Source organism: Leopardus geoffroyi, chromosome C3 (assembly GCF_018350155.1).
Source record: "Leopardus geoffroyi isolate Oge1 chromosome C3, O.geoffroyi_Oge1_pat1.0, whole genome shotgun sequence".
NCBI classification, from domain to species: domain Eukaryota; kingdom Metazoa; phylum Chordata; class Mammalia; order Carnivora; family Felidae; genus Leopardus; species Leopardus geoffroyi.
Genome location: NC_059338.1, coordinates 142297580 through 142441758, shown reverse-complemented (window position 1 = coordinate 142441758; position 144179 = coordinate 142297580). Strand labels below are relative to the sequence as shown.

Below are 144179 nucleotides of genomic sequence, written 5' to 3'. Positions count from 1 at the left end.
TATATGTTTAAAAATAAGCTCAGGTATGGGAATAAGCCTGTTAGAGGCAGAATAGAGTTAAAATCTGATAGATATACAAGTAGAATAAAAATAGCATTAGGTGTAGGAGTGAAAGCCTGTCCTCATAAAATTATACACATAGTTTCTTATCATCTCATAGTCTCTCAATGAAGAGATCGCAATGCAATGAAGAGATCACAATGAAGAACACAAACTATCTGAGTGTTTCAGTTATCAATAGCTGTGTAACACATCTCCACCCAAAACTTAATGGCTTAAAACAATAAATGAGGACTGAACTTGATTCTGTGGGTGACCTGTGTTTCTTCTGTGCCCTCCTTCTGTCTCCCTCCATAGCTTCTTCAGGATGCCTCTCTCTCCAGAAAGATAGCCTGAGCTTCCTCACAGCATGGCAGCTGGGTCCCTGAAGAATAGAAGCAGAAATTTTTAGGGGCACCTCGGTGGCTCAGTCTGTTGAGCATCTGATTCCTGGTTTTGGTTCAAGTCATGATCCCAGGATCATGGGATCAATCCCTGCTTGGGATTCTCTCTCTCTCTCTCTCCCTCTGTCCCTCTCCCCTGCTCATGTTCTCTCTCTCCCTCTCTCTCTCTCTCTAAAATAAATAGATAAATAAATAAATAAATAAATAAATAAATAAATAAATAAATAAGAAGCAGAAATTTTTAGACCTTAAAGGGCTGGGTATAGAACTACACAGCATCACTTCTGCCGTAATATGGAAATCCCAGATTAGAATGCAGCCTAATGAACTCATTTTTTTAAAGACTTTATACAACTTCTTTTTCGTATACAAGAAAGCATACTGACTAACAGGAGGCACGAATCCACAATACCACCAAAAACTGAGGACAAGCAATGAGCTTACCTCAGAATCAAGGAAGGGTTGTACACCGTCGATGGAAGGAGATGAACAAAGTGCCATTAATGGCTGATACACATTCTACCTCCTGAATCAAAATGATGAGCAGGGAAACAAGGGATATCAATTCTTAGTGTCAACCCCTACTATGGAGACAAGAAAGGTGCGCTAACCTAGAAAGAAGAAGTACCAAACAAAAGAGAGAGAGACGTCAATCTAGTGAAGCAGCGTATGAACACAACACAAAGACTTTCATTTTCTACTCTCTTTCCCTGTCAGATTTTGTGCGGTGCACAAGCACAGGATATGTGGACACAGATTATGGAGTCGTCGGATGAATACGTTTTATTCTGGACAGCACTCAAGAACAGGGGCAACCAGGGTGGCTCAGCTGGTTAAGCACCATCTTCAGCTCAGGTCATGATCTCGTGGTTTGTGAGTTTGAGTCCCACATCAGGCTCTCTCTGACAGCGCACAGCCTGCTTCAGATCCTCTGTCTCCCTCTCTCTGCCCCTCCCCCCCCCACTCTCTCCCTCTCTCTCAAAAATAAAACATTTTTTAAAAAAAGATAAGCAGGAACAGGGAGGGGAGGCCAGCTATGGTAGGCTGAAGACTCGCCCTGATTGTGTAGTCACCAGAAATCATCCTCTGACAGCGTTCCAATGTGAAATGAGGCTGATAGCCTGGTTTTGGAGCAAGGCACATGAATTGAGACTGAGGACTTGACACGGAGTGGAAGGGAATGATACTAATAAGGCAAAGGCCATAGGATCTCGGTGCCTTTGGAAGCAGGATGGATTGAGGTGAGAGTCAATGATTATCACCATCCTAACAACAACAGAAGTGAACACTAAGTGTTGTCTGTGTAGCCCCATTGCACCCATGAGGAAACAGAGGCACAGAGAGATCAAATAATTAGATTATGGTTATTCAATGTGAAAGTGTAAGAGACAGAGACAGAGTTGGAGCAGATAGTCCAGAATCTTTCTTGAGCACCCCACGACCTTGTGTCTATATAAATGGCTGTAACCCGTGGCACATGCCTCAGCCACACTGACTTACTGATGCGGAATTCCACTGACAGCAGGCATTGTCAGGCTTCTGGTACTTTGGATGCTGTTCTAGAATGTTCTGTCTGGCCAGTCTCACCCATCGTGCAGGGCAGCTGCACTTTCCTCTCACTTCTGCCGCCTTCTGAGCTTTAAGCACTGGTTTCCTCCTTCCTCACTACAGCTCTGTTTACGGCAATGACCACACTATTGTGCAACTACTTAGGAGAAAGGGACTTTTGATGCTTTATGATGAAATATTTGGGATTTTTGAAGAGTAAAGGAAATCTAAGTAACAACCACCCATGAATGTACCACTCACAAGTACAGCTGAACCCTCCCGAGTATATCTCCCTGATCCCCCTTGCTACCCTCCTCCAACTTTCCCTAAGCCAATCACTATCCTGAACTTAATATTTACCTTTATTATGCATATCCTTATATTTTAGCTACATACACATTTGTAAAATAATCAGGCAGTTTCATAGGTTAGTAACTTGGTATAACTGGTAATGCTATAAATGTACATTTGCACTTAGCTTTTTTTGTTGTTGTTCAACATTTGGTTTGCACATCAATCCATGATGATTCAGGTACTTCTGTCTCATTCATTTTCTTTTTTTTTTTGGGGGGGGGCGGGGAACAGAGGCAAGGGTTCACTCTGAATTGGATAGATTCAGTGTGAGATAATGCAAGCTTTACTGATAACAGCTCAATACTCCTTGACCCTTACACTCATGTACGAACCACCTCTCCAGAGTGAGTCACAGCCGTTTTCACCTACATCCTGTTTTCAGTGTATTGGCATTCTCCACCTGTTACTGCCTCCAAGCCAACTTTCTTCTTTTATATCTGATGCAAGGAACTCCAGATATTGTATGAGTACAATTAAATAATTCACCTGTTGATGAATATTTAGATATTTCTGTTACTGCAAGCCATGGGAACGACCAGCCTACTTCTCTTCTACTGATGGATATTTCCATTGTTTCCGGGATTTCACTCTTCCACTGTGGAAAGGACTTTATTTTTCACGACCGGTTGGGCTTGTGTGAGTTCTCTGGTTGCATGTGTAAGTCTCAGATACTGCCAAATATGCACTAGGGGCATGTAGGACTCCCCACTGCTTCACTTACTTGCCAGTCCTTTGTATTCTGGAACTTTACATTTATTTTCAAAATGATGAAATTGTATTTCATGGTCACTTTAATTTTCATTTCTTTAAAAACCGAGTTTGAGCAACTTTTCACCCATTTGTTAGTCAATTGCATTTCCTGGTGCATGACTAACCTGTGTGGAAACTTTAGCCAACTTTTTGATGGAGCTATCTGATTTTTGCTTGCTTACTGATTTGAAAGAATCCTTTATATTTTCTGGACAATTATCCATGAGGTTGTGTATTTTGTAAAGACCTTCTGTCAGTGTTGGGGTTTTTTTTTTCAGTATTGATGGACAGAATTTTTTGTTTATATATGGTAAATCTTATCACTGTCTTTATCTTTGTGTGTGTGTGTGTGTGTCTTGTTTAAAAAAGACTTTCCAACGTCAAGTCCATAAAATTATTCTATTTTTTCTTAAAGTTTAAAGTTTTGCTTTTCACATTTAGATCCTAATGTACCTAAAATTGGTTTTTGCCTATGATGTGTGATGTGGTTTCATTTTTTTCCCTTAAAAATGCCTCAGCATCATTCATTGATGGTCTGTTTTTTTCGCTGCTGATTTAGAATGCCACCTGTGACCAGTAGATCAAGCTTGATCACTGTATTATTTTAACTTCTCTCTCTGCTTACCAATTAACACTTATATATTAACTACGTTCTGGACACTGTTCTAAACACCAAACTATGAATTCACTGAGTCTTCATTAAAGTGAGGAAACTGATCATCAGAGAAATAAACTGAGTTGTATGACATAGCTACCAAGTGACAGAAACAGGATTCAAACCCAGTCTGTGGTTTTGAGTTAGGAGTCCACACTATAAACCATTCGGATATTTATGATATTATACTATAAAGTATTATACTATCTTTCCTCAATTGTCAAGTTGTTTGCTCCTTATTCCTTTCTTCTGATTCCAGTTTCCTTCTTCAAATTATGTTCTCTAGTAATGCCTTAGCATGAGTCTCCCCATCTCTCTCTTACTCTTTTCCCTCTTCCTCACGTTTCTTAGACTGAAAACATCTTCACTGTCTTGATTTCATTCTCATCTTTTTTAAGATTTTTATTTTTAAGTAGTCTCTATACCCAACATGGGGCTTGAACTTATAACCCTGAGATCAAGAGTCACTTGCTCTACCAACCAAGCCAGCCAGGCGCCCGTCCATACTCATCTTTTAATAAAAGTTTAGCTGGTGCAAAATTCTGTGACTGTTACTTTATCTTAATGCTTGTAACAATATTTCACTATCTACAGGTTTCTTTTATTACTACCTTTAACTCATCCATCAGTTTCTTTCCTTTGCTTTTAAAATGTTTCTCTTTATCTTTGAGGCTATACGTTTTTACTAGATTTGACCGTGTGTGGATTTAGTGTTTTTATCTTGAGATTCATTATGGTTCCTGAATATGGAAATCTGTATTGTTCAGAAATTTACCAAAAAATCACACATTAAAAGCTGCTTCTTCCAATTCTTTCCAATCTCTCTAGAACTTCTACTAGATATATTTTAAACATTTCATTCAGATTATCCTATCTCCACATACTCTAGGGAAATGTGCTTTCAGAAGGGTCTGGAAGTTTCTTATAAAACCAAAAGAACATTTGTCCTATGACCCAACACTTCTACTCCTACATTTTTACCCCAAAGAAATGAACATTTATATCCACGAAAAGACTTGTACAAGAATGTTCATGTTAGCTTTACTCATACTAGCTACTCTGGAAACAACTCAATGCCCATCAATAGGAAAGTAGATAAATAAATTTTGGTATATTTATACAATGGAATGATGATGATATACACAATATAAATGAGCCTCAAAAATGTTATAAAAGCAATCCACATTAAAGAATACATACCATACGATTCCATATATATGATATTTTAGAATAAGTAAAATTTATATATGGGGTAAAAACAGAAGAGTGATTGCCTCTAGGACTGAGGTTCAAGGTGAGATATGATTGACTGGGAGAGCTTTGAAATAAAGGAAATACTCTATATCTTGGTAGGAGTTTGAGTTACACAGATGTATGCATTTGTCAAAATTACACAAATGATGCATTTAAACTTACTAATTCCATTGAATGTACATTTTACTTCAAAAAGAAATTGTAACTGGGGCGCCTGGGTGGTGCAGTTGGTTAAGCGTCCGACTTCAGCCAGGTCACAATCTCGCGGTCCGTGAGTTCGAGCCCCGCGTCGGGCTCTGGGCTGATGGCTCAGAGCCTGGAGCCTGTTTCCGATTCTGTGTCTCCCTCTCTCTCTGCCCCTCCCCCGTTCATGCTCTGTCTCTCTCTGTCCCAAAAATAAATAAACGTTGGAAAAAAAAAAAAAAAAAAAGAAATTGTAACTATTTCCACTTATAATATAGTTATGCTATTTACAAGAATGGATATGATTAATGCATTTTTTTTGCAATATAGTTAACAACTATGGTTAATAATATGTATGCTGGATTGTTTAGGTATTCAGTACTGACAACCAGCAACACGATTGAAAGCATTCAGAAATAAGATGAATTGATGGATAGGTAAATGAGACATGTTTTAAAGCAAATGTAACAAAATGTTTACAGCAGTTTAGATATTTAGATGTTCATTATAAAATCCTTTCAACTTTTCTCTATGTTTGAAAATTCTCATAATAAAATGTCAGAGAAAACTTGCTTGCTTTTTTTATGACATTTGTTCCCTTTTTGTTTTAATTCCACATTTTATGTCTCCAATTATTTTAAAATGTTTTCTTTCGTGGTTTCTATCTGAACTTCTAGCTGAAGTTCCTAAGGATCAAATTCAATTGTTTACTATGTCTGATGATTCTCACTCATGATGAATTGCTTCCTCGTGTGTTGTCATTATGTATTGTAAACTCACATTCAGATGGGCCTGGCTTGAGGATGTTTTCCGGGAGGCTGATTTTCCTTTTGTTTCGCCCTCATGTTCAGAGGTTGTTTCCAGCTTGGAATATTTTTTAATTTTCTAATGTCAATTTTCAGTACAGGATCTTAAAGATCAAGGAGGTAGTGTAAGTTCTTACCCAAATCTTAGTTATAATGGGCTAGTTTATTTCTTCCTATCTTGTATCCATGGTCAGGCCAAGAAGAGCTGTCATCTTCTTGTGTGGCTGCCCTTTATTTCCTTGCTCTACCCTTGAATTAAGATACAAGACGGGGCGCCTGGGTGGCACAGTCGGTTAAGCGTCCGACTTCAGCCAGGTCACGATCTCGCGGTCCGTGAGTTCGAGCCCCGCGTCAGGCTCTGGGCTGATGGCTCAGAGCCTGGAGCCTGTTTCCGATTCTGTGTCTCCCTCTCTCACTGCCCCTCCCCCGTTCATGCTCTGTCTCTCCCTGTCCCAAAAATAAGTAACCGTTGGAAAAAAAAAAAAAAAAAAAGATACGAGATAGCCAAGAATTCTTAACTTTATGTTAGAGTTTCATCCAAACACCCTACCTCCTTTCAGTCCAGTGGTCATTCCCTATCTCCTAAAGGGTCTAAACCCAAAGCCTTTGTGTTACTCAGGGAGACAACATCCTACTGGAGCAAAGAATCTCATTTTTTTGTATGACCTTTATTGGGGGCCCCTATGCACTTGGCTTATACTTTTATTCCCTCACATCACCAGAAATTGAAGTCACTCAGTGTCTGCATTCTGTTCATTGTTAATGTGTGTTCTGGGATTGTGTCTGACTGACTTCATAGAGAGCTTACATAACACTTAATATAAGGCACGTAATCATCAAATACTTGGTAGTAACTTTGTTTGTAAAGTACAGATATATTTAGAAAATGTGAATTAAGTATTATTAATAATATCTCATTTTTAAATTCAGGACCTCATCTAATCCTCACAACTATTTGTTAGGTAACAGTAATCTAATTTAGAAACTTGAAAACTTGGGTTTCACTTGGGAGTGAAATAAATTTCCCGAAGGCGCACGTCTAGCAAACAGTAGACTTGAGTCTCAAGCAAAGAGTTCTTTGATTCCAGAGTCTATGCTATCACATAAGTTATTAAAAGGTACCAAAAATAGAGTAATTGAATTAATGAATAATGAAGATGTAAATTAATATGCAAGTGTTAAGATATCCACGAAAGACTCCTGGCAAAAATGATATTTTCAAACTCCCTAGTAACAACTAATTCCCATAAAATGTAAATTGTTCTTTTATGTTTTTTAAAAGGGTATAAAAGGTCATATGAACAAAATATTTTCAGCAAATATCACAGACTTAGGGAAATAAGTGTATTATATAAAAAGCCATACAAGGCTAGGCTAGAATAAATAAAGCCTTGTGGCTAACAATCATGCTGAGGAAAACAATCTCAAATATGGGGAAAATTGTAGATATAAAAAATTAATTAAGATGTTATTTATAATGCTGTTTTTTTTAAAGAACCTAAATATTCAACAATAGCATAATAGTTAAGGAAATTGTGATATGATCATTCATTGAGCTATTATGCTGCTAATAAATAAGGGATAATTTAAAAATAAAGGAATGTTGGAAAATTCTTATTGAATTACAGAAGTGCAGCATAAAAATCCAGAGAAGGTTTTCAATCTGCATATGATGTATGTGTGGCAATATACTGAAAAAAAGTATACCCACATACCAATAATAGTTTTGGAATTTATTAAGGAAGCTATGAATGGTATTTGTGGACTAAATTTCTCTATTCTTCAAATATTGGATGAAATGCTTTCACTTTCATTGAAGGAATATTTTATAAATAGGCATATTTATTCATATACTTAGAGCTTGTCCTCAGCGACCTCAATTTCTATTATATTTAAGATAAGCCACAATGCATCAGAAGCCTCCTTTTCAACCTTAATATCAACTACTTGCCAACATGAATTCACTGCTACAGAGAACCAAGGCTTCCTGATGTTTCCTAAATTCAATTCTGGCTTTTCCTCTTTCTCCTGGCTAAGGTTGTCCTCTACCCTAAGAGTTTTGCACAGCCTTGTCTTATCTTTGCCTATAAAAGTCTACACGCTGTTTAAGGTCCAACTGAAAAGTCACCATCATTATAAAGCCTTTCTTGATTCCCTTGCTTGGTTGTGATTGCCTTAGTTTTATTTACTCTTAGCCTTGGCAGAACCATTTGTGCTGTAGTGATAGCAAGGCCCTACACGAATCTGGCCTTGAAGCAAATGGTATTCTTCAAAGTCACTGGGTTTTTTGTTTGGTCAGTTGGAGTTTTGTTTTGCAACCTCAGTGCAAATTTCTGCCTTTGTCATAATCTTTCCCAGTCAACAATTTGTATTTGGGATAAGTGTTTTTGCATAATTTTCTTCCCTCTTTTCACAATTTAATTTTTTGGTTGATCTCTGTTGCTGATAAATGGCCCACCCACTATTACTACAGTTTCATTTCAGAAGTCAGCAGAGGTCTGCACTTGTAACTCCCCGTATTCATGCCAGATATCCACCCTTTTCTCTCCTTGAAATGTGTCCATAATGGAGCACTGATTGAATTATCTTGTGAGGGCCTGATCATTTGTCTGCATCCCCCTCTAAACTTGGGATATGGAATTTTCTCATTCACTAAAGTATCCACAGCATGTATGCACAGGGAAAATATTTGTTAACTGGAAAAATGAAATTATGGCCACTATGAAATCAGAGCTGAGTTCAGCTTAGTTGAGATTATTGATCATCTGCTTGGTCCAACTCTGGTAAGCAGGTTTGCAAGAGCAGGGCACAGGAACTGCTCATGCTGTGAAGTGATGTCATAGGCATGCCACTTACTTCGGAATCGTTTTTAGTTTTTAAAAAATCTGATATCTATTTCAATACATGTAATGTGTGCAAAATATAATTTCTAACCTTAAAGTTCATGTCTACATACACTGTATGGTTTTTATAGACTGTACCTGCTTAAGCTAAACACAAAGCAAGAATAAGTTTATGTAGAAATGCAAACTTAACAGCAATATGCAAATCAAAACCACGATGAGATATCACCTCACACCTCTCAGAATGGCTAAAATCAACAGTCTCCACCAGGATGTGAAGAAAAGGAAACCTTCCTGCATTATTGGTGGGAATGCAAACTGGTGTAGCCATGCTGGAAAACATTATGGAGGTTCCTCAAAAGTTAAAAATAGAACTATCCTATGATTCAGCAATTGCACTACTAGGTGTTTACCCAAAAGATACAAAAATACAGATTTAAAGGGACACATGCATCCCAATGTTTATAGCAGCGCTATCCCTAATAGCCAAACATAAAAAGAGCCCAAATGTCCACCAACTGATGAATGGATAAAGAAGATACATACATACACACACACACACACACACACACACACACACACACACACACACACACTCTGGAGTATTACTCGGCAATCAGAAAGAATGAAATCTTGCTACTTGCAACAACATGGGTAAAACGAGAGTGCATTATGCTAAGGGAAATTAGCCAGAGAAAAACAAATACCATATGATTTCACTCATTTGTGGAATTTAAGAAACAAAAAAGATGAACATGTGGAAAAGGGGAAAAAGAGAGGGAAACAAACCATAAAAGACTCTTACCAATAGCAAAAAAACTAAGGGATGATGGGGGGAGGTTGGTGGTGATGGGCTAGAAGGGTGATGGGTATTAAGGAGGACACTTGTTATGATGAGCATTGGGGGTTGTATGCAAGTGATGAATTACTGAATTCTACTCCTGAGACCAATATTTCACTGTATATTAACTAACTAGAATTTATGGGGTGCCTGGGTGGTTCAGTCAGTTAGGCGTCTGACTTTGGTTCAGGTCATGATCTCGTGGTTTGTGAGTTCGAGCCCCACGTCCAGCTCTGTGCTGACAGCTCAGAGCCTAGGGCCTGCTTCGAATTCTGTGTCTCCCTCTCTGTCCCTCCCATGCTCATGCTCTGTCTCTCTCTGTCTCTCAATAATAAATAAACCTTAAAAAAAATTTTTTTTAACTAACTAGAATTTAAATAAAAACTTGACAGGCACCAGGGTGGCTCAGTTAAACATTTGACTTTGGCTCAGGTCATGATCTCATGGTTCATGAGTTTGAGCCCCACATCGGGCTCTCTACTGTCAGCACAGAGCCTGCTTAGGGTCCTCTGTCTCCCTACCTCTGCCCCTCCCCCACTGGTTCTCTCTCTCTCTCTCTCCCTCTCTCTCAATAAATAAATAAACTTTTTAAAAAACTGTTTTGAGGAGATTTATTCAATATAAGTACAAGTTGTTCATCTTTTTCAAAAATTCTAGAGTAAATTACATTAAATATTTAGTACGTAAAAATTAACACATTTTAAATCTAGAAGAGACTTACATAATGCATAGTATAAACTCATTCTGCAGATACTAAAACTGAGTTCCAGAAAATTTAACAGATCTGCCCAATATTATTAAATTATTTACTGGTGTCACAGCTGAAACACACTTTTCCTGATTAAGTCCACTGCTCTTCTCTATATACCACACTCTCATTTTTAAAACATAATCATTTTAGAAGAATTTCTAAACATGTCAAAAACATTTAAACCGAAACTTTATCCACAAATAGCATGCTATAGATTTCAGAGTACTACAAATTTTAAAAATAATTATTCAGGGGGCGCCTGGGTGGCTCAGTCGGTTGAGTGTCCGACTTTGGCTCAGGTCATGATCTTGCGATCAGTGAGTTCGAGCCCCACGTCGGGCTCTGTGCTGACAGCTCAGAGCCTGGAGCCTGCTTTCAGATTCTGTGTTTCCCTCTCTCTCTGTCCCTCCCCCGCTTGTGCTCTGTTCTCTTTGTCTCTCAAAAATGAATAAACTTTAAAAAATAATTAAATAATTTAAATAATAAAAATAATATTTAAATAATAAAATAATTAAAAATCATTAAAAATAATAATAATTATTCAGGGACAAATCAGTTACATGAATCCAGAAACCACTAATGCAATATTACAAATCATAGACGGGTCTTTTTAGTTTTTTACTTAAAGTTTTACTTCAGTTTTTTACTCATTGAATTTTTCCTAAATTAAAGAAATCATTTTAATTCTTTTTAGTTAAATAATTTAAATGATGTTATTTATCATAACTATGAAATAGATATTGAGTAAAAATGACTAAACAGTTACATAAATTCCTCCCAATACAGAGGACTTTTCCAGTACTAAAAAGTCATCGAAGCGAAATTCTGTACATGTGCTTATTTCCTAATCGATTTCATCAAAAAAAAATTTTTTAACAAATAAATAAATAAATAAATATTTGAGAAGGAAAAAAAAAGAGAGAGAGAAAAAAAGAAAAAGAAAAGCTAAGTGCTCTCCATTCTGCAGTTCCTCTAGGGGAGGTGTTGGGTCACCTTGGGAGACCAATAGTCTTCTGTAATGCTTATGCAGGAAGTGGTAGGAGATGCTAGGAATAGAAAAGACAGGGGGGGAAAAAAACTTAATCCCTATAGTCCTCAGTCTAGACAGGGAGAAAGACACTCAGGTAATCCTTATGAAACAGTGGTAAAATTCAAGATGGAGAGGATTATGGGAAAGCCCTGAGGGGTGATAGAAGTAACGGTACAGTGGGCAAAGCGACCGCTGTATCCTAACTTAACGCCTCCCCCTTCTCCTTTCTTCCTTTTTATTCCTTCTCATCTCTTATTATTGACCTCAAGGGCTCTGTGGGAGTGGCTACCACATGGTCCTTACACGCAGGAGCCACTCAACGTGGGTCAAACTGGGTATAGAGCACTAGCAAATTGCAACTAAACTGGGTAATAAACTAAACTGGGATCACAAATTCCAACTCTTGGCAAAGCTGAGCCCTGAAAATGAGAGATCTCCTAAGATAGTAACTACAATAGCGACACTGAAATCTCTAAAAGACTAACTTAAAATGTGTTACGGTCTAGTGGTCTCAGATATCACATAGATCTTGTTTAAAGTACACAATTCAAAATAAAGTCTTTGGGCAAAGGTTTTTGATTACCTTCCCTTCTTATTTTCATTTTTTTATTTTTGGCCTGTTCGCTGAAGGGCAAAGGATCCCACAGAGAGTCAAGAAGCCCGGGGAACCCGCCATCTAACGGTGGCCAGAGTAAAGCCCCTATTTCTGTAACAGAGCCACGCTGCGCGAGGGTAAGGGCTGTGTGTAAGTGTCATAGCGGGTCCCGGTCTCTCAACACAATCAGCCCATCAGCCTAATCCATATTCAGGATGCTCAAAATGGCAGTTTTTGGTTTCTCAGGAACCTAAGTGTCTGCAATGTACTTTGTGCAATGAAATAAAACGTATTTTTAATATTTGGCCGAGACTTACATCCTCAAGAGCCAAGATTCAGAGCAAATATTTCCACATTAATTGAAAATTTTATTGTCAAATATATTTCATGGTTTATTCATGCAGGGTAGTGCTTCTTGTCTTTTCCCATTCATTCCAGTGATTTCACGGGGAAGCCAGAGGCGAGTTTCAAAATTGGGGTGACATTTAAAATCAGGGTGACATTGTTTTTCTCACATGCAAAAATAATGATTTCTTCCTTTATGCTGAATATCTTCTCCACTGGGTGATTTTGCTGATAATAATATCTTTCCTTCCTAGCTCACAGGATAGTTATGAGGATCCGAAAGGAGATAACACATGTGAATCTGCTACATAAGCTGTAGAGGGTTTTATAAATATTGTAGATTATTATCATCATTATTATTATTCATCCAAAGTAAGACTCAAGCGTCAAGAACTCAAGGGGATATGGAACCCAATTGAGGAAATTAATTCTGAAATGTACACAGAGAGGAGAGGGGGAGAGAGAGAGAGAGAGAGAGAGAGAGAGAGAGAGGGAGGGAGGGAGAGAGACAGCCTCTGATTAAGGCGTTGTTCTGGGATAAGATCGCCTGTGTTCAGTTCTGCCTTCACCCATCACCAGCTCCTTAATCTTACACAAGTTACTGAACGGATCTAAGACCCAATATTTTAAATTTGTAAAATAGGGATACCAAGAGTATTTTATCAGATTTCTATACGAGTAAATTAGATAATTTATACGAAGTATTTGCTATATAGTGAATGTTCACTTGTTACCTATTATTATTTTTAAAAGTTTTTTAAACATTTATTCGTTTTTGAGAGTGAGACAGACAGAGCATGAGTTGCGGGGAGGGGCAGAGAGAGTGGGAGACACAGAATCCGAAGCAGGCTCCAGGCTCCGAGCTGTCAGCACAGGGCCCGACGCGGGGCTCGAACTCACAAACTGTGTGATCATGACCCAAACTGAAGTCAGACGCTTAACCGACAGAGCCACCCAGGTGCCCCTACCTATTATTATTTTAAAGTTGGGCTACAACTTTTTCATGCACCCACCTATTCATTCTCTAAACAAATATTTATTACGAGGCTCTGTCTTAGGCACTGTATACAGCAGTGAAGACAAACAAGCTCTTTGCTCACAGACAATAAACAAAGAACCAACGTCACTTCAGGGAGTGCAAAGACGCTAATACAGGGCCCTCGGATAGAGCTGTAGGCATTCAGAGCTGGAAGCAGGTTCTTTAGACAGGTGTCAAAGAAGGCCGTCCCAGAGGATGGCATATGACCTAAGCCCTTGTCACCACTGAGGTGTAAAGTAACATGTGCCAGGCGTGGGAAGATCTGAGAGAAGAAGTCTGGAGTCTGAAGATCTGAGGGAAGAACCTGAGGTTCTCTTCAGACGGAGGAAATAACATTTGCAACATGTCTGGGATACAGACTAGCTTGTTGTGTTCAGAAGGCAGGGGGTCCCCGCCAGCCTGTTTTGAGCCTGATGAATGAGAGAAGGAGGCGACGAAGAGAAGCTGGAGAAACCGAGAGCAGCCATATCACGTGGAGCACGCAGGACCGATTAAAAAGCCGAACTGGGTTCCAATAGCATCGTGACTTGGAGCCCCACGGCCCCTTGCGTGTATATTTTTTAATAACGTAACTAATATATGCACAAAGTGTTATTTTAAATAATTATACTAACAAAGCATTTAGGATACTTAGAGACTTTGAGGCTCTCAACAGAAGGCTTGTCTCAAGGAAATACCAGAAACTAGCCATACAATCCATTTCTAAAACAGCGGTACCTGTTTAATTTGGCAGTTTTTCTTAAAGCAACATCTCTCCCTTGTTCATCACTTTCAAGAAAAATGGCTATTCTGACCATCCCCCACTGGGAAAAAATGAAACTTTGCTTTTAACCTGAAGCAAAGATTGTCACATGTGGGATTCTCATACAGATAGTTTATATCCGTGATGATGTAAATGTTCTACGTGTGTGTTGTCCAAAATGTGGCTATCGAACCCTTAACATGTGGCCACTGTGATCGAGGAACTACATCTGTCACTTTGGTTATTTAAAAAAAAATTTAATGTATATTTATTTATTTTGAGAGAGAGAAATAGAGAGGGACCAGGGGAGGGGCAGAGAGAGAGGGAGACAGAATCCCAAGCAGGCTCCGCACTGTCAGCACAGAGCCCGATGTGGGGCTCGAACCCACGAACTGTGAGATCATAACCTAAGTTGAAATCAAGAGTCCGATGCTTAACCAACTGAGAAACCCCGCACCCCTCATTTTAGTTAATGTTAATTCATTCTAATTTAAAGAGCCCCCTGCGGCTTCTGGCTACTGCATCGCATAGTGCAGGACGTCTTTTTCTCTGCCTTTACCATTCACCTTCTTGCAGTGGGTCATCAGCCTCTTGCAGCCCTTCCCTATCGGGTCCGTCCTCCGACTCCTTCCCAGCAAGTGCTGTGGCCCGCTGGCGAAGCTGTGGCAAAGTCTGGTCGTGGATAGGATGCCTGTGTGAGCCAGTTACACTCCTCTGCTTCTCTGTCCTTATTTACCCCCAACCCACAGCCGTCTCTCACATCTGTGGGGAGATGTAAAGGACCTCGTGTGACAGAAAGCAAGCCCATCTCTGCTGTTCCATCAGAAACCCTCAACGGCTGAGTCAGAGGCATCTCCCCTGTTCAGCAAGGGCAACCTCGTATATCTGAAGCGAATTGCCCCCATGTAGCACTTCTTCCGGGTGTAGGAGGCATGTCTATTTCAAATCAAAACAAGATGAGAGATGTTCCAGAATTAGCCTGAACTTCCTTACTCCCAAGTTCACGGAGTTCTTATATTCTTTTCAATCAATTAAAGCTTCCAAATCTGTCATAGTCTCACGTTCATAGTGAAACTACTGGATAATGATTTTTTTTTTTTAAGAAGTGCAACAGCTGTTTGAATGTAATTGCAAATAAAGCATCTCACTTTCAAGTACAGCACTCCACTGTATCTTCAGGGGGAAGGCAGGAAGAGAGTGCAGGGGTTTTTTTGGCTTTTCTACTCCAGTTTGCCTCTATCCAAGGAGCAAGTGAGTCACAAAGATGATTACAAGGAACCTGGCAGCCGATTACCAGAGCAATATTTATGGCAGTTCAAACTGGCTTCTTCATGTTTTATTTTGTGCTGCGAACACTATTACCAGACTTAAACCTTTTTTACTAATGTTATTTAGTTTCCTTGGACATCAAAGAACACTTTAAAAACAGATTTTGATGGGGCGCCTGGGTGGCGCAGTCGGTTAAGCGTCCGACTTCAGCCAGGTCACGATCTCGCGGTCCGTGAGTTCGAGCCCCACGTCAGGCTCTGGGCTGATGGCGCAGAGCCTGGAGCCTGTTTCCGATTCTGTGTCTCCCTCTCTCTCTGCCCCTCCCCCGTTCATGCTCTGTCTCTCTCTGTCCCAAAAATAAATAAACGTTGAAAAAAAAATTTTTTTTTTAAATAAAAAAAAAAAAACAGATTTTGAGGAGTCAGGTATAAATAAATCAGAGGCATGCAGATTAAATGTCTATGAGGGAAACAAATCCGGAAGAAATGTGCTTGAGGGAAAATTCCTTTGTGATCATCTTGCCACAGACCATTTAAAAAATGTTTATTTTTCAAAATTTACCTATTATAGGATCTAAAATTAAAAGCTTCTTTAGATACTCAGGTAACGGATTCCATTGTTCCCCTATATCATATACTGTTCTCAAGCCAACCCTGTCGTAGCGAAGTTCTTTTTGATATGGCTAGAATCCTTAGTGACTGTGATAACACAGCCTTCCAGAACTTCTATGGCAGGTGTGATTAAGTCATTCAACGACACCAAAGCCAGTCTCATGCAGTTAATCTCAATAGCAGCATCTCGAAGCATCTATGGTGTTAAAAGTTTAAGTTTCTTTTAATGAATCCTTTCCCTTAACAGAGTAAAGAGTGGATAGTGGTTCTCTGACATAAGAGGATTGAGGACTTCTTCACCAGTACTCTATTCGAGAGTGGTATTTTTTCAAATTCACATATCTAGGACCAAGTGTGGTAGGGTCCCCTCCGTAAGGAAAGAAGGAAACAAACAAACAAACAAAAAACCCTCAAGGTAACCTGGCTATGTGCGTATGTGACAACATCCTTCATGACCTTGTAACATGAGACCACTTAATCAGACTGCGTGTTCGTGTGTGTTACCATATGTGGGAGACAGAGAAGTAGAAAATGTATTTTAAAAAACTATGCCACGTGGCGTTGGGGGCTCAGTTCTTCGGGTACGGATCCAACTGAGCGGTGCCGGCACGAATAAAGTTGCTTCCTGGAAAGAAAAGCCTCCGTGTCACGACTCTGTAGGAGAATCCCGCTATACGAGTAGTAGTGTATGTCTTTGGATCCCCACAGGGGCAAGATTACTGGTGTGGAAATTTTGTTGTTTCAAATGTAAGTATAATCACTGACACAGAAAGTACATGGCGATGCTCAGTCATAGAGTGGTCGTCTAAAAGATCCTTACATTATTATTTTTGCTTGTATTTTAAGTATCTTCATAATACAAACACAAAATAAGAAATGTCTTAGAGGAGTGCTGGGTCTTAGGAAAGAGAACCAAGACCGCCAGGTCAACAAACATCACTCCAGAAACTACACGCTGGTCAACTGTAATTTAGTGAAACTCCACCTTATCTTAGGTGTATCTCTAGAATGTGAAGTTGTCACTGCTGTATCCTCCTTAGTTATCACAGAGACTGTTAAGTCAATAGCAATAACTTTTTGTCTACATAAACTAATAAGTTAAGGAGGTAATTAATTTCTAACTGGAGTTAGGAATAAACCCACGGATGGTCTGTCCATCGTTAACCCACCCCGCAATGCTACAATAGTCTAATCATCATTTCTGTCTTAGCACGGAATGTGAATGCGCTCACTGAGTTTTCAAACTTAGGAATGTGTCCGTGATGTCCTTTTTTTTTTGGCCAGTAAAACAGAAGACGATGTTATTCTATTAGAAGATATTTTGACCAGGAGTAGATCTTGTCAGGAAATTCAGGTCGATGTGGTCCAATCTAATTCTCCACAATTTTCATCACTGAGATTGACTCTGAGGTCAACTAGAGTCAACTATGTTGACAGAATGAATAGGCTCATGTATTTGTAGAAACTTGCTTTTCAGCCACTTCTTCAAGGTAGGACAATGAATCCATTTAATAAATATTTGTTGAATGTCTATTATATTCAAATTATATTGCGCGAAGCAATATAAATAGATACTTGAGGGGTATGAATATGTATGAGAGAGCACATATCCACAAAAACTCACTAAGTGATCACGAGTGGTTAGAATTTTAAGCTAATACCTTCAGAACATCTTCCAGATGCCTCTTGGTAAATTTATGACCTTTGGAACAAGTAACTGTATAAACACTTGGTGAGTAGATCTTTCCAGAAGAAAATAATTAATTGTACCAAACGCAATCTCTAGAATGTTGTCTCTCCACAGGCATAGTCTGTGGAATGACCTTTTTGCTTAGTCCTGTAGCATAAACCTCATATTAAAGCAGTTCAAACAACAGCTAGCACTTTACTTCATTTTCAACAATTAACTCAATCACTTCATGCTATGGAATCACGTTTTTCCATAATGACACAGATACCGAAAAACTATGAATATTCTATGCTATGTTCTTACAAAGACTACTTTATCCAGAAATATCTATTAACTAAGACTTATGCGCCTGTACAGTACAATGGGAATTGATGTCTATAATTATGTCCGAAAGGCACCTAGAGATCTCAAAACATCTTCTGAAAAATGTCATCTAAAGCATAAAGCAATTAAAGTGAATCAATCAGCAAACATGTATTCGTTAGTCTCTGTGATTGGAGAGAGAGACAATACAAAACTGTGTCAAGCTGTGGTTTCTGTTCTCAGGAAGCTGAGAACCATAGAGAGACTTATAACTCACCCATCAAACCTTTAATAAAGACAAAGTGGAATATTACAGAAGGGAACTTTGGCTCCCATCCCAATGTCCTCATCTGGCCCACCTGCCTTCAAATGAAGAGAAGCAGCTACCGGCAAAACATGCGACCCATCCTGGGCTTCTTTCCCCAGCGGGAGGTGCCAGCACCCATGCTCTGAGCACCCATCTTTCACTTCCGGCTTCCAGGTAAGAAGCAGATTTCTCAGATCCAGTCATCCCAGATTCCAAAGAGAGGTTTCAAGCTTGAGCCACATTCTCTGGCACAGGTATTACCAAAGGGGACTGCGTTGGAACAGATGGAACGATTATCAGCTATTAATAAATCAGTATCTCACCAAGAATTGTTACGTATAAATCTCTTTGCTTGAAGCCACGAAGGAAAGAAGAATATGTAAGAAGTGTACCAAAATCATACTTTATAAACATGGCAGTGGGCCAGAAAGTAAAACTAAGTTTACATTTATTTGTGATACCATAAAGTTACTACACGCACTTAACTTTCTGCCTGCTTCACCGACATGTGACCATATATAACATTGTGTAAATTTAAGACGCACGGCATGTTGATTTCGTACACGAATATATTGCAACGTCATCAGCACCATAGCCTTCGCTGACAGCCCCATCGTGTCACCCAACTACCATTTCTTCTCATGGTGAGAATATTTAATATCTACTCTCCAGCAACGTTCAAGTACACAATACAGTATTACTATGTTCGCAATACTGTGCATAGATTCCCAGGGCTTATTGATCTTCTAACTGGAAGTCTGCAGCCTTTGACCAACGTCTCCCCTACATGCATTTAACTTTACCTTTAATGTTAGTTGGGAAATACGTGTGATTTCCACACATGGCTTTTGCAAACAAGATTTATATATGCCTTTATGTATGCACCTCCCTTGTGTATCTTAAGAGGAAATGCTAGACAATGAAAGATTTCAGGACAAAACACGAATGAATTCCTATGTAACTAACCCTGCCTCCCTCGTTCTTTCTCTTTACCATGGGAACTTGGGAGCCAAACTGTGTCATTTCAGTACTTATCTTACTGGCTGACAATTCAGCGGTGCTTAAAATGGCTTGTTGCATAGGGGCTCCTGGGTGGCTCAGTCGGTTGAGCGTCCGACTTCAGCTCAGGTCATGATCTCAAGGTCCGTGAGTTCGAGCCCCACGTCAGGCTGTGTGCTGACAGCTCAGAGCCTGGAGCCTGTTTCAGATTCTGTGTCTCCCTCTCTCTGACCCTCCCCTGTTCATGCTCTGTCTCTCTCTGTCTCAAAAATAAATAAACATTAAAAAAAAAAAAACTTAAAAAAAATGGCTTGTTGCATAAATGAACGCGTTTCTTTTTTATTATTATTATCAAGTTAGTTAACACACAGTGTAGTCTTGGCTTCAGGAGTAGAGCCCAGTGGTTCATCTCTTACATATGACACCCAGTGCTCATCCCAAAGATTGCCCTTCTCAATGCCCATCACCCATTTAACCCACCCCAACCCCGCACCCCGTCAACCCTCAGTTCGTTCTCTGTATTTAAGAGTCTCTTGTGGTCTGCCTCCCTCTCTGCTTTTGTCTTACCAGGGTTTGGACAAAATTGGTTAAGGTGCTACCCACAGTTCAGGTAATCTAACATCTTTCAGGACTTATCGTTGAACTAAAAATTAATTACTGAGGTGTCTGGGCATGAAGGCATCTGTGGTGTCTCTTTTCATCAACAAGTGAAAGATGATGTTCCCAGATTGCAAGATTTTTCTGACTTAGAGTAGCCCCAGTGGTATAAAAATGACCTTCCTGCACATGTCCTAATACTACCTCTCTCTCTCTCTCTCTCTGTCTCTCTCTGCACATGTGTGTGTGTATCACAGTTATCAAAGTCAAGATTTTTAGAGTTCATATTAGCTCGTTGTTAGTCCATGTTCAAATTTTACCGGATGTTCTAATGATGTCCCTTATAGTTCTGACCTCCTTGTCAATGACCACGTATTACATTTAGTTGTCCTGTCTCTAGTCTCCTTTAATCTGAAATAGTTACTCAGTCTTGCTTCATGTTTCTTGCCTTTTGAAGTGGAAGTGCAGTTATTTTGTTCCATGTCCTTAAATTTAAGGAATATGCATATCACCAAAATCAAACTAATTGAGTTTTAGCAATGCTTAAAATCAGCCTCTAGGGGCGCCTGGGTGGCGCAGTCGGTTAAGCGTCCGACTTCAGCCAGGTCACGATCTCGCGGTCCGTGAGTTCGAGCCCCGCATCGGGCTCTGGGCTGATGGCTCAGAGCCTGGAGCCTGTTTCCGATTCTGTGTCTCCCTCTCTCTCTGCCCCTCCCCCGTTCATGCTCTGTCTCTCTCTGTCCCAAAGATAAATAAACGTTGAAAAAAAAAAAAATTAAAAAAAAAAAAAAAATCAGCCTCTAATTCCACCTGCCATGCAAGCCCAAAGTCCACATCTGGTCTTGGATAAAAGATGGACAGTGGTTCTGTCTTGCCAACTTCTCAAATGTGAGCGTATTCCACAATCATTTTGACAAATTCGCTTCAGGGAAAATTTGGAGCATTGGCAATGGGCCCAAAATGAAGGGTCACATGCATGAGCACCCAGCCAAATGTTTTGCCAACAGCAACGATTTAATTGACAGGCCATATTCAAATACAAGTGCGTGGCTATTGATGATATTACTGATGACTGAGGAAGAGAAAATTATATTTCTACCTCTTTTTCTTTATAAGTTTTTTTTTATTTTGACATAATTTTAAACTTAGAGATTTCTAGTATATGTATCTATCACCCTTTACCAACTCCATTCATCAGTTGTTTACATTTCACTCCATTTTGCTTTCTCATTCTGTCTCTCTTTCTGTGTGGTGTGTGTATGTGTGTGTACGTGTGTGTGTGTGTGTGTGTGCGTAGTATACACATGTATTGTATACACATATATGTTTGCATATTTTTTCGGAACCATTTGAATAAATTACAGACATCATGATGCTTTAAACTTAAATCTTCAGTGTTTATCTTAAGGAGAAGGATATTTTCTTACATAACCGTAACACAGTTATCAAAATCAAGATTTCTAGAATTGATATATCTAATGGGCAGTCCATGTTCAAATTTTATCAATTGTTCCAGTAATGTCTCTTAGTGCCTTTTCCCTTGTCCACGACGAGACATTGCATTTAGTTGTCTTGTCCTTTAATCTGAAATACTTTCTCAGCCTTTCTTTGTGTTTCTTGCCCTTGATACTTGTGAAGTGTCCAGGCAGTTATTCTGTAAGCTATTCTCAAATTAGGTTTGCTGCTTTTCAGATGTAGTTTAGAAAGTGCTGTGGGACCCCAGGTGCCCGAATAAGTCTGTTCCGTGAACATACTGGGGTATGTGAGATGCCCAATATTGGGATAATTGCTTTAAGTTGAGACACTCTTTCCTGAACATTCCTAAGTCATTTATGTTATCTGAAGTCAATACTTCAGAACCCAGTATAGCACTCTATGATTAGTTTCAGAAAAGGCTACCTGGCTATAACAGACAGGCAAACATGCCTTAAACTGAACTTACTTTTCGCTTACACAACAGGCCAATGAGAGTGTTCTAGACCCGGTTGGGTGCCTCAGCCATGTTAGGTGCCCAGCTTCTATCTCAGGTCCAGAACAGCTGCTCTAGGTCTTACTATTGCACAACCAGTGGGAAGGGCCAGAGATGTGCCCACACAGCCCTATTTAGAGACATGCACTGGAGATTGACAACCTCACTTCTGCTTCTACCCCATTGTGCAGAACTTAGTCACATAGGACACACCGACCTGTAAGAGAGGCTAGGAAATGGGGTCTCCAGCAGGTGGCCATGTAACCTACAGTCCCATTACTAGAGACAGGGAGAAGAGAACTGATAGGCATCTGATAGTTGCCAACCCAGAGCCTATCTACACATTAACACTTCCTGATTAGCAGACTGTCATATAAAGAGTACAGTATCCAAAGATAAAATAGTCGGAAAGGGGAATTTAGTGAAAAGCCCAACTTACATACAGTCTGCCTACGCAACGTATCTCCACATTGGAAATTGCAAAGTGAATAGCCGAGATGGGAAAGCTCTTGAAGATGCATTAGATGCCCGAAAAAAAGAGTTCAGCTGGTCATGCCTCGTGTGCCTGTCAATCTTATTTCTTACCAAGCACTTCCCTTGTATATCATACTCCAGTGAAAAAGAATCGCTTGTGGTTTTCTCTACCTGCCTGTGGCTTCATGTTCTTTCCAACTTAGATCTCACTTGTACCTCTGTGCGGGACGTCCTTCTTGCTGCCACTATTATCCAATTGGCAAATATCAACTCATCTTTGAGTAGGCAGTCAGGTCTCACCTCTGAGAAAGCAGTCTTGACTCATGGACAGTTTACCCTATAGCACTGACCGTACCAGTGTATTTACACATTTCTCTCACACTACTGGACTCTGAGCTTCTTGAGGGAGAGGCCACCTTATTACTTTTGCACCCTTGTGCCCTGTGGTTCTGATGCACAGACCCAAGTTGTTTACTTTGCCAATGTGTTGGAGGGTGACCGCAAGGAGAAATCTAGGAGGTTGGAAGATCAATGGAAGGCATTCTCAGCCATTAGGATGGAAAGCTTGAGGATAGTTGACGGCTGAGGGGAAGAAACCAGGGAAGACAGAAAAATTCAGTCAAGAAAAGAGAAGGCAATAGAGCAAGAGTATGGGGCTTGTTACAGAAGACAATCTAGACTTGAAAGTGAGAATAAAGAAAGAGACAATAGAGGAAGCCACAGATAATTGCTGAAGCAGAGAGAAGGCAAATTGAAGCTACTCATTATGTATATACATACATAGTTAAGAACTCATGTATCAAATTCCTTTCTGATTTGTGTGTTCACGTTAAAAATAAGGTTTTAGGGGCACCTGGGTGGCTCAGGTGGTTAAGTGTCCAACTCTTCATTTCAGCTCAGGTCACGATCTCACAGTTTGTGGGATTGAGCCCTGCATTTGGCTCTGGACTGACAGCACAGAGCCTGCTTGGGATTCTCTCCCACCCTCTTTCTCTCTGCCCTCCCCTGCTCTGTCTGTCTCTGTCTCTCCACTCTCTCAAAATAAATAAATAATTTTTAAATCAGGTTTTAGGTTTGATTCCCTGCCAAAATACCCTTAGACAAAGTAATGTCTGCCCTCCATTTGAGATACAAATCCTTTTACTGTAGCATTTTAATTGGAAATGACCTTCACATGGAGTTCTGGTAAAATCTAGTGACTTTTGGTTGCAGTGACTTTAATTGGCACAATTTTAGGAAATAAACTGAAGAAGGATGTGATATGAAAGACCTGATAAATGCCTTTGTTTCTGAAAAGTAGTCACAAGGTACGGATACTTTCTCCAGATGGTGTTTTTGAATATTTTTTTAAAGAAAGCTGAGTTGTTCGATAATAGTAAATAACAGTCCCACAATCACACTGGACAGAGGGCAAGTTTTTTCTGTCATCTCTCCTTTCCATTTCAGCCCTCCTATCACTCCCATCAAGCGCTCTGTCATTTGGCATGTTTTCCTGAAACCTGTGTTGCCTAACACCTGCACTTCCTAAGTGACCCCCATGCCGGACAATTTTGCCTCGGACTGTCCCCACTATCCCCAGTAAACCAAGATTTACTGCTGTGAATGTCACCTTTGATAAAGTGATTGAGGGATGTTAGTATCCCTTTGATTAAAATTAGCCTACCCTCAATCATCAGGGTGGTAACAATTAAATGATGTAATCAGTGATGCTGGTGAGATGTACTCTAGGAAGGAGACCAGAAAGGCTTCTCATGGGACTCTCTTTCCAACTAATTCACACGATTCCTCAAGCTTTCTGAAGACCAAAGTTTCTGTTTCCCTTCCAAACTCAATGGAATTTGGTGTTTTAGGGTACAATGCTGGCTGACCAAAAAGAGGGAATAATGAAATAATAGCAGTAGGCATTTATTCAATGCCTACCGTGGGCCAGGCATTGGCCACTCACAAGACATTTGCTATTTCCTTCTATTCTCACATTAATCCTGTGGGCCACCACAGTACCCCATTGTCTGCACAATCCATGTTTACATAACAAAGAAATGGGAAAGAGGTAATTAGAGTGGCAGTGGAACTCCAGAGACTATATTGTTACACTGCCCCCCAACACTTCTAAGAAGGTATTTGCAATTCCCTTCAAGTCCCATGGGATTAACTTGTACACAAAGTCCACTTGCCTGCTCTGTTCCATGCCTGTAGGAGTTCAGTTGCCAAATATTTTTGTTATACGCATTGCAGCTGCCACTCCAATTTATACAAATTATTTCATTATTTTACTATGAGAATCTTATTTGAAAAATAAATCAGGACCTTGTAATAATTAATATATTGCCGGTCTGTTCACAGTAGCCAGGATATGGAAATAACTTAAAGGTTCATCGATGGGTGAATGGCTAAAGAAAATGGGGAACATGCATACAATGGAATACCGCTCAGCCTTAAAAAAGGACACCTTGCCCTATGTGGCAGCGTGGATGAACTTTGTGGGCATTATGCTAAGTGAAACAAGTGAAATACGCTCAGAAGGACAAATTCTGCATGACTCCATTTATATGAGGTATCTCAAGTAGTCAAATTCATAGAAGCAGAGAGTAGAATGGTAATTGTCAGGGTCTTGGAGATATGGGGAGATACAGGAAGTTGCTAATCAGCCAGCATAAACATCTAGTTACTTAACATGAATGAATTCTAGAGAACTCCTGCCTGAGTCCTGTCTGTGCCCATAGACTATAACAACTCTGTACAGTGTCCTTAAACATCTGTTAAGATGGTAGGTCTTAAATACTCTTACCACAGGAGTAAATAAATAAATTAATAAGAAAAATACACCTTTTTATTAACGGCAGAGAATGGTCTTTACAATACTATATTAAAGCGCATGCTCTTAAACTTGGAAAATATTTTTTGTGCTTTTCAGTGTGTATGTATGTTCACACACACACACATGCACACGCATAACGGATTTACCATTAACAACATAGTACACTTACTCATTTTAATATATATCACATATTCTCAAGTGTTGTTGAGCATGCAAAAGGATGTGATTTCTGTAATGAAATAAACTGATGGGAAACATGTTGCTTTTCAACTTAACTATATACCTTTTGAGCTGACATGAGACTCGACCTCTGAGTCGTTTTTGAAATTTGACATTTGAGAGCAGACCTTGCTGTACGATTTCAGGGTGCTCTTGGCACCCTTTTGATAGTATTTTATGGCTGATTTCTCTAGTGAATATAAGGCACATTTCTCTATCCTTCCCCTCCTCTAAGGAACAGTACACTAAAATTCTCCTCAAAACATCTTTTTTCCCTTCCCCGTGTCTCTTCCTATCCTTCCCTTGGTCTCCCCACAAGAATTACAGCCATCCTCCTCCTCCTCCTCCTCCTCCTCCTCATCATCATCATCTAACAATCAAAATGGCTGCTTTCCCCAAACCCAAAAAGAACTGTAATTTGGGTAGCGTACCTATTTTCTCTATTAACCATGCAGTCAAGGACTAAATCTGACAGATTTCTCAGGAATATCTTTGCTTGTCAGTATCATGGTAATGATTCAAGAACAGTTAAGCTAAATGTCTCAGACTTTTCTAAACACAGTCGATCCCGTGTTCTTTTCCATTTTATGAGCTGCTGTTGACATTGAGATTTTCCACATCCTCAGAGCCGTTATGCTATTTCTGTTGGAAGGACTGGCTATTTTTGTCAGTGTGGCTCTGACCAAAAGCGTGCCTAGAACATCCTCTGGTGGTGGTAGTAGGAATCATCAGCTTCCACACAACTAAAGATTCACTGCCAGCCCCATTCCTCACCACCGACACTTCCCAGAAAACATACATAATGACAGAGAAATCTGCTGCTTTCAACACATTTCCACTACCCAGCCACATATTTTAGTCACTCCGCTGTCGAGGTTCTTAACACATGGTGGCATCATCCTGCCACAGGACTTGCTTTTCACTTTTTTCTACCACAGGTATGAATCTGTCAAGGGACTTTACAAGTCTGTTTTTAGAAAGGCAAAATTCCTATGATCCTTCTTTGCGAATTTCCACAAAGATACACAAATTATTATTCTCCAAAGGTAAATATTTAAAATTATTATGCATTAAAAAAAAAAAAAGAAAGTCTAACTCATGAAAACAGTAAAATGATGGTAGTCAGGACCTTAGGGGGTGGGAACAAAAAGGAGAGGCTGGTCAAAGGGCATAAACTTTCAGTTGTAAGATAAATGAGCTCTAGGAATCTAATGTACAGCATGGAGGCTATAGTTAACAATACCGTATTGTCTACTTGAAATTTGCTGACAGAGTAGGTCTTAACCACACACACACACACACACACACGCACACGCACACGCACACACACACATACACACACACAAGGGTAGCGCTGATTAACTTCACTGCAGTAATCATTTCAGAACGTATGCATATAGCAAATCACCACGTTGCACATTTTAAACGCATACCATTTTGTCAGCTGTATCTCGATAAAGCTGGAAAAAACTAAATTTTTATGAATACAAATGAAAACCTATTCCACAAAGATAAACAAAATGCATTTTTGGATTTCTCTGTCACACAAAAACTTAAAGTTTAATAAAAGCTGCCCAATTATCACAGTTGGAGATTCAAAAGCTGCAAAGTGACATTTCCTCACCTGACGATTATGGTCTTGAGTGCTTGGCTTCCAAACTACAAACCCCACAGAGGCTGCTTTTTTTTTTTTTTTTTCAAGACTAAATTAGAGGAATCAGTAAACAATGACAGTCTTTCTGGGAATGGGACGGCTAAGGCGTCAATTATGAATTAATTAAGCGTATGTGGCGATTGAAACCTGTGAATTAGGTGAGAAGCAGCATTTGTTTAAACCGGTGATGAGAGCTATTGAGATCATCATGCCTCCTGATACAGGCTACGTGTTCTTCGTATTTTATCGCGCATCATAGAACGAATTAAAACTAATGAGGCTGGCTTGCATTGCTAATTTCACTAATAGTTTTGATTAATGTAAAGTTTAAAGCATGTGGCAGATGACTAGCTGTTGAACGTTGTGGTACTGATAACATTTGGGGGGGTCTCTGGCTCCCAGAGATGTCCTCCTCCATGGGAATTACCACTTCGTAGATGTTTCCTTTGTAAATTCTTTAGGATGTGAAGAAGATAAACATGAGCATGTGTTCCTGATTCATGGACCAAAACATCATTAAGGTAATCATAGGTTGAAAACAACAACCCTGTGACCTCAAAGATAGACGTCCCCTTGCCCTGATTGGAACAAAAACAGGTAATTGCCAGTGCCTCCCAGAAAACACGATGCCCCCCACGACTCACCTATTTCACTGGCTGGCAGTTCTTCAATTTCAAGCCACAAAAGTTGAACTCTGGCTAGAAGCAGCAAAAGGTAATGTATTTAAAAAATTCAGGAAAGCTCCCGGGTCTGGAGGACAGACTGAAAAACCCTGCGTGGAAAAGCCAGGAAAAGGCAACTCTGCGGTTTCCGTGGGTTCGCCTTTGCCATGTGCAGGATTATGGTGACAAAGATTGGAGGAAGGAGACACAGAGATCCCTCTGGCTTCCCTCACAAAGGGCAGGCACCTGAATTTACCACCCACCCGGAGTAGGCACACCGAGGGAGAAGCATTTCTCCTAAGAGATACTGAGCAGAGAAGGGTTCACATAGGCAGGTGTCCAGAAAAGATGGCAACTGCCCACCCCCCCAGCCACGGTCACCCACCTTAGCATGTGCCTTTCCACCCCTCACCTGGTCTTAGATCTAGAGCACCCGACCACGTAACTCTATTTAAAATCTTTTTTGTGTACGTTTTCAATGTTTCACCTTTTTTTTTTTATTGTAGATTGTCAAAATTTTAATTTTGTTTTTAATCCTAACATGGCCCAAGTCTTCTAAGTAAAAGATGAGTAAAATTTTCAGCTAAGGCTTGCTGCATAATTCAGGGTGTCAGACAGAAGTACGTAGGACAGACGTGATGTCTCCTTTGATTGTCGAAGACAGCCAAGTCTACAGCCACTGTTGACCACGCCCCTGCTTAATCACTGGGATGATGCGCAAGGCAAATAAGGAGTCCCAGTCAAGAAAGATGGGGTTTATGAGAAAACTCCCCATCCACCAGAGAGCCAGAGTCCACACTATGACAATGTCTGGGGACTGAGCACCACAGAAAGCCAGAGGAAAAGGACACATCTTACATACCAGATACTAAGACCAAGTGCAGGACGGTAAAGTTAGAACACCCCTGTTGGAAGGATTGGGTTGGAACACACTTCCCAGGGTGATCTGCAGTGGCTGGACAGGACTGCTCAGAGATACGCTTGTGGAAGGCAGTTCTTCAATGTTAGTAGCTAAAAAGTATTAAGTTTACAAATAATTCCCTATGTGGTAACATCTCCAGAGGTAGGTGACCTATACAATGGTGCTATCACCTTGCCATTCACCAGCTATTTGTGTGGCCTGGACTGATGAAGTCATAAAACAACACAACCATGGAGTCTCTTTAGGCTTGCTCTCCCCCAACCCCTACCATCCCCAAACCCAAGGAGCAAGCAAAGCACTTTGAGCTCATTAAGGGGAAGGAGATCTCATAATTTTCTAACAAGTAAGAAGTAGACAGGGGAAGTCAAAACATAACATTCCCCTGTTATTACTAGGTTAGAATGAATTAAGTATCTTTAGTATGTCTTTCTGTATTGCTTTTATTATTATTATTGTTATTATTCCCTAAATAGCCATAAATAATATTTCTAAGAGTCCGTACATTTAATTCAAACATTGATTCCTCTGTACCTAACGAAGGTTCCTTTGTGTGCCTCAGAAAAATGCCCCTCAAGGCTGGGGAGAAATTGTTGTATAAATGTAAACCAAAGTGATAGCAAAGGTTTGCTATGGAATAACCTAAGAAAATGTTAGGAAATAACCAGAACTAACTGAATTCATTTCTGGCAGGCAGGAACTATGCCTACTGTTCTAATGCTACTTATCATAATTTGCCATTAGGCTTGATAATAACACAAATGTTCAGCAATGGTTATACTTTATCTCAACCTAATTAGCTAGTTGTTTTCTCAATTCGGATCATCAAACGTTCAGGTACCCCCAATCAAATCGGTGCTAGAAGGATGCAGACATGAGGTGACATGACTCCTGCCCTCAAGGAGGTTATAGTCTGGTAGGGTAGAGGTACATAATAACTACAAGGCGGAGTGTGACAGGGTCAATAACCACAAAGGGTTGAAGACAAGCTATATGGAATATGATACCCTCAGAAACACAAAACCACTTTCACAAATATTCTATTGGGTAGGAAGCCTTTTTTAATTGAGAACTCCATGCACTCATTCTTATTCTCCCTCACATATTGTAAACAAAACTGTGCCCTTCATACCAGTGGATCCTGAACTTCAGTTTGCATAAGGATACCCAAGGAGCAGGTAAATGTACAGACACCTCCCTGATTCCTAAGCATCTAATTCAGCGGGTCTGCATTTCAATGCATACTCAAGGTCATTTTGAAATGTGTCCTTGGCCTATGCTTTGAGAAATGTCAGTTAGATGTTGATATTTTGTCCAGTGTCCTTCAAAAGTTTGTACCCCTTTACTATTGCCTAAGTGACATGACAAGGGTTTGGGAGAGTTTTATATTTTATACGCGTACTGCCCTTCCCTCGGGTGACGCCCACTCCCTAGAACACTTTGGCACAGCCATGCTAAATTTGCCTACTCTGTACTTGAGGTAAAAATGTAGCTGCATTTTTTTTAATGTTTATTTATTTATTTTGGCGGGGGGAAGGGCAGAGACAGAGGGAGAGAGAGTCCCAAGCAGGCTCCGTGCTCAATCCCGTGAACCGTGAGATCATGACCTGAGGCGAAACTAAGAGTTGGCCCCTTAACTGACTGAGCCACCCAGGAGCCCCAAAATATGGCTATATTTTAATGGGGCTAACGAAGAATTCTAAGGTGCATTAAGCAAAGAAGAGCAAAATTCACACACTATTAACACCCACGTAGCGTCTGCCCACAAAGCATTATTTGGAAAGTAGACGTATTTGACCTAACAAGATTTATGAGAGACCAACACAGACATCTTCACTTCTTTGCATTGCAAATTTTATGTGCTACCTTATCATTAGATCAAAAAAATATGATCAGGTTTATATGACATTGATTTGTTCTTAATAAAGCCAGGCTGTTTATGTCTCAATTCACTTGATTGTAGAATTCTGAATAGACTATAAAAACAAATTTCTAGAGTTAATGAGCTAAAAAATTGCCATTAATTGAAGTACAAGCATTTATTTCAATTAAAGAATGTCACAATATTTAGTTTACATCTCATAGCTACCGCCGTAAATCTAATCAATGGCGTAATTTATACTGAAGAGCGATTTGAATAATTTAATACACTGTACTTAATGTTGGTCATTAGATGTAATTGCAAATTTATACTATTATAAATGCAATATGTGCTGTACTGTTCTTTACTTTGTTTATTTCCTGTCATATTACTTATTATTACTATTAATAAACAAAACATAAGAAACCATCCCTTTTTACCAATAGCCTCAGAGAACGTTTAACCAGTGTAATCCCATGGGCAAAATCCATCTTTCCCAAATAAACTAAAAAAAAGAAAAACAACAGACTTTATAAATACTAAACACACAATTACTTAGGAATATTCAATAATCTTAAATACCTATACCCTAATTTCTCTTTTTCTGCCAATTAGCTCTTGCTCAAGTGATACTCGATTTCTAAAGAAGCAAAGTAAAAAAGCAGACATATGGTTGCAAGTCTAGGACTCACCTCATACCTCCTACTTCAAACACTCCCTTCCCCGGGAGATTAAGGGTGAATCATAATGGGAGCATGCAGCCTTGATATGACGCTCTGAGAGGACACTTCACCTCCATGATCTTCCTCCCCAAATCACAACCCGGCCAAACTGTGACAAAACATCTGACAAGCTCAAATTGAAGGACAATCTACAAAATACCTGACTAGCGCTCCTCAAAACTGTCAAGGTCATTAAAAAAAACGGGAAGTCTGACAAGAGTCACAAATCAGAGCAGGCTAAGGAGACCTGACTACTAAATGTGAGCTGGCTTGCTGAATGGAAGCTGAGACAGAAAAGAGGTTTGGGGGGGGGGGGGGGGAATGAATAAAATGTGAGTTGAGCATGGGCTTTGGTTAATAATGACATATCAATACTGGTTCATTAGTTGTGACAAATGTACCTTAGCGATGTGAAATGTTAACGAGAGGGGGAACAGAATGAAGGAGGTGGGCAGGGAAAGGTTTTATACTACTTTGGCAACTTCTCTGTAAATTGGACACTATTCTAAAATCAAAAGACTATTTACAGTGAAAAAAACAATAATATTAAAGGACTGTCTGAGAGAAAATATCTGTAACATAATACTAAGCAAATAATTAGCACCCAGAATATAGCCTCCACATTGGTCAGAAAAAAAGACAAAGAGAAAAGTGAGGAAAACACCGGAAGAGGAAATTCTCTGAAAACATGTACAATGTCTAACAAACATAAGAAGATGTCAAGTGAAACACAAATTAAAATGGCCACGTCGGGGCGCCTGGGTGGCTCAGTTGGTTAAACGTCTGACTCTTGATTTCAGCTCAGATCATGATCTCATGGTTCGTGGGATCGATCCCCAAATGGGGCTCTTTGCTGAGTATGGAGCCTGCTTCAGACTCTCCCTCTCTTTTTCTCTGCCTATCCCGCCCACTCACACATGCTCTCTCTCAAAATAAAGAAACATAAAAAATAAAAATAAAATGACCATTTTTTTATCCATTTTGTTGGCAATTGTAAATTAACTCCACCTAGGTCAACATTAGAGAAAGTGTGTTGCCATCCACTGCTGGGTAGATCTGTGTATTATTACCATCTTTTGGGGAAGCATTTTGAAAATATATATTTAAATTATAAATGCCCCTATCCTTAAACCCAGATATTCCAAATGTCATTGTGTATCCTAGACTTGCAATGGCCAGAAAGCAAGTACAGGGCCATCCACTGGGGCAGTGTTTGTAGTGGTAAAAAATTGAAAACGAAGCACATATTCATAAATAGAGCAGTTGTTATGTAAATTAAACAACACAATACTATATGCACTCTACCCGTATGATACGTGATCCATCGTAACGTAAAAGATGGGGCAGGCCTACATGAGCTAACGTGGACGGATGCCCAAGATTTTGCCGAGCGGGCAAAAAAAGCAAGCTCCAGGACCGTAAGTTTCTCGTGACACTTGAAAAATTAAAGAGAGAAAAAAATGCTAACAAAATCAGATGTTTTATCTGGAAACCCCAAAATATGTAAGTACGTGGAAAGGCATCTGGAAGATTCATGCTACGTTCACAATGGTGGTAAAACTTGAGGGGCGCCTGGGTGGCGCAGTCGGTTAAGCGTCCGACTTCAGCCAGGTCACGATCTCGCGGTCCGGGAGTTCGAGCCCCGCGTCGGGCTCTGGGCTGATGGCTCAGAGCCTGGAGCCTGTTTCCGATTCTGTGTCTCCCTCTCTCGCTGCCCCTCCCCCGTTCATGCTCTGTCTCTCTCTGTCCCAAAAATAAATAAACGTTGAAAAAAAAAAAAACAAAACAAACAAACAAACAAAAAAAAAACTCGAGAGTGAGGAGGTACAAGGTGTGTTGAAGACACTTGCCCGAGAGAACTCGAGTCGGTGTGGTGCTGAGACAGGTTTGGCACCTGCTCCTTCCATAGCAGGGTCTGCTAATTTCTAAGGAGTAAATACACGCCTCCCAAAATTCCTAAAATGTTAACAATTCTTTCTTTCAAACCAGTGCAAGCCTATTCTGGCACATCACTGACTTCTTTTTATTTTAACTTCTGTAGTTAGAAGTTATTTCTCAATTTAAAAAAGTATTCGATGTGAGTTATTCGGGGAACATTCCAGAGGCAGAATTTTCCTGAATTATATTAAAACTTCTAAGTGCCGCAAAGTGTTCCTGATGTCACTTGAAATATCTGTGTCCACAAACCATGGTTCTGGGATGTTTGGATGGTAGATACTGTCTTCTCTCACAGTAGCATAAGTGAACGTAAAACAATTTTAAACACATGATTTATCTGCTTTTCGTCATTAAGCTTCATGATCCAGCAGAATGAACGATGAGATAATTAAGGATGTTGTTTTAGTTTCCTACTCCTGCTGTAACAAATCACCACATACTTAGTGGCTTCAAATAACACACATTTACCTTACAGTTCTGCAATTCCCAAGTCTGAAACGGGCTTCAGTGGGCTAAAATCAAGATGTCAGCAGGGCCGCATTCCTTTCGGAAGTAATCCACCACCTTGCCACCTTTAGTTTCTAGAAGCCGCCTGCATCCCTTAGCTGGTGGCCCCTGTCCTCCATCTTCAAAGCCAGCAATAGCAGGTTGAGCCTTCTTACGTTGCATTCCTCTGACCTCCTCTCCAGTCTCCCCTTTTCACATGTTAAGGAGGCTGAGACTGCACTAGGAGATTGCACTGGGCCCACCTGGAGAATCCAGGAGAATCCCTCCATCTCAAGGTCAGCTTGATTAGTAAGCGTAATTTCATCTGACCTTAATTCCATTTGCCATGTGACCTAACGCATTCACGAGTTCTTTGGGGGACTGTTAATCTGCCTGCCACAGAGTCAGGAAGAGAACTGTTGGAAGAGAATGCTACCAATGACCAGTATGACCTGCCTGCCTCCCATCCCAGCAAACATGGCGGTCCACAGATCTGCCGCCTCCTTTTCATTCTCGGATGAAGGGTTACAAAGATGATCGTGTGGGATTACTGATCATTTGAGTAAAGTACGTCTCAGTTTCTCCAGGAATGATGACGTTGGTCCCAGCTGTGTGATACAAGGTTTAGACCAGATATGGACAGCAATGGTGACCCCAACTACCAAGAACTTTCTTTCTGATGAAAGCAGTGATAGCAATAAAACAATACTATCAGAACCATTTCTGGTGCCACCGGGTACTGGCATTTTTTGGTTACTTCACCTCATAATACTTAAGAGTCAAAGAGAAGCAATGGTTTCACTCTGGCTCCCACAGATGCTGGGTTGAATTAGTTGGGACTTGGGTTCCCACCTTCTGCATCTGTCCTATGGGGATTTAGACTACAATTGCTCGGTGCAGTTCTTAAGCCAGCGATGCGTTGGAGCCTCTGCCTGTTAATCATTCTTTCACACAATAGAGAGAAGGAATGTTTTGTCCAGATTTTAAGTACCAAAGGCATTATGATGCTATTAACAATGGACTCTACAAAGGCAAAAATTAAACAATGAAAGCTTTGGCCGCACTAAATGGGAAGTCAATGTTGTATTTATGAAAGCACCAAGGGGAACAGGATATAATTGAAGGTCTCAAGACACATTCAGTGCCAATATGATGAATACACACTGACTTAGACGGTAGATAGGATACAGGGAGGTCAGTCTCGTAAGAATCAAAAAACACTAATATTATCCCTTCCACAGAGAGAAAAAAATTGGGTTCCTTAAATTTTTTAATGTTTATTTGTTTGTTTGCTTATTTATTTATGTTTATTTATTTTTGACAGAGAAGGAGACAGAACATGAGTGGGGGAGGGGCAGAGAGAGGGGGAGACACAGAATCTGAAGCAGGCTCCAGGCTCTGATCTGTCAGCACAGAGCCCGACGCAGGGCTCAAACCCACAAACCACGAGATCATGATCTAAGCCGAAGCCGGATGCTCAGCCGACTGAGCCACCCAGGCACCCCATGTTTATTTATTTTTGACAGAGAGAGAAAGAGAGAGAGAGAGAGAGAGGGAGGGAGGGGCAGAGAGAGGAAGACAGAATCTGAAGCATGCAACAGGCTCTGAGCTGTCAGTACAGAGCCCTACACAGGCCGGAACACATGGACTGTGAGATCATGACCTGAGCTAAAGTTGGACGCTCAACTGAATGAGCCATGCAGGTGCCCCTGAATTTGGTTCTTTAAAAGACTATTTTATATTTTCAGCTAATTGATACATATGCCATAATATAATCCAGGCTCCCCACCTAACACGGGTCCCAACAACGGATTTGATCTCACGCGTAGGAGATCATGACCTGTGCTAAAGTCGAGTCGGACGCTTAACCGATTGAGCCACCCAACTGCCCCATAATCCAGGCCTTTCAATGATTTTTCATCTGTTTGTTTATTGTTTTTGTTTTACCTGATTTAGCGCTATAATAGTTTGGTTAAAGTACTCAAAGTGTGTCCAGTTTAGTTGTTAGGTAGTAAGGATCAGATCATGCACCAAGGAGTTGGGTCTGACATGGTGTTGAGGCTCAAATGCCTGACTTGGCATCTAGTCTCTTGATCCTGGGCTGCAGGTGTGGCTCCATCTCAAACATTCAGTCAACCTTACATAGTTAAAGAACCTAAGAGGACCTATAAAATATAATCCTAGGCTAAGGTCATTTAGATATCTACCTTGTTCTTTCATTACCCCTCCTTTTTATACCCCTCTGAGCTTTCCCGGGGATCCTTGTTTTGGGAAAAATTAAAATATTAAAATTATCTTAAGTCCAAATTTCACAAAAGACAAAAAAGTATTTAAATTTTTGAGAAAGCCAGTGAGAAGATGATATGACTATCTCTACTTTAGAAAAAAATGTTAAAGGCTAAAAAACATTGAAGTGAGAAATCACTAGTCTATTCTTCAAATAAGAAAATACAATCAAATAAAAGCGACATTAATTTCTCCCCCAAGAAGAACAAAATACGGGGCAGGGGGGGTGGGGTGGGGGTGGGGGTGGGTTGTGTATGAAAGAAGGAAAAATGTATTTCTGCATCTGCCATCTCATTTTTTTCTTTTCTTTAAGCATAGAGTTTCTAAGAAGAGAGGATAATGTAATGAAGAAAAGAAGAATGGGACAGAAAGGAAAATAGATTCAAAATAACTTTAATTCCCTCATGTATACATATTCTTATGTCTAAGCCTGAGTATGATTTTTGTCCCCTATGAAAAAAGAGAAATATATCTGGTGATCCAGTTATAAATAGACCAATATTTGCCCTTGTATTTAAAAAGAAATAAATTTAAAGTAAACTGATATGCATATTACTTATTTGAGTAACATTATATGTCTAATCCTAGAAGCATTTGGAAAAATAGTATAATTCAAAGCTTCATTTTGCCCAAAGGAACAATGCTATAATCAGAGGGATAGCTGTAAGATATTTATGGTTAGATGTAATAAAGCTGAAGAAAGTTAAATAAGATGACAGTCTGGCAAGAAATGAGGGCAAGGAAAGAGGAATTCTTATGACTTGCTTCAATTTGGTTTTATCTTCTTGTTGGAATGAATATTGAATTCAAAAAAGCACAATTATTAGCAGCTCTTCAAAAAGGGTAAGATCCATGCTTAATGATTAATGTACTTAAGTTATTTCAAAGTAACTTTTAATATTTCTTGTATCTACAGCAGTCTGTAATATCAGGCAAGTAGCTACTGGATAGAGCCTTTCGGGGACCATATCACTATGATCAAACCTCTCAGATTCTGTAAGGCACATCACTACAATCAGGACAAATTACAGTGTAATATTTGTGTGGCTTTTCTTGTGAAAAAGCACCATTACTAGTCTGTTCCTTTTACTCCCAACTATCTTCCACAGTAGTAGAAATAAACAGAGATCACATACAGAACTTTCTTTAAAAAAAAAAAAAAAGATTTTTTTTCACTCAGGCAATATAAATATATTTATTAATCATTTACGACTCTAAAAGTCATGTGATTCACAGTACTATATCTTGAATAATCTTATTTAATGTTTGAAATATACAAGAAGGAGGAGCGCCTGGGTGGCTCAGTCGGTTAAGCTTCTGACTCCAGCTCAGGTTATGATCTCACAGTTCATGAATCTGAGCCCCGCATCGGGCTCTGTGCTGACAGCTCAGAGCCTGGAGCCTGCTTCAGATTCTGTGTCTCTCTCTCTCTGCTCTCTCCCCACTCATACTCTGTCTCTCTCTCTCTCTCTCTCAAAAATAAATAAACACTAAAAAAAATTTTTTTAAAAGAAATATACAAGAAGGGTTTAAAAAACTAGAAACTAGATCATTAATCAAATAAGTCTTAATCAAATATGCAAAACAAACAAACAAACAAAAAACCAAAAAAAAAAAAAAAAACCAGGAATATAAATGCCTGGTCCAAAGTTAGCTATTAGATCAAGTTAGCGTCCCCAAACTAATGGATTTAATAATATGAAGAGATAAAGGCAGATGTTTACATATATTTCTCAACAACACAATGGGATCTGAATCTGTAGTACACTAATTAATTCAGATAGATACCACAGAATTTTATAATTTATAAAGACCTTAAAAATATTCAAGAGAAGATTTTATCATCTGAGGCCTCAAGTTATTCCCATAATTATAGTGTCCAACAGACTCAAAGATAACCAAGCCTAGAGAAAAACAAGACCCCATGAACAAGAATCAGCAAAAAGAAAACTGAGCAAAGCCCACAAGAATTCTAGATAGTGGAATTATCAGACATCAGACTGTGAAGTTACTAATATTATTATAAAGCCAAGGTTAAAGTTATCAGCACCAAAATGAAAACTATTAAACAGTGCAATAGATGATTTGGAGAAAAACCAAGTAGAAAAACTGAAAAACTAACAACTCGATGGAGGGGTCTCTCAGAATACTTCCAACTGAAGTAAGAGTGAGTGAACCAGAAGACAGAAGAACTTAACTGAAAGAAAAATGAAGAAACAAAAAGATAGAAAATATTTTTTAAGTGTAGGATACACAAAAGCATACAGCATATATAGTAAGAAGAAGGCCTATTATGTGCTTAGTTGGAGACTCAGAAGAGAACAGTAAAAATGAAGCAGAAGCAATATTCAAAAAAACAACGGCTAACCATTTTCCGGAACCGATGACAGATATCATCTCACATATTTATGAAGCCTAATGAATACTAAGCAAGAAATATGAAAGAAATGCACATGTATACTTATAGTGAAACTGAAAAACAAAACAAAACAAATATACAATTTTAATAGAATCCAGTTGAATAAAGGATAGATTTATTTAAATGACACGTACAAAAAAACAAATAAACAAAGAAGGACTCTCAGTTTTGCTGGTCTGAAAAAGTCTTTATTTTGCCTTTATTTTTGAAGACTATTTTGCTGGGTATAGAATTCTGGCAATGGTTCTCAAGGGCAAAATGCTTCCCTCAGGAATAAATACAACAGTGATGTCACTAAAACTTCTACCTGGCCATCTGGGGCTACTTATACCACTGAGCCAATAGCTAAAACAGACAGATGTTGGTCTACTCGTTGAAGTGATTGCTCCCAATTACCAAAGGAAAACTGAATTGCTGCCATACGGTGGAGGCAAGGAAAATTATGTCAATAACCTAGGGGATCCTCAAGGATGCCTCTTGGTACTTCTATGCCCAATAGTAAAAGTTATTTAAAAACTACAACAACAAGCAGAATGGTTGAGGAGTGGAGCCATTCAGGAAAGAATGTTTGGGTCACTCCACCAGATAAAGAACCCAGGTCAGCTGAGATACTGGTTGAGAGCAAGGGAGATACAGGAGAGTAGTTGAAGAAGGAAGTCACAGCTAACAACCACCACCTTGGGACCGATTACACACGTGATGACTAAAGGAGCTTTACATATTTTCTCTTCATTATGTGCATATATTTGTATTCTCTGGCCACCTACTTCTTTCTTACTATTCTTATTTTCTATATAAATTATTAGAAATTGCATTTACATTTCAGTTTTTAAGTAATAGAACAGTCTGCCAGCTAAATTTGAGGAGGAATTAATACAGCAATGGATACAATGATTATTGGGACTGGGAGGTTTTTCCTTTTGGGGAAAGGATAGAAACTTTTACTTGTCAGATGGATGGATGTATCTTATTAGGTGCAAAGATAGAGTTGTTTTGATGATGTACGGAGGCTCAAATGTGTGTAGAAGAGCACATATGGAAGCTCAGTAGTCAGTAGGTAGACTGTGCCAGTTATCAATTTATTGTCTCTCAGCTCCAATTTTATATTTCACTGTCTACTCTGTGAAAAATGGATCTGGACCCTTTATCTAGCTTTTCCTCTGCCAATGGTTGTAAGTTTTGTCAATAAAGGATGCTGGGAAAGACACTGCAGAAGGAAGGCTTTCCATCAGGTTGTGCTGTGCTCGTTTGGCAGGACTGTGCAGTGCACGCAGCCAGCAGCAGACCGTTGCCAGCAACTTCCCCTGGCACCCTACTCAGGTGGTTTTGTAGCAGAGTGCCTTCAGTGAAACACCTCCCCATGAACAGCTTTCCCCAGTGCCCTAGAGTATGGAATTTTAGCAAGTTCCAGAGGGCACATTTCCAGCAAGTTCCACAGCATGGCACCACGGTGATTTCTCTGCCGTCAGTGAACCACAGCTGTGCCTCTGCAATGAGGTCTGGATCTCAGCCCTTGGAGAGTATCTTCCTTAAGTGCTCTACCTCAGCCTTAGGTGTAGCGACTGCTGCTTATACTGTTGCTCCTGTATTCCTTAGTATCTTAATTTATTACCAGTGAATCACTCATTATGCCAATCCCCTATTACAATTAATAATTCTTTGTATTAAACCTTCCCTTTCAAATTCCTTTTGTTCCAAATCACCATGTGGTTTCCCTCTTCTAATGGGACACTGATTGACACATCTTTGTTTTCTCTATTTTTTGTTTTCCTGAGGTTGGCTGATTGTCCTGGACCCTAAAAAATTATTCTGTATCACTCTCTCTTTTTACTCTTACTCTGAGACTCTAACTAAATGTATGTTAGACTGCATGGTATTGTATCACATGAGGTCACAGAGAATTCGTTCATTTTCTTCAGTCCTGTTCTCTCTCTCACTTTACTCTGGATCCTTTCTGTTGTTTTGTCTTCAAGTTCATTGATCTTCTGCAGTGTCTAATCTAATGTTAGCCTCATTCAGTCTGTTTTTCTTTGTGGATATTGTATCTTTCACCTCTCGGTTTCATTTCGTTGTTTATCATATCTACCATTTCTTTATTCATCTTTTTCATGTTTTCTCTTACATCCTCGAGCATATTTAAGATTTAGAAATGCTGTCTTAAGATCCTTATCCCCTAATTCCTCTAACTCTGTTGTTTTTTTTTCTTTTATACTGATGGATCTTTTTCCTGGGTATCAGGCATATTTTTCTTACATATTTGCAAGAAGAGTGATCTTTTTAAATCATTTCCTGGTCAGGGGAACCTGGGTGGCTCAGTAGTTTGAGCGTCTGACTTCAGCCCAGGTCATGATCTTGTGGTTCATGAGTTCAAGCCCCAGGTCAGGCTCTGTGTTGGCAACTCAGAGCCTGGAGCCTGCTTCGTTTTCTGTGTCTCCCTCTCTCTGTGTGCCTTCCATGTTCATTCTCTCTCTCTCTCTCTCTCTCTCTCTCTCTCTCTCTCTCTCTCTCAAAAATAAACATTTAAATCAATCAATCAATCATTTCTTGGCCATTGTGAATTTTGTCATTGGTGTTGGATTTTGTCATTTTCCTTTAGTATTTGGATTTGTTATGGAATTTTACTTGCAAATCATTTTGACCCTTTCAAGGCTTGCTTAAGCTTTGCTAGGGTGGGCTCAGAGCCCCTACTTTAGAGCTAACTTGCCTGGAAATAATGTTACAGCCTGTCTGAGGATTCTGCCCCAAACCCCATGTCATACCAGATTTCTTCACTCAGGCTGGTAAGAATGCAAATTCCTCCCAAACCATGTGAGCTCTGGGAATCATTTTGCCCACTGAACTACGGCAGCTTTTCTGGCTCACGACAATTCATTCCTGCCCCCTGTATGTGGGGACTCAAAGAGAACCCTCTGCTGATCTCCAGAGCTCTCTGTCTGTGTAACCCTCTCTCTGGTACTTTGACTACTTGCTGCCTCTTTAAAATATAGTCTCTTTCTCCTCCAGTCAGCAAACCATTGGGCCCACTTGTGTTCTCTGTCCTATGCTTATGGTCTGGAAACTGACCCACAGCAGGAACCTGGGGTGATTTTAGGGCTCACTCCATTGTTTTCCTTCTCTTGGGGTCACAGTCCAGTCTAGGTTTCATGGAAGGAGAGCAATTTCCAAAGCATTTGACTCTTCATGGGTCAAAGTTTTGCATTAGCTATTATTTTATGCTTTCTTGGGAATTAATAGTGCAAATGCAACCCACACTTAAATCTATTTAAACAGCCTACACCAACAGATATTTATTTCCAGGATTATAATGATAATCACAAATCATATTTTCATTCTAGCAAAGCATCTCTAAAAGAGATATTGGAAGTACTCTGTTATTTGTGTAAATGTATTGTGTGCAATTAACACATCTGAACTTTTAAAAATTATCCTGTAAAGCTTTCTTTCACTCACCCAACCACAATTTTTCTAAATCATACTAATTTTTATGTCTAAAACTTCTTTGAATACATTTGCTACTTATTGGAGTTCTAAAGGGACAAAAGCCAGAAGAAAGGAAACTGATGTTTGACAATGGTGAAATCTGAGAATTCCCTGTGTGTGTAAGACTTGCTCACTTTATTGATAAGGACAGAGGGGTACTTGCCCAGGGCCACACGACTGATGAGAGGCCATTATGATTGCGACTGCGAGTTCAAACACTTTCCAAACCATTACATTGTCCACGCCAAGTGCTCCTGTTCATTGCAATGACATTTAGCACTTACAACAGATGCTACAACCCGCATAGTCATGCAATGGCAAGAGCACCTGAACTCAGAGAAGTTCACGTGCATTCAAATGCCACCTTGCCGCTGGTAAGATCTGTGTGGCCTCCACTCAGGCCTCAGTTTCCTCCTCATGAGCCATGCATAAACAGAGAAATGAAATATAACAGCTCATCTGTAAAAATACAATTCTTTGTCTATTTGTGACCAAGAGTTTTAAACTGATTAAGTTCTAGAACATGAACAATTAGCATCTAAGACTTTCTCCCTCCTCCTCACCCTGTCACTTGACCCCTTTGCTCCCTCAAATATTTCTTTAATTACCTGGCTACCGTCATAAAATATTCACTGACGAGGTCTCCTATATGGAGGAATGAATATGCATTGTACGGAGTAGGCTTCCTGCTGCCCTCATCTACGGACTAACAAGGAATCTTATCTGTGATGATCTGGCCGGTCAAGGGTTAAAGACTGGTAATTTCTGTTTCAAAAATGACAATACATTCCTTGTCACTTCCTGAATCTGAGTCATTCATATCAGCCTGATAGCTGACATTTTAAAGAATAGATCTTTCTATGTGATTTTTTCCCATCAGATTTATTTTTGCTATTTCTAAGAAAAGTGTCACAGGAAAGCAATATGTATGTACATCTCTGAGCAACCACACCGGTAAAGCATTAATGGGATGGGATGTTGGCGTATGAGTAAATCTATGAGGAGGGGCAGGAGACAGGTGGAAGGACACAGATTATCGAAGGGGAAGATGGAGAATGAAATTTTGAAAACACAGCAAAACAAGGCAATGCTATCGATGCTGAAAAAGTAAGAATTTTGGCATCAGTATAACTCTACCACAAGAGGAATTCTAAGGTTTTAACACTGTGCCACAATCTCTCCCATAGTACAAAATTTACAAATGGTGTATGTTAGAAAATGTCTCATACAGATACAAAGATGGATGTTGCTGACATCTTGAGAGAGACGCAATCTAAATGGCCACCAAGTCGGGAACAAATGTACATACAGAGCACGGGCATAAAATACAACACTGTAGAACATGCAGAGACAGCAAAAACATAATCGCAGGTAAAAAAAAAAATAGGCAAGATAAAAGGACACTAACATAATAAATACATTAATAAGAACGTACCAAAGTAATATTATGTAGTCACATAGTTATGCATTTAGATGAACTAGAAAGCTACATACTAATTGTAGTGATTGCCTTGGAAAAATGGGTCACGTGATGGAATGGGTAATGGCGGTCAAAGGAGATGTTAGCTTCATGATATGTTTCACATCTTTAACCAACAGGAAAAGCAGAGATGACAGATTTTTTTTTATACTTAACACTTGGTGATAAGAAAATCTTTTTTTGGTTTTTTTGTTTGTTTTTTTAGAGAGAGATTGAGAGAGACAGAGAACGCATGTGCCAGCAGGGGAGGGCAGAGGGAGAGAGAGAGAATCCCAAGCAGGCTCCACACTCAGCGTGGAGCTCCAAGCACGGCTTGATCTCACAACCCTCAGATCACGACCTGAGCCAAAAGCAAGAGTTGGTGGGTTGCCCAACCAACTGAGCCACTCAGGTGCCCCCCAAAATCAGTATACTTAATTTTCTCATTGTTTTTAACTTTTCTGTAAATTTTAAATTGACAAATTTGTTGTCCAAAATAAAAGTAAAATAATAAGAGACTCAAAGTCTGAGAATTTAGCAGCGATTTTCAGTGGTTTGTGTGGAGTGGTGGAATCATGAGTGGATCAGAGCTGAGTAAACACGACTTTGTACAGTCCCCTTCTTAAGCTGTGGCAGGAAGGATTTCAGTATACCCTGAAATCTCCGAAGGTGAATATATGCACACATTTATTATTTATTATATTTCTATTTACTATATATATATATTATATATTATATTTTAAATATATATTGTATATATAATATATATAACAAAACTGGTATGCTGAGATGTGCACTGTGAACCCCCACAGTGCTGAGGGGGATAAAAAGCCACTTAAAAACAAACATTTCAGGGGCACCTGGGTGGCTCAGTGGGTTGAGCTTCTGACTTCGGCTCAAGTCATGATCTCACAGTTCGTGAGTTCGAGCCCCAAGCTGGGCTCTGTGCTGACAGCTTAGAGCCTGAAGCCTGCTTCAGATTCTATGTCTCCCTCTCTCTCTGCCCCTCCCCTGCTCGTGCTCTGTCTCTCTTGCTCTCAGAAATAAATAAAATATATATATATAATAAAATATATATAAATATATATAAAATATACATAAAATAATATATAAATATATATAATATATATAAATATGTATATATTAAAATGAATAATAATACATATTAAATAAAATAAAAAAATTAGACTATATTAAATAAAATAAAATGAAATAAAAAATTAAATTAAAAATATATACTAAATAAAGTAAAAATATATAATAATATATATAATATATTATTTAATATATGTTATATATATTAAATTAAATACACACACACACACACACACACACACACATTATATATATATTAAAAACAAACAGGGCTGCCTGAGCGGCTAAGTCAGTTGAGCATCTGACTCCTGATTTCAGCTCAGGTCATGATCTTCTGATCACGAGATCAAGCCCCGAGTTGAGCCCCATTTCGGGCTCTGTACTGAGTGTGGAGCCTGCTTAAGATTCTCTCTCTCCTCTCTTTCTGCCCCTCCCCTGCTCACGCACACGTGCACTCTCTCACTCTCTCAAAATAAATAAACGTTAAAAAATTTTTCAGTACCATGAGATGGATAATTTATATAATTTATGATTTATATAATTTATGTAATTGTATAATTTATATACTTCTGCAGGGCTCTTTGAAAGAAACTCCAAGGGAAGAGGCAATGGCCACCATTTGTCTGCAGGGGGGCTATTTTTATAGTGTGAGCCAGTAGTGGTCTAGGACAAATTAGAGAACCTCAGTTGGAGAGAAAAAAGGTAAAAGGAGGCAGGAGGACAAGCTACAGGACTGGAAGCAAGCCAAAACAACCAGAACAAGATAAACAGGGAGAAAAATCTTTTAAAATATTCCTAGCTTTTTAGAGATCTCCTTTTGAAGTTTCAAAACTCGGATCAGTCATCCATGATGTAATTTATGCACTTAAAATCCAATGACTGGAAAAAAAATTGCAGGAACTGTTTTGAATTAGGCAGTATTTCTAAAGAAGATTGATTTAATTACTAATTCAAGATGATCTCTTAGACACTTGAATATTGATAGGCAATATCTGAAGTATCTCCGATTCTACAGACCCCTTCCAACAATTTTGTAGACCCTGACTTCTTTCCATCGGATCGTGGCAACATCAATCTCGCCATAACCTCTGGCTCTAGGTGCAACATGATTAGAATAAATAGAAAAACAACTCGACAGAAATTTGTAGCATGAGTTCAGTGGAATCTTCTGTAGACTTCGAAATGGATTAAGAATTTGCCACATGCTAAGTGACAGATCCAGGTCTCAGATGAATCTGATTGATTTCAAAGCTTGTGCTCTTCTACCCAACACATAACACTACATTTTGAACATTGCATTTCGTGCCCAACACTAGACTGAGTAAAGCACGTTGAAGCCAACCTCGACACAAGCCCTAAAGGGAAGATTTAAGCTTTAGAGAAATCAGTTGATGTAATATACTAGTAGAGGGTTACTTTTCATTATTCCAACTAAGATCCTTCCTGGTAGTGTGAGGCTTGGCAAACAGACCTGATCCAGTAACGAGGCCATCTGGCAGTGTGGGCGGGATTTAGCACTGCTAAATGGGCCATATTCGTGGTCTTCCCGCCTCTGTATCTGTGGATGGGATGCTTCATTCATGGATCGTGAGACCCTCTGTAAAATTATCTTCCCATTTTTCCAATTTTAGCGCAAAGAGAATCAGGCCAGACCTGGATCAAATGTACAAATATTTAACCGAAGAAAGGAGTCAGATAGCCTGGTGGTAACCTCCTGGTTGGTGTTCCTGACCAGGAACATAAGCAATGAAACTGAAATCTGTAGTCATCTTTCCAGGACCCAAATGCTGACTCCCATTTGGAGTATGTTTCTGGGTTCAGTCCTGCATCTATATTGAAATGCATCTATTGAAATTCACACATCCCTGCTGCTCTATCACCAGCATCAGCAAGTAGAGCAGTGCCTGATACAAGAGGCACTCAAATATTTGTTAAATAAATGGATGCTGGTGGCTCTGGGATTTTTATTCCTTTACTGTTAGTATAAATTATAAAAATAATACACTTGGAATAATGGTGATCCCTCAGAGCAGAAGGCCAAGATTCATCTTAAGAAGCGATCATCTTGGGGCACCGGAGTGGTTCAGTAGGTTAAGCGTCCGACTTTGGTTCAGTTCATGATCTCGCGGTTTGGGAGTTTGAGCCCCGCCTCCGGCTCAGTACTGACAGCTCAGAGCCTGGAGCCTGCTTCGCCTCCTGCGTTTTATTCACTCTCTACATTTTATTTTGTTATTTTTTTAGCCTCCTGTGTTTTAGCAAAATGCAGAACTACCCCCAAATTCTCAAAGTGAATAGGGTTCACCACGTGGATGGACATAGAAAACTGAACCATAAAAACGGTAATTCTTAGAAGAGCAATGCTACATAATCCCGCCCTATTGTCGAACGCTTTCTGTTAACTCTTGGTTGTAAGGATTTGCTAATTGATCTGATACTTTGAAAAGGCCTCCTTTTCTGTGCACTTAGCCAGCCAACATCACAGGTGGTTCAGCTCAATAGGAACGACAGAACGTGGTCCCTTAAGAGATGAGGAACAGACCCATCGCGTTGCCACTATTTCCATCGGTCTTTCATCTATTGTGTCTCGTCTCCTTTCCTTTGCTGATGCTACTGATAAAACGCGCGGTTTGAATTAGCGAGAAAATGAGTGGCTGGTGTCTGTAAAATGTTCTTAAAACTCCCTTGTATCTTGCAACAACCAACACGGTTTTCCTTTTCACTTCAAGGTGGAAAAGAGGCAAATCTATAACGTATCGAGCACAGGTGGAGACAACAGCATTTCTGTGCTGACACCGTGTTTGTCTAGTGTCACCAAATGGAGAGCTTTATTTTAAACGTTGCCAGATTCTGCCTCAGCTCCATTATGCCATTCCGCTCCACGACAAAAAGGGGCAGAGACTCCTTCTTTATCATCTAGGATTCCTGAGGAAAGATTGAGGCATCTCTTCCGGCTTTGAGGTAAAATGTGTGACTTCTCATTAACATTAGCAGGAGTGCTTTGGCACTGAAAGAACGGACTCCGTGTTTTTTAATGCTTGAGTGGTGATTCACGCGAAGCTGGGAAAAAGCCTTTTTGTCTTACGCAGCTCTGCCCACTGTCGCAGCACCGGGATTACGAGTCACAGCAGGCTGTCCTTTTAAGACCGTGCATCCATCCAGTCATTTCAGAATGCTCGGGCAGAGAAAGATGTCATGGCAAAGCAACGTGGCGTGCCAGGCATGGCCCCTCACCGCCGCATTTAAGGGACGAGGCTTTCAGGCAACCCTCTTGTTAGACCGCTGCAAAAAGAAAGCCTCCGCCAGGTGAAAAACTGCTTCGTGCTCCAGCTCTTCTCTGGTCGGTTTCAAGTAAAAGAAAAATAATAGTATTGCTCCTGAATTTGCAAAGGCTGAAGAAAATCCTCTGAAACAGGTGCACCCAACGAGCTAATCCGGGTCAGTTGTCTCATCCCGTATTTACCACCTAAACAGAACGCCGCTGCTTTCTTTTATGTTCGCTTCTAAATAAGAAGAAAGTATAATTTTGCCACCTTTTAAGTGAAATAATTATGGAATAGGAAGAGATATTAATGGTTTTTTAAAGATCCAATAAATCATATAAACCAGTCTTTCCAAGTAATGTTTGCAAGTTGCCGAAGATATGAAGAGAAGAAGAAATGAGTGAAATTAATTCTGAAGACAAATCCCCATCAAAATGAGAAATAGTGCACTAGCCTACATTAAATGAAAAATCACTCGTGTGGCATAAGGCAGCACAGAATGAATCAGTTTTTAAAGGAATACAGATCCGCAAAGGAGCGCTGCTTTAAAACAAGCAAAAAAGACACCTTCCTGGACACCGACCAGGTAAGGGATGGCCCCACGGGAGCACCACGGTGGGTTTGCTTGCCCTCTGGGCTGGCTCTCGGGCTCCCTCTCCATTACCCCCTCAGCCTGGGGACCGCTCTGTTCAAGGAACTCTCCGCGGGCCAGCAGGGGAACACCCAGCTCCCACCTCCTCTACTTTGCCTTGTAGATGCCCACCTCCAAAGTCCTTTTAGGTTCATCTTATATGGCACGGAGAAGTCTCCTGGGTCTGGAGAAAATGGAGACCTACATACAGGGTTACAGGACGCTGAGGGGGAGCTGAGGGGGCCAGGCTTCTGCATCCTCTTAGAAAACGCTTTTAGAAAACAGAAACAAGATCAGAAGCAGATAGAACCACCACATGTCCATTAGTTTTAATCAAGAAGACACGCCCATCCTGAGTCCATGACCCTGAACAACTGTGTCGTCAGCAAATAGAAAAGAAAAAGGGCGATGTGATATGGCTTTAGGATAATGTGTTTTCCAGATTGCAAATATTTTTACTATGAAATCATGGATTCAGCAAGGATTGCTGAGAAAGGATGGGCCACAGGGGGTGGAATATATACATGTGGGTGCACGCCGGCCACACACACACACACACACACACACACACACGTTAGAACGTACATTTCCAAAATGGTAAGTCAATTTGCGATTTAGTTGTTACTGATGTTTGTTTGTGTGCCACAGTGAGTTCAGGATGTTTTACCTCGTTGGGAAATCTGTCAGGCATCAAACGCATATGGGGGGAACTTACGGAACTGTGGGAACTTATCAAAGGGATGGAAAATAGTCCTTCCTTTTTTTGAGGTGCTTAAATGCTACCTGAGAAAGGCAGACGTGGGCACAATACGAATTTTTGAGAGCCATGTACAAGCAAGGCATTTAAAGCCTGTGAGGGAGTTATTTTACATTTCTTGGAGCCTGAGGAGTAAGGTAACGTTTCTGCAAATGACTCACACCACAAAGTAGGCCGAGGGGCAGCATGTCACTTACATCTAGACACCTCTGTTTGTCTGACGGGGGGCTCGTGAGGAGAGGGGCCTGGGCAGTCTCAGACCCCGGCTCTCAAGCCAGGAGGGGCACAGGCACCTGTCCCACCTCGGCCGCTTCTCCATCCTGCTTCTTGGCCCTGACCTGTCTGCCTGCCCACACCTCTGGGCCACAGGCCTGCCAGCCCCCGCTGTCCCCCGTTCCAGACCACCGTGAATGACGCGGAGCACTAATCTCCGGAAAACACCAAGCCCGCGTTCAAAACTCCTCTGGGCCTTGTTGCTGCCTCTGTTTGGGGAAGTGGCTGTGGATCTTTTATCCTCCGGTCTCTCCAGCGTCTAATATGGTGCGTGCTACTTATGTGCTCATAATTAACTTGCATAATGAATTCATTACCTCCCGTAGATAGATAAAGGTCAAATTTCACAATTTAGCTCTCAAAGTACTCAGTGTGACTCCCTCACCTGCCTTTTATCGGGACATCTCTCCACTTTATATTTAGGTTCAGCTAACATGGCCCATCACCCACTCTGTGCCAGGCCACCTTGTCCCGCACTCCCACACCTCTTCGCTCACTGGTCTCCATCCCTGGACGCCTTCTCCTCACCTGCCTCTCTAACCTCCTTCTGAACTTTCAGGTCCTAGGCCCCCTTCCCAACGCAACAGTGCCTGCTCACCTCAGAATGTTCTTTTTTTTCTTTTTTGAGCAGATCCTTTGCACCATCCATACGGCTCCAGAAGACGCTCTGAATCATATGTAGGTGTGTTTCGGGCAAGAGTTGAACTTCCCTTAGCACAGCACACTAACGGACACAGGATAAGAACTCAGCAGATACTCACTGAATAAGTAAATGATACATTCGTCCTCCCTGCCAAGGGGGAAACGTCGGATGTTACCAGTCATGTTTCATTTACAACAGAAGAGGAGAAACCAACAGAAGGAGGAAGGAGCCTAATGACTGCCCTTAACTTTGCCACGTTCCCATGCCACCCACAGCCATCTTCCATACAGCCTTCCCACTGTGCAACTGCCCTCGCATTTGTAGATAGGGATGCCTGCTCGCCAAAACGTAATAGCTGCAGCGGGCCACGCATTACACTAAAGACAACTAGAGACTATTTGACAAGCATTAGGCCAAATCATCATGATGGACTTAACTGACCCCAACTACATGTAAACCTTATTTTATTCTATTTTCAGCTTCAAAGTGAGTCTAGCCATCATCGCAAGAGGCATCTCGGTGAGCAGTGGCACTTACCCTAAACATTTCGGCACCCCTGTCAGTGGGACTGCACTCTAGAAATCTCTACATCTCTAAAAAATAATAATAATAAGCAATGCATCAACTAAATGCATCCACAAAAATAATTTCCTTTAGGAATAGTTTCATAGTATTACATAGGGTATTTGCTAAATATTTCTGATGGGCGGAAGCCGAGAAGCATATAATAATATATTGTTACATAAATTTCACTGGTCCAGACTAGAGAGTGGCATGAAAAATAAATGGAGGGGCGCCTGGGTGGCGCAGTCGGTTAAGCGTCCGACTTCAGCCAGGTCACGATCTCGCGGTCCGGGAGTTCGAGCCCCGCGTCGGGCTCTGGGCTGATGGCTCAGAGCCTGGAGCCTGTTTCCGATTCTGTGTCTCCCTCTCTCTCTGCCCCTCCCCCGTTCATGCTCTGTCTCTCTCTGTCCCAAAAATAAACGTTGAAAAAAAAATAAAAAATTAAAAATTAAAAAAAAAAAATAAATGGAATGTGTGCACTGAGAAAACTTATTGATGCTGACACCATAAAACTGGGGGCTTGTGATATAAATTTATAAAGGAAGACGAGAAGATAGTGTTTCCATAGGGTGGGGTTAATTAGAAATATGGAAAAATGGAATTAAAAAGACTACTGTTAACTCACACTTAGATTCTGGCTCACCTCCCACAAACCAACATCCTGTCCAAGAAGGGACTTGTCCATTGTGTACGTGAAGGAGACTTTTAGTCCCAGGGTGACCCTCAAGTCTCCTTGTCGCTTAATTCTGTACTCAGTGTGCTACCTCAAAGAGTGCTGTCCACTTCCTACCCCTGCAAATCAATAATTAGGGGATTGCTGATTTGTTTAGAACCTTGCCTAAAACCCAGTTAAAGCAAAGCTATTAAAATTTGAATATACTAGAACTAGGTCAAATTCAGTCGTTTACGGTTCACATGAGCCACATGGCCATCTGTTTGATCTGCTTCAGATTCTGTTGCTAGAGTGTTTTCAGGCAGAAATTCAGGAAAGTTCTGTTAGTGTTGTATATTTGCTTGGTGGCTGAAGGGTAACTGAAAATCTACCTCTGTGCCAAGTTACTCATTTTTCTGCACACACCAAGATGAACCAAGATGAACCAAGATGAACCAAGATGAAGTACTCCAATGGTCTGCCTTTGGCGTGCTCTATCATTACGAAGAAGTCTGACTTATCAATGTAGGTGGGCAATTGAGGAAGTTACTTTCATTCGCCCATATGGCCCGAAGAGAGAGGCCTCACTGATGTGGGCAATGAAACAGACCACAGACGGAACAAATGCTCTCTCTCCACTGGAAGCAAAAGAAATGAGTGTTGATATTCAGTGAATATAGGAAGTTCTCCAGATAACAACTGCACTTACCTTCCACCGAGTTTTCAACTCTTTCTCATCTAAGTGACCCTTGAAAATTAAATATTCTATTTCCATTCGAGAAAAGAAAGGCTAGAAATTCTTAACCTAATCATTATCTCACATTCACAGACCTGGGAATTCACTGATTAAAAAATGCTGCCCCATGCTACCCAGATTTCATGTTACTGCATAGGAAGTCTGGGGTGTTGTGAGGGAATGTGGGAGATGATTCCAGTAAGACTCTAACCAAGAAAGTGACTTTTTCCAACCAGACTGATGCTAAGTATAACATCTATCATGACATAGTGGAGAATGATACCACCAGAGAGAAAGAAGCAGCCATCCAGGACACCAAGCACCTGCATACAGGACAGGAGGGGCAGAGACCAGTGGCCTTGTGTGGCCATTTTCTTTAACAAGTCCACATGGCAGCCATCAACGTAATGGTGGAAAGAGAGCCTTCAAAAGAATCTGCTGAAAAAACACTCTGGACTTAAAGGCTGCACTTTGAACAAGGACACAAGCAAAACTCTAAGAATTTTTGGCACTGAGGAAAAACTTATTATGAGAAAAAAAGGGAGTTGGCTTGGAAGAGAACAATCTGCAACAGAAGGAAAGGATCCAGAGAGGTCCACATTTGTACCCTTTGCCACATGAGGAGGGACTGTAGACTTGTATCCCAATCCCCTGTGTCTTCTTCCTAGTTTGTTGTGTGTCGACAAGGAGTAAGACTTCCTTCACCAGCTTGGGCATCAAAACTGATCACATAACTTCTTTTTTTAATGTGGCATGTGTAGCTCCACATATCCTCGTGCCTAGAAAGTCTAAGCACCCCCTTGGGAAAGGCTGTCCAAAGCACAAGCCGGGGAAAGGGGCAGATGGAGAGAGAGGGAGAATCCCAAGCAGGATCCACACTCAGCACAGAGCCCGATGCAAGGGATCATGACCTGAGTGGAGCTTCAGAGTCAGACGCTCAACCGACTGAGCCACCCACCCAAGCGCCCCATGGTTTCCCTACTTTTCAAACTCATTTGAAACTTTGGCTTCTTTTCTCCCAGAAGACCCTAGCTCTTTATGGAAATAGTTTCAACCCTACCCCCCGAGCTCTCCTTGCCAAGCAGAGATCTTTCTCACACTCCTCTGTGCCCTGCTCCAAATGGCGTGTGCCTAGTTGCCTACATTTGCATCTCTAAGGGTCCCTCCGCCACTCTGAAACACAAGAAGTTGTACCCTTGGGAGACTGTCTACTATACAAGAGGCAGGCATAGTCAACTTTTTAAATCATTTGTCTACATCAACAAACAATAACATATAAAATTACACTTGGTAAACATATTTACTCCTCACTTCAGAGTATGGCTTCGCTCACCCTTCACAAATTATTTCTCATCATCTCCCCTCAAGTATTTTGATACGCAAACATCTATTTGAGATGGATCCTTCCTAAGGAATACAGCTACTTTTAGTGCCCCATATGTGGGAAGAAGAGAAATGATGAGAAACATCTCAGGAGATTTTTGCCTTGGGGAGTGATACGCCTCTCTCAGTATGGGAGTTACTAATTCAGGCATGTGCTACACAGGCAAGTTCATCACTCTCGAAGGCCCTGGGAGAGCCAGTGGGCACAAAAAGGATGCGCAACCTTTTGCAAGAAGGCAAAAGAGGAGAGAGAAGGGGACTGCGCTGGGCAGGCCTGCTCCAACAGGCCAGGGCTCTTGGCCACTAGTGGTATGAGGTGCCCCCTTCATCCATGGGCATGTGAATCTGCCAACCATCACTAGGAAAGCACAGAACTATGAGGATGGTCCATTCCAACCTCACGACAGAGTTGATGCGTGCCATAACAAGGGGTGGAAATGAAACCACCACACAATCCTTCAGTCTTTATATTGGACTCAATGTCACGAAAGTTTTTTTGTTTGCTCTTTTGTCATGTGGCTATTACTCAGTGTTCCGATTGAGGAATGAAAAACCAGAACTGGATGTCATCACTATCAATCATCTTGGCTAGGTAGCCTTGGTATGCTTAGAGGCGGAACACAGAGGTGTGTGCATTGCAAAGTCTCCAGAAAGAGTGCAGAATGGGTTGGCAAGCTGAGGTCGCCAGGCAGCCTACCTACGTAATGCCTGTCACTCCACAAAAGCAGGGACTGCTCTGACCCAATCATCACTCTATCACTATCACCTAGCACAATGCCTGGAACTTGTAAAACTGCACCATAAACAGTTGTTGGACAAGCGAACACATCTTTTTTATGCTATTAAAACAACTAAATTGCAAAAGCGCTTCTCTATGGTCTTAGGCATTCCTACAAGTGATGGAATAGTAATAGCAAACACTTATTCAGATATTCCCATGAGTGCTAAAATATTAAAAATGAACTGCAGATTTAAATCTTGAGACCCAAAGATGAAGAACTGATACCCAATGAGATTAAGTACATTGCCCAAGGTCACATATCATTGGCAGGACTCAGATTCAGAATTCAAATCAAGGCCCCTGGCTTTGGTCTATGCCTTGAACCTCGTTAAGACCTTCCCATCTGACCGCATGACATGATGGGAGCACGTAACTTGGAGTTAGCCACAAACTTTGCCCAGAGAATGGTGTGATGAATACTACTTTGAATCATCCAAGGTATTGACCTGCCATTACTTTACTGTGCGTCTGGCTTCACTGATCTTCTTTGTTCCTTTTGTGAAGTCCTCATGGGTTCTTTCACTTATATTCCTACCCCAGGTACATTCTTTTATTGTATATCACTTTCTATTTGAAGGTCCTGCTTTTCCTCCATTTGGCTGTGTTGGGTCTTTCTTTGCACCTGTCAGCTGGTGGAGATGTGCCATAGCTTCCTATTCCTGACTTTTCCACCTCCCAGGGTGATGGTGGGAATTAATGCTGGTGAGGCAGGTCTGTTTTGTTAAGGGTGTTGTGCAACACATTGGAAATATTCTAAAGGAATCTGAAAGTGCAAAGAATTCTTCATCAAACGCATAGGTTTGACCATATGTACTGGACACATTTTTTTCTTTCTGGTCAAAAAAAAGAAAGTTTCCCTTGGCAAAATCAGAGGACAGACTTAAGAAATCCCAGAAATCAATAATATCATCCTATCTGGACAATTTTTAAAAGGTGATGTGGAAACAAAGAAAGTTTCTTCTGGCTTAAACATGGTCTGCCTCCTTTGAACTAATCCCTATATTATAGTGAGTACAACGATAAAAAATATTTAGTACAAATTCATGAGAATGTAAAAATACAGACCAACTGCCAGCAATCCAGAAGAGAGGAAAGGCCTCCCGGGATACCACCGAAAATATGTATCATCTTGCCAACGATGTGTGAGTTAGCAGCAATGTATCCTACAGTCTCAGGAAGATATTGAGAGCAGAGATGCAAGGCTGGAACCCTGCAAGGGTCCGAACTGCAGCGGGAAGTAACGGGTAATCAAAGTCTATCCAATGTTTTCCAACATGTGGTTCCGTGAAAGGACCAGCAGTAATAAGGGCCCTAACCTGTGTGCGATGCACCATTCCTTAGAGCTAAGTGCTCACCTGCTAATCGTCTTGCACGACAGAGTACCACTTAGGACGTTTTCTCAAAAGTATTAATTTCTCTTCTTGGGAAGACCAGTCTACCCACAAGAACGATATTCACATCTCCTTTGTGTGGACTTAGGAAATAGAAACCTGTGGACTTCTAGGCTTCTCTTCTCTGGTCTCTGTTTTTCCCAGGCTGCTTCACATTTCTGGTTATGGGTGAAGGCTGAACTGGGCCACCTTGACTATTGACCCTAAGAGCAGAGGCAGGTCCTTTCTGCAAAGCCACCATGAGAGACTTCACGAGACTTGCATGTGAACTTTTTTACATGCCTCAAATGTGTTTACTGAATATTTGGAACTACTTCATATGAAAATAATGTCTGAGTAGGAGTAGAAAAAAGGGTAAAGAAATCACATACACCACAGGAGATTTTTTGTATTAAGATCATTTCATTCAAATGAGATTTGTTCCAAAAAGTATTCATACGGAAATTTATGTAACATGACTGAAATTTCAAGGGATCAATTTTCATCTCAGTCTTGTGCTACAAGAATACTGCAGATCTCCTTTATGCCATAAAGCAGCATCTTTATGTTACAAAAGATAAAGTGTTTTTCATGCAACGTGTGGACTTTAATCTGCATTTTTTAAAAATCCCTTTGGGCCAGATTCGAATACAATTTCACAGGAACATTCCTATTGAGGCTGACTGAATTCCAATATAATTTGAAAGCAATTAAAGTTTATCAAAGGAACTAGGCAGCAGAGTTATTCCAGAACTGGATCAAGCCCAAAGGCGGTAAAACACGCATATTAGGTCTTTGGAGTGGCTCTAAGACATTTCTTAAGTTCTGCGGACTCTCGAAAGCTGTACTGTTTCCGTGGAGGCAGGGGAGGTAAAAGCCTCAGGAGGCAGTTTGTACAGATTCACTGGAGTTTCAGAAACTGAAAAGTTCCTTCAAACTCAACAATGTCACTTCCCAGTGGGCATTCCCGTACAACCTGAAGTATGAAACTTCTAGGACGCTTTCATGAAACATAAGCGAAGCCCGAGACAACACAGATGTTCCAATTTAAAATATCTTCTTTCTGTTTTGTCTTTATCTTTCTTGAAAACGTCTAAAGGGTCGTATTGCACCACCTCACTCGCTCAGTGAGTCCCCCGTAAGAGTTTCACACAGAAGTGGGGCAGGAAACAACTCTAAACAAAGGAAGGGAACTTAGCAAAGAAGGAAAGAATGTTTCCGGGTGCATATCCTTACTGCTTGCATTACATCATCGCTGTACAATGCCTGCCTCATCTTTTTTACAACGTTCTGTTCTATGACCCAAGATAATATTCTGTACTAAATTGATATAGGTTGTTTCTTCTCATAGGGATTTTTGCTATAGTAATATGTTCTAAAAGAAGTGAATAGAGCCTAAGGAAAATGAGGCTTTGGGGGAGCCCATTTATGCACATGCCACCTCGGGATTAAGTTTGTAGAACTAAGACTTGAAAATCATCAGCACGTGCTGGTTAACTGACTTTAGTTACAGGAATAAGATCTCAGAGTAATTAATGCGACAAGTTCATGATATCGTTATGTCAAGTTCATTTTCATTGTGAGAAACTTTACCAAAAGCCACGAGTCTACCCTCGATCACAATTATGATATTTGACACAAAAACTTGAAATATATGCTCAGTCAAGTGAAAATTCCAAAAAGGAACTGATAGCCAGGCATTTTGATTAATACACTATCTTAAATGAGGGAAAATTACATCCAGAATGGCCATGTGAGAAGTTCCACAGACCTGTTCCCTGGCAAAACAACCAAAAGTGATAGAATTGAAAAAAAAAAAAAGAAAAGAAAAGAAAAGAAAAAGGAGCAGGAGGAGGAGGAGAAGAAGAGGGAGGGGGAGGGGGAGGAGAAGAAACTTAACAGTCTAGAAATTTTTCTAAGGACATACAGCAAAAGCAGCAGCATTTATTCAAGAAAATCTCCTAAATCTAAGTAAAAGCAGAAAGAGTATTTGGAAATTGAGCCATGAACCCACTCCCTTGTTTCTCTTACTCCAGCTTAGCATGATTAAATCTCCATTCTCGGGGTGCCTGGGTGCCTCACTCCATTGAGTGTCTGACTTCGCCTCAGGTCATGATCTCCTGGTTCGTGAGTTCCAGCCCCGCATCGGGCTTGCTGCTGTCAGCGTAGAGCCCACTTCAGATCCTCTGTCGCTCCCTCCCCGCCCCTAACCCCACTCACACTCTGTGCCTCTCAAAAATAAACAAACATTAAAAAAATAATAATAAATCTCCACTTTTGGGTGGGGATGGCCAGGAAGATGGGGCTCCCCTTCCCTCAATTCCCAATCAAGGGATGCTAAAAAGGTTGCAGAGGCTAAGCCCCTGAGGGCTTACAGCCAAGAGTTCACAGGCCCCCTTCTTCCATCAGCCCCCACTCCCCACTCACAGAGCAGAGGTTCTATACGAGGTGTAGCAAGCTCACTCACAAGCACCAAGTGAGTGCCCCAGCTCACTCGTACAGTGGTAGAGTTGCATCCTGGGAGAGGCAAGCCACAAAGATCAGAAGCTGATCTGTTTCAAAGCAGGAGTGTCACTCCATACCGAGAGCCCTGTTTCAAAGCAGGAGTGTCACTCCATAAGAAATAATCTACTGACCCCATCCACAGCTCAAGAGCTACGACTTAAAGATTTTGCTTAGGGCAAGGGACAGTTCATGAGAGCAAAAAGCACCAAAGCTTTCTCTAAAAAAAAATTAACTTCATTAGTAACAAAGTGTGGGAAAGTTCAAGCCTAAGGGAACTCTGGAAACTAACGGAGATTTTGTGGCAAGTAATTAAGAGGAGACTGTTAGCTGTATGAGGGTAGCAAGTTAAGTCACTAGCTAGTTTACCAGATAGAACCATGGAAAGAGACAGCTAAGAACCTGCCTATGATCAGAACAAATCTCACAGCTGGCCTCAAAACCACTCCTGCAAAGGGGTCTAAATTTGATTGAACCAGATATGGAGCAATTTATGCCCCAGGACATTGTCAAAAACAAGGAAGCAATCACCTAGGAGTGGACCTAACAGCTGGGTGTGTTTGCCAGGCAAACTGCTTAGCAGAGAGATCAGGAAAGACACAGCCAAAGAGAGCCCTGTTACCATCACCGTAGTCCCATGATGACTGTGCACATGCCCAGAGTTACAGTTTTCTGAGGAACCACATCCCAGGGCTCCACAGTGCATGAAGTAATAGATGTGATAAAAATAGTCCTGCCAAATCACTAAATAAATAAAGCAAGCAACAACAAAAACAAATAAGAGACGGAGGGGGTGGAAAGGGGAGAAAATGAGTACAGGCTCAGAGAAATATGGGACACTATCAAGTGCACTAACATATGCATAATGGACGTACCAGAAGGAGAGAAGAGAGAGAAACAGAAAAAAATACTTAAAGAAACAATGACCAAAAACAACCCAAACTGATGAAACATTAATCTACACATCTACAAAGCACAACAAACTCTAAGTAGGATAAACACAAAAAGATCTATACCTAGACACATCATAGTAAGAATCATGGGTGGGAAAGGGCAGGTAACAGGAGGGGCAGGGGAAAAAAAGACAATTTGATAGCAGCAACATAAGAATGACTTGTCAGAAGGAAACTCCATTAAGCTTAATAGCTGACATCTCATGAGAAACAATGGAAACAATGGAGGCCAAAGAGCCTGTCAATCAAGAATCTTATATACATCAAACTATCTTTCAAAAATAAAGGTAAAATAAAGACATTCCCACATAAACAAAAGAATTTGTTGCTAGTAGACTTGCCTTACCTGAAATTCTTCAGCCTGAAACCAAGTGACCCTAGACAGTAATTTGAATTCACACCAGAAACCAAACAGCACTGATAAAAGTAATTATGTAATCGTAAAAGGCAGTATATGTGTATATTTCTTCCTTCTCTTATTTAAAAAGCAATTGTATAAAACAGTATTATATAATTATACTATTAGGCTTAGAACGTATAGAAATGTAACACATTTGAAAATAACAACATAAAGGAGGTAGGCGAGAACACAATACGAAAATGGACTAAGAAAATGATACAGATGGTAATGTGAATCCACAGGGCCAAATTCAAAGAACCAAAGAACCAGAAACGGTAAATAAGAAGGCTAATAAAAGAAACTGCATAAATAAGAAAATCTACTTGTCCTTTGTTTGCTTAGCTTCTAATAGGCAATTATATAAAATAATGAGTATAACAATATATTGTTGGGTTTGTCATTATATATATATATGTGTGTGTGTGTGTGTGTGTGTGTGTGTATACACATAATAGCACAATAATATTATTAACAATAATAGCAAAAAAAGAAGAAGAGAGAATAGAGAAATATAAAGGTTGTGTTTCTGGTCTCACTGTAATCAAGTTAATATAAATCTGAAGTACATTCTAATGAATTAACATGAATATGGTAAGCTCTAGGGCAGCCATTAAGAAAATAAAGTGCAAAGAAAGTGAAAGGAAAAAATAAAAGCAATTGAAATAGTATAGTGGAAAACATTCACCTAATGCAAAAGAAAGCAATAAAGGAGGGAGAACAACAACCAAAAAAGACATGAGACATATAGAAAACAAAAAGTAAAATGGCAGGCATAAATCCAACTATATCAACAATAACACTAAATGTGAATGGGTTAAACAACGCAATCAAAAGTCAGAGACATTGTCAGGCTGGATGAAAAAATCAAATCCAACTTTAAGCTGTCTACAGGAGACACACTTTAGATTCAAAACTACAAATAGACTGAGAGTGAATGGAAAATACAGATCATGAAAACAGCAACTATAAGAAAGCTGCAATAGCTATACTAATATCTTAAAAGGTACTTTTTTAAAGCAAAAGTATTCCTAGAGATAAAGAAGGGTATTTTATGATAATAAAAGGAGGGGCACCTGGGTGGCTCAGTCAGTTGAGCATCCAACTCTTGATTTTGGCTCAGGTCATGATCTCACGATTCATGAGATCAAGCCCCACATCTGTGCTGTCAGGACAAAGCCTGCTTGGGATTCTCTCACTCTCTCTCTCTCTCTCTCTCTCTCTGCCCCACCCCCCACTCATGCTCTATCTCTAAAATAAACTTTAAAAGTAATAATGATAATAATAAAAGGATAACTCCTCAAGAAAGACATGAAGATTGTAAGCATATATATGCACCTAACAATAAAGCCCAAAATACCTAAAGAAAAAGCTGACAGAAATGAAAAGAGAAATAGATAAGTCAATAATAAAAGAGCCATCAATATCCTATTTTCAATAATAGAAATAGAAAGATCAACAAAATAGAATACTTAAACAACACTATAAGCCAACTAGACCTAACAGACATCTATAGAACACAGCAACAAGAGCAGAATACACATTCTTCTCAAGTGCACATAGAACACGCCAGGATAAACCAAGTTCTAGGCTATAAAACAAGCCTCAACAGATTTAAAAGGATTGAAAACATGCAGAGTAAGTTCTCTGACCACAATAGAGGGAAATTAAAAATCAGTAACAGAAGTCTGGAAATTCATCAACATGTGGGAATTAACCAACACACACCTAAATCATCATTAAGTCAAAGAAGAAATCACAAGGCAAATTAGAACATACTTAGAAATAGAAGAAAGCAAAAATACAGCAAAAAAAAAAAAAACCAACTTGTAAGATTCAGCAAAAAGCAATGCTTAGAAAAATTTTATAAATGTAAATGGCTTTATTTTAAAAATAACCTCTCACACCAATAACTAATCTTCCACCATAAGATACTAGAAAAATCACGAACCAAACCCAAAGCAGGCAGAAGGAAGGAAATAATATGGAGAACTTCACAAAATATGTTATAGAAACACAGAGAAAACCAACAAAATCAAATGTTCTCTGAGAAGAGCAACAATATTGGCAAGCCTCTAGCTTGAATGACCAACAAACGTAGACTCAAATTATCTTAATTGACAAACCTTCTGGGAATATTACTTTACACACCATCAGGTACATTAATTACCATGAATCAGAGGCGCTTTTGAATGTGTGAGATAGGTGAAAAAAAGCACCTGTTTGTTGCCTTTTTTTCCTGTTAGATAAACAAACCCACCCTAAATTACATTTCAAGATCCATGCAATGTGTCATTTACCCTGTTAACCACTCCTCCACACACACACTTTTGCCTTGGGAAGTTCCTTCCTCAATTTCAGGGTCCACTACGTATCTTTTACTTTTCTTTCCCAGGACACCATCAAACAGGATCGACTGCAGGTCAGTTGTTTGCACTTTGGTTGATGTACAAATGGCCCTTTGAAATTCAGTCCTACGTAAGCATCCCTATCACCAGCATTCATATTCTGAGTCTGAGGTACCTAAATGTGGAAAGAAGGGGTTTTCCAGATCAAAGATTAGAAAGCCCCCACACAACCACATCAATGGACCCCACAAGCTGAATCAAGTAGTTCATTTCAGTCTTTTGACTCAAAAAATGTATGGTAAGTAAATTTGGTTGCTTCCATTAAAAAAAAAAAATTGGAGGGGGAAATATAATCAACTAGATATGACCCTAAAGGACATGTGAACTATTTTTTGTTATGTCTATTTTGTTTTTTTCAGGGAGAGATGGTTGGAGACTCCAAGGAGCACTGGACGTTAAGTCCAAGAACATACCCTGGATGTTCACTCACCAACTGTGTCGGGAGCAAAGAGGCTGGGTGCCTGCACCCAGGTTTGTTCCAGGGCCTGAACACAGGCTCTACCCAAAGAACACCAAGGTGCCTTCTGAATCCACAAGAAAATGAAATCTTCAGATGTCGTCTCTGGATGTTAAGTACAATGAGGCTATACCTACAACCAATGTTCGGTGTGTGTGGCATGTTTGCGTCTAGGAGATAGTAAGTCTTTAAATACGGGACAGTTTTGTAACCATTTCTTCATTATTTTTGCATACAAGAAACAACAGAAAGGAAGACTCCCAGGGCTTGTCTCCACTTCTCAGAGGCTCTGCCTGCCGCTGCCCTGCTGCGGTTCTGGTCTAAGGACAGACCCTGACCCTTTGCAAGCCCAGGCTTTTCCTCACTCTGCTGCCACGCCAGTCCTTCCTCTCCCTGCCCACGGGTCCCCCACAGTCCTTTGCTGCCATTTTCAGGGATACTCTGCGTGATTTTTATTTGTATTTAATGTTTTCATTACTACAGCCTCTATCCAACACACCTAAAATCTCACGACACACACTTATTGCACCTGTAGGATTTCCAACTTTTGGCATCACAAACTCCCTCCGAATTGGGATTATGAAGTCTTCGGTTTTACAACAGTAATTATAACAACAGATAACATTTATTAAGTACTTGCTTTGTGCCAGGCACTCTACTGCTTTACAAAATTATCTCATTCTGTCACATCTAACTGCATCTAAGCATATGCTTACATTTACCAGTGGCGCTTAAAATTAATTAAAATAAAGATATTATTGATCATCTTGGAAAGCAATGGCTCAATATACTAAAGTCCATAGAATAAAATACCTTAAGGTCTTACGAAACGTACAACACTAAATTACTACAGAATACTATTAAATTTACGCTTCTATCGTGGAAAATAAAGCTATTCCTGGTATGTTGTACCCACTTACGTTTTACCCTATTTTTATGCCTTTCTCAAACTCCTAGAAACGAGAGCTTCTAATATGTCAAATAAATACAATTAGATTCATACATTCAATTCGATCCTTTGAGAAATATATAAAGCAATTTTGTTCTTGCATTAACTCCCAAATTGTTTTGCATAATAACCAGCCTGACATTAATTGTGCTAGGAGGGCTGAAAACAACATGAGATAGGACTTTTACTAATCCTTCACATTCCATTTTCAAGCCGTGTGCTGTTCCTGATCAAAACTCTTATTTATTATCAAGAATTGCATTATTCTCCGAATGACGGAATTTTCTCTCGGAGACAGGAAATGAAGGATTGCTAACACCGGGAATGTATTTTTCCTGTCTCGGTATTAATACATGATATATATTCATATTAATAACAACTCTGAAAACTAGTTTCATTTCTTCTACACATAAGCAATCAACAGTATGTGCAAAAATATGAATACTAGCAGCAGTGACGTGGGGATACAACACTGGGTTTCTTCGGAATGTACAGCCATTTCTAATATTTCATTAGAGCACGTGCATAGGCAACTGTCACAGGTGTCCATCAAAGCTGGATTAGATGAAGACAAACAACGCAGGCTTTGAGGATAAACTGAAGGTGCGGCTCAAAGGTTTCCGTTTCTCATCCAAGGGCACTATAGGATCATTGTCTTCCTCCCTGAGGCAAAAAGAACGAATCGATTATGTTACTGACATCCCTCCACGGCAGACTGAGACGTCTGTTTCATAGTCCAACAAGAGACAGTGCACGCTAACATTTCACAAGAAAACGTGGAAATTTCAATGATCTCTTCCTGCTCAAGTCTGTCGTGTCTGCGGTTTTCCCATAAAGTCTACCATCCTTTTATTTCTGTGAAAGAACCGATGAATGCAAAATTGCACAGAAATAAAGTTGTTTTTTTTTTAATGTTTGTTACTGAGAGACAGAGAGAGACAGAGCATGAGCAGCGGAAGGGCAGAGAGAGAGGGAGACACAGAATCAGAGGCAGGTTCCAGGCTCTGAGCCGTGCACAGAGCCCGACGCGGGGCTCGAACTCACAAACCGCGAAATCACGACCTGAGCCGAAGTCGGTCACTTAACCGACTGAGACACTCAGGCGCCCCAGAGATAATAAATCTTTTGAATCGAAATAAATGCTTGACCTGCTAAACAGCAAATTTATGTATCATGCTTAATAAGAAAATTAAGCTTTAAGGTATTGTCATTAATTTCTTATATAACAATCACAGACGGTAACTGCTTGAGCATGAAGGCTACTTCTTCCCAGTCTCCAAGTAACTTTGTGACTCAATTCTATTAAATGGATAAACAATAAATATACAATAATGCATGAAACAATAGTGCTTTTGGGGATAATGAATTTCCCATTTAGGAAAACATTCAGCTAAGATTTTCTTTTCCGTGATGTCTACGCACATTCCCAGGGATGGGAGTGGCCAACTGTCATACAGTTCCTGTGGGTTAACAGGTCCAGAATTTTGGACAATAAATGCCTATTAAAATTCAGATGCATATAGTTTTTTTAAGTTTATTTATTATTTTTTAAAATATAATTTATTGTCAAGTTGGCTAACATACAGTATACACAGTGTGCTCACGGGTAGATTCCCATGACTCATTGCTTCCATACAACACCCAGTGCTCATCCCAGCAAGTGCCCTCCCTCGATGCCCATCACCCATTTTCCCCTCTCCTCTGCCCTGCCCCCAGCCACCCTCAGTTTGTTCTCCATATTTAAGTCTTTTATGGTCTGCCTCCCTCCGTTTGTAACTACTTTTTTCCTCTTCCCTTCCCCCATGGTCTTCTGTTAAGTTTCTCAAGTTCCACACGAGTGAAAACATGATATGTGTCTTTCTCTGCCTGACTTATTTCACTTAGCATAACACTCTCCAGCTCCATCCACGTTGCTGCAAATGGCCAGATTTCATTCTTCCTCATTGCCAAGGAGGATTCCATTGTACACATAAACCACATCTTCTTCATCCATTCATCAGTTGATGGACATTTAGGCTCTTTCCATGATTTGGCTGTTGTTGAAAGCGCTGCTATAAACATTGGGGTGCATGTGCCCCTATGAATCAGCGTACGTTTCTTTCTTTTTGAGAGAGAGAGCAGGGGGCGGGGCAGAGAGAGAAGGAGACAGAGAATCCTAGGAAGGCTCCATGCTATCAGTGCAGAGCCAGACCTGGGGCTCAAATTCATGAACCATGAGATCATGACCTGAGCCGAAACCGAGAGTCAGATGCTTAACCAACTGAGCCACCCACGTGCCCCCAGATGTATATACTTTTTGAGCTGAAATTATATTCCTAGGAGCTTATTGTACAGATATAACCACTCAATCAAAGATTTTATGTGTAAGGATATTCACTGCAGCAAAATAATGGAAACAAGTGACTTCCTTCCTTAATAAAGAATGACACAATAGAGCACTTTAAACATGTCCACATATGAGATGTGTGCATGGATGTGTTGTACATACATACACACATGTGTCTGTCCATGTATGCACATAGACATATAAATACTATTTCTGGAACAATTTATTAGGAAATATTTGTAATGCTGGGGTGTATTTTTCCAAACTACATTTCAAAGAAGATAGTCTAATCAAATCTTTAAGATCCCAGATAGAACTTCAAAGGTAAAACAGGACTTTGTGTATATATGTGATAATTATAACTCAGTAAATTGTAAGTCAAAGTAACACACGAAACTGATGACTGCAATTCTGAAGCCACAGCATTTCGGAGCGAAAAGGAGCCTAAAGGTCATGATGTATACATTTTCTGCCAAAGTAAAATAACCTAGAGTCCCCCGTTTCCTAAAATGTGTTCCACATAACTAAAAATTACTTGGAAAAATGCATCCATGTTCCAAAAAACCGTAGAAACTCTGGTTAAATACAGTGATACATGGTTCTTCTATACAAAACCACCTCAAAGTCTCTAACACACTGATGTGCACTGTAAATCTCCAAAAGGAGGTAATTATGTCCAGGAGTCTCTACATTTGTAGACAATCAGCTTGTGACTTAAACACCTTAGTGGGTATCTTAATGGCTGCATAGAACACATTTGGAAAAGGCTAGTCCACAAGACAAACATATCCCAAGTTTATGAAAATAATGAAATTTCATTTTAAGAATATATGAAACAATTCTTAAAATTAAACTACCATGGTCCAAAACATCAATTAAAAAAGATAGTTAAAGTAAATATGCAGTCTCCCCAATCATACAAATTTACATCTTAACCCAAAGCATTTGAACACTTGAACATATATCCAAAGGGCAATGGAAGCACATGCTAATTGGTGTCTTATTCATTTTGAAGCTCTAAGGGTCTGACGTGAATGGTTCTCAATAGATGCCAAGTGAATTCTAGTCTACCAGAGTGTGGACCCTCCTGGTGAATTTAGGCACTCGCTCTGCTAAAATCTCCCTCAAGGAGCAACTAAAGATACCCCATGTTTACGGAGCTTTCTCTCCTCTACAAGGCACATTGAGAATGATCTTTGTATTAGCTCTATTAGCTCCCCTCCGCCCCTGCCCCCCCAACCTCCAAAGATAGATGCTTGATCTTGTTCACTGCAGATAAAATATTTCAACTGATCACAATCTGGGCTATGGATTTGGAATCAGGGAGACTGATTCAGATCCCAGCTCTGCCATCAACTTGCTGTGAGATTTCAGGCAACCCACTTGCCCTTTCTGGGCTTCAGATAACAATAGCTACCTTCATAGCATTGTGTGAGAATCCAGCAGGACAATGGATAAAATGTGACAACAGGGAGTCCTGGGTACATAACTGAGCTACCAGTGAGGATTTCAGTTGATTTAACAGACGTCTCTCTCACTAACTGAAAATTGAACCACACTATGGCCTACTATTTTCCATCGCATGTGTTCACAGTTTACTTTTCAGAATTTCAGAGAAGTTTTCATGGGATGAAATTATACTTGATCTCATCTGCGCTGGGTTCCCGAGGTCCAGAGCAGTATCTGGCCCACAGCAAATTCTCCAAGAAAATGCAAGTGTGTGTGTGTACACATACACAAAAAGTGTAACAAAATGACAGCGGCAACTTTAATTTTTGAAAATTTGTATCAAAATGACACATTCACATAAAGAGTTAAATAGTTCTAAAAGGTTTCTTATGAAACCTATCAGTCCTGTCTCTTATGCCACCAACTTCCTCAACTCTTTTAGCCGATTATTATACTAACACCACACGGCTATAGTGTGATGGCATTACTCCTTTTCGATTTTTAGTATTGTCTGTTTGACTCTCCCCACCAAGAAAGAAAATGCGACCCTCCTTCCTCCTGTGAGACATCCAACCCCCACGCCCCCCCCCACCACATCACCCACGTGCATACACACCCTTCCCTCACTCCGTCCTTCTAATACGGTTATACATTTTGGCTAGATCAGTTTCTGTTCTATTATTTCTATTACTGTGAGAATGTAAATCTTATTCAGAGCTGAATTAGGTGCATTAGTGTATCAATTTTTTTCCTGCACAATTTTTTTTTCCTGTGGAGTGAATAATTACATTGGTTTTTTTCCCACCTTAGTTTTCTATGTACTCAATCCAAAACTACCTCCCAATTGTCTGACTCCCCAGAAGTTAAAAGACATATCCTGTAGTCTATCCACTTCATCTTTCTGGGAAAAGCTCTAGAACGTTCTCATCTGCTCACATCTGGACTCTTAACCTCTACCCTTACACCCTCACTTCACAATCATTCTGGGCATCTCCTTTGCCATAATCTGTTTTCTTGGCTTAGTCCATTTTGGTGAAGCACATCTTCTAGTAGCTTCCTAGGAAATAATTTTCAATAACTGCGATATTTAAAAATGACTACTTGTAGTTTGGGGAAAAAATTCTAGCTGTAATTTTCTCTCAGAATTCATCCTTGACTTTTAGCTTCCTGTGTTGCTGTTTAGAAGTCTGACATTCAAGAGGCTCCTGGGTGGCTCAGTCAGTTAAGTATCTGACTCTTGGTTTCAGCTCGGGTCATGATCTCGCAGTTCGTAAGTTCAAGCCCCACATCAGGCTCTGCGCAATGAACCCGCTTGAGATTCTCTCTCTCTGTCTCTCTCTTTCTCTCTCTCTCTTCCCCTTCCCTGGTTTAGCTCTCTAAATAAATAAATTTTAAAAATTAAAAAAAAAGAAATCTGATGTTCAAATTCCAGGTTCTTTGATTTTGAATTTTTTTCTCTCCCTCTCTCTCTCAAAATAAATAAATAAACTTAAAATAAATTAAAAAAAAAGAAGTCTGATGTTCAAATTCCAGGTTCTTGGATTTCGAATTTTTTTCTTCCTGTAATTCTCCCTCAGTGTCCAGAAATGATAGTGCCTTGCTAGTGGGTGTATTTTGATCAAGCGTGCTAGAAATTCAATGGGTCCTTTCAAACTGCAAATTTATACCCAGGAGTCCTGAGAAAATGCTTAAATGGTTTTGTTATTGCTTCCTCTCCTCCGTTTTCTCTGTTCTCTAACTTTGCCGATTATTTGAATACTGGACCTCCTACACTGGTTCTCCAATTTTCTTATTTTTAGATCTCCTTTTTTTTTTTTTTTTTTTTTTTTGCTCTACTTTCTAAGAAATTTCAGTTCTGCCTTCTGACTCTACTATAAAAGTTTTCATTTCTGCTATTATGTTTTCAATTTCCAAAAGCTTTGTAGAATATTCCTTTTCTTCCTAGCATCCAATTCCGGTTCATGGTGGCAATTTCCTCCCTTACCTCTCTGAAGACATGAATGATCACTTTTTTGAACTTTTTCTTTTCCTAAGTATTTATTTCTTATACCTTACCTTCTCCGGTTTCTTCTGGGCCCTTCTATGTTACAGACTTTCTTCAAATATCCTTAGCAGCCCTAAGAATGGGAACAACCATTGTAAGAAAACCTGGGCGAAGGCTCTGTGCGCACAGCAGGCACTTACTTCTCTGTCCTGCCTTCACCACAGAATGAACCGGCTGGGCCATTTAATTTAAAAGGTCCCTGGGGTTGCTCAGACTCTCCAGAAAGACCCTGCCAGCCAGCCCCCTGCCTAGAGAGTAGAGGCCTTTCTGCCAGTGTTCTGGAGGCCAAGAGGGGGAGGAGGGAAGATAAATCGGATGGTGTGATTTAATAATCCTATTTTTCAGTGAGGTGTCCTGACACCCGGCGCACCCATGTCCCCTAACAGACTCTCTCGTCAGCTGTTAACCACTGCAGATGACTTGAGCTCCCTCTCACTCCACCTTCCAGAGATTACCTGTTGCCTCCAATTCCTGAGATTTGAGAGATTCTGTCACGTAAACAGGCTTGTTCCTCACATCTGCTAAATCTGTTACCTCACAACCCTCTGCGTCCAGCTTCTAAAATATTTTTGCTGCTGTCTCTTTTGTTTTCTCTATCCTTGCAGGTTGGGGCACTTCAAATAAAATCTTTCCTGTTGTGCTAATGCAATTTGTGGTGGAACCAAAATTAATTGCCTGTGTTCCATGGATTATCATTATTTGACACAGAAGTTCTTTTTCACACATGTGTGTATTTTCTAAAGTTTCTACCGTAACTATACTACTTGGTAATCAGAATATAAATTTACTCAGTAAAACCATCTACAGAAATGATACTGTCAATATATAAAGACGGTCAGCTGGGCTTGCCCCCCTTTGGGCCCTCCTCCAAATACCCATTTATGGATATATAAATAATGTGAAAGCTTAACTCTAAAAAGACAATGTTCCATTATACGATGATCACTATTCACAGTGAGACCCTGAAGTATGGCCACAGCCTACCAAGTCTTCTAAATCAGCTGCTATTTCAGTATAATTGTAACAGATGCTATCTTTCCTGTGACTATTTCTGAACTTCAAATGACCTATGAAGAGACCCTAGGGAATGAGTGCCTATCGAATCGCTCCTGGGAGAATTTCCTGAAAAGACCTCAAAAGCAAACCAGCATGCAAAATTAAAAAATAACAACAAATAATAAAATAATAAAAGGCACGCGTGCACACGTGTCCTGCTTTTGAGGCCACTGCAGGCCCCAGGGCTGACCTGAGTTCTAGTGAGTCTGGCTCAGCTCATTGGTAACCCATTAACGTTTCCCTCTATAAGAGAATTCGGTGCAAAATCTCCAAAATAAGAGTCTTTTAAGAAATAGGGATATGATAGACACGAGTATTCTCTCTTTCCGAGTGGTCGCTTTGTCCTGTTCACTAGAAGCACACTTTCTCAGGGCATTTTTCACATACTGCTTTAATTTGGAGTTAGCCGTGCTCCTGATTTACTCCCAACACTAGGCTGTAAGCCCTCTTGGGCAAAGTCTATGTCTGATTATGTTTACATTTTCACACAGCCCCTAGAATACCACCACACACAAAACAGAAGGCTAACATTAAATGTTCTCCCATTACAAGCAAGGGCACGTGACCAGCTTCCCCCCCACCCCCCAACATACCCACTGACCACAGCATCAGGTCAAGGAAGGAAAATAAAGAAAGGAGGAAGAGAAAGGAAGAGGTCAGGCATGCCCAGTGCATTCGAAGATTCAAAGAAAAAACAGTGAGGAAAATGCCACTGTATGTGGAAAAAGAAATCAAAACATATCAGAAGCCAGAAAGGGGTACCAGATTATTTCATATTATTCTGAAAGTACTACACGGTGCCCTAAGTATTGAAATTAGAAAGGAGAAGATTATTAAATTGTCATTATTTACACATGTGATCATGGTCTACTTAGAAAATTCAAAATAATCAGCTAAAATGTTACTGGAAACTATGCAAAAGGTTAGTTAAGAAAGCCAAGGACAATTATTTGTTCAATGAAGAAATATTAGCCAATAGAAAAATATAATGGAAAATGACACTGATCAAAATCGATAATGACAGCAATAACAGTAACAGTAATAGCTCACATGTGTGGAATGTTAATCCTCTGCAAAGCACCATGCTGTGCATTTTACTTTATTTCACTTCACCCTCACATCTCTATGAGGTATTACTCTTAGTACCTTTACTTCATAGAGGAGGAAACCGAGGCTGAAAGAATTTCAATAATCCGCCCAAGCCGTAGAACCAACTGGAGGTGCTATGCTCCCCATCGAGCCACACCCAAGGCTGACTTCAGAGCCCAAACGCACATCCTGTAGTAAATCTATGAAGAACGTAAAAACTTTAAGAAGCACCAACCCATGCGTTATTCCTTGATCCAGATTTGATACTGGAAAGATACCAATTCTCCTTAATGTACTCTATACATTCAATGCAACCCAAATGTAATACTCTAGTAAGATTCTTTTTTCCTTTTCTCACACTCTCTTTTTCCTACTCTCTTTTCCTTTACTCTATTTCAATCCTCCCGATAAGATGATCCTATAGTTTATCTGGAAAAATTAAGCATGCGAAAATCGCCAGGAGAATTGTGCAGAAGGGACTAGTGAGGGATCTTGTCCTACCAAACACTGAAAGATACACAAGCATGTGGGAGACGCTCAGGAAGAGGCAGATTGGTGCAACAGGTGAGGGCCTTCAGGAATAGAACCAAGTAGCCACGGACTGAAAATGTTGTATCATAGTGTTGCCCTGTTCAGTCAGATGGGCAAGGATGAAAAACCTGAAAACAGTTAATGTTGGTCAAGGTGAGGAGAAACTGTAGTTACTGGTTAATGGAAGCATAAATGGAAGAGTAATTTGTGTATACGTGTACTTAATTCCAACTCTCTGACCCTGTCATCTCATCGCTAAGAATGTGTTAAGCAAATAGATGCATAAATCATTTTGATTACAGCAAAATACTACAAGTAACCTAAATGTATAATAATAGAGGATGTATAATAACGTACAATGCATAATAATAATGTCCTCAAAATCCGGGGACATACTTACAGGTAACTTATTTAGAAGTAATCATGTAAGGGGTGCCTGGGTGGCTCAGTTGGTGAAGCGTCCGACTTAGGCTCAGGTCATGATCTCGAGGTGAGTTCAAGCCCCACATCAGGCTCTGTGCGGACAGACTGGAGCCTGAAGCCTGCTTCAGATTCTGTGTCTCCCTCTCTGCCCCTCCCCCCACTCGTGCTCTCTCTCTGTCTCTCAAAAATAAATAAAAAAAAGTTTTAAAAAATTTAAAAATAAAGTAATCATTTAGGGGGCACCTGGGTAGTTAAGTCATTGAAGCGTCTGACTCTTGGTTTTGGCTCTGGTCATGATCTCACAGTTTTTGAGTTCGAGCCACCCATCGGGCTCCACGCTGACAGTGTGGAGCCTGCTTAGGATTCTCTCTCTCCCTTTCTCTCTACCCCTCCCCTGCTCGCTCACTCTCTCTCTCAAGATAAATAAATTTAAAAATATTAAAATAAAAAAATCATTTTAAAGTATGGAATGTATCTAAAGTATGGAATGTATCTATTTAAGGACATAAAAAGATATATATTATCAAAAAGATAGAAACATAGCCTGGGGCACCTGGCTGGCTCAAATGGTACAGCATGAGACTCTTGATCTCAGGGTTGTGAGTTCAAGTCCCACATTGGATGCAAAGCCTACTTTAAAGACAAAACAAAACAAAAAACAACAATAGTAAAAAAAAGAAAAAAAAGAAAGAAAGAAACACAGATCCTACGGGGTGTCTGGTTGGCTCAGTCAGTAGAGCATGTGACTCTGGATCACAGGGTTGTAAGTTCCCACCCCATGTTGGGTGCAGACATGACTTAAAAATGAGAAAAAATGTAGAAAATCTTCAAAGAAATAAGAAAAGTAAAAATAGCCTGAATATAATCCCATAAAGAACATTATATATCTACATATCCCACTGAAGATAAATGCATAGTGAGAGATCAAATGGACACAAATAAAAATAAAGCTAAGTGTTCACTGGATACTTACATCATGGACCAAAAACACGTTAAGCACTTTGTATTCAATCTCCTCGTACCTTCACCGTTACACTTAAGGACATCTCTTAAGTGACGAAGAAAAAAACTTAGAGAAATTAGCAACTTTTTTCCAGATCACACAAATGATTAGTGGTGAAGTCAAAATGGAGCCCAAGACATCCCCACTGTGCTATGGCGCCTCCGCGTTCAGCCCAGTGCTGGTGATGGCTGTCACTGACAGGAGGGTTTGGGACGTCATCGCTTCTTCATTTCCCTCTATGTTGTTTCAATTTTCTGTCATGAACATGTATCATACTTAGAGACATGGGAACAAAGAACAAACAAAAAAAAAGAAATCAAAGGTGACTCCATAGGCAGATGGAGATGAACACATTTCAAGGAATTAAGGAGGAAAAAGATGAGGGAGAGACGGAAAGTATACTGAGTGATTTAAAAAAAATGGCAGAAACACCTATAAAATAGTCAATCAATGATGCAAGCACACGTTGGTGAGACGGGGAGACTGAAGGGACCCCACGGAAAACTGCTTTTTTTTGGCTCTTTTTCCTGTTTTTATTCTTGCTGGGACCTACACCCTTGCCTTCCACACGCCTCACAGAACAGATAATGTATGTCCTCGTTGCAGAGAAGTCAATAATCTCTTTGGATTCTTCCGGCACGGTGGGTAACATCTAAGGAGTGACCAGGCAGGGTCGTCATGAATGTTTTCCAAGACCACTGAGTCACCGAGACCCCTGGCCCCAGGGCATACCTGACTTACAGAGGACACCTAAATACTTGTCTTTGTTCCCAGATGCCTGCCAAGACACGTGCTCTGGACCACCATCCTCGACAAAAAGCCCAGGTCCCAAGCAAGGATGAGGCTCGCTCTCCTCTCTTTTCCTTTTCGAGTCTCCCAGACACTCTATCTGCACTCTACGTCCTCGGTAAACTCGGCTCTCACTTCCTCTTGGCTTGAGTTTGATTTCCACTCTGCACGAAGCCAAGGACTATGTTGGCTGGTCCTGCAGGATCCACTCTAGGTCCGAGACCCCAGGGAGCCTGCATCATTAGCACATCCCTTAGGGAGGGTGTTTTAGCAATATGCTACCAAAAACGAAAACACGTGTGTCCCTTCCTCCCAGAAATCTCAGCCCCAGGAAATTGTCCGAAAGACATAAGGAGGCAAATATATACAAGGACTGCATAACTTTCTGCCCTCTGCTATTTGAAATGTGGCGCAGTGACAAGAGCTCGGAGTTTGCAGTTAAGCCTACCTGGGTCTGAACTCTTGTTCTGCACTTTACTGGCTGTGACCTTGAGCAAGTTAGTCAACCCCTCTGAGCCTCAGTTTATCTCTAAAATGACAATCAGAACACACGCCTCCCAGGATTGCTGTGGGGATTAAATGAGATACAATAGAGCACCGTGTCTGAACTATTAACAAAGCACTCCTTCTTCTTCTTCTCACCATTCACTAATATGTAGAACTTAGAATGAATACAGAAACTTTAATAAGAACTCTAAAATAAATCATACAGCTTGGTAATTTCTGCATTATTCTGCATCAGAGAATCATGAAACATTAAACTTAGCTTTTAAGACCGTTCAGTAGTAAACCTATGTTATGATACTTTGACACTTTCTCAATCTCAATTAGCAGTAAACCAATTAACAAAACTTTCCTACACTACAGTGAGTCACATTTTTCTTCCTTCTTCCCTAATCCCTGGTGTGTTGTAAGGGTGATTGAGTATCTAATTACTTCTTAATTGAATGCACATATTATACATTTTTCACTAGTTCAAGCTTAATGCCTTCAGTCCAGAAATCAGAGTCAATGAAATTAAGTTGAATTGGGATTTGGGCAACTATTATAATGAGAGAAGGTTTGTATTACGTCTAATTATAAGTAAATGTGGATTTTAGCATTATTTCCTATGGAAATATTTCAGGTACAGGAATGTGCCATAAATGACTAATTTAGATGATTAATAACATTGTTATTCTTATTTACAATCTTTTATTCCTCATTACAGTGATTTTATTGCCGGGACCCACTAAATATAATCATTCGTTAAAGAAAAGATACCATTAGAGAATCATTAGTTGTACCAAAATCAGAACGAACATTCACATCTGTGAAAAACTAGATGAGTTTCTCTGCAGCATAAAAGCTACAGGAATTCTCACATGCTGCAAACAGAAGAAAAACATAAATCTTGGAATCTAATCAGTTACATTAATAAAAAACATTTATTTATGGTAAACCGTAAAAATATTACTATCAAAATGGCATTCCAAATTCAGTTAATACTTTACAGAGAGACTATTTCATGAGGTTTTGTTTTTTTTTTTCATTTTTGCATTACAGAAGAGTAAAACAAAGTCTGAAATGGATATTCTCCAACAACAAAGGTTGGTTTGCTTGTTTCTAGATACAGGGAGCAACCATCTGAAATAACTGAGTTGAAGATCTCTTCAGGTAGACGACTAGATTGAGTAACTTTTTAAGGTCCAATTCAACACCATGCTTCCAAGATGTCCTAAAAAGATTTACTGTAGACAAGCCCTAAAGACCTTTATGAGTTTCTAACCACTGAAAGTACAACAAGAATTCAAAAATTTTGAAGGGAACTAAAAAAGCACTGTAATGGAAAAGAGAAGCCATCCAAAACCAATGTGGTTTTCTTGCTTTAACAATAAATTTGAGAATGTGTTAGCTACCTAGTGGCAAATTTCTTGATTGGAGAAACCTCCACATTATCTAACAAACATATATGTATTTCTTCCCAAGATATTGGGTATTGTCTAGATCATTTTAGCTTTGTATATTATCAAAACAAGTTTTATTTGGAATGTTTACTTAATTAAAACTGAAGTATCTCCCCAAATAAGGCAAACCTATATTCATATACACACACCCCTAAGGTCTATGCGGTTAAAAAAAACAACTTTTTATGGCACATTTTTATTAAAAATATTTTAAAATATATTGTCTCTCACCCTTTTGAGCATCACGTCAATATCTATCTTTCTCTTACGTGGTTTCTTCTCTAACTTATCCTTTTCCCTTTTTTGGGAGATGGCCTCTGTCCCTAATATAGAGGTCTGGGGTACGTTTCTCCACGCTATCATGCCATAATTCTTTCCTCATCCTCCTGCCATTTCATTTTCATGCTGAGATTTCAGATTCCCTAGGTTTTGCTATATGTAAGCAATTTGCTATATACATTCATCAGGACTGTGACTATTACATAACGAAATGAAACTATTAAAAAGAGGACTTCAGTCATTCTGTCCTGTTTCCATATCCCCTTGATAACTGTCAACACCTAGCAATGTAGCACTAGATCTAATTCAGATAAGTTTCCCAAGGCACATTTTCAAAAGACTCTGCACCTTAATAATAGATGCCAATAATAGAACCTTTCATTATGGATGGCGAGAACAAACTACAATACCACCCAACTCCAATGGCAGATGACGCCAATTTGTCACAGCATTCCCTCCCACTAGGCTCACAAGCGGATTCAGTCTCCTTTTCAACCAATCACAGCTGACACAGAAGTTTGAGGGCTCCACATGATCCAGGTCTTTGATCTTTACAAATCTTCCTTTAATAATCCTATGCAGAAGAGAGCGGAATGCTCTTGCGACGGTCTAGGTAAGGGATGAGGCTAACTTCATGGGGTGTGAGGTTGGGAAAGGGGACACAGACATAGATTGGGGAGCTATCAGAAGGCAAATCTGCAGAACTGGATGATCAATTGGAAATGTGAGATGAGGTGAGGAAGAGAGGTGTCAGGTATAACAGGTTTCTAAGAAAACTGGAAGAGAGCCAGGTCTTTGGAGAAAGATCATAAATTCACTCTTGTGTATAGTGAGGTTAAGATGTCTTTGACATATCCGAAAGAAAAGTCATACAGAGAGCTGGGCATTCAATTCTGGATCCAATTCAACTCTAGAACTTAATAGAGAGACCTGGTCTTGGACTATAAATGCATGGGTCATCTGCATTGGGTGGCCACAGAAACTGCAGGTCTCGGTAAGAGCATGCGTCACAGGCTGGACTGTGAGGACTCCCAACAGTAAGCGGCCTCCCTGAAGGTCCATTCGAGGGCTGAGCTTTTATGCTTCCCTCGTTCTGGGATGATTGCTTTCCTAAGTCTCTGTAAACTTCATGATGAAAAAGAAAAACTCAAGAGAGTGGACAGCAGATAAATGAGGAGAAAATTGAAATGAGAGCCTCTTTAAAAATACAGTTTTCTTAAGAAGTCTCAAAGTGGGAAAATGGAGTCAAAAAATTGATTTGGGGAAATTACCAAAAACGAGCACCCATGATGTAAAAGGCATAATAGAACATGTTTAGATAAGGTAACCTGGTCTCAGTAATTTTTCACTGGAAAATATATTCTCTAGATTTAAAATCATGAACCCCACCACCCTTAAGGTATCAGAATATAAGAATGTTCAACATACAAGTTGGCCCACGATTGCCAAATATTCTCTTATCTTTCCCCCAAACCCAATCTTGTTTTAATTCATGGCGGGGGGGGGGGGATTAAATCATTCCCCAATTGTTATCCACAATAAATAAATAAATAAATAAATAAATAAATAAATAAATAAATAAATAAATAAAACATTTCTAAAACATAAAAAGAAGAAAAGGATAAATACGGAAGCAGGGATTATTTTCCTTGTTGAGTAATCTTGAAGAAATGCTGATATAGCTTTGATGTTTTTCATTCTTGGGTTAATAACAATTTTTATATCACATAATCAAAACATAATAGATAGGTTGAGCACCCTTGATATTTTGGCCTTTTCCTGAAATTATTTTGAAATCCTTTAGGAAATCCATTCCATTTTCAAGAAATTCTATATGATATAGTAAATAGAAAACAGCTATATCCAGCGAGTTTTTCATTTCCACCCTAATGCTGTGCATCAAGTTAAATTATTAGAGTGAGGAAAAGTCCAAGGTGTACTGACTGAAAATATGGCTTTGAGCTTTCCATTTGTCCTAGAAGGATAATAGCTTTTACCTACTTGGTCATTCAGAGTTGACACTCTCCCTTCCCCACATAGCCCCTCCTTTCCTATAATGCCTTATCCTTTTCCAACCTGTAACTCCTCTTAGGTTATAAAAGAGAACTGATATGAAACTGATGCTTGTGATAGCATTATTAAAGCTAAAAAGACAACATTATTAGTTGAAAAAGTATATGTGGGGAAGAGCTCAACACAGTTCAGGATAGCTTCAAAGACCCAGAGAGAAAAATGAGAGCAAGTCTGACAAAGGGATCATTCAAAGTCATTTGGTTAATAACCCCTCTTTTTTCTTCTTTTTTGTTTTACTTTTTTCCCTAATTGGAAGCATACTTATATTTTTCCCCATTTCAAGGGTGGGGGGTAGGAAACAATTTAAAGAGCCTTGTGGCACTGGTTTTACAGAAAATAAATAATATAATTAAGTACAGCTACCGTAAACGTGTGCAGCTTAACAATATTTGAGTCACTGGGAAATAAGCAAGTCTTTAAATAGCCAGAAAAGCTTTAAATAATGGGCTAATGCTTTGTGAAACAAACAGGCAAATAATCATCTCATCAGAACATAAGTACCAGTACTGAGATACCAAGAACAAAAGTAAACTGTCTTGGGGCGCCTGGGTGGCACAGTCGGTTAAGCGTCCGACTTCAGCCAGGTCACGATCTCGCGGTCCGGGAGTTCGAGCCCCGAGTCAGGCTCTGGGCTGATGGCTCAGAGCCTGGAGCCTGTTTCCGATTCTGTGTCTCCCTCTCTCTCTGCCCCTCCCCCATTCATGCTCTGTCTCTCTCTGTCCCAAAAATAAATAAACGTTGAAAAAAAAAATTTTTTTTAAATAAAAAAAAAAAAAAGTAAACTGTCTTTTTTCTGTCTTTGCACAGCTTTTACGAACTGTATACTATTTTGTACACATGTGTTGTATGGATATTTTATACCAATGTTATTGTGAATGACTATGAAGCATTGACGATTTTCTTCTCTCTCTTTTTTTGCAATGGCTTTTAAACTTTGTAGCTATCTAACTGCATAACTTATAAAGAAATACTTATTTTGTATTTTTACCTTGTATAGATTTTTATATATGTATCAAATGAACAAATGCCAAATAAAAAGAGAATGGAAAAAAAAAAAGTGAACTGGACCCAAACTTTGGTCTTGTTTTTTGTTTGTTATTACACAGAGATGGTTATCATACAGAAAATTCAATGTGTAAAGGATCATTTCATGTCCACTGGCTCCCAGAAACCTGAACTAGCACTGCAAAACTAAAGAATTTCCAGCACCTGGATGAGTTATAACCTAGTTCTTTAAACAAGTATAAAACCATAGTTCATACTTCTTAAATGGTAATATAAAAAGTCACAGATTATTCATGGAATAATAAGTCTTGGTTATCAAAGCTCTCCAGATGTCTAGCCATGTCATACAAAAAAAAAAAAAAAAAAGTCATTTTAAGTCCAAAAACTAAAGTTATTTTAGTAAGACATAGCTAAAATAAATCTGAATTATTTTAAACATTTTTTAGAGAACTACCAGAATTTTTTTTTTCCTTTTCAGTTCCAAGAGCTTAAATGAAACATTCATGCATTAAATTCAAAGTCTGACTGTCAAATCATTCCACTTTAATAAAAATTTGAATTACCGCCCTTAGGGCATTATTAAATATCAAATAAAAAGCACACATCCATAAGTTTGATTTCCCAATATAATTTTATGTAGAACTATGACTAGATTTGTGTTACACATTTCAAGATAAAAGGGTCAAAAATATATTCATGGAAGGATGAAGTCAGAGCTGCAGTTGCCTTTGCAAGAATTCCTACACCATTCTAAGGAATTTGCGGGAAAGTGACACCCTTTAAGTAATCTTGGCCACAAAGATGAGGACACAAATCCACCCTCCTTTTAAAATGCCCAGGTCATAAGTGATTTAAAGCCTTGAAAATTTATTCTTTACCTTCCTACCATATAAGGAATACGAAGTATCTGAAATACACATAATCTCATCAACAACATTTTGGTCTGCGTGCCACGTGTGGGGGAGACAGAAAAGAGCGACGGTTATTTAGATCTTTACAGAAAGGCAACTCTGGCCTAGGACTAGATATGGATCAAAAATTCAAGGTAATAATCTGATTTCATAAAAAGTGTCATTTATAGTTACTGATATTCACAGAGTACACTAAAACCTAGACTGGAGAAATCAATAAATTCATGTTCACCCAACCTCACTGCACCTCCTGCCCACCCCTCCTACTGTGTTGCTCCTGTGAACCCACCGTCCCTCCCTTCTCTCTGCTCCAATCTCCCACCTTCCCTCCTGCTCTCAAGCCTCCTGGCTGCAGCCCCATTCTTCCTTAAATAACAAAGGCAAGTCAGGGAAACTCAAAAGCTACAACCCACCACCTCCTTCTCCCTTCCTATAATAGCCCAGAAAGTGTCCACTCTCGTAACAAAGCAGTATCGACATTTGCTTAGGATTTCATCCCTCTTCGTTTTCAGTAGTCTCTGCACCCAACGTGGCGCCTGCACTCAAGGCCCCCAGATCAAGAGTCGCATGCACTTCCAACTGAGCCAGCCAGGCACCCCAGATTTCTTCCCCTTTCAACTCCTCAGAGACCTCACAGCTAGGATCAGCCTCTCTGAGACATGCCATTTTCATCGCCTCCCATCTCCTGGCTCATTACTCCAACATACAGACAGCTGCTAGTATTGTGTGTGTGTGTGTGTATGTTTAAGAAGGAAGTGTCCCTCAATCCCTTCTGCTGCGGGGGGGTTCCACTCTACTCCCAGCCCAGCTCAACAAGAGCTGCCATCACAAGACAACTCCCCCTCCTCCCTTCCCACTCAACTCGGGCCTGCCTGAGCAACACACATCCCTCCCTCAGCACGCCACCCGCCCCCCCCCCCCACCGCCAGTGTGGGGATGCTCTCTGACCTCTGCCGCGCAGTGGGTAAGAAGAAGGGCTCTGCCAGTCAGGCTGCCCAGGTCCAATTTCCAGCTCTGCCACTCAGGAACTGCATTATTTTAGCCAGTGATCTAATTTCTCTGTGCTTCAGGAACTTATTTATAAGGCCACCTGTTAAATTTTAGGAGCACTTAATGAGATGATCCCATGTAGCATCAGAACACTATACACATACACATACATATACATATACATAATCTCCATGCCAATGACGACCATACTCAGTTCAGACCTCCTTTCTGATACCCACTCTCGAAACTCTAGTACCTGCATGAGGGGTCCACTACTGTGACTGACAGACCGTCTCTCATTCAACGAGCTCCAACTCCACTGTCTTTCCGACCCAGAGTCTGCTCTGGCTTTCCTGCCATCATTCAATGGCACTTCATCCACACAAGTTTCTAAAGCCCCCAATTCCCAGAAGCTATCTTTGGCTATTTCCATCTCCTTCCACCATCATCCAATTTATCAACTAAGTATCACTTTCAATGTTTATTTAACACACTTTAACTTTTCCGCATCTCCACTGCTCCTATCCTAGTAGCCAAGACTCTGTGTCTTTCACCTCGGCTACCCAGCAGACTTCTAAAATATCTCCCTCCCCCTCCCCCTCCCCCTTAGCCCACTATGACCCGATCTGTTCATTCCCCAGCTACTGTGATCTATTGAAAACACACATGAGGTCCAGCCACTCCCCTGAGTAAAAGTCTTCATGGGTTCTCAGCACATCAACAGCAAAATAAAGATGCCTTCATGTGGCAGCCAGAGGCCTCGGGGCCTCCGAGATAAGAGCTCTGCCCCTTTGATTCCTACACGCCAGATGTACAGGGTCTCCCTTTGTACCTCAACGCATCAAATTCTCACCTCCTCCACAGGGAGCAGCCCCTCAGGGCCTTTGCAAGAGATATTCCGTCTATCTGAAATCTCCTTCACTGCATTTTCTTCTTCTTCTCATTCATGGATTCATTATAAGCTGTAACTGTATGTTTTTGAAGTATTTGTTTTTCCTCTGTCAGGCTCCCCACATGAGATTCTAAGTTTCATGAGAACAGAGACGTGTTCTTCTGACCTTTGGATACCCAGAACCCTCACATAGTAGGTGCTCGATAATGATTTTTGAGCAAATGTATTTTAATTCTTTAGTTCCTCCATTGTAAGGCTTAGCTTAAAGCACTCTTGGGTTTTTCTCCCTTGTTTCCATATATGGATTACTCTAAGTCCCCACTCGTTCCTACGAAAGCACCTTTGCCTGGTTGGCCCTCACCATCTCCAAAATCAGAAGGGGAAGAACTGTACTGGCTAAGCAATGGAGAGTCAGTGAATGACTGGAATGTGGCTGGCTGATACACGCTATGCGTAGTTCTAAAGAATTTCCAGGGGCACCTGGGTGGCCCTGTTGATTAAACATCCTATTCTTGATTTTGGCCCAGGTCATGATCTCACAGTTCAGGTCGTGAGTTCAAACCCCGTATGGGGCTCTGTGCTAACAGCACGGGGCCTGCTTGAGATTCTCTCTCTCCCTCTTTCTCTGCCCCTACCCTACTCACGAGCACTCTCTCTCTCTCTCTCTCTCTCTCTCTCACTCTCAAAATAAACATTTTTAGAAAAGAAAAAATTTCTAATTTGCCAATAGATATTCAAGACACAAAGTATTATATGTCATGATGATTCAAGGTAAAAAGGAGATGCTTCAACTCTTAAAACCTTGAATCTAACAGAGAAAAAATAAGAAATACATAGCTAACTGGAAGAAAGAATGTGAACTGAGAGGCACAATTTAAGGGAGAAGCAGAGAATTCGTGCTGAGAACAGTATTTGAGTTGGGCCTGCAGGGGTGGGAAAGAATGTATGAGCAAAGCACATTCACATAACAAAAAAGACAGTCTGGACAGAACACTAGGAATATGTGGTATAGAGAGAGAGGCAAGAAAAACGGATGGGGAAACACGTGGACAAAACGATCACCTTTTAAAATTCCAACGTCCACTGTCTAGCTTGTGAGACCGTGAGCTTCTCGAGGCTACAGATTTCTACTGACCTGGGACTCCCACACACCGTTCCACCCGCACAGTATGTGAGCTCACACTCTCCACGGAAGCAGTGGTTGGCCAGCTCAGGGAACTGACCTCTGTATGCACTCTTAGGCAATGCACAAGGTAAAGAAATAATCCAGCATATATACAGCCATTTATGTATATTTGAGCTTTCCCGTGTCTGTGACGTTTTATCCTGTTAGCTCTATGGGGATAAGGCATACACATATTGAATTCGGTATGTTAAAATGCAGAGATTATGTTTTAGACAATAAAGGAACGTACCACATTCACGTAACTGACAAGTGTTTCTTGATCTATCAAATAAAAACACTTGCACAGGTCAAGGGTTTTAATGCGTGCCAGATCTGCCCTCACCTACCCCGATAAATAAGATCGAATCTGCATTAGACAAGGGTCAACTCTGAGGCTCACACACTCCTCCAGTGGCCTCCTTTGTGTTCCTCAGTCATCAGGAGGTGACTGCTGCCGTTTCAAGGCTACAGCATAGCGAGCGCTTAAAAAGGACTTAACCTCTTTACCTGGAGTAAAGAGGGGCTGCCTCTCTGCCTCGAGGCTCCTTATCTCATGAAGGTCAACATTAAAGCAAAACGAGAATTAAAGGCTGCTCTGGTGGGAAAACAGAAGGATGGCAGATTCTTTCTCAACACTGCGTGAAATTTTTAAAGCCACCTGATTTGTAATTAACAGCGCTTGCGAACGTGTCATCCGTTTTATCAAAATCAAGTGCACTCACGCTGCTAAATTATCAGCATCACCATGAGAATAACTCTGGCATGGCAGCTTCACGTAACTGTGTGCCCTCTTTCCCTTAATCCGCACATACCCAGATGAAGGCAGTCTCGTTCCTGTTCTCGTTGGCTACTGAAATGCAGCTCTAATGACTCTGTCACTAAGTGGCTGAGTGGGTCTAAAATTGTCTCCCAAAATCCCGTCACAGCCTTCCACAAGTTCAGCCCCCTTGACGTGTGTCCTCAGCCTTCGAAATTCTTCGATCTGAAAATAAAAAGAGCAACACAAGCTGATTATTTGCTAGACATTTCATAAATGACTTCAAATATGCATACATTGTAAGAGTTTTAAAAAATAAAATTAAAGTTGATCTTCAGGAAGAGCAAAACCGTCTTAAGTCTTCCAGACCTGAGGAAGGCATCAGACACAAGTGGCACCCAAGCAACGAAGCCCGGACAAGAGGAGACACCGAAGTCTCCAGACAACCCCAACAGCCACAGAACCCTGCTGGACTCATTCATGAGAGAATGATACACACCTCCCCAAGAGCTTGTATGATAAGACAAGGCAAACAAATGAATGAGTGTTCTTAAATGCTTCCCAAGTACAGCTTTCATTAATGGATTCTGGTCCTGCTGTATCCCGATTAGATAGATCCTGATTAGATGCTGCATTTATCAGATGGAGGTTTCCTTTATCACAAGACTCCCTCTGCCGCTCTTCCAGCCTTCTGGAGCGCACAAGCCCAGTGAATACCTCCGACTGTCCAAAACCGTAAGCCCAACTTCCCCCCCTTAGCAATATCGATTTTCAAGTGCATCTCCCTTTCTCAGGTGGCTTCCCCAGATCCCATGGATTCTCATTCCACAGGAAGGAAGAGATCCCCAGTGTCTCAAGGATCAGCGAATCCAACTTGCCAGGTCTCCATCTCCCAAGAACCCACTCGCTGCCGGGACCCGCCAAACACTAGTGAAGCAAGAAGCGAACGTGATGAACATTCACCAGGCTCATTCGCATTCGTTGATTTAGCTACAGGACTCATCACCTGAAGTTCTTCTGCTTAAATGTCGCACAGTCACAGGACACGTTCTTTGCCCCTTCCACAAAAGGAGAAACTGAACAGTTAAGAAAGTTTCCACGTTAGGCAGGTCTGACAAGTCCCAGTCAGCCTGCTCTTCTCCTGGCTTCACTGCCACCTCTTCAGGATTCTCATCACTCAGGGGTGCTTGGGTGGCTCTGCTGGGTAAGCATCTGACTCCTGATTTCAGCTCAGTTCATGATCTCACAGTTTGTGAGTTTGAGCCCCGCAGCAGGCTCTGCACTGACAGTGTGGAAGCTGCTTAGGATTCTCTCTCCCTCTCTCTGCCTCTTCCCTACTCATTCTCATTGTCTCATTCTCTCTCTCTCTCTCAAAATAAATACATAAAACTTAAAAAAAGGTTTTTAAAAAGAAGTTCTAATCAACTCAGTATAACCTGTACCCTCCATATTCCCGGATGTGGAACAAATGTGCTTTCAAGAGCACTGATTCACCGAAAGTTCACCAGGAAAACAGGGCTTTGTCTACAAATGTTCTTCATACAGCAGAGCCACAGGATTCTGCCATTTGTGAGCTACAATGAAATGCAGGAGATCAACTGATTCAGGGGTTCTAATAAAAGTCTAGAAACCGCAAGAGATTTTGGAGGGCCCATGAAACCCCTGGATGACATGCAAATGTTTACATGTGCCTTTCCTAAGAAGAGGTTCCCAGACTCCAAAAGAGGTAAGTCTCACAGGATTCTAATATTCCCACCACTCCTATATACGTCGGGAAACGGAGCACAGGGACGAGTAAGTAGCTTGTTAGATTCGAACCCAAGTTAGAAATCCAAGGTCTTATTTTCTCAGCATTCCAAACGATGTCCCTAGATGGGAGAAGGCTGACCCGCCTGCTACTGTCCTGTTGTCTGCTTTTTTGGAACACCTGTGTGCTGCACTTGCACAGCAGTGCCAGTGAGACGAGCAAGTGGCTGTTTAGTCTACACGGTGGTTTCTCACTAGACTTCCCTGGGATCTCAGGCTGAGAATACGGGCGGCACCTATTGCTTACTGCATCTGGAAAACTTCTAGAAGCAAGGCTGAGTGCGAATCCCGTCATCGTCCGTGGAGTGTGCTTTGACTTCGAGTTTGTCACGGAGCAGAAAGGAACCCAGTCGAGCTTCTTCAAGAAGGCGACCATGGAGGTGAAGGCAGTTGGGTTCTGCGTCCAAAGCCCCATTCACCCCCCGGCTTTGACCCCTAAGACCCCCAATGACCCGATCAGGTCACCTCTTTAGGCTTCAGTTTCCACGTGTGTATAAGCGTGATGATGGCAGTGCTTGCGAGGACGGTCCAAGGAGTGAGATAATTCACGACAATCACTCAGCATACGTCTAGCACGCAGACGTGCTCGGCAGCTACTAGCGCAACTTCTTGTGAAGTCAAACCTTTAGCATCCTGAGATAAATATTTAGCTACAACTTGATAGGTAAAAAGCAGACTGGAGGTCAGAAGCCAACTGACTGAGAAAACAGAAAGGGCTCCCTTCTTGCATTCACTTTGATGTGTCAACCCCACATAAGGGCCGCGTCTAGAATCTTCATACCATGCACCGGGTCACTGAGGAGCGACAGACTAGAAACTGTACTGCGTACACATATTTTAGGAAATGCTTCTTTTTGGATTGACCTTGAGGCTTATGTTAAAACTAGGTTAATTTTATATTTACATATTCAGAGCTGACAATAAATCTTTCAAGCCCCAGACCTCAGCCTGAAGCAAATTCAGTGAAAACAGCTTCTTCTCGAACAGATGAGCTGAATCCACAGCGAGCCAGCCTCAAATCACTGCATTCTTGGAGAGAACTATTTCACAAGAAACGTGTTTCTCTGATCATAGGCAACACTTTGAAGACTTCAAACGTCAACAGAGATGGAGGGAAAAACATGTCCTTCTGAAATGCCAATTTTTCTGAAGTAATCCCCCCCCCCCCCCCCCCCCCCGCAAAACCTTTAGTCACTTCAAATGGTTTCAAGACCATACCGGGTTATCTCCCAGTGAAAAGACAGCCATTGAGAAACCAGCAGAATAATATTTTCAGGATAAAAGTCTGCAATGAAATTCAAATGTCAGGGCAGTACAGAGACTTTCACTGTCACACGTATCAGTAGGGATGATTTCGTTGATTTTTAATACTACTCTACTTAAACATGGTTGTTTTTAACCAATTTAAGAGAGACAGAGACACAGAAAGAGAGAGAGAGAGAGAGGGACAACAGAGACCCAAGCTTCAGGGAGAAATCCTCATCTCCTGAAGGTAGCAGAGTTGAACAGCGACTGGTCTCTGAACCAGGAGTGCACTCTACTTAGCCTAAAGCATTTACTCCAACCTTCAGTGACTCATGAACCAGATTATTCACTCAAAGTTCAGCTTTAAAACTGCATTCTTTAGGAGTGCATTTAAAGTGCTAATTTACATGGCTTCAGGTTTGGCACTAACTGTTTTTAAAAGTTCCCAAGTTTCTATAAATACCCTCTACCAGACTTCTTTTGACTTACATCTCTGTTATCATGTTAAAAGAGAAAAATAACACATAAAAGTCAATGTTCTCATATTATTTTATCATCAGGTAATGGCAATAAACGAATTAGAGTAATGTAACTCCTTATGGCAGCCATCAAAAGCAAGTCAAAAGCAGGCTGTACTTAAACACCCCATATACACTTCTATATCCTGGGATTATATGTTATATGTCATTTATAGGATTCTCCAGCTTTCGTGTACTCAGACTTGTTTTCGTTTATTTCATTTTCTTCAACCCACTATCTCACTTTTTTCTAAAGCCATTGCTCCCTCTTTTTTACTAACTTCTCATCCATAAACCAACTCATCTGTCTTTGACTCCTTAATCTGATCTAATTTTCCTAAGAGCTTAGAGAAGAGAATATCCTCTCCCCAGTAACAATGATGTCAACTTTCCCTTATTCCAATCCTCAGTCCTGGTCTCTGTCACTGTCTTCCCATCTTTGCTTGAAGACAGTTACTGATGAGCTACGCATACACAAACATCATCAAAATTGCAGTCCAGACATGTACAGACATTGCTCTGAAGAAGATATACCAATGGCTAACAGACACATGAAAAAATGCCCAACATCACTCATTATCAGGGAAATACAAATCAAAACCACAGTGAGATACCACCTGTCAGATGGCTAAAAATAACAACTCCGGAAACAACAGATGTTGGAGACAATGCAGAGAAAGGGGAACCCTACAGAAAACAGTATGGAGGTTCCTCAAAAAGTTAAAAACAGAACTACCCAATGACCCAGCAATTGCACTACTAGGTATTTATCCCAAGGATACAAAAATGCTGATTCGAAGGGGCACACGCACCGCAATGTTCCAATGTTTACAGTAGCACTATCGACAATAGCCAAATCACGGAAAGAGCCCAAATATCCATCAACTAATAAATAGATGAATGGATAAAGATGTGATATATATATATATATATATATATATATATATATATATATATATATACATACATACATACAATGGAATATTACTCAGCCATCAAAAGGAATGAAATTTTGCCACCTGCAACAACATGGATGGAACTAGAGTGTATTATGCTAAGCAAAATAAGTAAGTCAGAGGAAGACGAATACCATATGATTTCACTCATATGTGGAATTTTAAGAAACAAAAGAGATGAACACAGGGAAAGGGAAGAAAATAAAATAAGATAAAAACAGAGAGGGAAGCAAACCATAAGAGACTGTTATGTATAAAGAAGAAACTGAGGGCTGCTGGAGGGTGACGGATGGGCTAAATGGGTGATGGGCATTGAGGAGGGCACTTGTTGGGATGAGCACTGGGTGTTATATGGAAGTGACGAATCACTAAATTCTACTCCTGAAACCAATACTACCCTATATGCTATATGGTAACTAACTTGAATATAAATAAACTCTTGGAAGATAATTAATTAATTAATAAAATGCCAAGCTGATCATGTTATGCAAGGAGTTATAACTGTTTACCTCTTTGACTCTGTTCGAGGTAAGGAACCTCCAAAAGGAAGTATTGTGTTGTTCATTATTCTGTTCTCACTCTTTCTTTTGTAATGAATCTTCAAAAAATATTAGTTGGATGAATAAATGGCTGGTGACTTTAAAAAAAAAAAAGAACTATAGTCTAGAGTTCATGACCACCACTATACTATCTGAATTAATTTCATCTATTTAGATTTTTTTTTTTATTGTGACTATCAGAAGTTTTAATCTTACATATGTGGCTCATACGGTGTTTCCACTGGATACTCAATACTTACCTTCGAAACTCCACATTCCGGTGTTAGAGTGCTGTTCTAAATTACACATGGAGGTAAATACAAGTAGCCAAGAAACAGGGGTTCTCAAAGTGTGCTTCCTGGAAGAAGTTCCTACCCCAGTCATACTGAATCAGAAACTCTGTGGGGCCCAGCAATCTGTGTTCTTTTTTTTGTTTGTTTGTTTACTCGTTTGGGGGGGGAGGGAGGGACTGAGAGAAGGGGGCAAAGGATTTGAAGTGGGCTCTGTGCTGACAGCAACAAGCCCAGTGTGGGGCTCGAACTCATGAATCACAAGATCATGACCTGAGCTGAAGTCCAACGCTCAACTGACTGAGCCACCCAGGAGCCCCCCAGCAATCTGTGTTCTAACAAGCCCACAAGTTTGAGAATCATGGATACAGAAGAAAATTTACAACAAATATTCCAAATGATTTGGAAAAAAAATTTTCTGAGAGAGAGAGAGAGAGAGGTAGAGAGCGCACACATGCAAGCACATGAGCAGGGGAGGGGCAGAAGGAGGGAGAAAGAGGATCTTAAGTGGCCTCCACGACTACATGGGGCTCTATCTCACAACCGTGAAATCATAACCTGAGCCAAAGTCAAGAGTCAGATGTTTAACTGGCTGAGCCACTCCGGTGCCCCTGAAATGATTTTCAAACATGACCAGGCCATGGTCCCACAGCAACTTGGTTTTTAGGGTTAACAGCACCTCAAAACCCATGTGGAGCACACGGAAAGAGGGGCCCTGCTCCTGCCGCTGAGTCCTGGATATAGTAACACCCCCTTGGTCACCCAGGACGAGGTGGGCTCCCAGGTCCCACTGGCTAAGCACACATCATGACCTGACCCGGGCTGCTGGGGCTAGAAGAGTCCTGCTTTCCAACCTCTAAGAAACATGGAATGGGGAAGGATGAAGAGGAAGGAAAATGGAGAAGAAAAGAAAATTAAAAGTGGTTTTCCAAGTTCTAACAAGACAAATATCCACCTAGTGAAGAACAATAAGCACATTATATTCCTTTGCTTCACTGGGATCACGTAACGTTGAAAGAGATAAAAACAAAGACAGGCACATCTAACTTGAGAAAGCAGATAAATTAACAAATAGGAACAGATGAGTAAGAGGAAACAGAAGAGAGAAAAAAGGCAAAGGAGAGTAAAACTTTATCAGTCATCTGCGTGTGTGTGCGTGCACATACTTGTACACATGCCATTATATCAAAATAACCACATTTTATCAACCCTGAGTGTTGTTCACATTTTAATGTCTCTGGAAATCAGGTTGTGTCTGAAAATTCTGTTGACAGACTTGATGAAATCTGGTTATTTTTTATTCCATTCTTGGAATCTCATCTCCAAACACAATAATTCAGCTGGAAAAAAATTTTCCTGTAGCATCCTAATGCTTAGACCACTGTTTATTGAAAAGTAATTTAACAGTTATGGATCATAGCAAAATAAAAGAAAATTACACTCATTCAAATCCATCCAATAGCATGCTTTTTCCCCCTAGCATATGCTATGCTAACCAAGAATAATATGAACAAATTCAACTAAGCAGAGGCTCCCAGATCCATACTCTAGAATTCTGAGTACTTAGAAGGGCGAAAATGCTCCAGGATAGGCTTAACTGTCAACTCTCCATCAGCAAACAGAAGATGACTCCTCCTTAAATCCAGCTGCTGTGCATTTCATTAAAAGGTATGATGATTTAGAGCTTTTTCTTTAATGTGGCTAGTGCAGACATTATTGTCCTATGGCAGGTGGTTTATTTCAAGATACCCATTATTTCCGTAATAATACCCAGCAGCTTAATTTTACACATTAACCTTGGCATCTAAAAGTAAACATTTCTTCCTCAATACAGTTTTATATTTCTCAATATAGTCAGCTATGCAAAGACTCTATCTACTATTTGCTGTTCCCTTTGTTATTTTATATACAATCCCTCCCCTTTTCTCTGTTCCTCTTTAAGGGCAATAATGATACGAGAGGTCTCAATTCTTCTTGGTCTAAATTTTAGAACTACATCTCTCCCTCTAGTTCCTCTCATTTTTATTGCCCTCTCTAGACCTTTTCCATTTTTGCTCTGCTTTCTCTGAAATTCTAAGAGCAGCAACAGTGAAACATTCAAGTCAACCGACAGACTAATTTATATCGTCCCAAAATTATGATTTTTTCCAAAATCACTCTAAAATGCATTCTAGGGGCGCCTGGGTGGCGCAGTCGGTTAAGCGTCCGACTTCAGCCAGGTCACGATCTCGCGGTCCGTGAGTTCGAGCCCCGCGTCAGGCTCTGGGCTGATGGCTCAGAGCCTGGAGCCTGTTTCCGATTCTGTGTCTCCCTCTCTCTCTGCCCCTCCCCCGTTCATGCTCTGTCTCTCTCTGTCCCAAAAATAAATAAAAAAAACGTTGAAAAAAAAATTATAAAATGCATTCTAATATGTGTATGTGTGCATTTTAAATATAATTTTTGTCAAATTGGTTTCCACAGAACACCCAGTACTCATCCCAACAGGTGCCCTCCACCCTGCCCATCACCCACTTTCCCCTCGCCCCCACCCCCCACCCTCGTCAACCCTCTGTCTCTTCTCAGTATCCAATTGTCTCTTACAGTTTGCCTCCCTCCCTCTCTGTAACTTTGTTTTTCCCCTTCCCCTCCCCCATGGTCTCCTGTTAAGTTTCTCAAGATCCACATAGGAGTGAAAACATACGGTATCTGTCTTTCTCTGCCTGACTCATTTCACTTAGCATAATACCCTCCAGTTCCATCCATGTTGCTGCAAATGGCCAGATTTCATTCTTTCTCATTGCCAAGTAGTATTCCGTTGTATATATAAACCACATTAAAATGCATTCTAATATGCGTATGTGTGCATTTTAACACTGCTGCCCTCTGGACAGATGCTAGCATGGAGCTTTGTGCAAATAGTACCTAAATCTTTTCTTAAAAAGCTACATGTTTCTGATTCTGTGTCTCCCTCTCTCTCTCTGCCCCTCCCCCGTTCATGCTCTGTCTCTCTCTGTCCCGAAAATAAATAAACGTTGAAAAAAAAATTTAAAAAAAAAAAAAAAAAAAAAAAGGGGCGCCTGGGTGGCGCAGTCGGTTAAGCGTCCGACTTCAGCCAGGTCACGATCTTGCGGTCCATGAGTTCGAGCCCCGCGTCGGGCTCTGGGCTGATGGCTCAGAGCCTGGAGCCTGTTTCTGATTCTGTGTCTCCCTCTCTCTCTCTGCCCCTCCCCCGTTCATGCTCTGTCTCTCTCTGTCCCGAAAATAAATAAACGTTGAAAAAAAAATTTAAAAAAAAAAAAAAAAAAAAAAAAAGCTACAGCTACCTGGGAAGTCATCTGTTTTCAAGAGGAGTTGGGATCATTCCTTCCAATACACATGCCTTTGGTTTTGGCTCCCAGAGAGGAAGATACGGCTTTTCCCAACAATCGAGGAACAGGTGGGTTAGGGTTAGAGTATGTCACTGACCCTACTCAGAGGGACAACAGAAAGCAAGGTCCCCTTTGAAGCCAGCCAGACACAAAGGCCCAGTGCTCTGTCTCTGAATCTTAGCATCGCACGCTAGTCAACAGGGGAGTAAAACACTATTGCTCAGATTTACAGAACATCGGTTGACATTCACAATGTAGTTCAACATTCACATCCCCGTGCGTTAACATGCTAGCAAGGGAATCCTTAATGGAGTTCTGAGAGGGATGGCGAATGTTCTCTTTTCTGGCTCACCAAGGTTAATCCTAACTTCCAATAAATAGAAATGTATTGTGGTGTTAAAGTTTTATTTTTCACTGTAAGGTTTGATCTATCGTTAGAAAAGTACCCTAAACAAAGCGATGCTGAACAAATAGGACCGCAGACTCAGATTCTTCCACGTCATATTCACGTCTGAGACCTCTCCTCGTGGCTAAATACAACTAATACTTTTCAGCCGTTCATTTAATGTGTGTGCAGCATCGGATACTTCTCATCTCGCCACTCCTTCCTCCTCAAAACTCAGCCCACGCCCCACCGTGGCTTCCAGACATTACGCCACATCAACCTCTTGACTGTCACCCCCTTCTTGAGGCACTGCACGGGGACAACTCTTGCAACGCATGCCCTCATCAGCTGCCACTCCCAGCATCATTCCCTTTCTCTCCCTGAAGGATCTCCTCTTCTACACGTAGGGCTTCAACCATCACCTATGTAATACGCCCCTTTCTTGGATGTCACAAAGGCATCTCGAACTCTCCACATTTACAGCCACAAGCTCCTAATACTCTCCATAAAGCCAGCTCTTCCACTTTTGTTCCCTATCACGGTGGAGAGCAACATCACACTCACCGGTCACTCAAGCCAAAATCCAGGGAGTGGTATGTGGGTTCGAACTCCCTGAAAACCCTCCAGCGTCATCAGTCACCAATTCTACTACTTTATTATTTCTAAAGCCATTCCTCTCCTTTCATCTCACTGTCACGGTCTTAACTGAGGTTTCCATCTCCATCCTGTACCTACAGAGAGGTTTTTCAAATTCAAACCTGGCCTCGTCTCTTTCTTCCTCACAACACCCCAGAGATTCCTTGCCTTCAGGAAGCCTCCACGGCACAATATCAAGGCTCTTTGATGAAGGTCAGGCCCTTCATCTCCTCTCCAACTTCACCTCATGCCACTGGCCCTTTATACTAACAGCGTGCATCTCCAAAGTCCTCCGTGCCTGTGCCGACACTTCTCCCCCGGTTGGCAATGCCCACTAACAATCGTGCCACACCCCATCACCTGGCCGGGGAAGGAGTACTAGATGGCTAAATCTTATCTGATGTCTGTCCTCTGTGCTACCACAAAACCGTATTCACGTCATACCAAGGCACTGTTCACACGAAATTACGGTTCTTTAAGTGTGAACATATTCGCCTTCCCCCTAGAGGGTGAACTCCTTGAGGTCAGAACCATGTCTTACTGGTCCTCCACTTCAGTGCCTACTATGGTACCTGGAATATAGAAAATGCCAGATCACCCAATCGATCCATGAATGCATAAGTTAATGAATAAATTACCCATATTATTCTCAAAGGAGATCTTCCCCATGCTAACATCCGCCTTTGACAAGGGTAAAGGAAGACAGGACTATGGCAAAATACTATCAGTTAACTTCTTGCATTAATAGGGTCAGGGACATGTAAAAGCCAATGAATGCATCCCCAGCATCACAAAACATACTGTATATCAAGCCTCAACGCTTTGAAACTTGGTCATCCAAGATTTTATGCTACTGGCAGCAACAACAAGGAAACGTTATCACTGTCCTAGAAGCAAGTGACAGGAAAAGTAAATGCAGAGGGATGTCTGATCTCTGATATACGTCATTCCCAGAACAATCATAATATCAGGACCGCTGAGGTTGCAATCTCTCACAGTCTGACCTGGACCGGCTGGCCAACCACAAGCACGGCCTTCACATGCCCACCTCCTAATCCCAGACCTTCTTCCCTGCTTTGGAAATGTGATGTCGGAGAGAGGACCAGACTTGGGGGTAAGCAGACAGCAAAAGGAGAGTAGTAAGTCCCATGGGACACTGCCAGCTTAGAAGAGTTCTCTTCTAAAAGACAGGATGCCCTCAGGAAAAAGTCCCAAGAGAATGTTTCTACCATCTTCTCGACTCTTCTTCGCCCATACTCTTTTCTCGGGTATCTCATTTGTTTGTGTCCACTGGCTCCTTCTCTTATGCCAATGATCCCTCCCTCAATCAGCCTCTGAAGATCTTGCTCTCTGTTTCCAACTGTCAAAAGAAACCAAACTCTTCCTACTGGAGGATACAAAACATAGGCCAAACAGGCAGAAACCTTCTCTGATACAGTGAGATTTCCTGTCAAGGTCTCACATGCAAAAAAGAGGGTCTCAAAGGAACTGTAATGTCATAAAGGGCAAGACTTGAAAGGCGACAGTGCTCAGGCACCCAATACTGATAATCACACGGAATCGGGGTGGATCCCCACAACTACCTACTGGCATCTGGGCTCATTTCTGTAAGGTAGAGTTAACTGCCACCCCGGTGGGCAGCACTCATCCTACGGAGATTCTCTGAGGCATCTGTCACCATTAACTTCTCTCCTCTACGCGCTGGCAATGTTCTCTCCCATCCTGGATCCCAGGACATCATTTCCTCCTGACTGTCCTCAAGTCCTTCCTAGTGCCCTGCATGGTACCATCGCCTCCAGCTGCCGAGGTTCTCTAATCAGCTGGTGTCTCGTCTCCTCCTCAACTTGAGCACAACTCCGCGTCAAATCCACTTCTTCCTCTTCCTGGACATGAAGCCTGAATGTGCTTCCCAGCCTCCCCCGCAGTCAGACGTGGCCATGTGGCTGAGTTCCAGCCAAGAGAAGGCAAGCATGAGAAGCATGAGTGTTCACCGTTTCTAGGACTGGCCCTTAAAAAATCCTCCTGGAGATTCTTCACACTCTTCCCCTTTCTGTCGGCTATGTGCCCACACCTAGGGCAACTCTGCGAGTGACGCAGTGTCTTTCAATCTGGTCCCTTAAACAACTGCACAGAGAGGAGCCTTCACCAGGAAGAAGAAACCCACTTGCTGGATTCTGAGTAAGGAATAAATTTCTTCTGTGACAAGTCACTGAAATGTTGACATTGACCGGTTACCGCAGCTACATCTTGGTGTTAAAATCCAAACCCATAATCAGTAGTCCAAACTTCTATTCCTAACATTAGACTCCAATTTCTAATTCCTTTTCTCTCCTTTACTAGACTTACTCCTAATATCTTTCAGGAATTATTCACTTACTTCTTTTTCTAAGAATTAATTTTAAAAGTTCCCAGACAGGGATGGGTTTCTCTCCTACGCGTTTCCAGCACACCTCGCTGCTCACAATGAACATAATTATCTGTGTGACTGTTTGCTTCTTCAGCTCTACGGCAAACTTTTTGAGGGTAAAGACCACGTTTTAATCTCTATGTTCTTTGTGTGTCTGGTTGGCACTGGGCATACATAGTTCCTTGTGAGAACAGAGGGATGAATGAATCAACAAGGGATCTGTTATATTAAAAATATGAAGGCCTAAAGGTGATGTGATCAAAGTCTGTAAAAGGATGGCAAAGCTAAATTGGTAACTCTTAAAATTAATCCTTGAAAAAAGAAAAATAACAAGCAACTATTAAAGGCTGAAACTATTAAGACTTCTGAGATTGATCGTGAAGAAGAAAAACATAGCCTTTTAGAACACATCCCTTAGACCCCTGGAGGACAGGAGACATTTGAAGTACCTCTCTTGTAATAATATCAAAATCATTATTTAAACACGTTATAATGATGTTGCCTCATGTTCCACCAGCCAACATCCCAGGACATGCAACTTGGGGCCTCCACCCCTGTGCATCAGCATTAGAGCACCTATGCAAAGCCTAAGGTGGGAAGTTAAGTGACCAAAAGTGGGGCTAGAGAACAATCCGGATATTTCCAGAGCATTCCTTTTACCTCCCCTTCACCCTTCTGCTTACAAAACTTTCTTGTGCAAGACAAGGAAGAAGTATTATAAAGCCCACGTGTCTCACAGAAATAACCAACGTTCTCATTTCCAAGACCTTTCTCCTTTCCATTCCTGGGGAATCCTACACAAAGAAATAACTAGACTAATCAAAAGTCTGACTATTTCCGTGACTTCTGTTTACTCTATAAAAACTAACTTTTAAAATACAGTTCATAAATGATAGCTTGGTTTTGTTCATCCCTGACCTTTCAATTGCTTTCACTGGTTCAAGACATTTATTTAACTTTCATCTGCAAAGATGTGACAGATCTAAAGGAAGCTAAAACATAAAAGACATTTCTCTCTTACAGAAACAATATTTAACCTTTAACTCAGAACTTCTTCTGGAAGATTTAAAACGTTGTACTCACCTGTAGCTGGGATATAGTTAAAGGGTATCGGAATAATATCCAGGTGACACCTTCACTGCAAGGGGGGATGGTAAGAGAGCCTTCATACACCCAATAATCTCGCAGCAAAGGATCTGTGCAACCACATGGACATGTCACGAAAATTTAAGTTAATGACGATCTTGAAGATTCCAATGATCATTTTTAAAATTACAAACTGTCTAAACAGTTTTCAGACTGAAGTCATTTTAAACTAGAGCCTCGCACATGTATTCTTAAACTAATCCTCACGAAGAAAATAACTAATGGGAAAATATGACATTCTTTCTATTGTTTCTAGTGATTTCTATCATTGTATCACTATATAATCCAAATATGGCTACATAAACCTGATATATACGTACACACGTGTACGTATATACCAAGTTTGGTCACTTCGGAAGAAGTGTATCTGTGGTGTTTTGTACTTTAGTGAAGGACTGACCTGACTTACTCATACGTAATTCAGTACTAATTCAATACTTACTCCATGTGAGGCACTGTTTGTTCTAAGCACTTTACATGAACTCATCTAACCCTTACAACAAACAAGATACATAGTGTCATCAGCCCCATTTTTCAGATGGAAAAAGTGAATCACAGAGGGTTACATAATTTGCCCAAGGTCGCTCAGCTAATAACTGGCAGAGAGCCAGGATTCAAACCCAAGCAGTCTGACTTCAAAGTCTGTGTCTTCAACCATTCTGTTGTAGCTGCGTCTTACACTGCTCCCTCAACAGTAAAATATTAAAGTCCTATTATGACAGGACAAAAGAAATCATTCCTAGGAAATCTTTTAGCTCCGCATTAGAGGAATTCACAATCAAATATGATGGATAAGTGTTCAACACACGGCAAAAACCGCTTTGCCGTGAGGCAGTTAAATGTAGGAAGCCGAAGATAACCATGCGTCAGCCTATTTGGTTTTGTTTAAAACACTAAGAAATAGCATAAAATTTAGGCAGAGAAATGTAAAGACAAAACTTTTATACCAAACAACCTTTAACTACAAACTATGTTTTGAGCATCATACACACGATTCTTATACGTTTAGGTATGCTTAAACGATTAGAGTAACACCTAAACAATAGCACCCCTGCAATTAGATACAAAGTTTATTTCACTCAGAGGTTAAAAAGAACCTCTCTGACCAATCCTAGAAGTGTATCAAGGTCATGTTATGCTCGTGCTTTTCACAGAGGTAGCCATTTTTACAGCTAAAAATCCAAAGGAAACTCTTCAGAGAATAATAGAACAAGTGACAAAATGTTTATTATTTCAAAAGGTTTACTCCCATGTTCAGAGCAACCTGAAACTGGTACCTACTACGGAGAATACAAGTTGTAAAGAAACTGTATTAACTAACAATACATAGTTATATGTATTAAGAGGGAAACAGTGCGGTCGTATCCACACGGTTAAAATTCCCCTTATGCCATCAAGATGAGCACCTACCTGGTAATAAAGTGTTAGGATTAAAGCAGGGTATTGTTTTGGACTTCCCCTGAAAAAGAAAAAAAAAAAATTTACCCCATGTTAAGATAAAACTTCTAAATCGTATAATAAAAATCCATTAGCACTAAAAATCCAGGTTGAAGTCTTTTCTGAACGGCAGCCTCGACACCACAGATTTGTGGGTTCCTGATTCCGTCTCCTCACTGGAGAAACAGCGGCTCGTTCCGACAAGATACTCCTGCTTTGAGCTTATGGTTCTTTCTCTGCTACAACGGTTCAATTTTCCCTTTAATCCCCGGAGTGAAATTTAACTCTGTCTGTCCAGCGTCTGTAGGCCCCACGCCAGGGACTTCTCCGGCCCTACCACATCCACACCAGGGACGGGCTTTGGTGTAAAATGCCTGAACCCTGGTTCAGGGAATCCTTCTGAAATGACCTTCCTCCCGCTGCTCTGCCCTCAGCTCCTAGCCTTCCTGGCATTATAACCCGCCTCCGAAACTCTCATTTTGCTCCATTTGCATGTGGTAACCCAGCTCTAGGATGTATTCTAAGTGCTCTCTTCCCCCAGGGAGGGAAAACTAACACCTGAGTGAAAATATCCAGTTCTTACCAACTTTTATCAAAGCTGTATTTAAATTTCAATAAAATATATGTGGCATTATTCAACAGTTCACATTTACAATTGGTATTTTACAAAGAGCCACTTAAAATGCTCAGGCCCTCGAGGCAAACAGACCTATCACAGCAGTTGGATGTCTCTTATAAGATTACTTTATCAATACAGACATAACAGGGCAAGTTAATGCATAACCTCTTGGTCTCTTCCTTATTTCTAGGAACTATCTGACACACTAAAGAATCCAGCTTACTTGGGGCACCTGGGTGGGCTCCATCAATCAAGCATCCAAAACCGAAAAACAAATACTCCAGTGAAGAAATGGGCAGAAAACATGAATAGGCACTTCTCTAAAAAGACATCCGGATGGCCTACAGGCACATGAAAAGATGCTCAACGTCGCTCCTCGTCAGGGAAATACAAAGCAAAACCACACTCAGATATCACCTCACGCCAGTCAGAGTGGCCAAAATGAACAAATCAGGAGACTATAGATGCTAGAGAGGATGTGGAGAAACGGGAACCCTCTTGCACTGTTGGTGGGAAGGCAAACTGGTGCAGCCGCTCTGGAAAAGTGTGGAGGTTCCTCAAAAAATTAAAAATAGATCTACCCTCTGACCCAGCAATAGCACTGCTAGGAATGTACCCAAGGGATCCAGGAGTGCTGATGCACAGGGGCCCTTGCACCCCCATGTTTATAGCAGCACTCTCAACAATAGCCAAATCATGGAAAGAGCCTAAATGTCTATCAACTGAAGAACGGATAAAGAAACCGTGGTTTACATACACAATGGAATACTACGTGGCAACGAGGAAGAATGAAATCCTGCCATTTGCGGCAACGTGGATGGAACTGGAGGGTATTACGCTAACTGAAATAAGTCAGGCAGAGAAAGACAGATACCATATGTTTTCACTCTTATGTGGATCCTGAGAAACTTCACAGAAGACCAGGGGGGAGGGGAAAGGGGAAAAAAAAAAAAAAAGAGAGGGAAGGAGGCAAACCACAAGAGACTCTTAAATACTGAGAACAAACTGAGGGCTGATGGGGGGTGGGGGAGAGGGGAAAGTGGGTGATGGGCAACGAGGAGGGTACTTGTTGGGATGACCACTGGGTGTTGTATGGAAACCAATTTGACAGTAAATTATATTTAAAAAAAAATTGAGCATCCAAGTGTTCATTTCAGATCAGGCCATGATCTCACAGTTTGTGAGTTCAAGCCCCACGTGGGTTCTGTGCTGACGGCGTGCCAGCGGGCTGCTTGGGATTCTCTCTCTGCCCCTCCCCTGCTTGTGCCAGCGTGTGTTCTCTCACTCTCAAAACTACACATGAAAAAAGAGAGAGAATCCCGCGTACTTACTCTCCCCCACCCGCCCTGTATTCCAGAAAGCTTGATGCCATCTGAGCAGAAACAATGAAAGAAAATTTCTCAATCCATTTCTAGTAGACACATGTCAGTCAAAATGTGTCCTTCCTCCTTTTTACCAGCTTTCTGACTACTCTGCGCTTTCCCTCCGGTAGCTGGATTCACTCTGAGCCTGCTCAGGAAATCTTCAGTAGAGGCTGCTGCCTCATTCGAGAGGTCCTGGGCTTGTGCCGGCCTAGAGCTAATCAGACTTCATTCCCAGATTGATTTTTGGTTTGGCCTTGGATCGCTGAATCCTGTGCTGTATCTCCAGAAGCCACCCAGGATTACGCCGTTGCCCTCCAAGGCCACTCAGATTCAATCAATCCAATGTGAGTGTTAAAAAGTACAGTTTAAAACAGAACTTGTGTTTCCAGCAAAGCTGGGCTGAATCACCACAGAATCATATCCAACTAAATCACCTTCTCTGAGATAAAGGATCCTACAGCCTCTGCGTGCTGGTCTTTCTGACGTGTTAAGTGCCAAAATTTTTGTTTCATTTACACAACTTTCCTGCAACCAGTAAGTGGAAAAGGTGAACTCAGCAGGCCTGGGTTGCTCAAAAGGAGGTCTCTCTTCAGGACTGGCCTTGATCGGCTCGAAGGCTGTGGAATATTCTGGCTGATAAGAATGTTTCTGCATGCCTGAGACCTTGGGCCACGCTCTACCAGCCGGACCAGATAAGTTTACCCTGACAATGCGATTTTTGAAAACGCGTGGTTTTGCTCGGGCTGGGGTGGGAGTGATGGAGTCAGTGACACAGACACCGTGTGCTCATATAAGTGACCCCCAGTAAAATCCCTGTGTATAAAGGCTCAGCCAGTCTTCTCTGACGGATGACACTTCACGCGTGCCGTGACGCATCACTGCTGAAAGAATCAGGCTCATCCCAAAGCGATTCCACTGGGGTAGGAGAGCGGGAAGCTTGTGTTTGGTTTCTCCCGGACTCTGCCCCACGCACCTTTGCACTGCCCTCATTCTTCACCTGTGTCCTCCGTCTGTAATCAACCACAACCATGAGAATAACAGCTATTCCATGAGTCCTTTTAGCGAATCATCAATCTGAGAATGGTCTTGGGGACCTCTGCCATAATCAGTATTTTCATTTTCTTTGAAATAATAACTTACCTTATATTGAATATCCTGGAGGATTTCAGTCACAGCCTTCAGACCTACATGTTCTTTTCCTATCTGAAATACATAAAGCATAAACCACACCACAAAATTTTTTAAACACTCAGCTTTTACTCAAAATAACTAACAGAAAGTAAAGTTCAAGTCCACCTGGATTTCCTTCTCAGGGAGTAAGTAAATGACCTTTTTATTAATAACCAGGTCAACTTCTACTAAAGGCAATTAAAGTTGTAAGAGAAGCTAGTATAAGAAAGTATTAGCTATGTTCTCGGACATTTCCAACAATTCATTCTAAATTCATCTTGCTCTGTATGGATTATCACCCAATATGCTCTATGTAACTGACCCTTGAACAATGAGGGGGTAAGGGGCACTGACTCCTGTGCCCTTGAAAATGACGTATAATGTCTGACTCCCCAAAAACTTACCTACTAATAGCCTACTGTTGACCTGAAGCCTTACTGAAAGCAACAGTCAATTAACACGGATTCTGAATGTTATACGTGTTATATACTGTATTCTCACAATAAAGTAAGCTGGAGAAAATATTATTAAGAAAATCATAAGAAGGAGAAAACATTTACAGTACTGTACCATAAAAAATCCATGTATAATGGACCCATGCAGTTCAAAGTCATGTTTGTTCAAGGGCCAACTGTTTATCAAATGATTACAATTTCAAGGGTATTTCAAGGATATTTCTTATTAAAATTGCTCATCACATTCCAAACACTTTCATTTTTACCTTTGGCATTTTTAGACCATTGTCATAAAGACTTTACCAACGTTGAAAAATTGTATTAACTCAGAAAAGTAAGTATGTGATTTCATATTTAAAGTCACCAAAATCAGGACATCTCTTGATTACCACTGGACAAAACTGTAAAATCACCTTTTTATTCTTAAATACATCAAAATATGCTGTTCATTGATTTTTATTTTAAAACATTACATACCATTACATATTTTTAGTGTATAATATGCTTCAAAGAACGTGAGCCTTCAAAGAAATCCGACATTAAGTATTCTTGACTTTAACATTAGAAATTGTAAGTGCCATCTGATTTCCACTTTTCGACCAGGTTTCAATGGTCCGTGATAACGGACGACAGCAACAGCAAGAGATAACTTAAAACCTTAGATAAACACTGTTATCATTCGCTTTTTCTCTTCCACAGAAAGGTGTGGAGAATGACCTACAGGAGCTAGAAAAGCTGTCAACGTGTCGCCATTTTCCATGTCTCTCCACGGGCAGCAACTGCGAAGCATGCCAGGTGAAGGGGCGAGAGAGAGAAAAGAGACAAGAAACTCACGTAACCTAAGACATCCCAATCAGTTCCAAACAGCCAAGACTTCAACTATTTCCCAAGTGTTTGCAGTTCCTCAGACAGGCTTTAAAGACAGAAAATGAACCCTCTAAAGCTAAAGAATAATACCGAAGGCAAATGTAGTCGTGAGTGCAGAAGCCTGGATCTGTTAGCAGAAGGCTTTGCCCAGTCATCTGGGGAAACGGACCTCTCTCTTTGTCGTACTCGGTTAACCATGACGTAGCATCTGGAGGATTCCAGATGGGGTCCGTTTTCCTTTTAACGCATCTGCTGTCAGACTGTAACTTGTTGAAAGAGTCCTCAGTGTCGTGGTTCAGGAGCAAGGTCACCTATGCTGGGTGTCCGGGTTCTGAGCCTGACTCGCTTTTCAGCCTTAAGCAAGTTTACTTAACCTCTATGTCCTTCAGATTCCTCATGGGGGGGGGGGGGGGGGGGCGCTGATAGGGTGGAAGATAAGACTACAAAAGGACATGGAACATGGCAATTCAATTAATACCACCCATTATCATCCTCGCTCAGAATGTCACACAGCATCAAATAGTTGTGACATCTGGTAGCACTCAACTATCATTGGCTCCTTCGATCTACAAAGATTCTTTACTTTCCGCGAGAGTTTTAAATCTGCAACAAACCCCTGCGAATGCTCCCTCTCTTCCTTTCCTCCTTTGCCAAATTTCTGTACGAAGAGGTTATCACCACCACAAGCAAGCCCAGACGATACTCTGTACGCCCCGGTCCCCAAGATCCCATGGCAATCCAGGTGACAGCACGGCCTGGTGCCAAGGACGGGGAGGGAGGCCAGGTCACGCTTACCTCTCACCTTCGCCATCTTTCGCTGTCACCCAAAACGCAAACCGTGGGCCCTGCACGGCCCTGTGCGCTTCCCCACCTTCTCACTCTGCCTCATCTCCACCGAGCCCTCTGCGACAGGGCGCCAGCGCATCTCCGACAAGCTCGGCCACCACCCCCCGGTCTACCGATCCCCCTCAGGTCTGCTCGAGGCGCAGCTCTCCCGGGCCTGTCCAGTGGGCGCTGTGCCGTCTCCCTCAGAGACAGGGCTGAAAGCTGTGGTCAGAGCCCTGCTGTTCCCCGCCCGGATGGATACTCTGACCCACGTGCACGGGGCCGTTGTCCTCTGAGTGCACCACCCACTGTCAAGATCCACTTGGGGCAACGTTTTTACAAAATGACTCACCGGTCACTCCCTCGTACGCATCACCTCCTGCTGTCACTACGGGGGGCTTCACCGCCCGTCTGTGTCTTTACCCCCCCCCCCCGCCCTCCGTGGTTTCTAGCAACATTCCGCCTCAGCACCCATCCCGAGAACACTCCCTGAATTTGTTTTCACTCTGAACACGTCAGCTCCGAAGACCATTCCCTCTCACCACAGTTTCCCAGCCATCTAGCTCTCTCGCTCTTTTTTCTCTCTCCACATTCACTCATCTAAAGAGTCAAGACTCTCAGGGGCCTCTTGGCTTTGTCTCTTTCCCTTCCTGCCTACACTGAAGGAGACCCCTCTTCAACCGCCCCCAATTCTCTAATTTTCTGCGTCCTCCTAAATCATCTGCACTGCAACAGATCAATGAAACAATTTGCTAGAATGTTCTACTCTTCTACCTGGATAGAGAACCATCCACGATATGTCGTGCTGTACAATCTAGGATGTCCACTCCCAAGTGGGTCTCCCAGACCGACGGTCAAGGCTATTATCATCTCCTCCTGGGCTATTTCTAAACCCAACCCCACACCAATGCTTCCCTTGCTTTATAAATAACGTTGCTTTGTACGACTCAGAGATTATGACCATCAGGCATGAGTTCCTCTAATTTCCAGCCATCCTCCACCTTCAAGTTCATGCCATTTCTACCCAGTCTTTCTTCTGACCCCGTGTCGTGAAGAAAGGGTGGCCCCTCCTTCTTTCCCAGGTTAGTCTACCCACAAAAGCTCGTCATCCTACAGCCTCCTGTCTCCCCCAGAACTTGTCTACATCAAGTATCCCTTTTCTTTCCAGTATTTTCAAACTCTGCATCTGCACCAGTGCTTTTTGCACAAAAAGGCAGACCGCAGACCTCAAAATGAAACAAAGAGAACATCCCTGTGTAGCAGCACGAGCTATTACCCCATCTGCCTTTCTCTTCCTGAGCCAAGCCTCCTGAACGGGAAGCCCATGCTCACGGTCTCTGGCGGCCTCCTCGCTCATTCTCCACTCCTCTCGCCTAAATGTGAGACCCCCAGATGGACTTCAGTCCTTCTCCTTTCTGCTTCAGTGGGCACTCCTGCTCAGTGCTTCTTTCCTTCATGAAATTTGGCTCTCAAAGTGCCTGTACCTTTACTGTCTCCTAGATAATCTCATTTTTTCCTCACAGCAAACTTTGGAAAGTGAGAACAAGGGTGCATTCTCTTAGGCTTCCCCTTGCTTACAACAAGGAGCTTCTTCCTAGAATACCGAAGCCCGGTCCCAGAGTCCTGGCTTTCCACCGAGAGCTCTCTTACTGCGTGTCACATGTAATATGCTGAGAATCAGTAAGTGAGAATACTATCACGCCTAATTCCACTCACAAAGATTTATTGGGTACCAACTGCAGAGATGAATCTAATGCAGTCACTTCCCTTCTCTGTGAGTGCTCAGTTATCTGTATTATTTTATTTTATTATTATTTTATTCTTAGTTTTTACTAATAAGTCATTGCCTTCTACTTCTCTTGCCTCAACATCTCAAATTTGGATGCTTTATCAACTTTTTCAGGTTTCAAAAAATAGACTTCAATAGCTAGCACACGTAGGAACACTAAAGATGATCAAAGTGTGTATTTATAATTAAAAACATTTTTACTGGTATCCCGATGCCCTGATTTCCTTCCATTTACAAAATGCAGTCATAAAACAGAAGTACTATAGGGCCCTGCCTGTAAAAGACCCATGAAGTAAATAGTAAGAAGGTTCATTTAAAACTGTAAGAATTTGTTTTTCAATTCTAGGACATGTGTCACACTTTCAAGATACTGATTTTGAAATATTAACAGGCTAAAACCAGATGGCTGCTTTCAAACATCAATAGGAAAATATCCGAGAAAGAAATTTATAATGGAAAATTATTGCACATAATAATACTATCGAAATATATACCACCCAGGGGCACCTGGGTGGCTCAGCTGGTTAAAACATCCACCTCTGGATTTCGGCTTGGGTCATGATCTCATGGTTTGTGGGACTGAACCCCACGTGGGGCTCTGTGCTGACAGTGTGGAGCATGCTTGGGTTTCTCTCTCTCTCTCGCTCTCTGCCCCTCCTCCATTTTCTCTCTCAAAACAAATAAACTTAAAAAAAAAATGAAGAAGAAAAGAAAAGAGATCTATACCACACACAAGAAAAGCAGGTTTGCAAAGGCCCAACTCTCTTTGGAAGATTAAGTTACTAAAGATCACAATGCTAATATTACTGCTCTGGTCCCACATTCTCCAAGAGGCAGCTTGGAACCACGTATACTTGCAATAATGGTTCCTGGTCTTGTCAGTGACACTAAGTCTCTGTGACTATAAACAGTGCCTGACCTCTCTGGCCCTTGGTCTCTCTTCTGTAGGATGGGGAAGGGGAAAGCCGGATCTCTTTCACCTCTTAACCTTTTTGGACATCCAACGGGTGACAAGACAAAAAGATTCGCAGGAGGAACTAGATTAAAATGTTTACCTTTGAAAGTATGTGGTCTGGTTTTTTGTAAGTTTCACAAAATTTACGTGATACATTGTGTTCATTTATTATTTTGCCCACCACAGAGCTCAAATCTAAACTTACTTATTTATTTATTGACTATATCCACCAACATCTTTGCTACCAACATCTTACTTTATCACTGTTTTCTATCAGACGCTTCAAATCTTCTTGGAGTGAAAATTATTCACAATAAAGAGCGAAAAGAATCTACTATGTGATTATATTATTGACTTTTCTTCAGTTTCACAGGAAGCCAGGGTCCAAAAACATTTTCTAAAAACATTTTTTTTTTCATTAATAAAACGAACTCTGCCTTCGGGAGACACTTTCTCCATCGTTTCGCCCAAGACGCTGAAGGCCAGTTTGAAGAACAGTTCTACTAACTAAATGAACCACGTTCTACCAGTGAATATGGTTGCTCTCCCATGAGCCAGAAAAATCAAGTTTTCCAACTTTAAATTATCTGTGTTTTCTGTACAGGAGTTTAATAAGTAACGAAATTGAGGAAGAACAAAAAACATTTTGCAAATGAATTAGAAATAAGCACCTCTGAACAATCCAACAGTCACAGCAAAAGACCATTTACCTGAACGAACAAAGCAATGATGGCAATTCCATGTGGCTTCCCCACGGCCTCATCAATACTGCCAAACAGGGTGGCATTCCAGTGGATCAGATGGAGCTGGGTAAACAACAGACAGGTCATCTCATCATTAACGTATTTCTAGTGAGAACAAAGAGACATCCGTTTCTCCAAATTATATCTATTACGTCTCTATGGTATCATATGAAACAAAAGCATACCCAACAGACCCAAACAGACCACTGCTTTAATTCAGGCGTTCTGTAGGAATTCTTTCCTTCTTACCTCTTTTTTTTTTTTTTTAATGTTTGTTTATTTTTGAGAGACAGAGAGAGAGGAGCAGCAGAGAGAGAGGGAGACACAGAATCCAAAGCAGGCTCCAGGCTCTGAGCTGTCAGCACAGAGCCCGATGCGGGGCTCGAACTCACGGACCGCGAGATCGTGACCTGAGTCGAAGTCGGATGCTGAACTGACTGAGCCACTCAGGCACCCCCCCTTCTTATTTCTGAACAGAAGCAATGCTCAGTGGATCATCGCCTCTTGAGTTACGTTATGATCATAATCAGGACTGCATCTAAGGGGAGTGGCCGATTTCACACTGAGTTAGTTGCCTTTCCTTAAATGGCATCCCCCTCTAGTTCTCAACAGGACAAAACTTCGGGTTTGGGCACAAACACCAGAACTCATTCCAGGGATTAGTACCTGCAAAATCAAATACTGTGTCACCCACGATTTCCATCAAGAATAAGACAAAGCCAGCCTCAAGTTCTGGTAAATTATTTCAACTCTCTTAAGGATAAACAGAGATAGCACCCTATAATGCTGCGTCTTCTTAAAAGTCACGGTAACATAATGAATGTTGATGTAGAGCTCTAAAAGAAGGCCATTTCCTGCAGCGGAGATAAAATTTTATCTGTGAAGGAATGACAAACAGTGCTCTAGAGGACTCCCTCACTCCTAGCTTCATGAAGCTTTGTAGCTTTCAAGTTTATCTAGAATATGCACTTGCTCCTACAGCAGTGATAAAACACTTGCAAGAAGCCAGATTCCATTCCCTGGTTAAATTCAAATGCCCACTGAGGTTCTTAGTAAAGCAGCAGCTAGGTAAAGCGTCCACCTGGAATGCTATCTTTCATCACTATAGCTTTTAATCAAGTTAGAACTACTTACCACTTTAAAACACTGTCCCATTTAAATATTAGTTCTAATCCAAAAATACGTAGCTAAAATTCATCACCATGTCATTTTAGCATCCGTATTAAAACGTGAGGGGAAAATTACCATGAGAATAGTCAGTAATTTGATTTTTCCACCTCTGAATTTGTCCAGCTAGAATTCGAGATGATAAAGCTGACCACTAGAGGGCGAAAATGAAATCCTCTGCCTATAATAGAAACAGTAACCTAGAAAAAGTCCACATTCAAGGCCAAGCTAGGACAGGCTCTGAAAAACCAACATGGACTGTGACCGCCCAATAAATGTAACTGTCAAGGCACTGCCTCTGAGAAAACAATGTTCTATAACATTTCAATTAATAATGAAGGACAGACCAATTTTAATCTTTCCTTTTCTGGCTCTAACAATAGCCTGGGAGTCCCCGTGGTACAGATAAGTATACAGCATACAGATAAGAACTGACCGCCTTAATTAGATAAACAAAGAAGGCCCAAGGTTGAAATCTATTTTTATTCAACAAATTGCAAAGTTCCAATCAACATTTTTCTTACTTCTCATAGCAACATTACAATGTATTTCTTTTTCTGAAACAAAAGGAGCAAAAAAAAAAAAAAAGCATGGTTTTGTGTTATGCTTTGCCACTCCTTGTAATTCAGCAACATCGTTACTCACACCCTGCGTTCAAAAACCGCTCCAGGGTATTTTGTGTTTAAGAAATCGAGGGTCCCCAGTCCTTAGGCATATGCTTCACACGGTGACTTGGTTTCCGAGAGGAACTTTACTGTGAAGACACGGGACAGACACTACCTGGGCCAGGTGAGCAAGGTCAGAATCGACAGTCATCAGTCATGTTGATAGCGCACCCTCGACAGGATGCGGTGAAAACGACATTTTACCCCTTTGGTCTTCCTCCCAACAACCTGAAACCCCAGTCTGATCGTGAAGAAAAGATCAGACGAATCCCAGTAGAGGGACATTCTATAAAACGCCTGACCAGTATTCCTCAAGATCGTCAAGGTCAACAAAAGCCAAGGAAGCCTGAGAAAAGGTCGCAGACAAAAGGAGCCCAAGACGACACGGGAATTACATGTAACACAGTATCACTGGTGAGCTCCTGAGACACAGAAAAGAAATAGCTTAAAACTAAGGAAACTGAATAAAATTAAAACTTAATGTATAGGGGTGTCTGGGTGGCTCAGTCAGTTGAGCATCTGACTCTTGATTACGGCTCAGGTCATGATCCCAGGGTCGTGGGCTCGAGCCCCGCGTCAGGCTCCGCACTCAGTGTGGATAATGGAAAATCGCCAGGACTCTTGTGTGACTAGCACAGAAGGTTCTCTCTCCCTCTCCCCCACTCGCTCACTCTATCTCTAAAATAAAATTAAAAAATAAAAATAAAAATAAAAAAATCTTACGTGTGTATACATTTTGCTCCACTAAGAAATGTAAAATGCTAAGGTAATATGTTAGTAACAGGGGACTGGGTATGGGTTATATGAGAACTTTCTGTATGTCTCTACAGTCTCCCTATAAATCTAAAAGTGCTCTAAAAAGACGAAGTCTTTTTTTTTTTTAAGGGAAATGCTGCCACCTCAGCCGACCCAAGCTAAAAAAGGATAACAACAGCACAGCACAAGAATATGTCCTTCTATCAAAACACCTCTGTCAGTGTTCATCCTCCAACTTTATACACCTAATACATTGCCTATTAACCTAGTTTTCAGGAAATATATTTTAAAGCCAATTACGATATTCAAAATATTACAACTGCGCGATAAAATGCATTTATCTGAAAATGTTAAAGTCCATTTTAATCCTCACCGTACCTGAAAAGCTACTTGTCTGTTAACACAGCATGCATACTCAGAGGCTTTTACTTTCTGAACTGCAATTATCTACAGCACAAATCAGAACCATTTTATTAGAAATATGAGAAGGCATGTATCGTAGAGGGAAAAGAATGGTACTTGGTCTGAGTCTCAGCCATTACTGATGTACCTGGGGCAACTTATTTAACGCCCCATGACTTGATTATTCAACTGAAAACTACACGTGACATCTAGCTCTAAGGGACATTTTAATGATTAAATAAGATATGGCATGTGTCTGGCACATGGATGGTCTTCAGGAGCGTGAACACTGTCTCCACAATTCCCTGAGGACTGCAGTAAAAGGAGTCTTGCATTAACTCCATGGATAGGAGATCATGCGAGGGATGCAAAACTTTCCAACAATAAAAACATCCAGCATCTTTGAAATACTGAGAGAAGAGTGAACTCTGACAGGCTCAAGAAATAAACGTACACTCAGAAATTCATGTAACAGATTTTCGCCCAAACATTCCCGCACAAGTGCAAGGACATCCCGGCCTCTACAACTAGACGAACACTCAAGACTGCCCTCATCCTCAAGACAAAACGCTCTGCAAAGATCCACACCTGTGCTCCTCCCGCCAATTATTTCCTTATTGATAGAAGTTTTGTAATTTACTGGAAAACCATAACAAACTAATCCAGCTCACTTGTTGCTCAAGAGAGTTGCACAAAGAACCTTTCTTCAGCAAACTCGCAGTAAACTACATGCATCACTTCTAGTGCTAATTAAAGGGGACCCCGTTTCCCTGAAGTCTGTCTCAGACTCTCAGGCTAACACAGGAGCAAGGCTACTGGGAGCCAAATGCAAATCAAATTATTTTAAAAGGCATTCTAGAAAACTGGGTTTTAACCTACCCCTGACCTAGAACATGGAGCCCAGGTTTCCTTTCAATGCTATGACAAGGTGAAGAATCACCCTGCTTGACTGAGATGGAACTTGTACCAAAACAACTCGGGTAAAAAAAAGGTCAACTAGGAACAGGAAAGGCATGAATGGGTGTGAACGAGAAAAAGCACAACAATTCTGATAGGAAATTTAACCTACGTTTACGTGGCAGTGTGCTTGGATTTTGCACAGCTCCTATGACTTAGGGGGAAAACATTTCTAAAACAAGAGGATTACGTTTTACACATCATCCAAAATGAATAATCACCAGTGACCACCGTGCTTTCCGCAAATGTTCAGAGGGCAGATATGGAAACACCAATTAGGAAATGAGAACGTCACCTATGCCTGAATTTGCCTACCAACAGGACCGATCTCTCCAGAACTGACTAGGCTCTCTGCTTGACTAGACTCTGCTTTACAACACTTATCCCCCTGGTCTGCACAGCCACGGCTGTGGAAACTACTTTCACTGTGCTACTCGATGCTTTATCATCTTGGCCATCCACAACCATTCTCAAAAAAGAACCTATGGGGGCGCCTGGGTGGCGCAGTCGGTTAAGCGTCCGACTTCAGCCAGGTCACGATCTCGCGGTCCGTGAGTTCGAGCCCCGCGTCAGGCTCTGGGCTGATGGCTCAGAGCCTGGAGCCTGTTTCCGATTCTGTGTCTCCCTCTCTCTCTGCCCCTCCCCCGTTCATGCTCTGTCTCTCTCTGTCCCAAAAATAAATAAACGTTGAAAAAAAAATTAAAAAAAAAAAAAAAAGAACCTATGTAAATTCAGATAGAAACACAATTATTGTTTTCCAAAAGTCTTTATTACAGGTAGCACATTTGTTTTAGACAAATGAAATATATCAGTGAGTGAAACTGTATTTTTGAGTGTATGTGAAGTCATAGAGACACGCCCCTCCGGAAAGCAAGGACCTTCCTTGCTCGACAGTAATGTAACTCAGAAGATAATTCTGCTAAAATCACTGTGGAGATGTACAGTTATTGTATTACCTCTGCTTTTACATAACACGGTATTTGATATTTTTAATTAATGTGCTGTTAAGGCTTAAGCCGGAACCAAAGCTTAATGAAACACTGTTTCCGTGGGAAAATGGTAACCACTTTCTGGAGAGCGCTCCCCCGCACATTTTCAATGAGGCACCACGACGAAGACAAAAGCGACGACGGGTGACACTGTCCAAAGGTCGATTTATTACAGCAGGCTTAGTGAAAATGTAATGTTGTAAAAATACAAATTAAAATGCAAAAAGCACGATCACTATTAAAAATACTTATGGAGGACTCCTGCTAAATTTTGAAAATAAGTCCAGAAGAGAGATCTTGGGGAGCACAAAGCCACTCCTCTGGTAGTGTCTAACTGGTGGGACTGGATGTTCCCACTTTCTGCAGACACAGCTGCCTCCCCTCCCCCTTCCTCCATGCAGACAGAACCTCAGCTGCATTTCTATATATCAGACCAAGGGTTTACGACAAGCCTAGAGCCCTCCTCAGCCCTACAGAGTGAGCCTGACTAAGCCAAGAGTGACAGCTTTGTCTTCTCCCTTGAAATGACCATCCCGGGAACCCGCGTGTACAGAAATTCTGGCGAATGACACCTGAGGGGAGCTCTGCTGGATGGCAGGGGCGAGGAAGACTTCTGGGAAACGTCCGGTTGCTAAAAAGAGATTCCTAAGGCTGGTAACAGCATGGAGCAGGACAAACCCTGTGGCCAATTAACTGGCAACAACTGCTAGAGCTGAACTACGCCTTTCCTACACAGGCTACCCTTCTAAGTGTATGCTCGCCAAACAGAATACTCACAGAAGCTCTAGTCTAACAGACCAGACCTGAATGTAATCCGAAAGCCGGTCAACAGTGGAAAAAATACACTGTCGAAAACTCACGCAGTGATATGCTACTACACAAGAAAGTAAACAAAGGAAACGTACACGCTACAGTGTAGCAGACTCCAACGTAGAATTTTAAAAAATGAAGACACAGGATAACAACTACTATGTGATTCGATTTATACAAAGCCCCTAAATGGGCAAAACTTACCTATGATGTTGGAAGTCAAGATCACGGTTAACTAACCTTGGAGGAACCGTGACGGGAGCTTCTGGGATACTGGTCGTGCTCTGTTTGTTAATCTGCATGCTGGTTTTTCATAGGTATGTTTACCTTCTGAAAATGCAGTGAACTGTCTATTTGTGGTTTGGGCACCTTTCTGTATGTACGTTACTGACCTATAAGATGTTTTATTGTAAAAAATAGAGATGGCACCAAAAGCAGAACCAGTAAGAGAAAAATTTGATATATCAGATTTCATCCAAATCAAAAAGTTTTGGACATCAAGCAACACCATCAGCAAAACGAAAACACAATGCATATGGATAGCCAACAGACCCACGAAAAGACGCTCCATACATCATTAGGAAAATACAAACCAAAACCACAAGGAGAAACTCCTTCAAACCCACTAGAATGGCTCTCATCAAAAAGAAAGACAACAGCCAGTGTTGTCCAGGATGTGGAAAAACTGAAGCCCTCACACAGTGCTGACAGGATTGGGAAAATGATGCAGTCCCTTTGGAAAACAAATTAGCAATTCCTAAAATGTTAAACACAGAGCTACCATATTGCCCAGTAATTCCACGCCTAGGAAATTAGGTGTGGACTGCCATATTACCCCGAATTCCGCACCCAAGAGAAGTGAAAAACTTATGTCCATGCAAAACCTTGTATGCAAATGTTCATAGCTGCATGACTCACAACAGCCAAAAAGTGGAAACAAACTGAGTGTCCGTCAACTGACAGATAAACAAAAGGAGGTATATCCACACAATGGAACGCTTTCTGGCAATCAAAGTCATCAAATACTGATACAGGTTACAACATGGATAAACGAACCTTGAAAACAGCATGATTTGGTTACTATGAAATGTCTAGAATAGGAAAGTCTACAGGGCCAGAAAGCAGATTCCTAGTTGCCTAGGGATAGGGGTAGGGGATGAAGAGTAACTTTTTCTTTATGGGGTGATGAAACTGTTCTAAAACTAGACCATGGTAATGGCTGCACAACACTGTAAATATACTGAAGCCACTGACCTGTACAGTTTAAATGGGTGAATTTCATGGTATGTTAAGTTTTGCGTCAATAAAACATTTTTTAATGCAAGAAAACAGGGGCGCCTGGGTGGCTCAGTCGGGTAAGCTTCCGACTTTGGCTCAGGTCATGGTCTCACAGTTCGGTTCACGAGTTCAAGCCCCACACTGGGGCTCTGTGCTGACCACTCAGAGCCTGGGCCCTGCTTTGGATTCTGTGCCTCCCTCTCTCTGCTCCTCCGCCGCTTGTAATCTGTCTCTCAGTCTCTCAAAAATAAATACATGCTACCAAAAAATTAATGCAAGAAAATGGAGTCCTCTTACAACCTTTCATCATTAGTCTGTGAGGATGTGCCACTAAGATGTGATATGGCCATCCTGCAACCCTGAATGAACATTTCCAGGAAAGGGCCAAAGTCCTGAAATGACTTAGCAGGAAAACAAAGCAGCTGGCCCTTCAAAACACGGCTTAGCAGCTGAATTAACCAACCCAGGAGCTGCCCTTTAGAACTTTTCACAACGTGGAAGGAAAAATGTCCGACGCTTTCTGAGTTGCAAGGTGCTCCTCTAAAAGGGATACAGGATGCTGAACAAAAGCACTCCCTTGGTTTCTGACATCAAATCTTTTAGATGTACACACAGCCAAATAACTTAATACATAAAAGAAAAATTTTATTTCACTTCAAATTTGGGGTTCTGGTAGACAAAATGTAGTGTCTTGAAAAGTAAAATTATGTCTAAGAACAGACAAAAGTATATTGAGCTTTGTGCTCTGATCTAGGGCTTTTCAGAAAAATTTTTTTTAATTTTTTTAACGTTTATTTATTTTTGAGACAGAGAGAGACAGAGCATGAACAAGGGAGGGGCAGAGAGAGAGGGAGACACAGAATCTGAAACAGGCTCCAGGCTCTGAGCGGTCAGCACAGAGCCCGATGCAAGGCTCGAACTCACAGACTGTGAGATGATGACCTGAGCCGAAGTCAGACGCTCAACCGACTGAGCCACCCAGGCGCCCCCAGAAAATATTCTAAGACACATTTTCTGTATCATCATTTTTAATACCCTGAAATATAAAGACATGAGGCACGGAAACCGTTTATCAGCAAGCAGAAAATGTATCATCAGCTAAAGCAATTTTAGGAGTGTGAATCTAGTCCTAAATCTTATACTCACATTAATATTTCTTAATAATAAGCAGTGGATTTTATTATTAGTTTATTGTTGAAGTAAGTAGCTTAGTAAGTTTCAAGGATGGATTAATTATTGGTGTGGATAAAGAGAACATATGCTACCACAATCGCTACAATCATAGTATGTAAACCGGTGGCCATTACCTAGGATTAAGAATATAATTTCCCCTTGGTAAAATACTGCATGATTAAGCTTACTCAGGAACATTACATATTCCTATGATACCAATAAGCAGTAGTCACAGGATACCAAATGAAAGTTGTAACTGTTTTCTCATGACATTGCACGAAGAAAAGATACAGTGTGCTCTTTTATATGAACTCATTTAGCTGGAGTCAGATTCAAATAGATACATAAGTAAACAGTATCAGCTGCTCTAGTAAATGCTGAACGGTGGCCTCCCTTCTGAGTTACCGATCTTCATTTCTAGCCTCTTCCTGGGCATTTCCACTTAGATGAAAGGCAGCTGTCCAACTCAAAACATATCAAAGTATACACCAGGATTTTCCACCAAAACCGTCCCCCTTCCTGGCATTCCTCTAAGAGGCCCACCATTTTTCCAGCTATGGAGGCTCAAATCTTAGAGGAATCACGGACTGCTCCTTTCACCTGATCTCCAAACAAGCTAGCAAAATTCTTGGTAAGCTCTGAATGCTCTCTCCCCACATCATTTCTCACACTCCCTTCTTTTTTTGTCAAAGCCGACATCCTAGGTGACGTCATGACTTCCCCAAAGCATCACATGACTGATCGATGAAAATGATTACACTTCACTAGAAGTACCGTTTTGAAAAGGAAAGTGATTTCTGCATATTTTGTCACCGGTGTGTTGTCCCTAGTACCTCAGACTGCCTGCAACTCTTATAATAAGTGCTCAACAAATATTTGGTGAATGCATGAAAAAATGTGTAACTGTGAAATGCAGAACAGTGATCCCCACCGCCCTTAGTGAAATGCCACATATACATCACCTTTCTGACCAAAGAAAAGGATACCAATATCAACCTGACATTTAAGGGTTTCCATTCTTTGTTCCACCCTGCCATTCAAGATTTATCTCCAGCTACTTAATTTCTAGATCCCCTAAACTCCAGCTACAATACATTACTATAAAATAGCCATATGTATGGTACACATATACAGAATTTATGTTTAAATAACCATATATATGTATTATTAAATTACCGTGAAATGCAATGGAGAAAACCAAGTAGGTTAAGGAAAGCTAAAGTCAGCCTCTCTGCTTATGTGACATCTGAATAGAGACCCAAAGGCGCTGAAGGAGCAAGTTAATGGCTACCTGGTGGAAGAATATTCCAGACAGGGGAATTGCAAGGACAAAATCCCCCAGATGAGAGAAGGTCCCAACTGTCCTATTTACGTCCTCAGAACCTGGGTACGATGCCTAGAACTTTACCATCTATTATTTCACTCACTTATTTATATTTATTTAGAGCCCTCTCTATGCCAGGAACTGAGAGTCTATCAGAAATCAAACTTCCCAATGTGAAAATTCCTCCAATTCATCTTTGAGTTCAACTGGATAACAATCTCAACCAATCTCAAATTCAGCATGACTTCGGTTGGCCTTGACATCTCTGCTTCAATTCCCTTTCCCTCCTGGCATCCCCATGCCATTTCACAATACACAGTGCTCCCCAGCCTCCCGCTCAAAGTCTCCATTCTTTTCTTTTTTTTTTTTAGTGTTTATTTTGAGAGAGAGAGAGAGACAGAGAGAGAGAGAGAGAAAGGCACACACCGGGGAGGGGCAGAGAGAGAGAAGGAGAACAGGAATCCCAAGCAGGCTTCATGCTGTCAGCACAGAGCCCCACACAAGCCTTGAACCCATAAACAGCGAGATCATGACCTGAGCTTAACCGACAGAGCCACCCAGGTGCCTGTCCATTCCTTTTTTGACAAGTGTGACATGAGGTGCATGCTTACTATTATCCACCCCCAAATTATAGTATTTGGTCAGTCCAATTTTATGTCTACTATCTTCTCCAATGCCCCCCGCTCCCCGCCCCGAAAAAGGCTGGGAAAGAGAGGCAAAACAATCTGCCATTATCTCAAATCTTTGTCCCCACAGGATTCAATATTTATTCAGTAAGGGATGCAACCGAGATGTTTCTGATATTAGACTCAAATAACAAAGGATAATTCTTCCTATAAAGACGGTTCAAACTTGACTGGAACCTAGTTCTCCAGAGCCTTTCGGCTCAGCAGAGCAGTAACCCCCGTAACACAAATCCTAATAACCTAAAACAACATGCTGTGTTGTCTGCACAAATATGGTTTTCACGACAAATTCACAATAAAATCTCTAATAAAATTTAGACATACAGAAATACAAATACCCGTGTAATTTGATGCATCTTCACTTATGGTGTTCCTCGTCAATATCCTATTTCCTGGCCAGAGGAAAGGAGGAGAGACTCCAGGAACAGCCACTGCCAAGAGCAAGCCTAGCGATTCCAAGGAGCACAGATATCAAGAGAAACGTCTCTTCCAAAACAACACCCAAAAGGAGAGGCTCTCCTGGATGCCGCCTAGGAAACCCGGGCAGAAATACATGTGACCCTGTGAGGATCAATACAGCCAGACCATCAAGCTAAAAGGAGGGGATGAAAATTCCAAAGCTGAAGATTCTTTCCCTGCGAAAACAAATCAACTCCAACTAACAGGAAACACAAACTGAACTCTGGTAATCCTCAGTTTTAATTCACTTTTCTGTTGTGTGGAGAAAGATCAGCCCTGGTTTCATTAAGACTCACATTGTGTGAGGCTTAGTAGGACTTCAAGTGCTTTTCTCTCTTCACCTTCTCTGCAGCTGAGAGCATCTTTACAACCTTTCAAGGAACTGCTACCCCAACTCCTGTTGTTTTTTTTTTTTTTTTTACCTAATTTGCGAGTATTCTGGGATTAAAAACAATATGGATTGAAAGGAGTCAAGTGACACTTGTATTAATTCAAATGGATCAGCCTCTCTCCACCATGGTACCTCGCTTTCTGACTCCCTGATTTTCCGATTCGTTGTCCCATGACGATTTCAGCTACAGAAGGTCCACTTCTCAGCATCACACTGGCCTTTTCTGATCACTCGCCAAGCCCCAGTGCACCTGTCCGTTACGACATTCCTGCATCCACCTCTCCTTGTCTCGTATCGTTTTTATCCTGCAAACTCCTACCCAATCGTCAGGGCCCAGTTCCAATAACCGTTCTTTTCCACAGCCCTCCCTGAGTCCAGCAGAAAGCCACTATTCCGTGGTGTCGGTTCCCTTTTAGATGTCATCATTTTTCATAGGCCTGTCACTCTGCTGGGAACATGAACCTCTTCTAGACCTGGATTATTTTTCATTTATTGTTAAAGGTCGGCACCACACCCAGCAGCAAACACACAGCAGCTGCTCCCTAAATGCGTTTCGAATCACTTTTCATTTAACCTTTCTGCTGTTATCTCTTCACGTGTTTTTATCTTAACCCAACCTCTTCCCACCAGACTACAGCATCACCGCACACAACTATTGTCGTCTTACATGCTGTGTATCTCACAGGGTTTGGAACTTGACAGGTGTTTGTGAACCGAATGGTAGGTACCACTCCGCCATCCTGCCTTCCTACGAGACTCAAAACCCAGTAGTATCTTTCTTCTCACTTGCCCATGGGGAAAACAGTGCCTCAGAGAGAAAGCCTCAAAGGAGGCAACCCACTGGAGCTCAGCTGAGGAAACAGGAACAGACATTACTAATGGCACAGCCTTTATTCCACCAGACCCAAGTCCTTGACCGATACAGGCAAGCTCGAGGTTGGCCAGAAAACAGCAAGATTGGGAGCAGAGTTAAAGCACGTCATGGCTGATAAGCTAATTAGAAACAATGCCCACTGATAAAAATCTGTGATTATTTGTTCTCCATGACAAGGTGGATAAGTGACATTTGTTCTTAAAAATTACTGCAGAATAGTTCCAGCACCGTGCAACCCAAATTCGGAATAGGATTAATGATTTAAGCCTTGGACTTAGGTCACAATTTGGGGGAGGTAAAACAGTTCTTTTTATAAATACATTTATATCTTTGGTTTAAACAACTGGCCCAAGCTGAGATGCTACATTGGGCAGAAACCCCCCCCCCCCCCCACGTAGGTTAGAAAGAAAAAAAGTAAATCCTGCACATGCATCAAAATCCTCGCTGACTCCATCTCCCAGCTCCTTCTAGAAAGGAGGAGACTGTGAGACTATCTTAGGTACAAAGGAGCAGCTAGCAAAAAGGGATTTGGTCCCAGATGATTAAAATGAACAAACCGCAAGAAAAGGAAACCGCACTCTCGCCGCTGATTCCCAAACGGAGTTGGTCTCTTGTTCCAGTGCCATCAAATGTTGAAGGATAAGTGGGAGAATTTTTAAGAGTCTGTCTTAGGGGCGCCTGGGTGGCTCAGTCGGTTAAGCGGCCGACTTCGGCTCAGGTCATGATCTCACAGCCCGTGAGTTGGAGCCCCGCGTCGGGCTCTGTGCTGACAGCTCAGAGCCTGGAGCCTGTTTCGGATTCTGTGTCTCCCTCTCTCTCTGACCCTCCCCCGTTCATGCTCTGTCTCTCTCTGTCTCAAAAATAAATAAACGTTAAAAAAAAAAATTAAAAAAAAAAAAAAAAGAGTCTGTCTTATCAACAGGAAATGCCTCTTCCCTGTTGCCCGTTCCTATAAAGAGGGATTTTGCCTCAACAAGGCTGGCCTTCCTCTACGCTCTTTCAACTAACCCCTTCCTCTTTGTTCTTTTCCTCTTTTGAAACGAGAGCTACCCTTAGAGAGCAGGCTAATACACCCTGCCACCCGCCCCTTGCCTGTAACTAGGTGGGCAGAGCCTTTTCCTTCTACGCTATGTCTCCAGTATAGTTCTATTCACAACAGAGGTAATGTTTTGTTCTCCATTTGATGACTCTAATAATGCCCTATTTCTTACTTGTTCAAAACCCAGGCTGGAGAAAGGGATCCCTTTATAGATCTCCTCAGAGAACTCATCAATTTAGAGAACTCATCAAGGAACGTTCACGAGAAATACATTAACTCTGAAGCCAAATAAATTGGTTCCACTGAATAAGCTCTATCAACCAGAGCTCTAAGTGACTCGTTAACTGGGTTTAGAGAACATGCTTGCCTCAGGGCCCCGAGTGAACACATTAGTTGATGAAAAAAGGTCCATCTTTCATCTGTCGGGTCCTACAAGCATAAATGTCTGCCTTCTATACTTACTGTGTATATTTAACAGTTTAAAATCTGGATTTCCTTTTTTCTACTCAAGGCTTCTAAAAAACAAAAAACAAAAAACCCGAGACAACTATACTATCATAAATTACATTTACATACACTGCAGCTAATTATGCCCTTAAAATGCTTTTACAAAGTACTTTAAGCGAACACCAGATTGTGTTTAAACCACCATATGAGATACTCGGTGCGTGGTGCCTCCAACATTACACCATTAATTTTTATAGCCTCTCCCTAAGTTCCATAAGGGTTAAGTACAACTGTATTATCTTTATGTCCCAGCAAAGGAATTGAACTTGAATGGCTACAAAGAAGTCCTATAGCAAATACCATGGTGAGCTGGAATCCGAGTGGGGCTTTCTCTGATGGAGAGTACCGATCACCAGAGCAGGCTTCCTTCTGGGAAACCACAGCACCAAAAGTTCCAATTTCCCACAGGGTCCATGGCACAACGTTCTAGGATTCCATAGTGAGTTCCTGTTGTGCGTAACACGAAGAAGCTAAAAGGAGACATGTTTTCAAGCACAGCAAAGCTGTGGCCAGGGCGCAAGCACAATTATCTTACCAATATCACTGTGCCATTTTAAGCTGTCATTCTTAAATGTCAAAAACAAACAAACAAGCAAAAAACCCCACACCTTATGTAGTTTCTATACTAATTAAGATCTTCTGGAATTAAAAATCTTTCAATAGTCTCCCATTCGATTAGAAGTTTTATCATGCCAATACTCACCTGACACAGGAAATATTTATTTGATTTTCACTACAAAATAGACTGGTGATATAAATTCTACTGCATGTGCATGCACCATAATCATAAAAACATGTCTCAGGGAACATATTGACTAGACTTGTAGAGGACAATATATTCAAGTAAAGGGTGGAACAAGGGTTTCAAAGAAAACAAAAGACTTTTTCTCCATTCATATTCCATGTAATAACAACAACAAAAAAAAAAGCCTTTTGTTTTCCCCTTAGGAACTTTTCACTAGATTTTTTAAGATAATTTTTTAAAGTTTATTTATTTATTTTGAGATAAAGAAAAAAAAAGAGAGAGTGGGTGAGGAGCAGAGAGAGGGGTGGGGAGAGAATCCCAGGCAAGCTCTGCCGTCAGCACAGACAGAGCCCTGTCTGGGGCTCAAACTCACAAACCATGAGGTTACGACCCAAGCCGAATTCAACAGTCCAACGCTTGACCAAATGAACCACCCAGGTGTCCCTTAACTAGATTTTTACCATCACAATCACAATTGCCCCTTGATGTCCTCCCATCTCTTCCTCATGGTAGGAATAATAATAATAATAATGGAATAATGACACCTTCCTAATATACTAAAAGGTTTACTCCTTGCCAACTTTGGAGCTACTTTTGAACCCTCTTCGTAGACAGGAACATCTGAAGAGGTTTACTACCTTGCCCAAGGTCACAGAGCTTGGATCTGAATCTTGGATTTTCCGATGTACCGGCCTAAACTCTCACCAACCCCAGCACACTGACCCCTCCCTACCCCATCCCACCGGTAATCTATAGGGAGGTAATGGGGCAGCAGCACTGGCCCGGGGGCTCCAGCAGCTTTTCAGAATCTAGACCTTTCCTAACTTGCCCCCCCCCCCACCATCAAAACTTTCCTATCCTGTATCTTGCTGATTCTAATTTTGTTAGGTTATCGCAGTTAAATTAACCCTGTGGCAGAGTTACACCTGACACAGTGCCTTTCACATACTAGTCAATAAATGTTTTGTTTGGTTGACAATCATTTACCTTTCAAATAATATATTTGCTTTCTAGTAAGTATCTTCAAAACCTTCCTGTAATTAGCTTCTAATAGCCTGAGTTTGCATACTGCATAGACAGGGTAGAGGGGATAAAAGGCCCTTTAACACTGATTTGAAAGCTCATCAATTTAGGGGGAAAGGGGGGAGGAGATAAATTACATACAAATGCATTTGCACTCCCCCCAGTGCAATAAACTCCACTGGCTGTCTTTGACACTCGTCGTTGTATCCCTATCACTTAGCCCAGAGCCTGAGCAGTAGATTCCCAAGAAACACTCGATTGGATGCATGGATGCGTGGATGCATGGATAGATGGAAAAACAACAGATGAATAAACTGATGAATAGATGGAAAGGAGTTAAAGGTGGCTGCTTGGTTATGGACTATATATTTAAATCAGAGTCTATTTCTTACCTGAAGACGCATTAAGAGATCTATTTTACTGTAGAATTTATATCTGTTAGAACCCAATTTAAAATATTTTCTTCTTGCAAGTCTATAAATTATTTATACCTATTACACCTGTAAATTAGTTATACACCATATACATTTACAGAAACAATTTTTCATTTTGCACAAATTTGCCTTACTTGTAAAAATATACATATAAATGATTCTTCCAAATTTAGTTTGCCGAAAACATTTTATACATCTTCAAACAACAACAAGGAATAATCTACTAAAAGAAATAGTTGCAAATATAAAATGAAAGGTAGCTTCAAAGACGACTCAAAGGTCAAACTGGCCTCATGCACTTCTATTTCTAAGTGGGAATGGAAGATTGCCACATCATGTGGTACAGCAAAAAGAACATTTCTGTTTGCTCAACACTGTAATTTATTTTCTATTCAGTAAACTGTGAAGTTTCTACTCTAAATACATTTTCATAAATGAGAAAATAAACACGCTAAATCAAAGCAGGAACTGTGATTTTTATGTAGTAAAAATGCAAGTGTTCATCAGAATTCAGGAAACATAAAATTTGTTTTTATTTATCTTTTTTTTTTTACCCAGATATGAGAGGGAGTTTCCGCAATTATGACCACAGAGAGGCCACAGCACAAGGTTCTAATTCCTTCATCTGTTTATCCGTGAGGCTCAATCTGCTAGCCCTGTGGAATATTCCAGGATGCCAAATCATAATCATAACAATCATATGTACAATTTGTTCCTTTTTTCTGATCAAAATAATACAATTTCCCAAAGAAGCTGAACATTCAAACTTTGAGTCATTTCCTTTAGTATCAGTCTTACCTCCTCTTTCCCTTTTTTCTTCTAAAGCAACCTCAATCCAAAGTATTAACTACCATTACAAATACAATCTCAAACTGGAGTTGATTTTTCTAGGAATAATGGGCTTTGGAAAGTGGGTGGCTGGCGGGGGGGGAAGCACTCCTTGGAGAAGTCAGATAATAGGTCTTGTGACCCCTGACATTGCCTGAGCTAGTCCCCTTCTCCTCCAGACCTTGGTGAGCACCCCAGCAAAGCGGAGGGACTACCTCATCCATTACATCCATGCCGGTTCTCGGGGGGCAGCAAGGGTCCCAACCTTCATGACCCCACACTGCTATACCTTCACAAAGCCACTCTGAATTTTGTCTTCACAGCCAGTAAGGCCAGGGGACCATGCCACAGCTTCAGTACAGTCCTATGCAAGGCGACAACACTCCCATTTCTGAATGGGGGTGCATGCACACATACAAGACCCTCTCAGGCATGTTGCGGGGGGAGGGGGGGAGGCAGGGAGACAAAGACTGTTGTGTTGTCTCTTGTCGATCTAACCCATTAGAGAAAAGACCAGTAGCAGAGGATGACTCTTTTTTAAGTGGAATATTTAATTAACTAAAATACCCCCTCTTCCAACCGGGCCATACATTATGGCTTCCACCAAGTTGCCCTGTGACCCTTAATCTTTAGGAGCTTTAGATTTCTCCTATGTTAAACAGGAGTTTGTACTGGGTGATCTCTAAAGTTCCTTTTAAAAATAAATTATTTAACTATATATCTTATAGATCTCATCTCATATTTTTCTCACTGAAGTCAAGGGAAGTCTCTATTTTGGAAGCGAGTCACAAACACGAAGCTCTATTTGAGACATCCGTGGGAATAAAGTAACTTGAACAGATCCTCCCGCCTTTCGCTGTTGACCATGAAAACTCTTCCTGGTGCTCCCCAGAGCCCGGAAAATTGACAAAGGCCTTTCAGTCAGGCAAATATACAAGCATGCAAATAGCTTAGGAAAAGCAAAAGGCCTGATCATTTTTACTAAAAGAAAACTTAAATGGTAGACACTAGTATTTGCCTGAAAAGAAAAGTACAGGATACACAGAAGACCCAGGACTTGGAGAGTGGAGAGTGGAATATTCAGAACTGGTACGGTATCAGGAGACACACTGTTCAACATGTTCTGTTGGCCTGGGGCGCCTGGATGGCTCAGTTGGTTAAGCATCCAACTTCAGCTCAGGTCATGATCTCACAGTTCGTGAGTTCGAGCCCCGCGGTGGCTTGTGTGCTGACAGCTCAAAGCCTGGAGCCTGCTTCCGATTCTGTGTCTCCCTCTCTCTCTGCCCCTCCCCTGCTCACGCTCGGTCTCTCTCAAAAATAAAAAATTTAAAAAACATTAAAAAAATGTTTTAACAAATGTTCTGTTGGCCTATTTCACAACCAAGGCCTAGACTCTTCACAACTAAAGAGTCCTGCTCTGCACACACTTACTTTTTTTTTTTTTAGTATTTACCTAATGCACCCAACTTCCCATAAATAGCTGGTATGTGGCTCAATTACCGCGGAGTCCTTTCGGAGAATACAGAGCAATAGCTTCTCTTTAAATACACAAGATAAAAATAAGAATCTGTCCGACAACATGCTCTTCCTTGGTAATTCACTCTCAAATTACAAACTTCTAGGCCCAGAGGGCAAGAAAGACCCGCCCGCCATGCATGACCTCCTGCTGGTCTGGGAAGGACCAGTGCCCTTCCTGACAAGACTATCATTCATCTATAGTGAAATGAGAAAACAGAACTAAGGTTACGAGTTTTTTAAAAGCTAAGTCTGTTCAACATACAGGTCCGTGTTGATTCTCAGACTGGATCCTTCCTACACTCAGCTAGTAAAGATAGGTTCTCTCTCTGAAATGATGAGGACAGTATAGTTAATAATGTTCATATTTAAAAAAAAAACAAAACTTGGCCACACTATCTGTTTCCCCATCCTCTAATTTTTTTTTTATTTCATTGTTCCTAAAATCTAAATGCCTGGGAAGCACTCTTCCATGGAAGTATTAAAGTAGCAACTCATGGGTGAAGATCAATCATAATTTACCAAGAGTTCTACAGACCACAACGTTAGGCTACTTGAAGTAGAAAAGCAGCTGAGAGTCTTTTTAGACAAGTGGCGGAAACAGAACACAGAGCCTGAAAGTTGAACGTGACCCTAAATACCTAGATACCTAGCAGTTCCTCCAGTGGTTAGATCTGTAACAAAAATTAATGTGAATGGAATAAATTATCCTTATGGTATGGTGAGTGAACGCAATATACCGCTATGGCAAAATGACAACATTCTTACAGCATTCAAGTTGGACTTCAAGAGCTATGGTATCTAATGATGTCTAAAGAAAATATGAAGGTTTTGCAGCCACCAGAAGGACAAAGACACAGGAATTCATTTGACTGGATCTCAGACTTCTCTGCAATCAACAACCTCCCCCTCCTGTTGCCATCTTGATTCAATACCACAATGCAAAACCTCCACACGTTAAGTAAGAGAATTCCAGCTGGTGGACATGACTCAGACATTTCTAAGAATGTAGTTAACATGTACAAACTCATTAGGTGTTCAGCTAACAGGAAGAAAAGTGCAGCACAGTTTATTTTTCTCTTGCTAAGGCACTGTCCTCTAAGCACAAACCTGGAGTATGAACAACAGAATTCAGGTTTACAAGACGAAAACAGCAAGAATGTCAGACGCTGTGGAAGCTCATCTGTGTCTCAAAACTAAGAAGTTCAAGAAGGAAAAGCAGAAATGGTGTGCCTTATCCACCCCATTTAGCAAAAGAGCTGCAGTTTAAACTGTCTGAAGTCACAAACTGTGTTAATATTTGAAGGGATGTGGGTGCTGGCTACTAGTACCATCAAAAACCTTCAGAATTGTTTTTACTGTATATGTTCATAACTTTAAAAAGTTAGTGGGGAGACTGATGAATGACTGTTAGAAGCCATTCTTATGTTTCACGTAAGACACGTGGTCAATATTTGTTTGTAGTGTTTAGTAAGCCATTCATTTCAGGTTAAGTGAAATCAATAAAAGGAAAGTATGTACAGATAGGTGATCTGGAGATTAAAGTTAGTCTTAAGATATAAATAAAATATGGAAAGTATCTTTAAGAAACATTTTTTTAATAACACGCCCACAAGGGTACTGGATACCCTCCTTCTCCACTGTCCTATTTGCCATGGCCTTGTGCTCCAGGTGGCCTGTGAGGGCAGTTCAGGACCAGGGGACCAGTGGCAAGTCACCTACCTATCTCCACATCAGCCATCTCATTCCCTCTTGGACAATTCTACAGGGAGTGTCTCTCTTCTCTCTTTCAGCACACCGTGTGTGAGCCCCCTCCCCCGGAACACCCAGCTCAGTATTCACAACCACCATTAAAACAAAGCAAAACTGGGGCGCCTGGGTGGCGCAGTCGGTTAAGCGTCCGACTTGAGCCAGGTCACGATCTCGCGGTCCGTGAGTTCGAGCCCCGCGTCAGGCTATGGGCTGATGGCTCAGAGCCTGGAGCCTGTTTCCGATTCTGTGTCTCCCTCTCTCTCTGCCCCTCCCCTGTTCATGCTCTGTCTCTGTCCCCATGCTTTGTCTCTCTCTGTCCCAAAAATAAATAAACGTTGAAAAAAAAAAAAAAAACAAAGCAAAACAAAACACATAAACAGAAAACACGTGGCTTATAGATCTCTCCCTCTGCTCCTGCCCACTCACACTCCCGCGTTTATGTGCTCCACGGGATACAACACTACACAAACATCGGATGGTGATACAAGTATTTTCTCTAGGATTGGATCAGGGATAATCTGGGGTAACAAAGAGTATAAATATTATTCATCACCTATTTTGGAAAAATTACAGCAAGTAATTCCATTACCCTAAATATAAATATTTCTGCAGAAACAAAGCCTATCAGAAATTCATCTTCACTCAAAACAAACCATTATCTGTGCTTAATGGACCAGAGCAGTTAAAGTGGCACCAAGTAACAGAACCAGTCTGAACATGTGGTCTGGAAATGCTAATCCACCGCAGAGCAAAGAACACACACCACTGACTCCCTTAATCTAATCGAGCTTTCTCAAGGCTGTAAATTCCGTGTGTTGCAAGCAAAGCCACTAAGTTGTCACCTACAAGTTGCTGCCTACCCAATTACTCCCATCTGTCACTACATTTTTTTATATCACACTGCGTCTTTGAAGATGGGTTGAGAGGAAGTGATGAAATGGTCTTTCGATCTCAAAGAAGAAGGCAGAGCTGAGGCACTGGCCATCCACTGTTCAACCTGCCCCTCACTCTGCCCTCCACTACCCTGCAGGTTTAACTGTTTTGGACTCTTTTGTGCCCTCTCTCCTCCCTGATGCATCCTGGTGTGTACTTTTCCTTGTCACATCGGGTGAGGACAGCACAGTAGCCAGAGGTGACACAAAGACACGGCCGAACTGTTTTCAGGTGGTGGAAGTCTGTAGGCACTGAGAAACACAGCGCTTAGAATGGTAGCGTCTGAAGACCCAACCTTCCCCATCAAGGCCTTAAAGGAGCTGCCCTCCTTCACAGTCCTCCCGATCACAAACTCAGGTGCTGCTCAACATACTGTTTTCCCTCCATCCTTAAAACACTTAATATTTCACTTTTAAGACTTGAGTCTTTTTTAATGAAAGGGTTATCCTCAGATTCCAAAGGGATTTTTTTGAAGTTTACTTATTTATTTTGAGAGACAGAGAAAGCGAGGAGGGGACAGGCAAAGAGAGAGGCAGGGAGAGAATCCCAGGCAGGCTCCGCACTGTCAGTGCAGAGCCCAACGTGCAGCTCCAACTCAAGAAACGGGAGATCGTGACCTGAACCAAAATCAACAGTCGGACACTTAACCCAGGAGCCCCTAAAGAGACTTTTCAAAAATGATAATTAAAGTAATATCAAGAAGTCTTGCCTCTACCTTCATTCTTTGAAATACAAATATCACTTCCATAAATTATACAGTAGTGATTTCTAGTCACTAGGCTGGACCAGACACAGTGTCTAGCCATGTTCAATTCCATACTTAATTAAGGATGTGTGCAGTTGCGAGCAAGGAGAGAACTGTGGGTCCTTATAGAAAGAAATATAAACAAGGCCTGGACCAACAGGGACATCACCTGCATTTCACAGAGACATACCTAGCAGTGGATTAAATGACGGGTGTGAAGAAAAGAATGAGAGGGAGACTTTTTCCTCAGGAGCTGTCTTAGCCACCTTGGGCCCAAGTTACCATGGGTGGCGTGACTTTCAACAAACACTTATTTCTCACAGTTCTGGAGATTGGGCAATCCAACGTCAAGAGGCCAACAGATCTGACGTCTGGTGAGGACCCACTTCCTGGCTTATCGATAGCCATCTTCTTGTTGTGTCCTCACGTGGCAAGGAGCAGAGAAAGCAAGCTCTCTCTGGACTCCTATAAGGGCACTAATCCCGTTCATTAGGACTCTACCCTCCTGACCTCATCGAACCCTAATCACGTCCCAAAGCCCCCACTTCCTAATACCATCATATTGGGGGTAGAGTTACAATATATGAATGGGGGCCGCGAATACTTCAGTCCATAACAGGAACCCATAGGATCAGTGAGAAAGACACCGTAGGCACTAAAGGTTATGACCCATGAGTGCCATGGCAGCAATCGGTCAAGTACACTTGGAACACAAAAGAGGGAGAACTCATTCTGCTTAGGGGAGGAACTCAGAAAAACTCCCATGGAAGAAATGATATGTCCACTAGGTATTGAAGAAGCAGCAGGAACCGAGTAGGACAGTAAGTAAGGAGGGAATTCTTCAGACAAAATGTCTAAAAATCTCTAAATGCCTAGGGTGAATAAAACCAATTTACCAATTTTAATCAGAGCTCAACTAGACTTTTGGCTAGTGCTGAGGTGCCCCCAAAAGTTACTGGTTTTCAGCTTATCATGTATTTATGGCATCTACAAAACTGACCTAGTGAATCTGCATAGGCAGCAGAATTTTTAGAACAGTACCAATGCTGAAAGGAAACTTATTAGTGTAGATTACCTTTACAGCCAGTTGCCCATGTGCATCCTTCAAGCTCACCAAAGTTCTTGGGAAGCGTCATCTGCTGCCCTGAGCTTACGTTTCCGTAAATACTTTATCATTTTAATATAAATTGATAAAATGCAATTGATGTGCAACTACTTCTAAACTAAACCATTCTCAGTAAATCATTGAACACTTTACATGAACAGTAAGAGTTTTACAAGAGGATTTGTTATTCTTACCTCCATGGGAAAAGCTTTGAAATTAACTGTGTGCTCAGAACCGCGCTGGTTTTCTCTCCCCCAATGAAATCTAACTTCATACAGTTCAAATTCATGCCCTTGAGGCAATGGACCTCCTGACAGAACTGAAAAAAGAAAATTAAGTTCTGTTTAATTACATCTCAAACATACTCATCAGTATAGCATTCTAAACATGGGGAACATTTTTTGCCAGAAAGCTCTCATGAGCTCTACAGATTGAATTCATATAGCCAAAATGAGAAATATATTCTAACTGTGGGATGCACTTACACTATCATATCGATACTAGATTTGAGTCTAGTGTTGAGGTTTCCCCAAAAGTTACCGATTTTCAGTTTATCATCTATCCACAGCATCTACAAAACTGACCTAGTGAATCAGCAGAGGCAGCAGAATTCTTACAACAGTAAGTTCAAAACTGAAGTTCAAAAACTGAAATACTTCGAAATGTTGCAGAACATCAACTTCTTGTGTCTTTCAGGTAAAGGAGTAGACACAGAAAACACACACAGTACCTACTCTCCCTGAGACTTACATTTAGCACTGCTCAGGAGACAAGAATAGAATCTGTGCCTCAGACTGACCAATAATTTGTTATAAACCTGTCAATAAATTAAATCCATTAAAGATCATCCATTTGCACCAGACTTTCAATTTAAAAAGTGTAAGCTAACAAAATCTTCCATGAAAAGAATGATTATGGCCATATGATTTCTCAACAACAAAGTAACACTTGAAAGCCTATTTACCATTTTAGAACCACAGACATGCAAGTGAAATAAAATTAAGACAGAATATTAACAATGCTTAAAATGTCAACGTTTGGAAAAACGACATCAACGTTTGTTCTACGGGGGCTGTGTCTTTATGTCTTATTTCCAGATATAACCCAGAACTTTGTCCCAAACAAGAGCACTCTAAGGATGATGAAAAGTACATTTGTGTAAGAACCTGTCTCGAAGCAATAACATACTTTCCTTAAACATTCCGTGACAGCATACGAAAAAACTTAGTTTATTACAGATGACCAATTTTGACATCAATGAAGGTTGTTTGCATACTTCCTAAAAATTAATGTTAACTCTAACTGGTATTGGCTAAGAATTGTAAGTTATTTTTACTCTTTCAGTTAGGAAGCTGAAAAAATTTACCTCTTCCCCCAAGAAGCAGTCTCTGTGAAAGAAATTAGCATTCACACTCGGGCCACCATTGTGAAGGAAGCATGAGTGCCACACAGAGGGACAGTTCTGCTGTCCATCCTCACTCTAAACCTCAAAGGAGAAGTAAGGGAGTTGGTGCAGCATTATTTGTTTGGCTGGTTCTTCATCTAATAACTTGTTCTTAGAAGTTATTATTATTATTAGCCCTAAAACATGTTAGGGCTTCTGACATCCAGTACGTGTAATACAGCCAGAAGGCATAAATTAGAAGGAAGAGCCAAGGGAAAACAAAAGACAGAGACAGGTGCAGACGGGGAAATGCGGCTGCCACGCAAACGAGTGCCGTGAAATCCTTACCAAAAGTACCCTATAAATTTGGTTTTAAGCTTTCTACCAGCTCAAAGAAGAAAAAGAGCTATCAGCAGCAAAACACCATGATAATTTTCCAAGGATGTATACCTCACAACCAGCGGGGAAGGGAAGTGAGACACATGGTCTTTAGGAGAACACTACCTGGCGTGATTTTAACGTTTTCCTCACGCTTGGTCTTATTTGAAATCGTACAACAAATCAGAAGGGTCAGTCGGTGTTAATCATCCCCATCGACAGGGGAGAAAACGTGGCCAAGAGGAGCAAAGTGTGACCAGCCCTGGGCACCCGGCTAGCTAGCAAACTTCAGGAGCCTGGGACTCCACTCTTCTGATCCACATTGCCCACTGATACAGGACAGGGGGATCCAAATCTCTGCATCTGTTTGCAGGAACTAAAAAAAAAAAAAACCAATGAGTTCTTTAAGCTTGGATTTCTAAGCTGCAGTCCTTCTTTTGAGAACTACTACACCTCGTCCTATTTTCCAGAACCATCAAAAAGAAAATGTAAATACACGGATCACAAAGGTTTACAGATGTCCCAAACTGCAGAGCAAGTGCATGGCATCGTGTCCAATAACCCATCCATGCTGTGGATGAAATGCTTCTATTTCAACCACCATGCCACAGTTTGTGAATAAAAACCATTCCTTTCCCTTGGCTGTCCAATGCTGGTCTTGAGAAAAACCAGGAAGGAAGTCTGGGCTGTACCCACTCCCAAAGGTGGAATGTACCCCACCTCCTAAACCAAAAAGAATAAATGGGAAAAAGCTTCTGGTACGTCCCGTGCCACACCCCAGCCTGCATCATCAGAACTAGAAAACATACCCCTCACCATGCACAGCTACAGCCCGACCTGAGGTCTGGTGGGGGGAGACGGGTGTTCTCTCACTCTCTACTCTTTCAATAGAAGGCAAAAATGGTCTTAGAGGAGGCTTAGCTCCACGTTGCTAAAGAAAAAGAAAGGGTAGCATTGTGAAATGAAGCACATGTGAAATGGGAAAGAGGATTTTTAAAAATCTTTCCCCAAAACCTCTTTTCAGGGCGCACTCACACACACACACACACACACACACACACACACACACACACGCAGTGTTTCTGAACTGTTACAGGGCAGTCCACCAATACTCTCCTATAGAAAAGGAGAAAACGGACCTTGAGTGATTTCAGGGGACCAATATACAACCTCCACCTGATCGATGCCTGATATTTCTTCAACAGGAATGAAAATCTTTAGTTTGAAACTTGAGGACAGAGCTGATATTTTGACCTGTGTCTTCATAGGGAGAAATTCCAGGCCCCCAGGGGTTTATTTACTCATCCTTTCAACTAGTATTTTTATACCAGGTACCATATTAAATACTTAAGATACCCTGACTATGATAAAACCGACAAAATTCACTAGCCCCATGGGTCTTACATTCTATTGGATAAAATGCAAATTCATGCATTAATGCTGAGTATGTGGTATTTAGTCCCTACCTGGCAGGTTTGTTAGCTGTGAAGTCATTATGCTCAATAAAATTATAATGAAACAAGAGCCTCATGGGTCTTACATTCTATTGGGTTGAAAATAAACACAAAGGAGGGAAGCATTTTGCCCAGGCCTGGTCCCCAGGGAGGGGTGACAAAGACGCAGCTTTCGGCCAGCACTCAGGCCCTGGGTACCTTTCGCTTTTGCTGCAGATGAATAATCCAAAGTTAAACCACGCTAAAATCACATGGCTGTGCAAAGCCATAAAAAATGACAAAATACTGACTTCAGAATTTTATGAGGTGCCAAGTAAAAGCATTACCTGTTCATCCCCTAAGAATGATTGCATCTATAGACTAAAAATAAATAGTAGTTCTGTTTTACCCATTTGGCAACATCCTTATTCTCCCTTTTCCCAGCCTATTTTTTCATAAGGAAACTAGTCATACCAAAAGCGGTATACTCTCCTTACATTTATGTGTATCAAATTTTGCTGAGTGATATTCTGTCACCACGTGGCAGGTTTATTAGTTGTGATGTCATTATGTTCAATAAAATTACACTGAAACAACATGAAAGTCACACTGATGACACATTGCATTTCCTTAGAATTGCACACTCGTGGAAAGAATATAAAATAAACCAATGCAATTGCCACCGTCTGCATTTTCTCTAACAGGCATGGCTATTATGCTTATCCACATAAAAAGCGCTCCTTTCAGAAGCCTCTGCAGAATTTGAGAATCCCATAAAGACATGATATAAAGGCATTTACCCAAGTCCAACTAAGCTTCCACAATCCTCTGCCGAAAACAAATTTTCCAGACAGTTCAAAGGCTATTGATCAAGGCTTATTCCCCCTCATTTCATTTGAGTTTAACACACGTTTTGAGATACACTCCATGCCCAAGCCCCATGCTGACCACCAAGAATCTCAAAAGAAGGACATAGGCTCAGGGCTAGCAAGACATTCTCAGTGCTTCGTGAACTTAATACTGTAGTTTAAACAGATTACATCAAAAGCAGTAAGAGAAAGCGCCAAGGAACGGGAGGATACCAAGCAAGAGCCACGCCAAAACCAAAGGGGCGTCAGAAAGTCATGGAACGCTTTCCAGAGGAGATAACCAAGCAGAGGCTGGAAGATCAAGCCGAGAGAAGTGAGCGAGTACATTCCAAGCGGCCAGAAGAGGCTGAGAAAGCCTGAGTGTGTTTCAAGAGAAAAAAGGTAGGCTTCAAGATGTGAGCCCCGGGAGGGGACTTGTAGGCTGTACCTAAGAGCTGGAGTTTATCACAGAGGGAATCACCGATAGCTTTTAAGCAGAGAACCAATATTTTTTTGCCCTTTAAAATATTACTCCCATACCTTCCTGCACAGTGGACCATCAAAGGACAAGCCTAAGTGGCTGGCTGTCCCAGCTCAGGCAGACACGGTGAGGCCAGGAGACAGAGCCTGCCAGAGCCTTATCTCCAACACGGAGGGAAACCCATGTTAATGGTCCCTGATGTGTCCCCCAATGGATCTCAAGACCCAAAGAGCTCATTCTCGACAGGTCTACCTGGATGGTGGACCATCAGAGGGCAAGCCTAACCACCTGGCTGTCCCAGGAGACAGAGACTGCCAGAGCCATATCTCCAACATGGAGGGAAACCAATGTTAAGGTCCCTGATGTGTCCCCCAAAAGATCTCAAGACCCAAACAAACAGCTCATTCTTGACAGGTCTGAAGGTTTCATAACCTCAGTTTAAATTTTAAGGAATCCAAAAGGTAGTCATAAAACATTCCAAAAATAGTATAAATTAGTTCTTTTTTAGCATTTGAAGGCGTAAATGCAAAAACCAATTATTTTATGGTCTTTAGCTTTTAACCTACACTTTCATTTCATATTAAAGAACAAATATCATCAGCTTTTAAGAGTGGATGTAACATTGACAGTAGGGGGAGGAGGCCAGTTAGGTTGCTCTGTATAAGCAAAGTGAGACAGATTAAGGCAATTTTCCAGGTGATGCAAGACCCCCAAAGTTAGCTAATAATAAGTATAATCAGAAAGAAATTCACCCCTGACATCCCTATAAATAAACGATACAGAGCCACTTCCTAAGTGAAAATAACTTAAAGATATTTTTGACAACTTCATCTTTAAGTCAGCAAGGCTGTTAAGAAGCACTATAAAAAGTTGTCATGTTTTTGGTGGGGGGGGTGGGGGAAGCATGATTGACAATAAAAGTAATCTAGTCTAAATTTAATATTGAGAATTATAAAAGACCCAGGAGTAAAATTTTCTAATTAAGGTTTCTATAATAAGTTACTGCAAAGGGTGCAAATGACCTGTCCTGATTAGCAATCTCTCCCATACTGACGGTCCGTTAAAAATGTCATTACCCTTGGGGCGCCTGGGTGGCTCAGTCGGTTAAGCGTCCGACTTCAGCTCAGGTCACGATCTCGCGGTCCGTGAGTTCGAGCCCCGCGTCGGGCTCTGGGCTGATGGCTCAGAGCCTGGAGCCTGCTTCCGATTCTGTGTCTCCCTCTCTCTCTGCCCCTCCCCCATTCATAGTCTGTCTATCTCTGTCTCAAAAATAAATAAACGTTAAAAAAAAAAAAAATTAAAAAAAAAAAAAAATGTCATTACCCTTAACACACTGTTTGTCATCAGAAGGAAAGACATTCTATTCCAGAAGCTTGGCCAGTCTCACACTTTTTCATGACTCAAGTATTAAACCACTCAGGCTATAGAAATCTACAGTGCTATTTTTATACTTAAGCTACTTTTCATACCGCTGTAAGATGTCTGATTTTAATTTGTGCACACTAAACATTACGATTCCTGCGGTACAGGGATTCCCGTGTCCTACAGGGAAATGGAGCCGTCTATGTGGCAGCCTCAGTAAAATGCCCTATAGTCAAGAGACAACAGGACCTGGAATGTGGTGCTCGGCTCAACCCACGTTAGAAGGCACTCTGTCACCTTGAAATACGCACAAAGGGTGAAGCACAGTGACAGGATCCAAAGTGTGGTCCAGTCACAGGGGCTCCACCCCAGCGCACGTCTCTGACGATTCCCATCTTTGCCATTTCACAGAATCAGTCACCGAAGCCTTGTGGATGGCATCTCAGAACCACCCCCCCCGCCCCCGCCCCTTGTCACCCCTGCCTTTCCAATGGCACTCCCAACACAGCAGCCGCTTTGGTTAACTTAATCTCTTGTGATAACTTTCAAAGTGGCTCCCGACCTCTCCCAGATCCCATCTTACTTGGTATGGCCGGGTTAACTTTCCTAAAACATATTCTACAGAGGAAAGAAAAAAAGGTTATACTCTTTACACCTGGCTCCAGATCCCTCATGAGTTTGCTCCAACACAGCCACTCCATTTATAGATTAACCTCATTTAACACGAATGAATCTTTTCTTTCAGTTATACTTCAGGATTCACTTCTCCTCATCCAACGTCTACACCTTCCCATATATCTTATGTCCTTTCTGCTTCCTGCCCTCTCTCCCCATACACATTCCAATCATCCCAATCCAAATGCTCTTCAGTCTTTGTGTTTTCGCAAATGCTACTTCCTGAGCCAATCCTCCCCTAATAATGTCAGCCAAAAATAATCTCTCCTTTACACCTATCTTTCACGATCCGCCACTGCAAACTTCTTTTTTAAACGTTTACTTTTGAGAGAGAGGGGAGAGAGAGCATGAGCAGGGGAGGCACAGAGAGAGAAGGAGATAAGAGTATTTGATGCGGGCTCTGCACTGAGAGTGGAGAGCCCGATTCGGAGCTTGAACCCATGAACCGCGAGATCACGCGTGACCTGAGCCAAAATCAAGAGTCAGGTGCTTGACCAACTGACCCACCCAGGCACCCCCACCCCTGTATGCTTCTTGAGGGCAGGGTGCAGGCCTGATTTATATTTACCCGATCCAAGAAGGGTAATATCTTATAAAAAAGGTAAAACAAAGATTGCCACCTGCACCTTGGCAAGCCAGATAAAACCAGCGTGAGAAGCCAATGCATACTGCTGAGTGAAAGAACGAAAGAAGCCAATGTAGGATCCCAACTAGATGACATCCTCAAAAATGCAGAACTACAGTGAAGGTAAAAAGATACTAACACAATTCTTCGGCCCATTCCTAAATGTGAATAAAGAGCCAGAGATAACTAGACATTTGAGAAGACCTCTCATCTTAAAAACAGAGACCAAACAAATAGAAGAAAGGACCCAGAATAAGCGGAGACATAGAACAGAAAAAAAGCAATAGAGGAAAGAATGGAGAAAGAGCCTGCATTTATGAAATAATTTTCAGAAGGTACACTTGGTCGACTAAAAAAAAAAATCATAGAATAAGCATTTTCTTATTAAAAATGTAAGAGCAGGGGCACCTGGGTGGCTCAGTTGGTTGAGCGTCCGACTCTTGATTTCGGCTCAGGTACTGATCCCATGGTGTGTGGGTTCGAGCCCCGCATTGGGCTCTGATGCTGACAGCATGGAGCCTGCTTGGGATTCTCTCTCTTACTCTCTCTCTCTGCCCCTCTCTCACACAAACATTCTCTCCCTCCGTCTCTCAAAAATAAACTTTAAAAAAATATAAGAGCAGAAATGAAAATTTTAATAGACCGAAAGACATAAGTTGAGGAAATCTACCAGAGAGCAGAACAAAAAAACAAGAATATGAGTTACAAAAGAAGAAAATAAAGAAAAAACAGAAAACTTATCAATAATGTAAGAAAAGAAGGTATACTTCAACAACTAAAAAAAGTCATAGAATAAGCACCCTTTTTTTTTATATAATGTTTATTTTCGAGAAAGAGAGAGAGACAAAGAGCACAAGCAGGGAAAGGGAGAGAGAGAGGGAGACACAGACCCAAACCAGGTTGCAGGCTCTGAGCTGTCAGCACAGAACCCAACATGGGGCTCAAATTCATGAGCCTCAAGACTATGACCTGAGCTGAAGTTAGATGCTTAACCAACTGAGCCACCCAGGCGCCCCAGGCACAATTTTCTTAGAAGTTAAAAATGTTAGAGCAGAAATGAAAAGTTTGATAGAAAGACTGAAAGATATAAATTGAGGAAATCTACCAGAAAGTAGGACAAAAAAAAAAAAAAAAAAACACCAAAAATATGACTTACAAAAGAAGAAAATAAAAAAAAGCAGAAAACTTATTAAATAATGTAAGAAAATTTCTAAAAAATGACAGACACAATTATTCTGATCAAAAGGCACACCAAGTACCCAGGACAGACACACACACGGTATCCAAACATTTAGCCCTCACATGCCCTTCTTCCCAGGAAGTTACTGGAAGATAGACCACAGGAGGGAATAAACCTAGAAACTCCCTGAAATGAGGGATCAACCTCAAAAGTGGATGCCCAGCATCCAGAAAACATGTGCTTGGACACAAGAGACCAGCAAAGGAACTCTCTAGGCATAAGGTGCAGGCAGCTCCAAGTGATGGCTACAGGGTAGGCCTGGAGAGCATGCGGTCCACGTGGGGCAGAAGAAGGGAGGAGAGGCCTCCAAGGGAGGGTGGAAGGACCTCCTGATGATCTGCCATCTGTCAACAGTCTGGAAATGAAATCATGAGAGATAAAGATGCAATTAAATAAATAAAAATGCATGAACTCCAGGGGAGAAAAACTCCATATTGTTCAATAAAGGAAACAGAATCTAGTCTCAGCTGGAAACAACAGCCACACGCTCATAATGATAAAAAAAAATAATGCAGGGGCGCTGGGGTGGCTCAGTGGGTTAAGCATCTGACTCCGACTCAAGTCATGACCTCGTGGTCTGTGAGCTTGAGCCCTGCATCGGGCTCTGTGCTGACAGCTTAGAGCCTGGAGCCTGCTTCGGATTCTGTGCCTCTGTCTCTGTCTGCCCCTCCCCTGCTTGTGCTGTGTCTCTCTCTCTCTTTCTCAAAAATAAATAGACATTACCAAAAAAAAATTTTTTTTATTAGTGCATATTCTTTAAATAAAAATTGCAATTTAAGTATACAGGGACAACAGAGGGGCAAAACCACAATGGGGGAGGAGAATAAGAGAACCAGCCTCATTCTCCATGGCAAGGAGTCCATGGAGATCTTAAATGTCAAAGCATGACAGTAGATATGTATCCGTAAAGGATGAAGGAGAGAGCAGGAGAAATGGCTAAGAGCTAAAAGTGGCTGTCACCAGGGCAAAAAGTATTTTTTTGTGGGGGGAAGGGTATAACCAGGCAGAGAGAGAAACATGTAGTACTAGTCAGCTATTTAAATTACAGCTATGTTCTATTTTGATACAGATAACACTTGAATTAAATAAATAAATGACAGGGTGTTCGGGGCTTACAGATTACTCCTTTGAGAAGCTCAAATATCCTAGGGGGGCAAAAATGATCCAGACATGGTATTTTTTTTTTTTTTTTGGTTGTTACTTGTTTTTTAAGTTTGAGAAATACTAAAAAGGAGGAAACAAGGAAGAAGAAATTGTTATGGCAGCAAGGAGACAGGGCATCTAAAGGAGAAAGCTCCCTAAGGAGGCAGGAGGAAAGGGTGTGGAACACGTGTCTCCAAATTAGGCTAGGACAGCCGTACGGAGAGCTCTGCCCGGCTGGTCAGGGGTCAGGGGTGGAAGGTGGAGGGACCCTGAAAGGGAAAATCTTGCGGGTAGAGAGTTGAGACAATGCTTGATAGTGTCTGTTCTGGGCTAAGAGAGGGGGCCAAGGAAAATCGTGAAGGGACCAGAAGGAAATGTTAAATTCAATTCCATCACGTTAAATTGGCTCTAACAGCAGAGTATTTGTACTCAGCCATCCCTCTATGCTCCCATATTTCGTAACACTTCCACTAGCATCTACACTAATGCTTTAAAGAATTGTGTTTTGGGGTGCCTGCATGGCTCAGTCGGTTGAGCATCTGACTTCAGCTCAGGTCATGACCTCACGGTTTGCGAGTTCAAGCCCCGCATCGGGCTCTGTGCTGACAGCTCGGAGCCTAGAGCCTGCTTCGGATTCTGTGTCTCCCTCTCTCTTTGCCTCTCCCCCCTTGTGCTGTCTCTGTCTCTCTGAAAAATAAATAAACATTAAAAAAAGAAAATTTAAAGGATCGTGTTTTTCACTAAACTATGAATCCTGGAGAACAGTCTTATCTATTTGTATACAACCTATACTCACTCACCACAGTGCTGATGTGCAATGCATTTTTGTTGTATAGATTTATAAATGTTTACTTCCAGAAATACCAAGGCATGTCAACATACCAATACACATTTATTATTACATTCAAATGTTTTTCATAAACCAGAACAGTCAGCATTTAATAACTGTACTGTGTTCTTAAAAAGTACCACATAATGTCTCTCTCCTGGATACCCTCCCCCACAAAATCTTACTTAAATCCAAATTTATATCTGAAACGGTTTCTCTTTGACTACATATAGTAACACCTACAATCTGTTTGATGATGTCCATACCTTCACTAAACTCAGAACAGCAGGGAAAACTACATCCATCTGTGACTAGCTCATGGACTCTAAATTAAAGTTCAGGAACATTCACAATGAGTTAAAAAAAAAAGGGGGGGGGGGCACCTGGGTGGCTCAGTCGGTTGAGCGTCCGACTTTGGCTCAGGTCACGATCTCGCAGTTGACGAGTTCAAGCCCCGCATCGGGCTCTGTACTGACAGCTCAGAGCCTGGAGCCTGCTTCCAATTCTGTGTCTCCCTCTCTCTCTGCCTCTCCCCTGCTCATGCTCTGCCTCTATCTCAAAAATAAAGATAAACATTTAAAAAAAAAATCCACCGTTGGAAATCAGTACCTGCCCTGCCAAATAACAAACCTCAAGATTTTATGGGTTGAAATATAAAATTTATTAATTTGGAATTGATTTGGGCACAGAGGATCTCTGCTCATTAGTATTTCCTAGCATTTCAACATACTCTAATTTTATATTCTTACCAAGAGAGAAATACAACTATTATTTACTAAGAAAAACATTAATATGCATGCTAATTTTTCAAAATTCTTCTTTCCTCTCTCCTACGTTTAAGCCAACTTTCTTGACAATTTCCAACACCTTTTCCACAAAACATTTCAGATCCATCTCAGATGAGTTCAAAGGGGAGGGGAAGAATTAAAAATAAAAACAGGAGTTTTGTTGGCCATTTAAGTCTTTTACTAAGTTTAGAGATGTTTCTGATTGCTGTTAGTTGAAATTCTTCTTGTCACTTTCATATAGTAGAGAAAATTAATTTGAAAAGTTTACCCTGAATGCCAGATTAGGTCAAAAAATCCTAATCTTTAGTTTCACCAAGCAGTGAAAGAAGAGAATAATTATCTGAATGAGTTAAGCCAAACAACAATTTAGGACAAAATGCAAATTAGTACACGTGCATATACTTTTCCTCAAATCCTACCGAGTTTAAGTCGACCAACTAAGGGTGTTCCAGCAAGATCATACAACACAGAACAACCAAACTGCCATCTTCATTATTTCATCCTTTTATCCTTTCAAAAATGTTTTCTAATATACCTGATTTTGACTTCAGGATAACCTGAATGGTATGTCCATCATTGGTCACTTCGCAGTCTCGGCAGACCACATAATTTGGGGAGAGGCGGACATCCAGAAGTGAGGGGTCATATCTAGCTTCTCTTGAGTTTAGGTTAATGGGAGACTGGTATTCCCCATTAGCATCGGGAAACACCAAGCCCCACTCCACACCTAAGGACAAAATGAAGCAAATTTAGAACAGGTTTTAACAAGTTCCGGTAAAATTTAACATGCAAAGGCTAGTTTAAACAGTTTATGATCCTTGACGGATGAAATACGATAAATATGGAAGAACTTCTGCATTCATATTCCGAATGATCTAAAGCTATCGAATACATACATAAAATCCCGGACTAACAAAATAGCCTATTTGTATTTGTCCACATAGATGTAATCCTTTATGGCTCTAGGAAGTCTAGCTCATCTTTAAGTGATTAAAAAAACAGTAATTCCACAAAATTTTTTTCTGCTCATGAGTTCAATTACATGCACTACTGGGGAAATACCTGTAACTCAACTTGCTCGATGAGAGCCAAAAACCACTAAATCTGATGCTAGTGAATGAACACCTCTTTAACAGAATGCAAAGACGGTAATTTTGAAGTGGATATATGTACGTATACCCACCCACACCTATATCTTCACGCAATACAGACTCATATTCTCTTTCCCTATTTTATAATTAAAGTCAAAAATTCCACATCTGTTTCAACACCAGCCCCCGTGGTCACATGTATGAGGACTCCTACATCTTCCGGGATAAATGTAGCAAGCAAAACTTTTTAAGAAGTCAGCCCCCTTCGGACCAAACCCGCTGACCGAGCTTGAAATCCAGGCCTTCTTTAGAAAGAGCTGAACACTGTTAGTTTCCTTCACGAACCGAGGGGCGGCAAGGACACTTTTCTGCCCGTAGGGTGGTCGCGGCAGCACCGTGCACCCGAAGGTGCTGAGCGACACGTAACGCCGCTCTTCGCGGGCCCTCGGCGCGCGCACAGAAGTGTTCCGGGGCGGCCGAAGGCTGGCCCTCCAAACCGCCGCAGGTGCCAGCCGCCGCGGGGCAGGAAGCCCGGCTCCCCGACGCGAACGCGGACGGCGGGCACGCCCTCTCTCCTGGAGCCACTTCCACCAGTGGAGCGGGTGCGCGCGACAGACACGCACGTGGGAGAGCGGGGCGCAGCGGGGACCCCGCGCTCGGCGGGACGCACGCGCGGCGCCCGGGACCCCGGGACCCCGGGACCCCGGACACCCCGCCCGACGCGCGGCCGGTTACCTTCTTCGTAGCCCCACTCCACCCCCTCCTCCTCTTCCTCTTCATCCTCCTCCTTCTCCGGGAAGGCGACGGAATCTTCGATGAAGCTCAGGTCAGCCATGGGAAGGCCGCGGGTCCCCTCGGCGCTCTCGCGCCGCCGCAGGGAAGCGGGCAGGAGTGGGACCGTGAGCGCGTGTGAGTGCGCGCGTGCGAGGGTGCGGGTGAGCCAGTGGGGGCGTGAGCGCGCGAAGCGGTCGCGGGGCGGGCGCGGGCCGAGCCGGACTTTTCGGGCGGCGGGCGCTGCGAGAGCGTCCCGAGTCCCCGCGGAGCGCGAGTGGAGCCGCGACTCCGGGAGCGGCAGCCGGCGAATTATAAACCGGACGGGGGCGTGTCTGGTACGGGAGGATCCGCCCCGCTCGCTCCGTGGCCCCCGCGCAGGGGGGCGGACGGCGGGGAAAGGCCTCGCGCCTACCGGGCCCCACCAGGGAAACTGCAGAAGCCCCGCCCCCTACCTGCGGCGTCGCCTCCCCGCGGCGGGTTCTCCCACGCTTTACCTTCCAGGAGCCCGCGAGTCACCCAGGGCCTGCCCTCGGGCTCCCCCGCGTGCGGGGCCTTGACCCGGGGCTTTCGACCTCCGTCTACTTCATTTAGGCTTTACTGCAGGAAATGCCCAAAAGAAAAAAGGTGGGGGAGGAGGTCGGGGAGAAGCGAGATGAATTGCCTTGAGTAGGAGAAAGAGAGGACTGGGAGACCTCAAGAAAAAAGTTTCCCACTCCCGATCTTTATTATTGGCGGTTAACTATATAATTCGCCCTTGAAGGATGACGGAAACGGGAATGGAAAAATTCCCGAGAAACTTGTAGTTCCTACAACCATTTCGGACAAAATTGTTTTAATCTAGAGAAGTAAATATAATCCGGGGAATTTTTTCCATTAAAAAAAAAATTATCTCAAAAGCAAGAGTAGTGAAAAGCAATAAAGACAGGACGTGTGGTTTTACTTTCAGAGTCTGGGGTGCTGCTGCAGGCGCAGCTTGCTGTGCACACAGCTCCCAAAATGCCTCGTGAAATCATGTAAATAATGAAATGCACACATTGCGTAACAGGAACTTTCCTGCTCCGTAGAGGTCCCATTGTTACCTTACACGTGCTTCCCAATGAGTTCATGCCTTCGGCCCCCCGTTTCAATGCATTTTAAAAGCCCAAGCTAATAACCCCTGAGCAGGTTAACCCCATATTTTTAGAAAGTGTACATACATAAGTTCAGAATTGA

The 144179-nt window shown here is 41.3% G+C and overlaps 1 protein-coding gene and 1 long non-coding RNA gene across 2 annotated transcripts in view; both read right to left on the bottom strand.

Moving 5' to 3' along the window:
- The window catches only part of LOC123585032, a 4420-nt gene extending 3088 nt beyond the window's left edge, over window positions 1–1332 (bottom strand). The window contains exons 1-2 of the long non-coding RNA XR_006705861.1: window positions 888–1332; window positions 1–424 (exon numbers count right to left, since the gene is read on the bottom strand). The exon at window positions 1–424 is cut by the window's left edge and continues 3088 nt beyond it. This is a non-coding gene — a long non-coding RNA (uncharacterized LOC123585032). The remainder of the gene's footprint in view (window positions 425–887) is intronic.
- A 61297-nt stretch (window positions 1333–62629) lies between these two features.
- Window positions 62630–143275, bottom strand: CA8 (carbonic anhydrase 8). The gene is made up of 9 exons (XM_045455154.1): window positions 142929–143275; window positions 141638–141829; window positions 130111–130235; window positions 107327–107422; window positions 101696–101758; window positions 98546–98594; window positions 97073–97185; window positions 83916–84085; window positions 62630–63795 (listed from the first exon to the last, which is right to left on the bottom strand). Exons 1-8 carry the CDS (start codon window positions 143026–143028, stop codon window positions 83951–83953), a joined length of 873 nt encoding a protein of 290 aa, XP_045311110.1. The 5' UTR covers window positions 143029–143275; the 3' UTR covers window positions 62630–63795; window positions 83916–83950.
- Window positions 143276–144179: the final 904 nt, after the last annotated feature.

What these genes read in the sequence shown, in the direction of transcription:
- CA8 (XM_045455154.1), bottom strand. Translation starts at nt 143,028, where the DNA reads ATGGCTGACCTGAGCTTCATCGAAGATTCCGTCGCCTTCCCGGAGAAG. An exon ending in GGAGTGGGGCTACGAAGAAG is followed by an intron (nt 141,830 to 142,928) that starts GTAACCGGCCGC and finishes TTTTGTCCTTAG; the next exon opens with GTGTGGAGTGGGGCTTGGTG. An exon ending in TCCAGGATATTCAATATAAG is followed by an intron (nt 98,595 to 101,695) that starts GTAAGTTATTAT and finishes TTTCTTTTTCAG; the next exon opens with GGGAAGTCCAAAACAATACC.